Consider the following 121,896-nt stretch of genomic DNA (forward strand, 5'->3'; position numbering starts at 1 on the left):
GCCTGACCTGGGATGTTTCCAGGGATGGGGCATCGACCACCTCTCTGGGCAACCCGGGCCAGGGTTTTGCCACTCTCACAGTAAAAAATTTTTCCTTACATCCAGTCTAAATCTGCCCTGCTTTGGTTTAAAACCGTCACCCCTTGTCCTGTCACAACAGGCCTTGTTAAAGAGGTCGCCCCCATCCTTCCTACAGCCCCCCTTTAAGCACTGGAAGGCCGCAATAAGGTCTCCCCGCAGCTTCTCTTCCCCAGCTGCACAACCCCAACTCTCCCAGCCCGGCCTCGCAGCAGAGGGGCTCCAGCCCCCGGAGCATTTCTGTGCCCCCTCTGGCCCCGCTCCAACAGCCCCGTGTCTGTCCCATGCTGAGGAGCCCCGAGCTGGAGGCGGCGCTGCAGGGGGGTCTCACAGAGCGGGGCAGAGGGGCAGGACCCCCTCCCTCACCCTGCTGCCCGCGCTGCTGGGGATGCAGCCCAGGGCACGGCTGGCTTTCTGGGCTGCGAGCGCACATTGTTGGCTCGTGTCCAGCTTTTCAACCCCAGCACCCCCAACACCTCCTCGGGCTGCTCTCCATCCCTCCATCCCCCAGCCTGTACAGATACCATGTACCAGCACTTAAGGGGAGCTACAAAGAAGATGGAGACTCCCTTTTTACACGGAGTCCAATGGAGAGGACAAGGGGGATGGACACAAGTCGCTCTTGGGGAGATTCCGATGGGACACGAGTGGGAAATTTTTCACAGTGAGGACAGTCACCATTGGAATAATCTCCCCAGGGAAGGGGTTGGCTCGGCCACATTGGACACCTTCAGGAGTCGGCTGGACAGGGTGCTGGGCCATCTTGTCCAGACTGGGCTCTTCCCAGAAAGGTTGGACCAGATGGTCCCTGAGGTCCCTTCCAACCTGGGATCCTGGGATTCTGTGATAGGGGGATTGCCCTGACCCAGATGCAGGACCCTGCTCTTGGCCTTGTTGAACCTCATAAGGGTCTCCCAGGCCCACCTCTCCAGCTTGTCTGGGTCTCTGTGGATGACATCCCGTCCTTCTGGCGGGTCAGCTGCCCCGCTCGGGAGAGGGGCCGGGGGGATGAGCTGGAGGGGGTGTCCCCGTCATTGCCCCCCCACGCCCCCGCCCCTCACGGCCTGTGGAGGAAGAGCGGGCGGGACCCCGGGGTAGGGACGCGGCCGGGCTCAGCGAGGGGCGGTAGCGAGGCGAGGCCGGGCGGGGCCCGCCATTGCCGGGGCGGGGCGGCGGCGGCCGCGGTGGCTGCCGGGGCGCGCGGGACGACGGCGGCGAGCGGAGGTGACCGGGCTGGGGGAGCGGGTCGGCGGCGGGCTCGGGGGGCTGCGGAGGCGGGGGGCAGGGGAAGGGCCGCCTCCGCTGCGGCGGTGCCGCCATCGCCTCTCCCTGGAAAATGTCCACCCCCGCTGCAGCGCGGGGCTCCGGGCTGGAAACTCCCGCTGCCCACCTCGCCCCCGGCAGCGGGGTTTCTGCAGGAAATGCCCTTTCCCGCCCGGTGGCACCACCGCTGCCGCCTGCCTCCGACCGCAGCGCTGGCCTGGCAAGGCCGAGCCTCGCTGGGCCGAGCCTCGCTGGGCCTCCCCGGGGGTGCCGGGGGAGGGCCCTGAGGGGAGGGTGGGAGCAACGCTCTTTCGGCCATAGAAAACACAGCTGAAACACTCCTGTATGTGGGCTTGAAATAGATGTTTTTACCGTGGGTCGATACTCCTTAGGGTAGGAGTCGCCTCCATCAGTTCCCCCCCCACAGGGGCAGCTCCCACCCGCGCACAGACCGGCCCGTGGGCCCTCTGGCCTACGAAGGCTTCCCCCTTTTTTCCCTCACCCCCCTCATGTCAGGACTCAGGTAATGCCGGGTGTCCCCCACAAATTGGAATCCGGCCCTGTGAGAAACGAGGGGCGGCAGCGAAGCTCCCACGATGTTGGGTATTGCGGTCCAAGAGTGGGTTTTTAAAAGGGGAAAAATACTGGTGCCTGTGCTGTGTTCGGGGCGTTCCGAAAGCACGTGTGTGCGTTTTGTGATGTGGAATAAAGTGCGTTTTTCATATACTTCAAGGATTATTTTTGGCCGTTGCTTTTGATTTAATGATAAATAGTATGGCAGTTCTCCTAGCTTGGAGCGGATTAGCTTCGCCACTTAAATGGGAGTTTTGCCTTCGTATGTTCTGTTCCCTGAGCCACAACTGAAGAGCCTTAGCCATGTTTTTACAGGTGTTCATAATATTTTGTGCTTGTATAGGTGTGTTGTCAGCTTTCAGTGATATGCTGTGATTTTTGCCTTCTAGGTTTTTCCGAAGCTTTATTTTACAGGATTTATAACACTTACACGTCTTAGTTCGGAAGAGAAGTTGTTCTGCTGAAATGTCGAAAATTGAGAAGATGAGTATCCTTGGAGTGAGGAGTTTTGGGGTAGAGGATAAAGACAAACAAATTATCAGTTTCTTTAGTCCGTTAACTATTTTGGTGGGACCAAACGGCGCAGGAAAAACGGTAAGACTTACTAAATATCTGGTTTTCACAGAATGCCAGGTTGGAAGGGACCTCAGGGATCATCTAGTCCCACCTTTCTAGGAAGAGCACATTCTAGACAAGATGGCCCAGCACCCTGTCCAAAGCTCTGAAAGGCCTCAAAACATGAATACTGATCTCTACAGGAAAGTAGTAATAATATCGCAAAAATCTTTCTGTTTACTATAAATATTGTGGTGTTTAGCATCATTAAAGATCTGCCTTCGTGCCTGGATTTTGCAGAGCACCGCTTGGCATCTTTCCTAGGAAATTGATCCGGATTCTGATTAAAACTGATTTTGCAAAGTACCATATTCTCATGATACCCAAAAAAGAAAATGTTATTTCTCTCACGTCACATTTTTATAGATATTCATAGATATTTGGGCTGTTACTGCAGTTTTGCCTGTGATCCCTCGTTTACTCTAAATTTCCATTATAATTATTATCTTCTTTCTGTTTTCTTAGACTATCATTGAATGTCTTAAATATATATCCACTGGAGATTTTCCTCCTGGCACCAAAGGAAACTCATTTGTTCACGACCCAAAGGTAAAAGTCATAGTGACTAGATTTCGCGTGTGTTTACTCCTAAGTCAAATACTTCACTGCACTCAATGTTGTGATGAAAACAGGGATGCTCAAGTTCTAGGCAGACGTGAGCTGACTGTATTGTTTCAGGAAGAACAAAGAGCTGGGAGAGATTAGAACATTCCCACAGCTGGGAAGGCACGTATTCACTTGGTTATTGAGAATAATTTCCCTTATTCAGGTTTTTTTTGTTTTTACTAAAGGTTGCCAATGAAACAGATGTTAGAGCTCAGATTCGATTACAGTTTCGGGATGTAAACGGAGAGCTTGTAGCTGTCCAGCGATCCATGGTCTGTACCCAGAAAGGCAAGAAAACAGAATTTAAAACACTTGAAGGTGTCATTACTAGAACAAAGTAAGTTGTTTTTCTTAGTTTGGCATGAAGATTGGTTTGGGTTTTGTATATTTTCATGGATCAGTCAAGAGAGAACTTCAGAATGTATTGCCTGAGGTAGCTACCAGTGCTCTTATATTAAAGCGATTTAGTTTCATCACTTGATTAGTTGATTCAAGTATCCTGCAACTGATATGTACAACTTTAATAACTACTTATATCTGTCAACTTGCACCTATTTGAAAATTGAATTAATAGTGATACGGTTTGAAAGTAGCATTGTGGGGAGTATGGAGGCTTCACTTCCTTTAGCACCACTTTCAGTTTTGGATCGTGTTGGCCCATGGTTAACTCTGATCTCCACTACTTAAGACAGTGCGTTCACTTCATTCAAGATCGTGTTTGCTCCCTCTGGTGGTTCTGCATAGTTTTAAAATGTGTAATAGTCTTGACTACAAATACTGATAGTGTTAAATGCATGTGTTGGATGTGGTAAGTATATGCTTAAAAATCGTTACTTGTTAAGTTTTTGGATCGGTGCGTTACAATGAGATTACACTGTTATAAATGCGGTTTACTTTTGAAAGAATTTGCTGGTAACTTCTTTGGGGATTTTCTTTATCTGTGCTACCTAGGCATGGCGAGAAGGTCAGTCTGAGCTCCAAGTGTGCAGAAATTGATCGAGAGATGATCAGCGCCCTTGGCGTTTCCAAAGCGGTGATTAACAATGTCATTTTCTGCCACCAAGAAGAATCCAACTGGCCATTAAGTGAAGGGAAGGCCCTGAAACAAAAATTTGATGAGATCTTCTCAGCAACAAGGTTTTTCTCTTTACTGTAATTAAATAAAAACTAAGAAATGTCTTCTCTAATAATGTAGGTGTTAATGAAAATGTCTAAGGCATTGTTTCATGCATCAGGGTCGCTATATTGCCAATAGGATCTGAAATTTTGGTTTTTTTTAAAGGTATATTAAAGCGCTCGAAACTCTCCGTCAAGTACGACTGAAACAGAGCTGCAAAGTGAAAGAGTGTCAGACAGAACTGAAATACCTAAAACAGAATAAAGAAAAGGCACAGGAAATCCAGGATCGTCTTAGCAATAGAGAGGCTCAACTGGCTGCTTCTAAGGAGAACGTAAAATCTATTGAGAGTCAGCTTGATCCTCTGAAGGTAGTTTGCATGACAGATATGTTAAGACTTTAATACAAAACAATACATAAGTACTAAAGAACACGGAAAAATGTGGAAGCTGGATTGATTTCTTGTTTAAAATCTTACACGTTTATGTTGTGTACACGTTATGTCATCCTTTGCTCTGAAGCAGGATCAAGCATCCCTCAGCAAGCCTGGCCAGATACTGGGCTAATCTGGAAACAGCTATTGGAGGCTTAAGAGCATAGCTTGTGAAATTCTTGTAGCGGCATTGGGGTTTTGTAGCTTAATTTAAAATCTCTCTCTCTCAAATTTAGCTCGTAAATATTATAAACTATAACTAAACTAAAACTTAAAACCCCCTGTTTTTTAAAAATACTTTCTAAAAGCTGAAGCTTTTACACTTGGACTACTCTATCGTATAGAACAACTGATTATGGGATTCATAAGCTGGTGAGACATTTTACTTACAGCATTCTTTCCTTTGCAGTCTTCTCTGGAAGCAGTTGAACAGAATCTCGTAAAAGTGATGAGGCTAGACAACGATGTAAAAGCCCTGGAGAGCAGGAGGAGGCAGATGGAGAAAGATAATCAGGATTTGCAACAAAAGATGGAAAAGGTTGCCCTTTAAATTCCATTCTGCCGTCTTTTCTGCTGAAGAATCAGTCTGTCTTTTGCTACCCAGTGACCTAAGTATATATTATCCATCAGATGTCAGTGAAGAACATTTTCATAGCCCATGTCACTCGCTTGATATTATCAGATATTGCAAATATGGCTCAATAAGGATGTATTAGTTTCTGTGTAATTTGGGTTAAATTGTTTTTTGTAACTTTTCCGTCCACCGTAGACGAGCTTGCTGGGAAGGCAAATGCTGACAAAAGTTTTCATAAAAGTGATAATTAACAGTGCCCTGCGGTGTGTCACTTGAAAATATCTGCCTCTCACTGTATGTTGACGATGGCCAGCCCTTGTTTTGACCAGTGTGGGATGGCTCCTGAAGTTAATATTCTTCATCTCCCTGGAGATTTGCTATTTCTCTTTCTTAAAATAAGAAACTATTGTCTTCTGTCTCCTGTTGTGATTGTGACAAGGCATTTAAAGCTATTCTGAAAAATGGAAAGAAATTCCATAGTGGTAAAAATCTACATTCATTTGTTTTATCAGCCTAAGGAAAATAGATTTTCCAGATCTTCTTGTAGCATATTTAATTTTTATTATCTCTGTGTCTTAATATAGAAATTCTGTGTGAGAGGTGTTTATGCCTTACTTCTTGAATTCTGTTACGGTAAAAAGTATAGTTTTTAAAAACATCATTAATTGGCTTACAAATTTAGCAAAAAAGCTAACTTTATTATATTTGGTGTACAGGTTTTTCAAGGAACAGATGAACAGCTAAGGGATAGATACCAGAACCACCAGAGAACAGTGAAAGAGAAGGAGAAGAGATTGTCAGACTGTAAGCGTGAATTAGATAGAACCACTAAGGAATGCCAGAGATTTAACAGTGAGAAATCAGAACTGCTGATTGAACGAGGTATTTTAGACTTCATCTACAACCTTGTATTTCTTTTTTAATGTAAATAAGATCTGAAATGGAACTACTGGTAAGAACTGAAGGGGTTTGAACTGAACGAGACCCCTAAAATGCGTGTGAGTTTGGGGTCAGCTGCACAGTACGGCATGAGACCCTCACAGGTGGACAGGCCTTAGCGTTATAGTCCCGGAGCTTCTAATGTGCACTTCTTGGAGCTATAATTACAAGATGTAGTACCTTTGTCCTTAAATGGACCAATCTTTATAAAAATATTCCAAATAGATAATCTATGGTGGTATAGATCAGTGTCAGCCTAGCAGTTTACAACACAGTTGTTTTCACTGTCTGAGCTTGTACTTCCTTTAGGTGGTGAAAATGCCTGCTAACCGGATGCGATTGTATAAGTGTGTTTTAACCAAGAAAACCATGAAAGCTGACTGCTTGGCATGCTCAGTGTCTGAGGTGGGGGCTGGGGACCAGTCAGAGGGCTTTAGGAGAATATTCTTTCATATTGCCTGAATTCTCTTTTAGATGGACTATGGGAATTTCAGAAAAGCTGTAGTAGTTGAGACACAGAGTATACACTTACATAAAATACGTTTGGACTTTGTTTGCTTATATTTACCAGAATAATATTTTTAGCGTTTTAGGAGGCTTTCTTTTAAATTCCTGATTTATTGAATTAATAAAAATTTAGTTACCTGAAATAGCAATCTCTCAAGCTAAAGCTTGTTTTTACTCTGGAGCTTTTAGTGTTGTTTAAAGACACATCCATTTAAAAGACGTTAAGGAGATAGCTGCAATGGGCTTTGAATCCTAAATGTATCTCCCACCTCGGTTTTTGAGCGTTTATGTCACATTTTCTTTTTGTGAAGGTCGTCTTCAGCTGCAAGCAGATTGTCACCGAGAGCACATCGCAACGAGGGATTCTTTAATTCAGTCTCTGGCAGCGCAGCTGGAATTAGATGGTTTTGAGCGGGCACCTTTTAACGAAAGGCACATTACCAGTTTTCACAGGTTGTTGAAGGAGAGGCAGGAAAGAGATACAGAAGCTGCAAATAATTTGATGGTGAGAATGTTATTGTTTTAGTGGTGTGGTTAGTATTGGTTATTAGTGTGTTATTGGTGCATATATGTCTTCGTGGTGCTGGGAGGAAGAGGAAGAATTTGGGGGGGGAAAAACTGAAGCCATTTTTTTTCTTCTAGAATTCTTTATTATGGGTTGCCTAAATCTTTCCATGGAAATTAGTTTTGGAACTAAGAGAGAGTGGTCGTCAAGTGATCTGAACTGCCGAACCTACTGAACGGGCAGTTCTTCAGATAGGTTTTTCTCAGCAGCCCTCTTATGCAGGTGGATCACTGAGAAGCTAAAACACCTGAGGAAGAATTACAGTGGGCAACTGGTTTAAAAATAAGCAACTTCTTGTTCAAGTCATCTTCAAAGTGGAGTTGCTCTCACAGACACTACTGGTATGATGCAGATGTGTTTTCCTATCAAAATTTCTGCTGAAATGTTTGGCAAGTTCTGGTTATCGAACTATTTCAATGTTTTGTATTACAGTGGTGAACATTTGCAAGCTAGTGTGAAGAAGTGTTCGTAAATGTTGTTTTCCGATGGAAAAAAAATAAGTATATTATTGCTGACTTCTTTCAGAGAGAATTTGCGCAAAAAGAAGCGATGAAACAAAAACAGATAGATGACATAAGAGATAAGAAAACTGGATTAGAAAGAACCATTGAGCTGCAATCAGACAAGCAAAATAAGAAACAAGTTGAGCTGAAGAATGTAAAATATGAATTGCAGCAGTTGGAGGGGTTTTCGGACAGAATTCTGGAGTTGGATCAAGAGATTGCCAAGACAGTAAGTTAATGTAACTGAAAAATTTGTAGGAGTTTGAAGTAAAAACTTTTGCCTTTATCATGAAGAAAAAACCCCAAAACCTCCTTGATGTTTACTGCATCTGCTGCATTTTTGCCCTTTTAATACCCTCCCTATGCTTTCTCTGTTTAGACGGTGCGCCCTTTGGGCCGGGGGCTGTTCACTGCCTTGCTTTTTGTACAGCGCGTGCATAGAACATACTGCTTCTGCTTGGCGAATTGGAAATAGGGCAATAGCCACAGCTGGTGGTGTCATGAGATTAGTGAGCCTTAAATTACTGGGCCAGAAAAATATGACCTAAAATGCTATGCTACCTACATTTTTCCAGATAATTTGTCTGTGAGATGGGCTAGTTGGTTGTAAGCGTTTTATCCAATGAAGTATGATAAATTTACAAGCATTTTTTTGTCCCTGTTCAACAGCTGGCTATGTCTTTGTAGCCAAATATTTTATGTTGGTGAGTGGTGTATCATTTCGGTGCTTGACAGTGTTTCTTCTAGCCTCTTCACTAGGATAATTCCAAGTTTTATATACAGAAGATGCTAAAATACAGAGAATCAAATTTAAATATGAGTGAGCTTCCTGAAGTTAAATCATGTGGTCATGGCTTACGGTTAGAGCATGAGCACCTTGGGGCAGTACTACATTTCAGAACAATGCATCCAGTATCTGCTCTACTTCCCCCTGCCAACACTGGGAGCTGCCTTTGTCCCTTTTCATGTATTCTTTACAAATCTTTTAAGTGTCATTCCTGTAACAGCTAATAATATTGCTGCCGGGCAGCCTGAGAGCCGCCTTCTGTTTCCTTTACTTAGAACTTCATTGGTTAGTGTAATTATTGAAGGCTTCTGGGCTTTTGTGTTTTGTTTAGGAACATGAGCTAGAGAAGGCTGAGAGGAACAGCAACATAGAAACACTGGATCTGGAAGTACAAACTCTGCAAAATGAGAAGATAAACCTGGACAAAGCTCTTAGGAAGTTGGATCAAGAGATGGAACAGCTGAATCTACATACCATGACAATTACGCAGCTTGAGATGCTGAAGAAAGACAAAGTAATTTTTCAGTCATCATCTCATAAGAGGGGGACATGAAATTTATCCGGTCCCTTCAAGATTTGTGTATTTGTGTTGTGTTTATCAACAGTCATATGTAAAACTTCTGCCTGACTTCATAGAAGCCGTTAACTTTATGAACACATCAAGGGGCATAAACTTGAAGATATGAAAAAAACTAATTTAAAATGCTTCATCTCCCCAGGCAGACAAAGAAGAGCAGATTAGAAAAGTAAAATCCAGGCATTCTGATGAACTGACATCACTGTTGGGATACTTTCCGAATAAAAGCCAACTTGAAGACTGGCTTCATGCTAAAAGCAGGAAGATTAATCAGACAAGGGATAATCTTGCTGCCCTTAAGTAGGTATTAATTAAATTGATTATGTCTCCATAAGGATTTGTGTAATTACGAATTTAAGTGTAGGAAAGTTTAATATGCTTAACACACTTGTTACTTTAATTCATTATTGTTTATTTAGGTATCTGCAAAATCAAAGAAAGCATCCTGCAGAACTTTTGTAATGTATAGCTGACGTAGTTTGTGCTGGTTAATAAAATCATGACATTTATAGTATGTCAAAGGCAGCACTAAAAGCAGATAGCAAAATATCGTTGTGGAACATCCTTCATTGTCTATACTAATCCCAGCTGAATGAATGTGCTCAGGGGCTTCTGCCTTTCCTGTAAGTCACAGAATGGTCAGTGACTGTATCGCAAGTTCCTGTGTGATGACCTGTTCCTGATTTCCTTTGGTTATATAAAACAGTTTGTTAGAAGGAGTAGGTAACATCAGCACACTATGCAGTGACACACATTAAACTTCCACAAAACAACCCCCCCCCCAAGATTTTAAGTATAAGAATATTGCATCGTTCAGAAGTATGGGACATGAGTAGAATGATGCTAACATTCTTTGCTTAAGAGGTTCAATAATATCTCATAAGCAATAGTCGCTGTAGGGGGAAAAAAATTGATATTATTTTGTGAAGTTTTGTATGGCTTTGTTATTAGAAATGAGTTTCTCATGAGTAAGCGTCTAGAAAACACAAGGGAATTACAGGGAAACAGTTTATGCTGTACCGAGATTAATGAAAGGTTGACGCTATAGATTTCCTGAAGAATCATTGGAGAAGAACTGGTGAACCGCTCTGTAATATCAACTTCAGATTAGCTTCCTGTCTTTTTGCTTAAACAGTTTGAAATCTTAATATTTTTTTTTTTGTAATAAAAGAGAGTATGCATTGATGTTTCAGCAAACGACTGGCATCGGCAGAATATCTTAGAACTTATGCCTGCGAAGAGCTAAGAAAAAAAGAAGCGCAACTGTCCCTTCATGAAGCAAAACTTCTTGATGTTTGTGGAAGCCAAGACTTTGACAGTGATCTGAACAAACTTCAAGATGAAATTGAAAAAAGTTCAAAACAGCGAGGTAAATATGTCTACAGCTCTACTTTTTTCCCTAAAGCTTGTTTAAAGTGTAAGCTGCAGGTATTGAGACAGTCTGTTGCTTGTGCAGGACAGTCGGCACAGAAACTGACTTAAGGGAGATGAATCTTATTATTTTTTTAAAACAAATTTTCCTTATCTTTACTACCATTTCTGTTTTACACTTAAGCAGGATCAGCTGTTTTAATTCTTTCCGTTAATTCTCTCATTATGTGTAAATCAAGTACCTGCTTTGGCTCACTGTGTACGTAGATCACAACCTTCTCAAAGCTAAGGACATGCCTCCTGGATCTGCCAGGGGTGAAGACAAGTACAGAACCAGCCGCCTGCTGTGGGTTTGACCTTTAAGGCCTACTACTAACTGAAAGAAAGTAATTTCTGAAGGAGGTACTCACTTCCACTGTCAATTACAGAGGCATGAGCATGGTTTAATAAAAGCATAGTTCAGGTTGGCGAGGACTTCGGGAGGTGATCTGGGGCAACCTGCTGAAAGCAAGGGCAGCACTGAATTCAGACCAGGTCGCTTAGGGCCATTTCAGTCTCCTGTCCTTGTGATTTTGTGGGTTCTGATTTTGTCTCGTTTATAGTAAACGCACATCTGCTTCAGATCTGATTATGCACGATTTATGTTTTTACATCAAGTCTTCTGTTTCTTTCTAAACCAGCTGTGCTTGCTGGAGCCACTGCAGTTTATTCACAGTTCATCACACAACTGACAGAGGAGAACCAGCCATGTTGTCCAGTTTGTCAAAGAGTTTTTCCGACAGAGGCCGAACTGCAAGATGTAATTAGCGATCTGCAGTCTAAACTGCGTCTTGCTCCAGACAAGCTGAAGTCAACAGAGTCTGAGCTTAAAAGAAAAGAGAAAAAACGTGATGAAATGATGAGTCTTAAACCACTTCGGTAACGTACTTGAGCCATGTTGTTGCAAGCTGTTTCCTTTCAAATGCTTGGGTTGGGATTATTAAGAATTATGTAGGTGTCAGGGAAGCTTTATTTTAGGGCTAGTTAATTCATTACAAAAATCTCGCTGAGATAAATATTTTGCTAGCGTTTTTTTCTCTGCTCATTCGGACTTCAAACTGTTTTATATTTTTGGTATTTCCGGTCCTTTGAGGCTTCTCCTGATAGCGAGGCAGAAAAAGTGGTTATGTACTTACTTTTCTACCAGTTATTTACAGTGAACAGGCACAGTTCCCCTCCTTGTTATTTATTGTTGTAATTTAAAATGGACAGGCTGGTTTTGTTGCTAATGAAATGGTTTCACACCACGTCACCTTAAATATGTTTCTTAAAAATGCTGAAATGGAAGTTTGTCTGACAGAATGGGAACTGAATGTATATTAAACACTCTTTAATAATAGCTTGATTTATATCTCCTTTAACAATAGTTTTTGTTGCTGGCAGTTTTGTATGAATTACAATGTTCTAGAAAGACATCTCTGGATTTTTTTTTTAGTGGATTCCCGATGCCATTTATGTTTCCTTGAGGTTCAGTTATGTGCAGTTCTTCATTTGGGAATGCATCTCTGTTTCTGGTGCTGATAACCCATATTAGATTGGATTGAATTTATTCGCTTTAGTTATTTAAAAAAACTTTTAATGTTATTATTTTGAACTTGCAAGGTAATACAAAGTGTAGGTAATATCAAGAAATTCAGACAAGGTGCCCACAGTATTCTCCAATCTCCAGGCTGCATCTGTCTGTTTTTTTAAAGCTATGAAAATACTGGACAGGCTGTTTTGTTGCTGCTTCCCTTCTCTCTTCCTGTTGCCTCTCTCCAAAACATGATCAAATAACACTGGCCCTGAAGAGTTTTTGTCAGTGTCATGTTTTTTTTTTTTTCCTTAGCATATGAACAGTGTCTAAAGTAAGAGTATGCAGGTTTCCTGCCTGTAGGTGAAGAGGCTCTAGTCTCAAGAAATTTGCAGACTATTGTTCTGAGAGAATTTGGAGAATATATGTTAGAGGGTAAACCTTTCCTTCGCAAGAGGGCACTCTTGTGCAGTGGATTTAGACCCTCTCATGAGCACTTGCTGTAATTAATTTAAAAACCAAAAAAGACTTTCTTTGCTTGTTTCACTTCACCTGTCTAAAGTGAGGGTTGTATTACCTTAGCTGGGTATATAACACAAACTCAATCGAACATGGGCAAGGTTAGGGGGATACCATTTTGGCTAAATTTAGGCTTCCCCTACTAAATCGTATCACAGATTTTGTGATCCTGAATGTCTCAAATTTACGCTGCTGCTTTTGACAAAGGAAATTTTATGGATTTGTATTTTATTTAAGGCGAACTGTCGTTGAACTCCAAGATAGGGACATACCAGACCTGAGGAACAAGATACAGAATGCAAACAGGGAACTAACAGGCCTGAAGGGTGAGATAGAAGAACAGGAGTCACTCTTGCAGACAGCTTTGTCTGAGGAGGAAGGTGCCAAGGCACATTTACAGGATATAACGCTAATGGAAAGGTACCAGGTATGCTTTTTGTGATTTCTTTTAACATATATAAAATGATACTTGCTAGCATCTAAATATGTAGGTATTCAATAATATGACAAACCTTTGAGGTCTTAAGACTTTTCAAGCAAAGAAAAAATACTTTAAAGGACAGCATAACATAGGTAATATTGGTACTAATAGAAGTTTTATGTAATGATTTTTGCTTTTGAGGACCATAGCGTCCCTTGAGTTCTGATTCAATTCTGTGCTATGCTAACTGGGAAAAGAGGTGTAATCCAGAACTTGAGCACAAACGCAAGTACACCAAAGTGTTTTTCAGTCCTCATAGTCAGGCTTCTGTCATTACCATTCAGCGTGTTTTCAGCACCTACTCTACGTGCTTTCTGGAATCTTGTCACACAGGTTTCCTTGTCCTGGGCAGAGAATATCTCGCCTTGTTCTGAATATACGGTAAAGGGAAATTGGTATCCTGTATTACTTCTTATTCTGATGCAGGAGATTGTTTGAACAGCCTTCATGCCTTTATTACCAACGCAAAATCTTTGCTTGACTGAGGACCACGAGAGGGACAGTTACGTAGAGAACCTGGGGCCAGGCAAAGGACTGAGAGTGTCTCACGGGTGGGAGGTGGCAGCAGCTCCTGGGGCTCCAACAGCTCTGTTGTCACAGAGACAGGTAGCACATGTAACTGCTCTGAGGTAGCCTGCGGATGTCAAAAGCCCATCCATCCATATTGACTGATTTCCTCTCACAGTCAGGGATTCAGATTTCCAGCAGCCTGTGGGCTGACACAACCTTACTGCTAATGATGTGATGTTGCTTCAGCAGAGGAGATAAATTTGAGGGTGTGGAGTCAGGTGTGCCTCAAACCCCAAGCTTGTTCTTGCATGCCAGAGATAAAAAACCACATGTTAAACACTAATACAATAATAACAGTGCTTTTCCTTATTCTTTCAGACAGATATTAGGGATGTTGAACGGAAAATTGCTCAGCAGGAGGCTAAGCTGCTAGGAGTCGATTTAAGTAGAACTGTTCTACAAGTAAGCCAAGAAAAACAAGGGAAAAAACACTTGTGGGATACAGGTAGGTCATACAAAACTGGTATTTCATTTTAATATTGAAAATAATGCTCTAAACTTGCTGCCATTAAAAAATTAAACTTTAGCCTACTTATTTTGCGTTCTGAAATAACTATTCTAATAGTTTGTGTTGGGTTTTGGGGTCATATTGGCTTAATTTAGAGTTAAGTTTTCATAAGGAAGACAATAAATGGTGTTAATAACAGGTGGACTCTGTGTTTGTTTTCACATACAGTTACTGGTAAAATTGAGTTAAATCAAAAACTCAAGCAAGACCAGCAAAATCAGATCCAGCAGCTAAAGAGTACAATTAATGAGCTTAAAGCAGAGAAACTTCAGATTTCCAGCAGCATGCAGCGGCGGCAGCAACTGGAGGAACAAACAGTGGAATTAACCACTGAGGTTCAGTCCTTATGCAGAGAAATCAAGGTAGGAAATACTCTTAATTATTTAACCCTTAGCTTTGTTGTCCTGGAAAAGAGATAATAATCTTGTTATATTTAACATTGTCTGCGATCCCAGCAAATAAGAGGTATTTTTAAATGTTTGTCTTGCGCTGCTATTGCATATCTCTGGGAATTTCCAGAACTTTATTAATCCCTGTTCTCGCATCTATTTTACGACACACATTTAAAAAAAAAAGGAAGTAACCACGTGACTTTTTTTACCACTTGACAAATTGTTGATCTTTAACAGAATGGGAAAATAAAAAGGACTTTCTCCGACTACTTTTCAGGAAGCAAAAGAACAGGTATTTCCTTTGAATGCAACTTTAGAAAAACTGCAGCAGGAGAAGGAGGATCTAATAAATAAAAGGGCTGCAAGCAATAAAGAAACACAAGAGAAGGTTTGTTTGCTTTTGGCGTAGCTGGGAGGTGGGATTAGATACTGGTTTTCAGGCATGGGTGGAAGCTGTGGTAATGAGTTTGCATTTAGGAGTGCCTTAAATTGGTGGAAATTTCAGGGAAGAAAATGAACATAACCAAGTCAGGAGATGAACTCGGTTGTAATTAAACCTTGGTAGTCTTGTCAGAAGGCTGATAGGGACATTTGGCAATATTTAGTGACCAATGGTATTAAAAGCCCTTCCTAATAGATCTAAGAGAAATAGCAAGGGTGACTGTAACCAGTCCTTGCCAAGAGGCAAACGTGCTTTGCGCAGGTGAAGTGGCCCTCTTGGGTAAGCACGAATGAGTGACGTACCATTTGCTTTGGAAAAGATTGTCGTGGTAATAAGGAGCACCTGGGTTTCAAAAGTCAAAGGCTTTATTAGTAAATTAAAGGGAGTTATGACTGTGCTGAGACAATAGTATTATCCAGCATCTAATCTTTGATACAGGGTGTACCTGTTCTTGGACATAAGACTGCATTTCATGTGAAATCTTTCCCCTGCAGATAAATGGCATAAAAGAGAAAGTTAAAGATATAAACAAGTACATGAAAGAAATTGACAACTATATTCAACAAGGAAAAGAAGAGTATAAAAAGGTAACCTAAAAACCAGTTGGTAATAAGTTGACATTAAAAGCACTTTTGTGTTTGAATTGTATACTGTTTTATTTCTTTAGCAAAAGGAGTCTGAACTTGAAGATGTGAATTCTCAGTTAGCTGCCTGTGAGAAACAGAAGGAAAGTATAAGTAAAGAGATGGAAACGATTCGACAAGATATTGACACTCAAAAGGTAGATGCCTTGTTTTACAGTAAAGTATATTTTGCATAGTTGAATTAATTTCTGCTTTTGGTTTAAGTCTGCCAAGGTCTGTTGTGGTGCAAAGTTTGTCTCTTCCTGATTTGCTTAATCACTTGTTAGTCAGAATAGCTGCTAGACATGCATTAGGCTCAAAAAAGTCTTGAGACTTGTATATGCAAAAGTAGATGCATTTTAGAAAACTTCTACCTCTGTCATTTTGTGGTATTTCCAAAAAGGGTAAGTCTGTGGGGACAATAGCCAGCATTTTCAAAAGTATCTTTGGGTGGAGAATACCTGCCTTCTGAAGTAAGACTGCAGTAAGGTGTTTGTAACTGCAGGTACCAGAAGTTGCTGGTTACTCCAGATTTTGACATGTCCTTCCAACTCTTGCGTATATATTTCAAATACTGTTTACATTCTTTATAGGAAAGATGTCTTTCCCCCTTCCGCCCCACCACTTACTGTCTAACTTGTAGAACTGAGATGGGGGACTTTGTTAAATCTCATCCTAAATTACTTGCCCTGTTTGAAACATTGATTAATACTTGCCCACAGGATCGCTCTTGTGTTCGCCTGTGATGATAAATACTGTATTATTTCAGATTGAAATATGAAATAATACTGCTGGTTTCCATTATACCCTATTTCTCGCACAAGATAAGCTCTCACTGTGATTATTTTCATTGTTGTCAATTATTTTGTGCTTGCAGCATGTTTTATTAGAGTTGTGCGGAACTCATGCTTTGTAATTCAGTATATTGACTCTCAAACTTTATACAACTTCTTGCTTTCCGTGGAGACAGATACAGGAAAGGTGGCTAGAGGATAATCTCACTTTGAGGAAACGGAATGAAGAACTAAAAGAAGTTGAAGACAACATAAAACAGCTTGTGAAGGAGATGGGAGAGATGAAAGTCCCACAGATGAAAAAGTAAGCATCTTCAAAACAGAACGGCGCGTTTTACAGAAGAATTCACTGAGTATCTGAACGTCGTATTCACTGCGTTGTAGTGTTTCCTGGTCCACCTTTCTCCCCACTCACGTAGACCACTTCCTCCCTCAAACTCCTGTTTGCATGATATCCCCGTGACGACAACTTAAATGACTCAGTGAAATTATAGTACTTCTAGCTAGAAATACATATATGGGTACATGTGCATATACCTGTTCCAGTCTAATCCTTTGGGGTTTTTTAGTGGTTTCCATGGTTAAATCCACATTTTAAAAATAATTTGTGTCTCTGGTTAAGCATATTTAGTTTTCATTTTCAGTCTGCTCGCTTAGGTCTGAGCAGCAAATTTTATATTTATTTCAGTAGTTTAATATTAATTGCTTAAATAAGAAACGTTTTTGAAAAGGAATTGGCCCTATGCTGGTTCTTATGTGTGAACCATTTATTTAGCTTTCTAGAGGTTACCCAATTAATTTGCCTTATTTTGCTCAGTATCCTAATTTAATTCCACCTATGATGTTAATTATTTTTTATGTTTTACATATGGCACTTCAGCAATCAAACTTGATAACTTGCTTCTCCCACTCAGAATAGTGATTTGAGTATGTTCTTAACAAACTTAGAAATATACTTCTTTTAATAATGTCATAATATCAGTGATGTTGGTACTAAAATTATAACTGTTACGGACTTTATAGATACCAGATAATGAGCTATTGTCTAACGTAAACTCAGAACCCTGATTAAAAAATCATTAAACACTAAATACAAAAGACTCATATTTCAATTATGGTTTCACAGTGAACGAAAACATTTAGAGGAGAAAATAGAATCTCTGAAAAGAAACCATCATGTTGCACTTGGCCGACAACATGGATTCGAGGAAGAGATTGTTCGGCTTAAAAAGGAGCTTCGAGAGTCGCAATTCAAGGATGCAGAGGAGAAATACAGGGAGATGATGATTATTATGAGAACAACAGAGCTGGCGAACAAAGATCTGGACCTTTATTATAAGGCTCTTGATAAGTAAGTATTGTCATATGAGGGCAATTCTGAGACGTTTTAGGCTTTATTACTATTGGTAATCTTGATGCAAAAGCAGCTTTCAGTTTCAGACTTCCTGAGGTAACTTAGAGATAGTAAATTGATATCATTCTTTGAGATATATAATTATTTCTCTTTATAAAATCAGACATTTAAATATTAATATAACAAGATGCAACTTTTTAAGTTAATTAAAATACACTACCAATGGCACAGGATTGGTAGGATGTAGGAAATCTGTAAATTAATGCATATAATGTACATACAGTTAATGCATTGATGGTAATAATTGCATTTTAATAGTCATAGATATGTCCAGTGGTCATTATAATTTTATTCCCAATTCTCTGTAGGATCCTTTTTGAGTTATGGTTGTACGTGTTAGGACTCATATTCACAATGCAACAATTCAAGCTGAGAGATAATAGAGTCATAGAATCATATTAAGGTTGGAAAAGACCTCCAGGATCATCAAGTCCAACTGACAACCCAACACCCCCAGGCCTCCTAAACCATGCCCTGAAGTGCCACCTCTACATATTTGTTGAACCCCACCAGGGATGGTGACTCCCCCACCTCTCTGGGCAGTGTGTTCCGGTGCCAGCACGTCACCCACCTGTGCCTTCTGTGTTGAATTCTTGGCGTGAAATAATGTTTTGCTGTTTTGGCTGTGGTGGTTAGAGGATGTCCAGACAATAAACACATTCAACTTTGTTTTTCATATGAAATCATGTGGAAGAGGCAGTGGAGCTGCAGGCTGTTCCTCTGACCCTATTCCTCTGTAGCTATTATTTTTTCCCCCCAGTTGAAGGCATTTTTAGGAAGCTTTTGTAAATGTGTCTCCCACAGTTGCTGATGGTTTTCCTTTCTTCCTGTAATTTTGATTTGGGGTGGTTGGGTTTTTTTGAGGGGAAGTATTACAGGATATGCAGTGGGAGAATGTGTTTCTTAAGTGTGTCTCACATGTTCTCTCAAAATACAAAAAATCCGCAGTACGAGTTCAGGAAAGGTGAAATCAGTGTTTAAATCCTTCATTATTAACCCAGGTCTGTCTTGCACGGTCTCTCATACTACTCCCATTTCTATAGCAGTACGTTCTAGCATCTTCTGGTCGTATCTTAACATAAATAACATACGCCAGGTAGATTTCTGGTTCCCCATGATCATCATCTCAGGTAAACAATTGTGTTTTCATTGAAGAACATTACCATGTAGAGGTGGTTTTTTCCCCTTTTCAAGTGTGGGTGGTTTTGTGTTTATTTTAGAGAAGGCAAGATCAAAAGAAGCATATCTTGCATTTGATGGAAAGCGTAGTCGACTTTGTGATTGTTTCTGCTTCCTCTGGAAGCTTGTTTTCTAGTCTTGGACTGACAGGGCAAAAACAGCGTCTCAAAATTTGTAAACAAATACAAAGTAAAACATACAGCTCCCTAAAAACCCTTTATGTACAATTATATTGATGTATTGCGATGGATTGCAATGAGGTATTGCCGCTTTGTGGACAGCAAAGGACCTTGGAATCAGTGCATATGTTTCAGGAAATACGAAACTGGTGCTCCGTGACAGAAAGATCAATTTAATATTAGGAACAAAAAAAAAAGAAACAAACATTTTGGCCACTGTGTAAATTCAAAAAACACCCATGTCTTGAATATAATATTGAATTTTGGTCACCTGTATTAAGAAGGGTCTAGTAGTGCTGGGGAAAGGAGCACAGAAGAGCAGCAATGCGACTGAGGGTACAGCGTCGTGGTCAAGAAGAGAAACTAAAGAGATGAGAACTTTCCAAATAGAGAAGACAGGTCTTGATGGTTATTAAACACAGTCTAGAGCAACCCTGTTTTAAGCAATTTTAATGATAAAATAAATATGTTTTAATATTAGAACGTAAGCTAATCCAGAATTTATTTTGTGAAGATGTAAAATTGTTCGGAGCACGTATAATGCCCTCCTTTCAGCTTAAATGGCAATGCACTCCAAGAATTACCCTTTTAGAATTCAGAATCTTTTTGTATGGTATCAAATCATCTATTGTTTCTATTTAAGGCAAAACAGGAAATCAGTCTTGTAATTTCAAGAAAAATAGATAAGCATCACTTATTGGTAATCATCTGAAAAATCAGTGAGACGAAATGTTAGCTCTAATGGCCAGAGATTGAAAGCTGTATCTGTAGCTGCGAAAAGCAACGTTTTGGGTGTTCTGTGCTATCAGTTGATCTTTATTGACAATATTTAGAGGTTTTTGATAAACATTGATGAGAATGCATTCTTTGGTTTAATTAAGTAAATAGCTGAAAACACTTCCTTCTCTCTTAAGACTTAACAAATCCTGTTAGAGTCGATACTTCGTTATTGCCCGGAAGAGGTGGATATAATTCCTGTAAGAGGGGAAATAGGAAATGTGTATGTAAAAGTCCATTTCAGAAGTATATTTTATTTCCACCTTACTTTTTTGAAAGAAGACATTGGCATAAATTGAGCAGGATTTTTTTTCATTACAGAGCACTTTTTATTTAAAAAGCCAGGGTAGAAATGTAGCTTGAATGCTTTCATAAGGAATCATCTATTATTGAACTGAAGTCAGGTTGATATATTAACCAGGGAAATTAAATTGAAAATTATTAATTACATCCTATGTTACTCTTGCTGGTGAAAAGTAGCTCTAGTCAGAACGCCTGTTTGGGTCATTAGAAATTATATTCTCAATACAGAATTCTCTGCTCGGAGGAAACTTCACGGGCTCTTCTTCTGAGACCCAGTTCTTTGCTCTGGTGGGGAACTGTGCCAATGAGTAACACTGCTGTTGCTTGGCAAGACTTAACATCAGATTCGTCTTCTTGGTGTGAAAATATACCTCACACATAAATTATAAATCTCTTAAAAGGTCAGGTAAACTTGCTCTGTCGAGTGGCTGACTGCAGATCTTTTTATCTTCGTTACTCTTCCACATCTTGAGACTGAGCTGTTTGTGAGAGTAGAGTTATTTACACAATTAAGTGTGTTTAATCTTGAGATACTCACGCCTTCAAAATGAACTAGCACTTACTACGTTTTTAGTAAAAGTATCGAGGGAATGGAAAGAGAGCTGCTGCCATCCTTAAAGCTCCTGTAGGCCATAGCGGTCCATGGTTTGCACCTACAACAATTTGCACTTTTTGTTGTTGTTCTTTAGAGCAATAATGACATTTCATAGCATGAAGATGGAAGAAATCAACAAAATAATTCGTGACCTTTGGCGAAGCACCTACAGAGGGCAGGGTATGTCATTTTTTGTAGTTTTCCATATACGTATCCCTCTGATATTGAGCACTGCATTCTGGAAAGCGTTTGTCCAGAATATTGAAAGTCCAGGATCTGAAAATAGTTGGCACCATTCTGAAGTTACATCTGTTGGTCACCACTATAACCTCCTTTATTACACATCATGTAGTTAGTTACAGGATAAATAGAGGTAATTTTCCTCTTTCTGTGTTTTCCGAGGTTACTGTTTCCTTGGGTCAGGGGAACTGCATGAGTTCATTCTTTCAATTTTGGAAAAATTGATTTCAAAGATGTATCTATTAGTGGGAGTTCTGAAGAGAATTTTTTGATGGTTACTGCATATTATACCCCTCAGCTCTGTTTAATCCTATGATACTTTTAAAGATTTTTTTTATAATGTAAAAACTGTCTCCTTCCCATTTTCAGATATTGAATATATAGAAATTCGTTCCGATGCAGATGAGAATGTCTCAGCCTCTGACAAAAGAAGAAGCTACAATTATAGAGTAGTAATGATAAAGGGAGACACAGCACTGGATATGCGAGGAAGATGCAGTGCTGGGCAAAAGGTAATAGCATTTTATTTTTAGTACGCAGTAAATAGGAGGCTGAAAACTGACTCAGGTGAATGCAAAAGAGTAACGTGTTCTGAAGTGACCCTGAAGAGCAGGCAACTCCAGCTCTACAGTTCTGTACAGCTTCCCTTCACTGTGTGGATTTCGCTGGCAGCATGCAGCACATGATTCTGAACCCTGTTTTGGGGCTCCAAAATCCATTGCTTCAGCTGGGGACTGGTCTGAGTCCCTGCAGCAGCAAAGGGTTCAATTTCCCCTCTCTCCTCAAGTTCAAACCCTCCCAGTCTCTTGCTGGTTACCACTAATGTTCCCATAGCTTTAGGTCTGTTGACTTGCTCCCATATTTTTTCCTTCCTGAGGGCTTAGCCCTTGGTTGTCTTTTCACAACTGTGTCTAAGTATGATAAGACCTCTTTTTCTCCAAGTTATGCTACTCTCCCCTACTGCTGAATATAACCTTGCAGCTCTTGGCACGGTATGATATTTGGTGACATACTTTCAGGCATTGCGTTTCATTCTGTCCCATCCATGTCAGCAATTAGCGCTGCAGTCTGGCCGTTCAGCTGGCTCGGTACTTCAATAAAGCACACTGGCCAAGTGGCCTGGTACCACACCTGCCTTGGCAGTACCAGTGGTCAGAGGTTCATCGTAGTTTACCACACCTCTTTAACATGCTGGGGCTGGAGAGGTGTTGTTTCCACCTCTCTGTTACGTTATGACAGAGCATCTAAAATATTCTGCAGCAAAAGAACCAACTTTGTTCATCTGCCTCCAAAATCACCATCTGTACTGAATTTTTTGTATTTTAAAGAGCTGAGGTATGGAGGAAAAAAAACATAATACTTGTAGCCATTTGGCACTTGGCATATTGGTTATGCAGCTTGGGCGACCAAAGCTACCCTAGAGCATTACAGCAGGAAACTCTGCTTCTTCCTTAGATGAACGCTTTCCACCAGGACAAGCGATCGTCCTAAAGGCAGAGATGGTAGAAAAGGACAAAAATGCAGCCAGGGCTGCTCGTATTCCTTCCCTGCTGGAACACTTTCTGCCCATCCTTTGTGTCTGCTGCACTGTAAACAGAAGACCTGGGTGGCTCTCCTCAACGTGGAAGGCTCTGTATGCAAGGTGCCAGGACAGCCTAGCCTGAGGACACTGCAGCCTTGTGGGAGATACATTCTCCTTCCTCTTCTGCAGTGGGAGCTGGAGCTTTCAGCTCTGCAGTAGCTGAAAGGGCTATGATGGCAACAGATTTAGGTGTCTCTGATGTTGAGAAATAATTGTCATTATCCGAAGTAACAAACTGCCTACTTCCTTGCCTCCAGAGTAGCGATTCCCACTCTGTTGCTTAGTCCAGCGGAGTTTCATTGGCAGCCAGGCCTTTTCCACAACCAGATGGTAGGTCAGTAGTAGAAAATGAAATCAAGGAATGGAACAAAATGATACACAAGATTAAGTGCATACAGCAGTAGAATCACGAAAGGATATTTCTTACGAAGATGAATACTGTATTGTTGCTTGAATATGAGAAACACTGTCAAATTACTTCCCACCTGAGTGTAGATGTGTGCTTGGTTTTGAAAATTCCATACTAATTTTGGGGGAAATCCAAATCTTATAAAACAGCAGTATAGGCAAAAAATGTGTCCTCTCCTGAAGTCGTCTAGGACATTACGTTACAGTCCTATGTAAATGAGAGTGAAACTTGTTCACAGTTTCTTAACTTATATTCTGAGAATTCTTTGATCGTGAACTGTGATGCCAGCAGTCGTGATAATTGGAAAGTATTTTTGGCAGCATAGTTTCCATCAAGTGTTCTGTCATTTTTCACTAGTCCAGGAGATAGAATAGTAGTATGATTAGGCATGTTAGTACAAACCTAACATGTAAGGTGGTAAATCCTACTGTCTTCAGTTTTAGTACGTAGTCAGGAGTTCGGTAGCTCAAACTTAGTGATACACATACCGATTTCCACCATCCCTGTTGCAGCAGGGTGGCGCTTGAACAGAGTACAGGGGTGATGCAGATGGCAAGGTTGTAGCGTCTTTACCTCGATTGGAATCCTTGCTTCCAATAGCTCCTGAATTTTGAGTATTGGACTTCTGTGGTATTTTTTCCAACGGTACTTTGTGGAATGGATCTTTCGATTCAAACTTGAAGTTTTAATGTTGTTTTTTGGTAACTAATGAGTTATTTTCATATTGTGAATATCAGCGCATCGTTACGTAAACTTTAGCCATGGTTGGTAACAGCATTAAAAATAGCACGTCACATGTAGTTCCTCTATAAACACTTCAAAGAGTGAGATTTTGGTGTTCGGTTTTTTTTTTTCCTTAGGTGCTTGCTTCTCTTATTATTCGTCTTGCTCTAGCAGAAACATTCTGTCTCAACTGTGGCATATTGGCGCTAGACGAGCCTACCACCAATCTTGATCGTGAAAACATAGAGTCTCTTGCACTCGCCCTGGTGGAGTAAGTGATCTCTTCTTGTGAAGCTTAGAGATGGATATTTTTCAAATGCTAATAGTATTTGGCAGAAGTGAATTATATTATAAGCTGGCATATCTTTGTTGGCATCTGCAAATACAAATGCAGAGCAGTAGTCAAGATTCCCTATCCTTTATCTGGAAGAGAAAAAGTATTTCTTAAATAATTTGGGATTTTTATATGTGGATAAAAAGAGCTGCTGATCTGCATTAGATTGCTTGCCACTTCATGTCATTTGTTATCAATAGTTAAATATTTTTGTACTGTGTATTTACAAATTCTATAATATGAGAATGTGATTTAGATAAACATACACTAAATAACATCTCTTTGTAGGATAATAAAAAGCCGCTCACAACAGCGTAACTTTCAGCTTCTGGTGATAACTCATGACGAAGATTTTGTTGAACTTCTGGGCCGTTCTGAATACGTGGAAACGTTCTACAGGATAAAGAAGAACATTGACCAGTGCTCTGAGATCATGAAATGCAGCGTCAGCTCCCTAGGTTCATACGTTCATTAGAATTTCAAGTAATTACGTATTATAGACTGGCTTCGCTGCTTGACTTGGCAGAGCTCAAATGAAACCATCTGAAAATATAGTCCCTTCAGATCATATACTACTGAAGATTTGTAACAATTTTAGCTAGAATGTGAAACTCTTAGACTTTTAAACTTCATATCTTTCTACATATTTCTGTGCCTGGGTTTAAGAATCACCCTGATTTGGAAGAATTTAAATGAACACAACACAGTTAACTTTTAGATGTATCTTTGGCTTTTAAAAGTGAAAATAAAGTTGTGATGTTCTTTGTGTACGTCCTGGTGGGGAGATACAGAGGCAGATTCTTTGGGAAAGCTGCAGCTCTGGCGATAGAAGCGGGCTTGCTCTCCATCGCTACGTTATGGCAACTTCAGGGTTGATTTGTATCTCTCTAGTCAGGGCGTGTTCATAGCTACCCACCTAGGCTCCCTGAAATTCAGAAGACTCAAAGAGAACTTCTGCTGCTTTCTCTTCAAGGTAACGTTACTCTGACTGTTCAAAGACAGAATAGAATCTCCACAAAGCGTAACAGCTTTCTTTAGAATAAAGGAAACTCCCATCTCTAAATGAATGAATGAGTGAAAGGGTGACAGAAGCATATTTTTAACCATATTTAACCTTGCTTAGTGTCATTTGCCTCTGCTGCTTTAAGATGATGGCATTTACGAGAGTTATGTCATATTTTGATTCACCATGAGATATGATCGGGTTCTATGAAAATGATACAGAAATGCCTTAGCGAGTTAATATGTGTGGATGCTGAGCTTCACCTGCACCGCCCAGAGTTCTTCCCAAAGCTCTTTTTCCTTGGCATAGCAACACCCAGTGGCCCTGAAGAACGCAGGCCAAGGGGAAGCTACCGCTCAGAATGATGGCAGAAAGCCAACAGTGATGGCACGCTTCAAAATGCAAAGGACCTGATCATCACAAGTCCTGAGATTTCAGATGAGCCTCTCAAGCCATGCAAGCCCCGAGGGATGCGATGCAATGCCTGGGTGTCTGTTTCTTTGTAACCAAGTAAGGGGGCGCCTCTTCTACCTTGAACTCTGGGTACTGGGTGCAAGTCCACAAGCAGAAAGTCAGCTTACCACTCTTTAAATCCTTGCAGACAGCAGTGATCAGCTGAACCTCCTAAGCAGCATATGACCAAAGCTCGATTTCACTGGAATAATCTTTAAACCACTGTGGAAGAGAAAGTTAATCTCTGTAACATCAGGATGTTTGGCAAATACGGGAATGAGCCCGAGAACGTTGCATACCACCTTCTTCCTGCTCCAGGATGTGGGAAACCCTTTGTTTCTCAGGGATAGAATTATCTAATCATTAAAGTTGGAAAAGACCCCTAGGATCGTCAAGTCCAACCATCAACCCAGCACCACCATGTCTCCAAAACCGTGCCCTGAAGGGCCACGTCTACATGTTGTTTGAACCCTGCCAGGGATGGTGACTCCCCCACCTCTCTGGGCAGCCTGTGCCAGGGCCTGACCGCTCTGCCAGTGAAGAAATTTTTCCTAATATCCAACCTAAACCTCCCCTGACGCCGCTTGAGGCTATTTCCTATAGAATCAGTGACTGAATGAGTGAAGGATGAAGAGGCATTCCCGAAGCGGGTGAGGACGGGGTAGGGGCGCGGGCAGAGCCGCCTGGCGCAGGCGGGGCCCGGGGCCGGTTAAGCACCACGGACAGAGGCAGCCCCGGGACGCGCCGGTGGCCTTCGTCTGAGGGGCCGGCGAAGCGTGGCCCTGCCTGCCCTGGCGGCCGTGCCCTGGCTCCTTCCCGGTCCTGCTGAGCCCCTCGCCTCAAACCATCCCGCTCCCGACACCGCTGGAGGCGACATCTGCACCAAAAAAGACAAAACCCAACAGTACCCTGGGTGCGATTCTTCATCTCGACGTTCTTCAGCCTTCCACATGGCCAGGGAGGTAAGCGGACTTGGCAGTAGCTGCCTGAAAGGGTAGTGCCAGAAACTGAGCCCATGAACTAAGGATTATTTCCACCTGAATTTTCTGAAACTGCAAGTCACTAGAGTCGGGGTGGCCCTAGTCATCGGGAAACTGCTCAAAGATAAGCTAATTAATGGGACTTCCTAGCAATTACGCTCTTTCACCAATCCCCTGAAACAGCAACTAACACCAAACTGTGGGGAAGAAAGAGAAGGCGAAGGAAAATGCTACTAACATGCATTACGTTTGCAGTTTAAAGAAGCTTCACTGACTCTAGTACTACTTCCTGAAGGGGAATTTTCTTAAAGATAAAATCAACAGAAACAACAAAAAAAAAAACCTTTGAATTTTCACATTTTCCTGTTTATTTTAGCATGACACATACATCCCAGCTCACGAAGAATTACATTATCTTCAGAAGCAACTCCCCAACCTTTGTGAATTCTGTGCTTTTTCCCCCCCCCCCCAGGTTAAAAGCAATGGTTTGAAATTCCTCTGTCAAGTAGTTTAGGCACCTTTTTGCCTAAATCAGCCTTTCTCTGTTCCCCAGCTGAAAAGTTTATCCTCAAACACGTGCTATGGGGATTAAATGTTTTTGCCAGAACTTGGGAAAACCACGGAAAATGTGGGAAACCAAGCTCTCCTATGTCAAGTGTCAGTATTAAAATGACAAAAAATAATCCATGTAATGATTCTTTTTCCATGCCTTTTATTTGAATAATTCATAGGTTCCTCTATAGGTAACAGCATGGAAAAGTGAGTCCACCAGCCCCGTGGGTTGGACACAGACCGGGAAACAAAAAGCTTGTGTGAATGAAGTGTAATTCATGTGAATTTGTGTGAAACTTTAAATGCTTTCATGATCTGCTGCTCGTGGGCACCTGAAGGAGCGAGGCCAGGAACGGGCCCCCGCTGCGAGCGACCGCGGAGCGGGCTTTGCTGCCGCCTCTCCTGCTGCACCCACAGGAAACGGGGTTGCTGCAGATGGGCACAGTCAGCCGCCCCCAGCGCCACGTCAAGGGGATCCCTGCTCCGCCGCGGCTTCCTGCCTCGCCGCACTGGTGACGGCCGCTGCCGCGGAGCTGCTGCGTAGCGGCTGCCTCTCGTCACAGCCGGCCGGCTCGGCCTCCCCTCCAGCCGCGTCCTGCAGGTGGAGGACTGATGGTGAGGGCAGCAAGAGGAGCAGAATATCAGGGGAAAGGGGTTGCCGCCCGTAGGCGATGCTACACAAAGCTTGACGCCGTCTGTAGTGCAGAACCAAGCAGAGACATTTTAAGGCAAGTGAGGCACAGATTTATTGGTAACTCCTTGGGCAGGTGACGAAGCGGAGCAGAAGCTGGCTCTCCGCTTGCCGTTTTGGTTGGAGCTGGGGTGGGTTTCCAGCAGAGAAACCCCAGTGCAGGAGAGCGGCTCCGCGGCGCCCATCCTCCACGCAGCGGGGCACGCGCCTTCGCAAGGAAGGCGCAGGCGGACGCTCCTTGAGATATGCCACGATTTAAGACCCAAAAATGACAACTAAAAATAATTTTCAACGCTTTCACAGAACTACCAGTGAGTGTGACCGCGGCGGGCCCAGGAGCCAAGAACCAAGCAGCCTCCTGGGAGGGCGGTTTCGTAGCCAGGCAGGCACCCAGCGCCCCTCTGAGAGCACCAAGTGCCTCCCATGCCTGTACGGGCCAGGGCTGGCGGGTCAGCCCGGGAAAGGGTTTAGCTGGGTGTGAATCCCTCCCAGGGGATTTGGGTCTGGCCGCAGCCCTGGCGAATGCTTTCAGAGCCGGGCTCCGCAGCTGATGGAGGGCTCCAGCGCGCACTGCTCAGTCCAGTGCCTCTCCTCCCACCTCTGCGCCACGTCATGTATTTCTTCACTAACATAGTTTTGGTTTATGTGCACTTAGTAAGCAGAGTGGCAACTACTTTCACTAGAAAAAGAAAAAGAGGCCTTAAAGACGTGTCTGTCTGAATAGTCTTGTTTCTAAGTGGAATTTATATTAGTGGTAGAAAACCAATCTGCTGCTTCCTTCGATACAATGGCAGCCGCTTGGCCCAGCGAACTTTGGGTGTTTAAAACCTCAGCGAAGATGAATGTTTTCTTGGGTTTTTGTTTTGTTTCCAACCCAAACTGCTTGCTGACCTGCCGGAAGTAAAAAGTTACTTACAGCAAAGTAAAAAAAGACTTCGAGACCATGTAACTTGCTACTTCCAGGAGCAACTTCTTCTGTTACGAATTTCTAATTAGGCGTCTCTAATGGTAGAGGGCCCGTTTTCCTCCTGCATGCCACGTTTTAAGCAAAAAGCCTTTGCATGCCCTAAAAATAAAAAAAAAAACCCACACCAACATGATTATCTACAAATAAACACCACAAACCAAACCAATAAATATAGATGATGCTTTCAAAAGCTTAATCATTTAATGTCTCCATGTAATTTTGTTAGCATTTAAATGTCATGCTAAATATCATTTCTAATCTATTTCAGTATGACAGTTTGTTTACTACCCCCCCCTCCCCGGGGCAAGCTGCCAGGAGCCAGCACTTATTCTCTACATACTGCAAGGTTATACCTTTGGGAAACATCATGCAATTTGCAAATTGTCCTTGGTACGCCTTCAGCCTACTCCGTGTAATTTGATTTATGCAGAAAAAGCCAAATTGCTGTAGCTGCAGCGCACTCCCCTCCAGCGGCACCGGCTGCAGGAGGCCGGCTGGCTCCAGCGCCAGGCCAGGCTGCGGTGCCGTCCCAGCGCTGGGTCTGAAACACTCGCAGCTTGTAAACTCAACCACTGATTCAAGAGATATTACATGTGCTGATGCTAGACGTTATATGGTGACCCACATTTGGGTTTGGTTTTTTTTTCCCATGTTATAAAATGTTTTATTTCACTTCTCCACCATCTTCTGAAAGCCAGGAACAGCACACATGAGCAAACGGCTTGGGAAGAGAAACGTGGCTTCTCGATGGGGATTTCATAAAAGGCAAAGCTGGAACAGTAGTGGGAACAAGGAAATGGTTCGTAGGGTTGGCCAAAATCAGGCCTTTGAGCGACCTGACATTTTTTATATCACCCCAGTTACAGCATCCGCTGGACCCTACGAGGTCTGACACTGTTTCTTAGGTGCCTGGTCCCGTCCCATCCCACCACAAAGCCTACGACGCGGTGCAGCCGGGACGGCCGTAGGGCTGACCTCGGCTGCTAAAGCAAAGGCGTGGAGTGGCACCGCTGCCCCCCTTTGCTCAGACAGCCTGGAAGAGGCGTGGAGGCTACGAACCTGCAGGAGAAAAGGCGGCCGGGCACTGGGGAGAGGCGGGTGCCCTCCCTGCCTGCGGTGCCGGCATCCCCTCACCATCCTGAGCCGGGGATGGCCAAACGCAGCTGGGCAGGAAACCTCCCACTCCTCCCGCTGCAACGGCCCGGTACTGAGCCAGCGATACCGCCTATTTAACTGGAAAGGCACAAATTCTGCCCACCTAAAATTATGGACCGTATTTCCCCCATTTCCTACAGAGCCAGGGAAGCGAAGGGGACGCTGCCACAGGGAGCTGTAGCCCCTGTAAATCTGATTTACCCATCAGCCATCCCTGTTTCATGCCATGAATTCCCATTGACCCCACCCGTGCTCAGTGATGCCATCCCATGCCGGTGGTGGCCACGGCTCCAGCCTACCCTGCTGCTCTTCATTTGTGTGTGGTGATTCTGGGCAACCGACCTTGGCTTCGGGGCTGGAAAAACAAGAAAAAAAGATTTTAAAAGCATGGCTTTGGGTGCAGAATGAAGCAAAATTTCTGGTTTCAGTTGCACTGAGGGTCTCTTCATCTCATTCCTCTGTTTTCTGGTGTCATCATCCAGAGATGCAGCTACAGAAAGGTCCAACTGGCGCCAGCCCAGTATGTACCTTCCTGCCCCCCGGCCTCTCCTCCACATGAGGGCAAGAGGAGCCTGATGAGGAAAATTGCAATACCTAAATTAACCACTTGGATCATTTTTTCTGAATTGATTAGGGACTGACTTGGGGTGGCTTAAATTGGGGATGAAGAGGATGGGGTGTGAGGCAGGGCTGAACCTCTGGGACGTGCGTGTGTCCTGCCTCTGGCCACATCTGGAAGCAAAACCAGCTCTTTCGTGGTGAGGAGACCCAGTTCAGGCTGGGTTCACACACCTGGGGTCCCATGTCCACCCTGCCTGGCAGAGCCCATCTCACCGCCAGCGCCGAGGGTGATGCACAGGCAGAAATTTCCCTTATTATTTCACAATCACCGCTGGGTTTAACGCTCAGAGCAGCTGAAGAAGCTCTGAGTGAGCTATTTCGGTGCCTTTCAGACCAATGATGCTCCCGAAGGGCTGCGATCCCCTCTGCCGTGCCACCTTTTTGCCCGAGCCCCCGGCTCGACGCTGTTTCTCAGAACTGGGCTCTGCTGTCTATCTATCATTTTCCACCCACACGAGCCAAATTGATACATGTCAGCTTTTCCCATCATCAGGTTTATGTTACCGTATCAATAGTTTGGGGGAATGATTTTTATCTGCCTTTGGGGGAGGTGACACATGCTCTCCGCGCGGGGTTTGCAGAGCAGTGTGTTCCCAGCCAAGGGGCTTCCACACACACACCCCCGCAGCCCCCGGCACCACCACGCTGCTGCCGGACCCCACACCAGGGCATGGCGGGGTGGGACTGCAGACCACCCCCCACCCATGGCTTCCCTGGGGCCATGGTGGATCCTGCTCCAGCATCCCGCTCCAGCAGCTTGGCTCAAGGGACACCGGCTTTGGGGCAGACGGACACACGCATGCTGTGCAGTGCTGCCCTGGATAGATGCCAGCTCCTACACCTTCCTCCCAGCTCCCATCTGGCTCTGACCTTTTGCAGGAAGTTCAATAGTTGGGAAGCATCACCATCTTGTTTCCCAAGGAAAACAATTTTTTCCAAGCTAATAAAAGCAACAGAACTGGAATGCTGCAGCCTAGTCCTGCCACTGTAGTGTAGGTCTTCTGATACAAAAAGCCTGCCCTGGAATGGGAAGGCACGTGTATTTGTTTGAAATGCAAAGTTCAGTGTATCCTCGGGCTATGCAACACCTTGATTTTAGTGAAGAGAAAAAAAAGAGTTAAAGTTTAAATGTTTCTACATTTTCTAAATTAATTTAACAACTTACAGCTATTTACAAGCCTCTAACCAGCTATAAGGTGAAGCCCGGGGCTCCCCTGGACAGGGTTTGCCCGAGCCGGGGCAGCAGCACTGCGGGGCTGCCCGACAGCGATAGTGTCGGGTGTTGGCATGAGCAGAGCCATGAGGTGCCGCTGGCACCGAGCCGCTTCACCTTGCTTGCAGCAGTGCTTGGGAAAAGGTGTTTAAGAATTTGGGGGAAGAAATGAGCCATTTTGGCAGGCCAACATTTTTTCCCCAGAATTCCCACTAACAGCACCGTTTGGCCATGGTGGGAAATAGTTGCGGGTCCGTGGCTGCTCTTCTGCTCAAGGATGCGGTGCTTTGAACCCCTGAGTTACTGTTGGTTTTCTGATGTCCTCTGGGATGGTATGGGACAGCATGGGATGGTGTGGGATGTTATGGGATGGTGTGGAACGTCATGGGACAGTGTGGGATGTCATGGGCTGGTGTGGAACATTATGGGACAGCATAGGATGTTATGGGACAGCGTGGGCTGGTGTGGGATGTCATGGGATGGTGTGGAACGTTATAGGCCAGCAGGGGATGGTGTGGGATGTCGTGGCCCATGGGCACGGCACGGGGCTGAAGGGCGCTGTGCTGGGCCGGGCGCTGCAGGAGCCATCCTCGCAGGGCGGGATACGTGCTACAGAGCTGAGCAAGTCCTAGCTAAAACCCAAACACCCACACGCCAGAAAAACCCTTCAGCTACTTCTTCCTTTACATGCAAGAGCATTTTTTTTTTTGGTCTTTGCAGATGTTTAACATCTTGATAAAAATTTTGAGGTTTTCTTTTCTTTCAAATCTGACTTTGGCTAATTGAGCTTGCTGGAGCTGCTGCCGTTATGGCCAAAGGACATAAATTTTTTCTGGCACATGGTTCAGCTCTTCCCCTCCAACAGCAGCCGGGTGCCATTTCCTGCGCCGAAGCGCTGCCGTCACCCGTGAGGCCCTTTTCCACCGGTGGTGGCCGAGCTGCGGCACAGGGCGCTGTGGTCCCGGCGTGTCCCCAGAGCCACTGCTAGGGAGACGGGGAGAGCTCCTGCACGTCAACGGGAGAAATAGCAAGTGGTCGGGGGGCTCTGGACCGGGGTGCTCCCACCCCCGTCCCGTGATGGTGGTGTCCCCGGGGCAGGTGGATGCCGAGCTGGCCACAGGACCCTGCGCGTGCGGCAGAGGGGCACATCCAAGTGTAAAGACAAATGTCTGCTTTGGTGTCACTTTGGCTCCTGGATTTCTACCCTAAGCGTGACACCGACCGCCAGGCTGCAGCCACAGCCCCACCTGGGCAGCAGGAGTGCCCTGGCTCCCGGCACACGGCGGGGAAAACGCCTCCAAGTTCAAGCAGGCGCTCGCTGGGATGATGCCGTCCCCCGTAATACACTGATGTCCAGGGCAGGAGCCTGGCGGGCACCCAGCCCCATGCATCCCAGAGCCAGTCCTCTGCGTAATGCTTCATCTTTCCCATGCGGAGACAAGGAAAGCTCCAGGAGATATTTCTCTGCACGTAAGGTCGTGGCTTGACTTTGCTCGAGTCTTGCAATGAACTTGGTTAAGTCATGCACACATGCACAGTTTTCCACATGCAGCAAGTTGCACACATGCTCGATAGTAAATAGATCGTCAAACACCAAAGAGTAATTCTCAACATCTCATCCCGGTATCTCTTCATCTATCAATTAGGTGATTAAAATCTGCATGGTAGCTGAATAGCAGATAATATTGGTTACGGGAGAAAAAGTCTTCACTGTCATTACATAATGCCCTTCTTTGGGGCACTTCCCACTCTCGCCTGATCAGCACAGGAAGACATCTATATTTGGTAGTCAATGGAGACTATAAAGATGTGGCTCTGCCAGGCAGCAAGGCAGAGAGGCCCTGGCCAGCCAGCCCAGCCGGCACGGAAAGCACTCGGACAGCGGCCACAGGATGCTCCCCTTGCTGAAGGCTGCCTTCGCTCTCCTCTCCCTGACCGCGCTCATTTCGTCCAGATCGCTGACGACTACCTCTCCCAGACGAAAGCTGTCAGAGATCACCTACCGCATCCAACAGCTCAACTCAGGAGTGCAGGTAAATGCCGCTACACCTCCTGGCGTTTCTTTGCTTACAGACCAGAGGAACATTATTGATGATGATGATGATGTTCCTTGGTGCTTTGGGCACCCCAGCCCCTTTCAGCCTAGACTTGGGGTGCTCAGCCCTTGACTTGGTGGTACAAGAAGCTGCTAGAGTCAGGCAAGGTGAAGTTTTCCACCCAACCTTGGGCACATCGCACTAAAAATGCTGAGGAACATGACAACCTCCCTGTCCAACACGCAGAGCTGTGTTGGGGTGACCGGGGCAGCTTGGTGAAGGGGACACGGTGGCCTGCCACTGTGTGAGCTGCTGGGGGGCGTCCTTGCTCTGAGCCGGTCCAGAGCACTCGGGGACCTTCTCACTCCTTCCCAAACGACTGCGTGCAAGTTCTGTGCAAACCTGGGGCCCATCTTCCCCAGAAGCCTGTTTTGAAACAACTTGCTGAAAGGCGGATCTCAGTGGTGGTGGCGGCAGCACCGGGGGTGCGCCCATGCCGTGTCTCGCCGGGCAGGGACAGGGACACAGTGCCCCTTCTTGGGGGAGGGTGCAGCTCCTCGGGGACGGGCTCGTAATGACAATCTCGTAATGATAATCTCATAGTGACAGCTCTCCCTTGTGTCGCCTCTCCAGGTCCCCTGCAATGACACCCGAGTGGCACAGGTCGCCTTCACTGATCGAAAGGTAAAAGATGATTGAGAGATAGGCGGAAAATGCATTTGTAATAAACACAGACACAGCCGGCGCCCTCCTCGCCGCGGTGCACAGCCCACGTAGCAGAGGTAGTTTTATTAGTCACCGAGCAAGAGCTGTGCAAGTGCCAGTTGCTGGGGGTGAGCACACGGCTCGATACCGGCTGCACCTGAGGACCTGCCTGCAGTGCCTCTGCCCCCCCCCAACCCCAGCTCCCCCCAACCCCAGCTCCCCCTGAGCCCAGCCTTTGGGCACAGCCCAGGCCCCCGGGTCACCTCACGGGGCTGCGATTACAGCCATAAACTGAAAGCAGATTAGGAAGTCATCGTGAAATCTCCCACCAGTCCTGGCCAACTTGATAAATAGCATCAATTTATCAACTACTTGGTTCTAATAACGCTTTCCCCCCCCCCACTGTGTTTACCAGCTGTCGGAGCAGGAGCTGCTGTGCCAGGCTGCCACGGTGCTCACGAAAGTCACCAGGTGCAAGAAAGACTACGAGCCGTTCATCATCAACTTGCAGAGCCTGCATGGCAACACGGTAAGCAGGAGCCGCAGCCGCCACGCTCGCCGCCCCGCTGAGCAGCTCTGACCCCCCGCAGCGCCCGTGCCCCCTACGCCGGCTGCTCCCGAGCATGGGCCCCACTTCAGCGCCAGCTCCCCAGACCTACCCACAGGACTGATTAAGCCAGTATTCGTTACCTTGCACGAGGCCAGACCCGCACAGTGCTGCAGGATAACTTGCATCCATGGGAAGAGGGTGAATGTCCCCACCGGCCCCGGCCACCCCGGGCCAGTGGCCGTGGTGGGGGTCACACCACTAGGAACAGGGGCCAGGCGCTTGTCCTGACCAAAGGATAGATTCCCAACTTCCCAGGGAAGCATCCTCACAACTCTTAACTGAACTATTCACTTGGGGAGACAGAGGGAATGGAAACAAACCACCTGCTTGGGCTGGTAGCCTGGCTACCTGCCATCTGAGCGGCTAAAACCTGCTGTCAGCTCTAATGCTCTTATGCTTTTCCTTCCCCAGAACTGCTCCCTGAGCAATGAAAACGAGATCTACCTGCGCAACTTCTTGCCGGAGCTGGGGAACTTCACCCAGGGGATGTACAGGCGCCTGGCCACATCGGCTGCATAGTGAGATGGGCGCCGCTCCGGCGAGAGCCTCTGCTGCCAGCCCCGAGCCCAGGGATCTCACTGCTGGTAGCTCTTAAAATAGGTTTTGCAGAGTTTTTTTTTGTTGTTGTTGTTCCTCGTTGCATGCACTCCTCAGCTCTACCCCAGCCCTCCTAAACCCAATGCAATCCTAAAAGCAAGTCCCAGTGGGATTGCTCAGCCGCCTGCCCGGGACTGGGTGGTGGGAAACATCCCCTTCCTGGCAGGCACCTGGCATCTCCCAGGCTTTCTGCCCAAGTGCTCAGCCTCTGCAGGAGGGGTCTCGTCTGGACAACGCTGCCCTTCCCGCTCCCTCACAGCCCTGCAGCTCTTCCAGCCGGCACGAGATGGGATGAGACCCTTCGGGAGGGATGCAACCCCCCCACGGGTGGATGGATGCGAGCCCTCGGGTGGGACGTGGCCCCTCGGGAGGGATGGATGTGAGGGCTGCGTCCCCCCGCGAAGGCTGGCAGGAGGGTTTGCCTGGCCGGGAGGAGCCGGGCATCACGCCTGGATGGGACAGCCCAAGGAGTTTGGGCTTTTAATTCATTCACCTCCTCCTGCAGCATCTACCAAAACCAAAACCAAATTATCTGCTTCCTGTTCCTCTTAATGAAGGGAGGCTTCTTCATAATTGCCTCCTCTTCCTAAGGAGATCAAAATCTAGGTTGAGATGATGCACTTTTTGCTAACGAGTGACTACAGCAGCTCAGGGAGATGCCTCCCCGTGGGTGCCCAGCGGCAGGGGAGCCGGGGAAGTGCAGCATCCGAGAGCGAAAGCCGGGAGGGGAAACAGCGGAGGGAGGGGGCTCCCTCGCCGCCAGCCACAACTGTTAACGTAACCTTTAATGTGTCTCTTATATTGTCGGTGGGCTCTTAAGTTATTAATAGTGAAGACCAGGAGAGCCTGTAGGGTGACTTTTGATCTAATGGGTGCTCATTGGCATCCTACTTCTAGTGTTTATTTATTATTATATTTTATTTAAATAACTTATTTTTATACTGCAGAATCTAAAGATTCAAGGCAAAAAAGTCCCGGCTGCTGAAAGCTTTTCTTTGCCTAGGACCCAAAACAAAAAGGAAAAGCCAGCATTCAGAATAGGTGTTTTATTTTTAACTTATATAGGAGTAGTTCTGTGGAGAACAGGCATATTTAAAACACCGCTACCTCATTCTTAGGGAACTATTATTGCCGGATTGCCTTTCCACGACCACAAAGGAATGTGTGCTGATTCGTAATTTATTGTTCTTCCCTCTATTTAAAAATATTTGTATTACGACAGAGTTAATATATTCAAATTATCATGTCTTTGGTTTTTTCATTTCAACTTTGCACTGATGTTATAAAAGTGTCTCAGGGCTTAAGCAATAAACTACTGAATAACGAGCTCTTGGTACCAATGGTTTATGCTGTCGATTCCCGTCTTACTACCTTCAGCAGCTGATGAAGAGCATCGGGGGGTGCTGCCTCCCTGCCCAGCCGGCACGGGGGCGTGGGGTGGGGGAGGATGGCATTTCTTGGGGCAATATGCAGCAAATCTACCCAGTCTGCCACTGAGAACAAATTTTCAAGAAAGCAAAAGGCCCCAGTGAACCTCCCCCGCTTGCGGCGGCGGAAAACACGGGGTGGAGGGAAGGGCTGGAGGAGCGGGGATGAGGGTCCACGTTTGGGAGGAGGGGCTTGCGCATGGGGCCGTGAGGAAGGGGAGTACGGCGGGGTGCAGGCCGCGTCGGGGTGGGGGGCAGCGGGGCTGCAATGGGAGCCAGCGGGCAGGAAAGCGGCGCTGCACATCGGGGAGGCCGCGCTTGGCCGATGGGCGAGGGAAGGGTCGGGGCTGGCTCGTGGGACGAGCGCCCGCTTGGGTGCTGGTAGCAGCAGGCACGTGGGTAGGAGATAAAGAGGCAATCCAGATGTCAGAAATTGTTATAAATGCCAGAAAGTGCTATAAATGCATGTGGTGAGGCGTTAACTGCAGCCTTTGGCTTTGCTCTGGATAAACCACAGCACTATTAGCAGCAGACATGGCGACAAGGCCCCATGTGGCAACAGACAAGGTGACAAAAATGCATGAAACCAGCAGAACATCCCTGTCACCGCCAGCCGAGATTTAGCGTGGGCAGCACGTTACGCCCGGGCAAACCCTCGTGGCCCTGTCTCAGCGTCTGTCCTGGAATCGCTCCAGTTTGGGCCAAAGCAAGCGGGGGAAAGCTGAGTCGGTGGCTGTGGCTGTCAGCGGAGCCCTGGGCTCGGTGGCTGCAGGGACGGTGGCGCTGGGAGCTCAGGCGGGTTCTCGTGAGACGAGGGGGATGCCTCAAACCACAGAGCACGAGGGGGAGAACGGTAGTGCAGAAAAACTGAGGTCACGCTTCTGAATCAAGCACCTCCCTTTGGTAGGGAAAATGGCAGCAGGTTCCCTGAACGATGGCTGGGACGAAGGCGCAGCCGGGGGGTCTAGGAACGACCCTCCCGACCCGCGTGGGCAGAGAAGGGGACGGCAGCGGGGCCGGAGCCGTCCCTCCAGCGAGCGATGGGGCCGTCACTGCCATCAGCCGCATCCCACCCTCAGGAAAGGGCACGGGAATTATTTCCTTCACTGGTGCCTTTCCCATCGCACAGTGATGCAGTTTTCCACCGTGATTCAGCCCAAGTAGCACAAAGGTTATGTTTTTCTGTTAATTTAGCGTTTTCTATTCATTTGCTCCAGTTTTAGACCTTTCCACTGTGATCACTGGGGAAACCATTATGGCTGGGGGCTGGGACCACCACCTCCATCCCCTTCTCCAGCATCACTTTCAGGCAGGGATCCTACCACCACCACCCAGCCCGGACCGGTGGGGCAGCTCTGTGCATCCTGGCGAGGAGCCCGGCCCCACGGCCGCCATCCACAGATGCCGCCGTGGCAGGGTTCCGCAGCCAGAGCGCGCTCGCTTATCTGCTCTCCATCGAGAACGGTGCAGGTAGGAAACGGCGCAGCACTCCGCTGGCAAATCCCTCGCAAAGGTCTTTCTGAGTCAGTGGCACTAACTTCATCTGGGGCATTTCGTAATTCGACAAACAAAATTACTCTCAGTCTGGCTGCTCCTGGATTAATCGAGCAAACTCTTATCAAGCATCTGATGGCAAGTTGCTATTTGAGTTAGAAAAATACCTATTAGTTATTACAAAACTCCGAAGTTTCCCAGCTCAGCTAATTTCTCAGCATGATTTCCTGCGGCAGCGCTGGTCGGTGGTGCCGGCAGAGCCCATCACCTGAACCTCACGCAGGCTTTTCCCCGAGCGGGGCAGGACGGGCCGGGGCAGCCTCCAGCTCGCCGAGACGCCGGGCGCTGGAGCAGAATCACAAAACCCCATTTGCCCACGCGAGCACCAGCGCTCCCGGGCAGCGATGCCGCAGGGCTGCCGGCTCCCTGGCCCTCGCCCACGTCCCCGCAGGATGCCACGGGCAGGATCACGCTGTTGCGGGGGTTCCCTTTGGCCAGGAGGGGCCCCAGGTCTCCATAAACCCCCCAGCCCCGGGAGGCGGCAATGCCGTGCTCCTACCCAGCAGGTTTTTTGTCCCCACGGGCCCCAGACAGGGCTCTGCCACGCTTTCTGTTTCTCCCCGGGTGCAGGTTAAGATAACCGTAGACAGAAAATGGTATGCAGATGAAGGATGCTTTGCATGATTTGGAGATATTCAAATGAAACGCGAGATGGAAGAGTTCGCAGGATAGTTAGAGAAAAAAAAGCAGAGCTCCGTTATTTGAGCGCGGTCAGATCCGTGGTCTCCCCAGTTCGGCCACTTTCACCTCACGGTGTAGAGAAAGTCTTGGGATACGGAGAAATGAAGAATCCCCGAACCGGGCAGTTTACACGCTTCTCTTTTGTACGTGACCTGACTCGTACCACCGTTATCTTACGGTGGAAATTTCCTACGTTGAAACGTAATGCAAGGTCAGAAGAAAATCTTGACTTTTACAAAAAAGACCTGTTGTCCTAATTGGATAGGAGCAACTTTGGAAAGTGCAGATAAGGGAAAAATAAGTTTTTCCTACAGGTTCAGCAATTTTACAGCCATAAATTGAGATGGGTCTTCCAGAATAGCACACACAGGTATAGATCACCAAAATATCCAGAAACTGCGAGCTGAGGGGGTTCAGTCCAAGCAGGCCATGAGCATCCCGGTCCCGGTCCTGCTCACCTTCCTGGTGCTGTCAGCCTGCCAGGGCCACATGGCTGCTGTGCTGCAGACCACCATTCTGAAGGAGAGCATCAGGCTGCTGAGAGAGCTCCTGGAGACGAAGGTAGGGCTCGTTCACACGGCTCAGCCTTTACCCGCTGATGGGAGGGACAGGTTGTTTCACCGGGCTCAGCAAGAGCGATGGTGAGTCAAAGGTGCTGAGCGTGCAGCGCCGAGGCAGAGCGCAGGGTTCATGGCGCTCCCGGGGGGCTGAGAGCAGGCGGGGGGGGGGGGGGGGGGCGGATGGGTGTGTGTCTGTGTGTACACGTGTCAGGATGGATCCACGTTAGCGGTTTCTCAGGCCTGATTGCTCCTCTCCTTTGTGTCTTGATAAAGGTTTCCTGTGACAAGATGAACGTGACAAGTATTTTTTCGGGCGATAAGGTAAGAGAGAGAAAAAAACCTAACTTGTCCTTGCTTGAAAACAATCATTTGGCCACGATGGGTACTGGGAGAGGCTGTCGGGGCCGGAGGAGAGCGCGGGGCAGCCAGGAGGCAGGCGTGAAGCCCGGGAATGCTGCCCGTCCCAGCATGGCACAGCATGGGAGCACGGAGCCCATCGCAAGCGATGCTGGGCTGCCAGGCTGGTCCTCGCCGCTCCCGGTACCCGGCACAGGTGTCCTCACCTTCCCACACCCAGCTCCACCTCCAGCTGAAGCAGCATCGGCGGCTCCCGGCCGCCCCGGAGGCGAGGGGAGGCAGGCAGGAATGGGTAGCATGTGTTTTAGCAGCATACAGGGTTTTTCAAGCTTTTCAGAAAGGAAGAGAGGAACTTCTTCCTTTGCCTTGGAGCGGTGTGTCACCATCTCACAGACACCCACACGCTCCTATCGCACAGCATCGCGAGCTCTGGTTAGACATACTATCCCTCTTTAGCCCCTTATCTGGGGGAAGGCTCTTTAGTTAGGAGATTTAATAGCAGATAATAAAGCCGATTTCTGCTCTGAAAATTGCTGCCTAAGCCAAGCTCCCCAGCCCCAGAGTTCCTGTTTTCACAGAAAGTCGATGCCCTCGCGGCGCGATGCGCAGGTGGGCGGCAGCAGGAAGGTGCAGCAGCCTCCTTCGAGGGGCTGGGGCTGAGCACCAGCCCCACGCCCCTCCTGCCACAGGGACCAGCCCTGGGAGCGAGACGAGATGCCCGGGGTGCCGCACGCCCCGATGCCTGCAGACCTGCCTGTGCTCACGGGGCCGGTCCAGCCGCTTGTTTTGTTGGTTTGGGTGAAAGCTGAGGAGCTCGGGGCAGGCAGAGCTCTGGGCGACCTGCCGGCGCTGCTGCAGCGAGGCGGCATCAGGAGCGTCCCCCAAGGAAGACAATTCAATAGCTTCCTTACTACCACCAGCACTTCGTGTATTAGCTCCTCACCTTCCACGGGTCGCTGCTACAGGGCTTTATCTACTCAAAGCACCTGACACAGGCGACCTCTCCCCGAGGGCTTTTGTTATTCCCATGGAGCCTCTGTGCACCCAAACCAGCTCCATTCCCCGCAGGGAGCAGCTCCCCGAGCGCAGGGTCCCACGTTTGTGACCGCGCCGGGAGCGCGACGCTCTAAGCATGTGGGTGCTCGGCGCTGCGCCAAACTCGGCCGCGACAGCTCGCCGGCAGCTGGTGGCACCCTCCTGGCCGGGGACTGGAACAGAGCCCTGGGTGCCACACACGTGGCCGGGAAGCTCCAGGGGAGGCTTTGACATCTCGAGCTGTACTTTGCACCTGCCATTTAGTACAGAAATGTATTACGTGCACGGTTTTAATCTGCTGCTAAGGAGCCTGTGGCTGTATGAAAGGGTTTCTAAAAAAGCTACGTGTGTCTTTTTCCAGACAGTCGATGATATGGAGATCTTGTGCAAAGCCAGCACGGTGGCTTGGGAGGGCCGGAGCTGCCACAGGCACCTGGAAGGCATTTACCTCAACTTGCTCAGCCTTGTCCAAAGGAAGAGCACGGTCTACAAGGTAAGGCAAGGCTCCCCTCTCACCGCTTGCAGCCCTCGGCCCCCGCGGCACCGCCCGCACCGGGGCCATGCAGCCCTCAAGCTTTCTGCACATCCAGCTTCTCCCTCCATCACCGTTTTCACCCTCTCCTGCCCCGCCGTCAGCAGCCGAGACCAGGCTGGAGGACCAGATCCCCGCCCCAGCAAACATCCTAACGCATGTTTTTTTCCTACCGCAGGCACCGTGTCCCGTGGCAGCCGGCAACACTACTTCACTGAACGAGTTCCTAGTGGACTTACAGAGAGTCCTCCAGCGATTAGTAAAAGAATAGTTTGAAGCAAAAAACACAGTTTAGTTTTTTGTTTGTTTTCTTTTTAATCTATTATGACACTGTATTATTCAAAGATTATTTATAATAATTCTTTAAATAAATAATAAATGTATTTTTGGACTAAACTCAGTGGCATTACCTAAGATGTTTCTTGGCCAGAAACCGGAGAGCACAGGAGCACATTGGGGAGCTTGAAGGTGGCAGCTGGGCTGCAGGAGCCGGCTGGCAGCAGCTCCCCACCAGACCCGCTCAGCCGCCTCCCACCACCCCCGGCAGAACTGCCGAGGGGCCCCTCCAAACACATACACGGGGCTACAGCGAACAGAATCGAGCCCACTGACACAACGGTGGTGCTGGCAGGAGTTGCTCTGGGGTTAAGGCTGGTACTAACAAGAGGAAAGCACGCCTAAGCGGAGGAAAAAGCCCAAGAGAAGCCAGACTGAAGAAGACAGGCCACAGAGCCTGCTTCTGGAAGCCATGAACACCGAAGTAGGTGCTGGAGCTGCAAAGGGAGAGGCCAGGTCCATAGCTAAGCAGGCCCTTAGTTCTCCCCTCACAGCCTACTTATAGCTTTTATTTATATTATAACCATTTATTTTTATATATGCTGCTTTTATACAGCATCACCCATTGTGACTCGGGAATAAAGAGGCTCACACAGCAACAGCAGTGAAAGAAATAGCAACAGGGAGCAGAACACCACTGTTGAGGGCATGACTCGAGCCTGCAGCAGTTACAGTCTCTCTCGCACCAGGGGAGCGGAGTCTTGCAGGTATTTAGGTGTCTACCCTTTTGCAACTTACTTTGGCAAAGCGTGGGAGAGCACTTTGGAAAGTCCCAGGACTGTGCAGGGTTTGGTTCGTGCATCAACTGAGTCACAGTACTCAGGGGAGCTGCAAAGTTCGCAGACCACAAAAAACCTGTTACCTACTGCATGAGCAGGCTGAAACGTCTTCCAGAGGAAGAAACACACTGCAGCCCAATACAGTTTGTGCAGCAAAGGAAACAGAACGGAACATTTCCAATTACTGCAGGTAAATTCACACCATCTGCACAAATACAGGGTGTGACGGGCTTGCTGTGTAGCACAAGGACACTTAGAGCCAGAACGGTGTGAAAAGCCTCCTCCCCATCAGCTGCCCCACCTATAGAGTGCATGTGTCTGGGAGGCAGCAGGACACAGGCAGCACCGACTATTTCAGTGGACACAAAGCTGCTCTCACAGTGCTTTGGCTCAGCTGGGCTCTCTCCATCCCCAAGGGCAGCTCAGGACAACCCCAGCAGAGGATGGCCTTGAACAAGGGGCTCAGCAGCTCCTTGGGGCACATCCGTGACCTGCACCTGGACCGTGATCTTCTCTGGAGTCTTGCAAAGCAGCCTCTTGTCCTGCCCCATCTGCCTCTTCCACAGCAGCTTGTTGCCCTCTGCCCTGGGCTGGGCAGTGGGGGTCCCCGCGTACCCCAAACTCCCTTCTCCAGCCTCTCCAGTAAGTGCCATGTATCAGAGCTGTGCAGACTATTTTAGCTACCCTTCCCTGAGAGATCCTCTGACTCAACCGAGTTAGAAAGATGCTGTTTGTATGAAGTTATTTGGAAACCATGCACAGAGGTAGAACTAGGAATCAAGAATTTTATTTCATGGCATGAACATGCTCCAGGGACACAATACTGATATATACAGTATAATGAATAAAGTTTAATCATAAAACAAAGAATAATCAGAAATAAACAGAGTTAGAAAACCAATAAATAGGAAGACAAATTATACAAACAGAATAGCAGTTTCTCCTACATAGAGGACTGGCTAAGCAGAACTGTTGAGAAAGGCGAAAGCTGGACATGTGCAGACGGTGTCAGTCAGTGAAAGGCACTAAGGACCATCTTCCCCTCCTCTTAAAGAAAGGATCAGGAACAAGTTAAATATGAAATAATTCATTTACACAACATAAGCAACATAAAGCGTCAAAAACTTCATGTTAAAGTTGCTGTTCTGGAATGAGGGGAACCTTCTGGTAGCAAGATGCAGAGATCAGCACACACAATATATATATATTATGGTAGTATGACTTTTGATAAATACTACAGAGCACGTACTGACCTGGGACGAGCACGGCTATATTAAGCTCTTAAAAAAAACCCCACAAACCAAACCCTTCCTCATTAAAACATGTTATGGACCCATGAGACATTCAGATTGTCCAGGGCTACAGAGAGGGCCCATATGGTAAACCCGCAAGCCAGACTGCCTGGTTTTAACAGAAAGTTCCCAGAACTTCAACAAAACACACCAGTTAAAAGGCGAGGCAAGCTGAGCATGACAGCATTCCACTTAAAGTCCTCCTGTAAGAGCAGATAATTTGTTCTCCAAGCCCCTGTAAGGGGGTTACACCCGGTTTCTGTAATCTGCCAACTGAAGGTCTGCAAGCTATTATTTATTGTTTTCTCTGCCCCAAGGCTCACTTAAATATGCAGAGTACTATTGTTTTCAGCAGCAGGACTGTAACATTAAATCGTAAAGCATACGCCTTTATAGATAAGTTTTAAATGTTTTAAGTGCAGTGCCATGGTTCACAGTAGTATCTTTAAGCCACTGATGTTTGTCAGGTAAAAGAATTTTCAATGGTCTTTTAGAAAGCACAGTTCAGGAGAAGCTCCCTCAAAAACAGATCACTCAGCAAACCTTAGCAAAAGACGTAACGCAAAGGGAAATACAGGAGTTATCCCTGGTTCTGAGAACTAGTGCGGGCCAAAATTATGCATCTCTGCTTGGACTGAACTCACATAAGGCCTAAGGCAAAGCAGCATTTAAGCCATTTCAGCCTGTCCTGTTTGACGAGAAGCATGAACGTGAGATAACCCAACTCTACCCACACACATTCAAAGTATCATCAGCTCTTCAAGGGCAAACCCAACTACAGCTTTGATCAGACAAAAATTCTCAGTATTTATGTCTTTAAATGCTAGGCCAGAGAAAACAAGTGTCAGTGTTTGTATTTGTATCTTGTATGAACTTAGGTGATGCTCCCTCCCCCCCAAAATATAGGGCGTTATGTACTTTAGCTCATGATCCTGAAAAACACATTTTAAAAAAACAGGGGAAGGCTTACAACTCATTTAGAATAGCACTGAATATATCTCCAGAGCAAAATATGCCCTTACAAGACCAGTTTTAACTATTACAGATCCTGTTACAGGGTCACAAGGTACATCCAGTTAAGCATCACGGCAGTAAGAAAGGAATAGCAACCTTTAACTACTCTAAGTACTTCACAAGAACATTCTGGTAATTGCAAACATGGCTACTAGCAAGAACTTGGGACACCTAAGGAGCTGTCCTGTTCTTGCTGTCATGCTTAAGGACTCGCTCCTACTAGTAATCACAGCTTTTTAAACCTCTAGGTAACACTAAGATCACAGGGAAGTTACGGCTAATTACCACCACCCTGGCATGGGAACCATTACGATGCCTGCAGCTGATGTGTTCCAGCACGAGTTATAAAGCACGCACAATCCAAAGGAGATGCATTTGCTCTGACACAAAAGCAATGTATTAAAGTGATATGTGTCTATTAGCAGCATAAATATCAAAGAAAAAGAGCAGCCACCACAAATAAATGGTTATCATCAGAGACCGGAATTGTTTTCCTCTCAGAGCATAGCCAGAAACCCGAGAAAATCTACACAGGAACACACAGTTATTTCAGGGGATGTTACTGTTCTGGGAAAATTGGGCGATTCGTGCCTGTTTTAATATAGGAATCAAATTCACCCGCAGGTTAGAGTGCTGGTGCAGTGCCCTCATAGCCAGGGATGAGAAAACGGAGCCAGAATGCTCCCAGTCCCGAGGCTGAAGCCAAGCCCTGGTATTACAGCACTCCCCTTAAATAATCTCTGCTGTTGTTCAGGTTACAAAACAATTCACATATGTTTAAAAAATTCCATCTGAAAAGCATAAAAAGCAGCCAAAGCAATGCTGCAACACAGTCTTAAAAGGAGGGGGGAAAAAAAAAAGCTCTCTTGCCTTTGCATCAAAGGCCTCGCTCTCCACCGTGCCAGCAGATCACACGCAAAGAGACAAAAATAAAAAGCACTACTTAGACACACTTGTTTTCTGTTGCACTTAACCAGAGCATGGTCCCTTCCCAGAAGTCTCAGACTTTTGTAGTTCACGATTCCCCTACCCAACTACTTTCTTTGTACAGCAAGACAGCAAACGAAGGGAAAAGGGCTGTGTATTTGATACACAATACGATCAGGTTAATAGCCACAGTGCTGAATATTTAAATAAAAGGGTTTGATGCTCTTAATTCAAAGGTTTGTAGCAACCACATTCAAACACAGATCAGTGCAACAGAGGACAATAGTGAAAGCTGCCAGTTATGTGCAAAGCAGGGCATAAATCAGATTTACCAGCCTTAAATTTTAGGATTTCACCAACCGTTTTGAGCTAACATGCCTAGCACTTAAACACACATCTAGAACCCTTATTTTCTATACATTTCAACAAGGATTGCCAACAATAGTTTCCCTGCACAACACGTTTAACACATGGAATTTCACAACCATCATATATACCAGTTTAATATTATGTTAATATAACATACAATATACAGGCAACTAAGGAAAAATACATTTCTTTAAAATAAAGCTCCATACCAGCAAGGTATGGATTTTATAGCCATGTCAAACCGTGCCATCTCTTGAACTCCATATTCTGGCCAAATCTTATACACTCACTGATTTTTACAGCAATTCTGAACAGGTCACACCTACTGCAGCAGAGAGTCAATGACGGCTCCTGGCTTTGCCGAACGTTTTCTGTTTGGAGAGCAGAAAGGAAAGGGAAAAATAACACCATGTACACATCATTATGCTGTCTAGGAAAGACAGGGACCAGCCACATTTCAAGTCAAAACTACACAGCGTTACTCTTCCACGGGCATTTGTCAAAACCAAACAAGCAAAAATAAGCAAGAAAACCCATGCTGAAATCTCCCCCAACAGCACATTACTTTCCAGTAATAACAGTATAATCACTGTCAACCCGTCAGATGTTAAACTGAACCACAGAACACAATTAAATAAAGCAAGAAGCCGGAAGAGGGGGATGCAGCAAAACAGCACCAGAAAAATCCCCAGACAAGTCTTTCTGGACAAGATTTTACTGTAGTAAAGAGATTTCAGTTTGGTTCTGTCACACTGGGCACGGCTAAACTTCATACCATGCAAAATTGTAGCATTTTGCCTTCTCATTAAGCAAGTGTTAGAAGACTTACGGTAAGTGTGCATGCACAAACTTAAGCCTTCCCCTGGGTAAATCCCCCATTACACATAGATACTCCAAATTTCTTCACCTTCTACCAGTCTTGGGCCTGGATCTTCCTTTTGAAGTCCTCGGCCTCTCCAGCTTCATCAGAGATTGCCTCAAGCTTTCTTCAGTGTAAGCTAAGTAAACATGGGAAAGGTCCACTTCAAAGGGCTAAAAAAATCCCCAAAAAACCCCCCACAAAACAAAAACATCAGAATCATTTTATACACTGATCAAGAGTGCTTTTGTAACACTAGAAAGACTCGTCTCCAAAAGGAAAGAAAAGGGAAGCGGGACAGTTTCCCTATAGAGAGGCAGCAGAACTTAGACCTAAGCAGTTCAACACATGCTTATAGAAATCACTCACATCTTTTTCTTTTTTGTCCAGGACAGGCGTCTGTTTCCTCATATTGTTTCCTGTGTATGCAACACATTTCTTAAAGAAAGAAAGGTCTGTTAGTAACATCCACTGTGCACAGTAAAACTGACTACAGCTTTATCAATCTACTCGTGGGCTCAACTGAACTCCTCAGAAGCTCGTGCTAACATCAGCTTGCACCAGAGCCAGTCGGCCAGCTTACCAGCTGCCATTCTCCTATGTCTTCATTCCAGTGAACGTAGTTTTCAATCATTTCCTAGAAAGAAATTAGAACAGTAACTGCTACAGACTTGCACAACGTATGCTCCAGATGCGTTTTCCAGAACATACAGCCCAAAAAGCCTGGACAAGCTGCTTAACAACAGTCTTGACCATTCCAAGTTGTTTTCATCAGGACAGCCATACCGTGTTCAAAACCCCCTGTTTACACTCTGAAGACTGCAGACGAGACAACTACCACTCCCAGACTGTATGCATTGGAGTTCCTGCTAAAGCATGGGCTTCCCATTACACCAATGCCATCAGGATAGCAGTAAACACAAACTAATATGCAAAAAATGAAATATTAAGGGAAAAGCTTTTACATTTTCTGTTAAATAGCATGCATCATGTTTAAGCTTATTAATTTTCTGAACATTGGGGTCACGAAGAAAACAAGAGTTCGAAGTTCAGTCTTACTAATTTGCATTAATATCCAACGCCAGCAAGCACAACTTCAAGCACAGTGGAAAAAGAGGGTTTGAACAGACCCAAAGCATGGGCACACAGTGAATATACCACTTATACGTGATGAACATGGGGGGTTTTTTTAACCCTTAGGAAAATATGCTGCAAGAGAACCTAAATTAGTGTATTTCTCTGCTTACAACCCCCCACCACATTAAACACTGCTTCCCTAATCCAGTTTCTATATCATGGAATTGTAGCCAGTTATCAAAACCCCAGAGAAACACAAACAAAGCCATTCTGCATTCGGTATTCACGTTATGCTGGTTTTGGAGCCAGACACACCCACCAGCTCTCATCTTCCTCCAGTCAAACGCCAAGCAGTCCACCAGGCTACAAGAGTCACTTGACGAAAAGCATCTTTTCCTACTTTAACATCACCTGGTTCTAACAAGCCAGGTAATGGCACAAACACAGGAACACAACCAAGTTGCACCCGCCCCGCTGAGCCACAGCCAACAACAGCTCACAGCAACAGACACCAACTCATTTGTGCTGCAGCTCAGCAGACAAGTGCCAATCAGTTCACTGTCAATACCTCATGAAGAGAGAAGAAGCCAACTCATTCCATTTGTTGGACAGAAGAAAAGCTGGCGGGCTCAGTGTGCCTAGAACAATCCTACATCACAGGCTTCGGTTCTTTGTCTTTACCTGGTAGTCCTGAGGAATGAAGTTGTCTATGATAAGCATCTGAAGACGAAGTTCCCTGCTGAGCTGCCGAATATTCTCTAGCAATCCTTCGATCTCTCTCTGATGCTCTTGTTGCAGATCTGCCATCTGAATACAAAACAGGCATTGGAGAGGCAGCAGAGCTAGCTTAAAACACGGTAACAGCCTAAAAAAAGTCTTCTGCCTATACGAGGTTTTTTGGAAACAAAAGCAAACGCTGGCTATGAGTACTAGAATATTTATCTCCGAAGAATAAACCCTCTGAAACGTTCCAGCTCAGAGATGACTGAAATAGCATTAAGCTCTCAGTTTCATAAAAACTAAACTGGCCTTCTGCCAATCCAAGCTCTGCACCAGCTAAGAGCACATGAAGAGTGTGCAGACAAGTCCCTGGCAAGATTTCAGGGAAAATCTCTGATCCCAAAGACAAAATGCACTTTTCATGAAACAGCGATTCTAGATGCCAGCCAAAGGACACGTTGATCTAGTGTGACTGAGGAAGAGACGATGAGGGCAACAGGCAGAAAGGACAGATAGCCAAAAGCAGAGGAGCATTTTGGCTGCTGCAAAGCAGGAGTATGGGGCTTCTGGCAAACAACTTCTTTCTTGTTTCAGAAATAACCCGTGTTTTTCCTTTAAGTTACAAATATCTCAGTGTCTCACACATACCTCCCTTTTCAGCCTGGCTTGGGGAAAGCTCTACAACATGCCGCTGTGAAGCTCTGACACCAGACTTAGATCTTTTTGAATTACATGAGCCAAATGGACAGCACAGAAAGACATTTCTAAACATATGGCACTTTTTCCAGTGTTAAAGCTGATGGCTTACCCTTCCCAGCTATAGTCCCTCACGTGATCACAGGCTGAGGAATTCGGGCACTAACCTCTGATTTTGCAGCCATAAGCATGGTCCAAACTTTCTTCAGCTTTTTGGTTTTCCCTTGTGCTTCTTCCTGGAGGCTGGTGTACTTCTCCTCAATGTCCAAGCGTTCTTGCTGTGTGCAACATTTAGCACAGACATCCACACATTAACATAATCAAAGAAACTATCTGCAATAGTATAAACAAGAGGAGAAACTACTTGAACAAAACAAGGCATTTGCCAAGGGCACAGAGACCTGGCTTAGCCAGGCTGGCTCAGACCCACAGTGACCGCACTGCCAATGTGTGGCTTCTGAAGTGGTTAGCTTGTGCTGTGCTTTCAGAGCAGAGCCACGTTTCATCCACGTGAGCAATGCTGAGGCACAAAACGCGGTGCATCCTGCCATTGCTGTTTTCAGACAGCGACAGCTTATAACCCCACCTCCTTCTCCTCAAGCTCCTTGCGAAGCTGTTCTGCTCTCTTCCTTCGTTCTTCCAGTTCCATATTTGATTCTTCTAGAAGCTTCTCTTGCTCCTCTGCTTTTGCCAGCAAGTCCACTCCTCCCACAATCACCTTCTTCTCCAATGCCGACAGTTTTTCCAACAGGGACTGGTGCTCTTGTCTAGAGAGACGGGTAAGTGAAAAACTTCCTGTCCTACAGTGCTCATGAGGCAGCAGGTCCAGCTCAGTTTTACAGCCCAGACAGCATTCACAGGGCTGGAAAAACTTGCCTTGCTGCCAAGGGTTTAAGTGGGGCTGAAGCAGTGCAAGTGAATGCATGGAGTTCCCTGAGCTCCAGCTCCCACCACTTTCGTGCAAGCAAAACCAGGTCAGTAGGAAAGTCTCTCCTCCTGCTGCAAGTCCCCTCTGTGAGGGACTGCAAGGCACCAGCGACATTACCAGGCTACCCAAGGCACCCCCTCCCCAAGGGCCCTGCCGGCACAGCAATGCCCAGAGGCAGCTGCAGAAATGAATGGGAGTGAACAGAGATCAAGGCAGGGCGTCTGAGATGCAAACCAGGAACACTGGCTGCTGTTGGAGCAGCCTCTGACAGCAGGACTGTCCTATTTACATGGGCCAGGGCGATCTCAGCAGAGAACCCCCACACCCAAAAATGACACGCTCATGAGTGTGCTGCAAGAAGCCTGGCTTGCTACACAGCTACTGCCCACGGACCAAGCAGTACAGCAGTACTGCTGCTTTTTGCAGGTCTCCAGGGTTTGGAGGATTCATTTATGTTTCTAGGCTATTTCACACAACTAGATAAAGTTAAGAGAAGAAAGAAGTGGCAAAAGGATAAAGTTTGTCTTTTCCATCTGCTCTAAACTCCGAAGGCAGAGTAAGCTCCTCTTTCACTTCGATAATAGCAAGAGCTGATGCTCAGTTCACACAAAGTTTGACAGGCACCTCACCACACATCCCCAGATATCCATAACTGAGATGTAGATTAAGGAAGGAAAAACCCACATGACCACACAAACTGCTCAGAACAGGGTACTCACTGAGCTTTAAGCAAGTCTTTTTCTCTTTTCTCCAGTTCAGCTCTGGCTTTATTTCTTTCTTCTTCTTCCATATCAAGCTTAGTTTCAAGAGCTTTTCTCTCCTCTTCAATCTTTGCTTGCATCTCTACCATCTTATCAGGAGAAACTTTCTTTTTGCCTTTGGAAGAGATAGGGAAAACAAATTAGTTCACAGAAAAAGTAGATCCAATTCAATACTTGCATTTTAGAAAAATTTAATTAGATGCCAGCTCCAAGCTGGGTACAATGCAGTCTTTCAAATCCCATTTTAACACTGATCAGTTGTCACCAGCTCCTACAGAGCAGGACCACTATAATACTAACACTATAACATAACAGCCCCAAAATAGAAAACCTACAAAGACGACTTGGAGAAGGAACACTGCCTAGAGAGAAGTCTGAGCTGGGAAGCTGGGTGGTTCTAACTATGTTGATTAGGCCAAATGAAGGAAAACAGAAGCCTGCCTTGACCTACAGCTACAAGAGCTAAGCTGCCAAGAGTTACATACTCAAATTTCAGATTAGCATCGCCACCACACCCCTCATTCATTGTCCCCTTTACAGGCTTACCTACTGCAAAGGGAGCATATCAGTATTTTAAGAATGCACTACTATGAAAATACAGAGGCTAGAGAAATTCAGAACACCTCTATGAAAAACAGGCAATTAAAGACACTTTTGGATGGTATTCGATCTATGTAGCAGTGACTACCCATGGATCTGAGAGTACTGTGTGCTGTGGTGTGCTGTGACTTAACTGTGTCTTTACACCATCACCATGGCTATAGCAAACCAGGTATGTTCCATAGAGGTTTACAAAGGAAGTGACCAGAGCAACTCATTGAGCCTATCGGCCTGAAGGGTTGGTCCCCAACACCTGTGATTTTGAAGCAAAGTGCGAGGCTGCTGCTCTTGGAAGTCACTTCAAGTCTTGAGTCAATGTTCATTGTAATCCCAAGAATGCCTAAGGCAGGTGAACACAGAGATCCCTGGGGGTTATTTGGAGCGAGACCGCCCAGCCTACGTGCATTTCCTCAAATCCACAAGTCTCCCAACAAGTCCTTAACGTCCCTTTATTCACTACAAGCTAATACCTCCTTTTCTTGTTTTGCTGTTCTCCAGACATGGGAAAAATACCCCAGCAGAATCCAGATGCTTAGAAACTAACAGAAGGCACGGACTGTCAAGGGACTGTTTTTCAGTGACATAATGCATATGGTCAGAACGTGCTTGAGAAAGCTGTTTTTCAATAAAAGGCTTCCCTTCCCTCCAGTTTTCACAGCATTCAGCTTCATTTATATCCATATATAGCCTCTAGCAGAGAGAGAAAGTGTACTGTATTTCTAAACACTCATGCACATACATACATATCTGTATGCATGTTTGTTCATGCACACAGGAGAATGCCATTAGTTTTGAGGCAAGGTGAGGACTTCAGCACTACAGCAAACAATGTTAGTTTCCATCTGCTAAACTCAGGAATCAGATAAGCACTTATTTCTGGATCTGTGGTGAAAAAAGGTCTCCCACTAATTAGTCTGAGTAAGAAGCTTTCTGAACATGCTGCATAGAGATCATCATATAAAAAGATAAGCCAGATAAAGGCTTCTTACTGTTAGTACACATCCCTTTATATTCTCAGTTTAGGAGGAAAAAGGTGAACTAAACCAAGTTGTAAGACCCAGAAGCTCAGCAGTTGTATCATAAGGAGGTGGAAATCAATTACACCAACCTGCTTGGTCTTGCATTAAGAGGAAGTAGAAAGCAAATCGCAGAGAGGCAGCATATGCATAAAAAGAGGAGGAAAGAAAATATATTATTGCTTTGATCATTTTGGACAAAGATCAGCATCAGAACAAGCATTAATTTTATATGCATATTTCTAGAGTAGAAAACACAGGATAATAATCACTAAAAAACCTCCATTAGAGCAAACATTAATGCATCATGATCTTATGCTAAAGCAGAGAAAGTTTCTGTACTTCAGAGTGCTTTGCATATCAAGGGTAATCTTCAGATCACTCTTGCATTCTTCTGCCCATTCAATGCAATGCAGAATTTAAATGTAATATTACGAGCCTGCCGCAAAGATCATGCCCTAAGAAACAATTGAAGAGGGTAGATTTCTTCTTCCATAAGAGACTTAATGCTTCCCCCAGCTCAAGATAGCCAATTCTGTTCGATTACCTGTAGAATATTAGCATACAGAAGACTCGTTCTAAGTTTTAACCACGTTTCCAAGCCAATTCTTTGCAAGATACATGACAGCTGCACATAGGGAGTCTCAGCAAAAGATTTCTCCATTTAATTACACGGGGTATTAGTAGGTTAATTTGCAGTAACTGATGCTTCCATAGAGGTATATAGCCAGTTTTGGTTATTCAAGCAAGTGCAGCAAAGAAGGCAGGACAGGAAAGTGATAATGAGAGACACCACATGCAAAAGGGTCACGCCTGAGGACAGTTAATATCCCAAACCACACATAGCCACACTTATCCTAATCACCAAAAGCCCAGTGCAACTTCCACAGAGCTGTCTCCAAACTTGCAGGAGATGGACTCATCCACCCACTGCCGCATCAGCAGTTTGCTATTAACTGTCCTCATCCAAATAACATACTCAGGTTTCAAGCAAGCTTTGGAAGACCAAGTTTGAAGCAAGCAGATTCCAAGCCTACCATCATATGACCCACCAAAGGTCTCCCTTAGGTTGTGATGCTTCTTAACCTGCTACCACGCTTTGAGCCAATGCTTTCCACTAACATAACTAGTATAAATGTGACTAACTATAGAGGAATACTTTCCAGACTCTCTCCACACATGAAGGAGAGTAGATGGCATCTATACAGAATAACCACAACAGTGGGTGAAGTCGCTACAAGCCAAGTCCTGAGATGTGGTTTATTTCTTTAGTCATCACTAATTGTTCATAGGGGTGTTAAAGGCACAGAGCCCCCTCTCTGACCAGGAGCAGACCATACTTTCCTCACTGCTAGACCAAAATCTAGATCCCTTGTTCCTCTGAAATAAGTCCCACAGTGATCAAGAACTTAATGTCAAGGGGCAGTTAAACCCCAACCACCACTGAGGATTTTTTTTTAATTATCTGTCAAAATAAAGCCAATCAACCGAGCATTACCATGTCTTCTCTGCAAGTATAAACCTCATGTTGTTCGAATGTTGACTGCTCCATTCATCTTCTCCAAGACAAATTTTGAGAAGGCAGAGGCCAGTGTAACACAGCACAACCCATTTCACCTGTCCAGCTGTCCTTTTATGAACTCATATTACAGCAACTCCCATAAAAAGTTAGCTCAGACTTTTCCCCGATATTTCAGAGGGAGCATTTAACACAAGTTGCAAACTGACTTTTTGAACCTATTATTTCTCAGTTGTCTTGAAACCTTGCTCAAGCAGCATTCTAAATTGCTTCCTATTCTCTCACATATGTGGCTAACAACGTGCACATTGAACAACTGTTTCAAGCACGGAAGCAGCAAAGGAAAGGCATGCTTTAGCAGAGTTAAAAGTTCAGGTTTATCTTTCCAACAGACATAGCAGGGAAAGAGTGCAGCGTTGCAAAATGGAGTGTGCAGATTATGGAAAGGCCAAAGCTGAAAGGACTTAAGAGCTCCCACTCACTAGTGAAGGACTTATCCAGAGGTTTCTCTATGACAGAGCATGTGGAGTCTGAACTACTGCTGCTGCTACTGCCTGGAAAACAGAAATGTGTCCCACAGAAAACCCAGAGAGGAAGAAACATGCAGATGGGAAGTTAGTTCTAAGGGAAAGAAACCCAGAAAGGCCAGCAACCTAGTTCAAAGAGCAACAAGTTCCCATTAGGAAGCATTTGCTAGGATCCCTCCCAGACTCAGCTTGCAAAGCCACCATTTCCCAGCACAAAATAGCATGCTCAGAAAGACACTTCTGTTAAAACCCATCTTAACCAGCTAACAGCTTAAAACCACATGCCAAGGCAGCTTCCATTTCAAGCAACAACAGCACAGAAAACCAGATCATAGTGGAGAAGGCTGTGGGTATCTGCAGTAGCAGAGGATTCAACCAGGAATCCTTTCCAGTCTTGTGTACATGGCAGTGGGCCCTTTTCCCTCTGGAAGGCAGAATCAGCTCACCCAGGGACAGTTACTGTGCCTGCTCCTCCTGAGCAGCACCCTTACTTAGGGAACTTAGCTCAGTAGCTCGTTTGGAAGCTAAGTCAGTCAGTTATTTGCCCTCTGCTCCTTTCAAGCAGGATTTTGAAGGTGGTCTCCTCTCAGGAGGAGATTTGGGCAGGACTTGGTTCTTGATGGAGACAGTAGTCAATCTTTTTGCTTCTAGAAATTACCAAAAGGTGAAAAATGAAGTTGTTACAACTATCAAAGGTCATTATGACTCCACTTGGACAGATACCAAAATAAAAAGAGTGCATCTAAAGCAGGAATGCTTAACAGGATTTTTTTTAAACATATGTGGGTGCTTCAGGACAGGAAGGCAGTTTGAATGTCAAAATTAGTTTACTAGAGAAGCTAGGTGTAGCACTGGGCTTGACTTCTCTACTCCCCATGAAGAAACATCAGGGTGGTTCCAGGGCCATAGCAAGCTCCCTGAAGCCACAGCATCCCACAGTACACACTGACCTGCAGTTTTAGGTTCAGCAACACCTCTTGGGGTTTATACGTTACGCAGTACTTTAACACTGGCGCAGGACAAAGCAAACTTCACCATGGAAGTTCCAGCGTGCTCCCAAACAAGGAACATGCAGCTCCCAATCAGCTTTTCAACTTGCATAAAAACACCCAAAGGTCAAGTTTTTCCTCCATCAACATAAAATAGGACACCAGAAGTCAGTCACTGAACATCCATAAGACAGATAATTCTTTGCCTAGACCAGAGCCAAAATTCCCCTCCAACCATTTCCATGGTTATAAAATCCAGCATCTGCCTACCATTGATCTTTGCTGTCGTCTTCCTCCCACCTCTGCAAGCAGGAGAAGTTCCACAACACCAGTCACAAGCCATTCACAGCCACCTTGCAGCAACCAGGGAGCCACCACAAAAGAAGGTGTTACCACAAGCACAACTACCCAAGTGGAAGCAGATACTACGCAGGTTCAGAGCTGTCCATCTATAGAGACGGCACCAAATAACTTCGTTTCTAGAAGACGCATGATAATTGCAGCGGCAGTAGGGCAGCTCTACAACTCCACTTTTCCCCGCCTGGCTCTCGCTACAGTTTCTGGCACTGGCTGCTGGTTGAGATCAGTGGCACTGACAGGAGTCTCTACTGCCTTACCCCGCCGTTTCTTCCGCTTCTCCCCGTCCTCTCCAATCTCCCCATCGTCATCTTCATCCTCCTCTTCAGAATCACTGGTCTCAGAACCAGAGATCTCTTCCCCTAGAAGACAAGAGCATGCTTTTTGATGTGCCTTCCTTCACCTCATATCAGCTTGTTGCTGTGGCAGCAGTGTTCATCCAAATCCAGCCATATCTGACATCAGCTTACAAGCACCTGCAGAAGCCATTAACTGTTGAGCAGACAGGCAGCTTGCCATGGCTCAGGAAACTTAAGGAAAACCAAAATAAGCATTTTAATACTGAAGTCACTCTGTATATGCTAAAAGGTCAAGTGGGTGCTTTTCATGGGAAATAAGTCATCCTTGCACTGCTGAAATATTAAGCTATGAAGTTTTCCTAGCAGGATCTCCCCATGCCTCCTCTGCCATCTCAGATGGAGGAGAAAACAGCCAGATGAACAAAGTCCACACAGACTTGCCATTTAATAGACACCTGTATACATGAAGCTAAATGGCTGCTAATTGAGAAAGTGGCCAGTTCCACAAGCACTTATCATTGCTGCCACTGCAGACACAACACTCAGGTGTTTCAGGCCAAGTTTGGAAACCAAACTGAACAGAATCCAGCATTTAACACCCTGGGCCCCCAGTAACATTAGCAAACATACAGCTGTGTGTTCTGTAGTTTAGAGTCTAAAATTTAAGAAGCCACCCTCAGCCCACCAGGGATGAAACAGCTACACCCAAGCTCCCAACCCTTGAAGAATGCATTACTGATTGTTTCCTGCTTCTCCTGAATAGGGCAGAGCCCCAACAGCAAGCCATGTTGGCATTACTGCTGCAGCTGTTGTGCTACAAGCATCTCTCCTGAGAGAGATGATGTGCCAAGGTCACTGTTTAGCAAGCATCCCTCTGGCAGGGTCCTTTGATGTTGATGGATTAATAGTGTGTCAATGCCATGAAGTTACAGGGCTTAAAGCAGCTTCTTGTTTCTCTACACATTGTTTGAAAGTCAGCCCCAGTTCTAGCTCCACAAATTTGCTTTTTCTCCTGAAAAATGTGTCCCTCTTCCTCAAACAGAGAAAATATTTGACCTTTTGTTATGGTACATTGAATTCCCTACACCATCCCCAGAGCCCTCCGGCTCAGCAGGCGAGCCCAGGCACACGGCATTCGGCTCAGAAGCCATCGCTTACCCTGGTGCCAAGTGCCACCTAGCGGGCAACACCCGGGCCCCCACCAGCACCCCGCTGCCCTGGGGACCCTGCTCCTGCGACCGAGCAAGGCAAGCACCACCAGGACCCCGACCAGCTGCTGAACTCGTGTGACACATCTTCAAAGAGTGGAGAACGATCCCACTCAAATAGAATGAGCGTTGGTATAGAGAGAAGCACTAGGAGGAAGGGGAATCTCACCTTCTTCCAGCTTTTTCTTAAGCTCTTCAATTTCTTTTTGAAACTGGCGGAGCAAAGCATCCTTGGGATCTTCATTAATCCTGGCCTTGTTCTTTATGTTCTTGGCTCGGTTTGCATACCTGAGAGTGCTGATGGTCTCGTCGTAGTTGTAGTCTGCTGGACCAATGTTTGCACACTGCCACACATGGAAGACCGAGTTACTGGAGGACAGAGTGTCAGAGCCCTGGACAAGTAATTTCACAGGGACCAAACCCCAGCTCTGCCACTGTAACACTAGTACTCTTTCCCCAGCTTCCCTGCTGCTTCTACACCAACGCTGCCTTTGGCTACCCAAGCACAGCTTCTATTTGAACTTATGTACCTGTGTACATCTGCACTACATTTAGAACCTCATCTGTACAGAGACAAAGAAAAGAGAAACAGGCGCACACAAAAGGTTCTCTAAGCTGCAAACAGCTCTGAAATCAAGAGGTAAATGCCAGGCTGTTCTCATGGCAAAGTCACTATGCTGTCCCTGTAAAAATGCAGCTTGATTGCTGGCACTGGAAAGGGCACCTCTCAGCTCACCATCATGGTTTTGGAGTTGCCCCCCAGGGAATCCTGAAGGAGCCGTGTAAGTTTGGAGTTACGGTAGGGCACATGAGTACTCTTGCCATCCACCAGCGCAGAGATAACATTCCCCAGTGTGGAAAGAGAGAGGTTGATCTTCGTAGCTTCCTTCAGTCGCTGCCCCGTGGCTCCCGTTTTCGCCTGTCTTTCAGAACCCTGGAAAGGGAACAGGAAGCTGAAGCAGGAGTTACAACAGATCCTCTAAACACATCTCCTTCCTCCAAATAGTGTCAGCTACACCTGAAGTCTTGCTAGTGGCCATGTCACTAACCACCTCGTCCATTATTAGAGAATCTGGCTAAGTACCTCAGAGATTGTTAAAGAGACAAGTCAAACAGGTCTTCACTGAAGCTTTCAATGCCAGCAAGTTCTGGATTGCTCAAAGTAATACAGCTGGGAAAGGAATACAGCTTTGTTCATTTGTCCCCATGAACAAAAATGTCATGAGAAGCAAGTCAGCACTTGTGAGGCACCTCAGCTGGAGCTGCTAAACAGCATCTCCAGCCTTTCCTATCAGTAAATCAAGGTAGAACAGCAACATCACAATTATTTTAAAGTTTCCCAGAGGAACCTCAATATACATAATGTAAATAAAGTTAACATGCAGACACTGAATGCCTTTAGTCTCCCCTTTCCTGCATCTTCTCCAAGGAAAGATACTCCACTGTGAAGTCTGGGCTAAAGACACATTTTATCAGCACAATTACATTGGTTGAAAGCGAGTGACAGAGGGAGGGAACCTGCAAGTAATGAACTGCACTGTCACAACCCTCTTAAACTCCTGCAAAGACCTGGTTCTGCTGTCCAGAGAGCTCCTTCCAATGTAGTTTATCTATTTAATAGTTATTTCATAGAACCAAGAGAGCTCTTTTACCAGGACAGGCTCTCGCCGCACTGAAGGCTCTCCCTAGCACTCCTCTGATTTAAGGCCCCAGGTGAATACTTCACAGAAGTATCAGACAGAGGCTGGGCTTTAGCTGTGAAACAGGGGACATGCCCTTTACTGTGCCTTCAACAGTGCACACCTGAGCAGCGATGCCCACCACACATTATGGCAGACCCAGCTGGTCCTACTTACAGCAAGATCGACAAGGTGAAGTTTGCCCATGCGCACGTGCATGTTTCCATCAACCCCCTTCTCACTGCACTCAATAGTGATAGTGAAGATGGCGTGCGAACGAGAGCTGTGCTCATTCATGTTTGTGGCACCAACAGAACCTTTTAATAGAGAGAGAAAAAGCAATGTTGTCTTCAGTAGGAATTGCATGCTCCTGTAACACTCCTCCTGCTCTCAAAGGAGACTTATCCCCACCTCTTTACCCAACCCTGTTTTTCAGGAGACGGAAGAGGGATGCTCAGACTCAGCAGCAAACTGTGTTCTTGGGCACTGAAGTTGCAGCACATCTCCAATCTGGACTAGCACAAGTGCTACAGCCTGCTGTAGCTCTAAGCCAACCACAGACTCCCATCCCAAGAGGAGCAGCAGTTCTCATCTATTTCTTTATGGCTACAAAGCTCGGTAGCCTTAGGCATTCAGAGCTGACTTCTGAAAACAGCTGTAGTTTGAGAAACAGGAACAGAGCAATCCATGCCAAGAGCAACAGTTGTCATGACTTTAGGTCAGAAAAGGATCTGAGCTTAACTAAGAAATCTTCCAGAAAACAAACCACCTCCCACTCACAGCACAGGGCTAGTTGTTGTTCATCCTGATCAGAACTGAAGAGGGAGAAGAACCAAGACGCACACTAGTAGTTCTGACAACGCTGACTGCTCTCACTTCATCCTCCCCTTTGCCGTTTCCCCCGCTGACACTGCCCAATTTGGGAGGCACAGCCTTCTTTACCTGCCCCTGTGCAGAAGCAGTTTGGGAGGATACCTTTTTGCTCTGCTCAGCTGAACAACCTGTCCTGCATTAGGACTAGGCTCTCTTACTGTGGTCACATAACCAGACCTTTGTTCTGAGCTATAAACCTACCCACAGCAAGGCTACGTACGGTTCTTGTGGCCCAGAGTCATGATTCTGTCCATATCATCTGCATTGTTTACAACATAAGCGGAAAGGTCTTTGATATAAACTCCCACATCAGGTCTCTCTTTAACCTAAGAGAGAAACAGTTTAGACTGAGCATCCTTAGGAGACCCCCAATAGCTAATTTCAGCAGTACTGTAACAGCACAGTGATCTACTCCACCAGGTTCTGGTCTGCACATAGAACACCCCAACACTCTGAATCAGAGCGGCTAAGGAAGACTCCTGTAGGACAATATTCCACTCATTTCCCCTGGTGGCAAATCGTGACTTCAAATCTCAGTCTAATTCCCAGAAAGACTGCTGAGGGGCCTTTGGGGCAGAACCGCAGGCACAAAACTGACTCTGAGGAGCAGCCAGTTTCTCACTAGAGAACTGACCAAGTGGAAAAGAGTAGAGAAGTCAGTAGTGATATCCAGCTACTGTATCTCAAAGGAAATAGTACATGTGCTGAGGAGCCCAACCTCCCACTTCCCCTCAAGTACTTCTCTGGTCTTGAAAATATAATATTGCTCACCGATTCAAAACAAACTTCACATTCAGAACAGCAGGCTCACCTCCAGTCTCTGCGTCTGGTCTTTTCCTAGCAGGTCCCGCACTTCTTCGTTGTAAATTTCCAGGTAAGACACACGAACTAAAAACCTGAAGACAAACAGTTGGGTAGCTTTCTTACTAAGACATTTGTTGAAGTCCAACACAGTTACAGAGTGCAAAGAAAATGCAGTGATATACCAACACAATCCTGTTACCCTCTCAAGAACTGCCTAAGCAGGAGTCTTCCAGCCAGGGCCAGAGGCACCATTTCAGTTGTCATTGTCAAGGTCGGGCTCCTACTACAAAACAGACAAACAAAGGACAGAGCAGCAAAGAAAGGCTGTTTACCTTGTATCCCCCTCTGCCTTGGCAATGTGACCAAATATATGAGCAAAGGAATTGGGAATAATGCCTCTAAGCTCAGGAACCGCTCGGACCCCTTCCATGGTGAAAGTTTTGCCTGTTCCAGTCTGTCCATATGCAAAAATAGTACCTGAAGGATAAGAGGATATATGAACAAACTCCAAGAAGTTGCTAACCGTAGTTTTATTTCATCTTTTCTTAGCCTGATGGCACTAAACACCTCTTTTTACAGAGCTGAAATTTTCCACCCACTCCAGTAGATACTGTACAAGGCTAGGAGCATCAGAAATGCTGGACAAACACAGCAAGCAAGGCTGAGCCACTGGTTTTTATCCAGCCTGCAAGATATCCAAGAAAAATCAGCTTGCTTTAACTGTGCAGAGTGATTAAAGTACAGAGTGCTAGTACTCTTAGGTCTCACACACAAAATTAAGGCAAGCCCAATTAATAACATGGTCAATAGAGGAAGATCATTATATACCAACTGCAAACTCAGCTACTGCTAGTGCTCTACACCACAGCAGAAACAGCGTGAGGCTTCTACAACGCAGGCCAAAGCACAAGCCCAGTTCTGAACCTGCAGAAGCAGCTACCATTTGGACTAGATAATCAGCCTGCACAGGAAGACATCCTGAAATTGTACCAAGATCCCAGACTCTGGTACCACAGAAGCACACCGGGTCTTAAGTTTATTAGCCTAGTACTGCTGAAAAATCAAGTTTTCATTGTCAAGCCACTGATATTACCATTCAGAAAAGCTGAATTTTAATCAGCTGAAACCTGGGTGTGTTAGCACAAGAGCTTATTAGGCATTTTACAAACCTTAAAAACTTTGTCATGTGTTGCTTTTTATAGCATACTGTTACGGAAAACAGTAATTTGCTTCCTTACTAGCATCTGCTTTCCCTTACATAATACATTTACATGCATAACAGACACGCACAAATCACAGTCACACTCTTCCCAGCTGTCGGAAGCAACAGATTACCTGTGGGGTAGGGCAGATGTGTTTAACTAGTCATCTTAGTTTAAAACAGCAAAGTTTAGAGGAGAAAAATGCAGCAGTTATATGCAGAAGCCTGGTATGCATACCTAGTTACTGCAGGACCGTGGCAGCTGCCTGGTTACTGAAACTGTATAGCGAAGAGCCGCTGAGAATTCTGATAATGAGATAAAGCGTATATCTTTTGCAAACAGAAGATACAGAATAAACACACAGCTAACTGACCTCAGCTGAGTCTTGTTCATCAGTGATCTCCCACTGTTAATGATCATAGTGGGTATAACCACTGAGTACTCAGAACAGCAAGTACCTCAGGCTATTTTAAGTTAGAGGCCACAACAGAAAAATAGAGGGCTACAGCCCTCCAAAGGTGAAACTCCCTTAGGTAAGATCAGCAGGAACTCTAAAAATAATAGGAGGTGGGATCCTTGACTTAAAACAAGGGACTTACCATTGTATCCTTCAAGGACAGAGTCAATAATAGGTCTTGCAGTTAAATTATAGACATCCAGCTGCTTACTTTCTGGTCCAAACACTGTGTCAAATGTAAATGTCTTGGGAGGCTCATTGGATGAGTCTGTTTTATGAACAGTTATAGTTCCTCTCATTTCATCTACGTTGACTGCCATTTTGTAGCCCGTAGCTTTCTCTCGTTCATTAAGAGGCCGGCATCGAACAACCACCTTGACATTATCACAGCTCTCTGGCTTGTCCAGCTTCTCAGTCTTGTTGATCTATAATTATTAAAAAAGAAAAAAAAATTACACAGGCTGTAACACTACTGTTAACATACCTGCGTGTTAAAGCACAAATGTGCTGAATCAACTCAAGTAGATGCACACACCTCCGTAGGATCACGAGCTCAGGGACTTTAAACCAGAACTGGTTTATAATTAAAGCGGAGATAATAACGTACACTTATTCAGTCAAGGCAACCTTCTTCTGTTTGCTAGGGTGGAAACTGACTGAGTAAATCTTGAGAACATCACATTCAGTATCAGCTAGGAATGTCTTCAAGAAACAATGTCAGGCTTGCAAACAATCTGCAAGCAGCCTGCTGGAGGTTGGTGCAGCCACGCCATTCCTTCCCACAAACACTGAGCATGCTCTCTCACTGGAGCACACACATCTCAAACCTTATGGATGACATAAGCAGATACCAGTGAGCACAGCTAAAGGGAATTAATTTAAGTTACAAGCTTCAGTGTACTTGCCGAGTTTTAATCATTTAGAAAACTCAAGTGCTGTATTATAAAACCTCACAAACCTTTTCTTTCACAAAGTAGTTACAGATTTTGAAGCACCGCTGATCAATCTGATGTCACGTGCTTCTCCTGATTAAATAAATCTAATTCCCAGTTGATCTAGTAAAGTCTAAGACACCACCCTTGGCGACAGGTGCTGCAGCAGAGCATTTAACTACTTTTAAAGCAGCTGTCTTGGATGTCAACAGGAAACAAACCCTGTTTCCAAGTGCCTCTCCCACAGCTGCCATCTGCCTAGATTCCTCCCAGGCCTCAGCAGCGGCCAGAAACAGCTTCTGTCACTCTGGCGAGGGCAGGGAGCTGCTGAATCGCATCTTGGTGGAGGAGGGGGTCCTACAGCCTTACGCTACCACCGTAAGTGCCAGAGTTTCTGAAATCAGCTACAGGATTACAGTGAGCCACACGCCACCCCTCCTCCACTGCACTGTCACCCCCTCCACCACCCCAGCCTGCCAGAGCCCAGCCCGACCCCAGCCCCGAGTAAAGGCCCCCGTCACCGGGCTCCCCCCGCTCGGGGCCGGCCTCCCCGCGGCGCCGAGCGCTGGCAGCAGCGGGCCGTGCCTGCGCAGCGCCCCGGGAAGGCTCGGGGACCCGCCGGGAGGCGAGTCCCGGCCTCACCCCTCGCCCCACCGGCCGCCGCTCGGCCTGACAGGATGGCTCCAGCCGCCCGCCATTTCCCATCCCGCGGGGCCTCCGAACCGCGCCCCCCACCCCTCCGGCCCCCGTGGCTCCCTGTCAGCGGCGGAGGCAAGGAATGCAGGAATCGGGCGGCACCAGGGCCGGTCGCACCGAGCCCCTCGGCGGGCGGGCAGACAGACAGACAGACAGACGCCCCCTCCCTCCCCTCCGCGGCGGGGCTCACCGGCATGGCGGCGGCGCGCGAGCACCCGCCGGGCGGCACAACGGAACAATAACAGCACCGCGCCTGCGCCCGCCCCGCGCCCCCCAGCCAATCCTCGCGCGCTGCGGAGGCCGCGCACCCAATGGCTGACGGGGGAAAGGAGGAGCCCGCCCTGCCCCTCGCGGCCATAGGTGACAGGCTGCAGCCAATGGCCGGGGCGAAGCGGCGGGGGTGGGCGGGGCGTCGCCATGGAAACGGCGTGGGGCGGGTGTCGCCGCGCCTCGATGGCGCCGCTCGCGGCGGGTGCGGGGCGTCCCGGGGCTCCGGCCCTGGGCCTGACACGGCTCGGGAATGACCGACCCTCCGCGGGGCCGGCGAGGCTCCGGGGGCTCTGACAGGGCTCCATGGGTCCAACAGGGCTCCATGGGTCCGACAGGGCTCTGGTGGCTCTGCCAGGGCTCCATGGGTCCAACAGGGCTCCATGTGTCCGACAGGGCTCGGTGGCTCTGACAGGGCTCCAGTGGCTCTGACAGGGCTCTGGTGGCTCTGACAAGGCTCCATGGGTCCAACAGGGCTCCATGGGTCCAACAGGGCTCTGGTGGCTCTGCTAGGGCTCCATAGGTCCAACAGGGCTCCATGTGTCCGACAGGGCTCGGTGGCTCTGACAGGCCTCTGGTGGCTCTGACAAGGCTCCATGGGTCCAACAGGGCTCCATGGGTCCAACAGGGCTCCATGGGTCCGACAGGGCTCTGGTGGCTCTGACAAGGCTCCATGGGTCCAACAGGGCTCCATGTGTCCGACAGGGCTCGGTGGCTCTGACAGGGCTCCAGTGGCTCTGACAGGGCTCCGGTGGCTCTGACAAGGCTCCATGGGTCCAACAGGGCTCCATGGCTCTGACAGGGCTCCATGGGTCCAACAGGGCTCCATGGGTCCGACAGGGCTCTAGTGGCTCTGCCAGGGCTCCGGTGGCTCTGCCAGGGTTGCGGCCAAGCCTCTTCACACAGCCAGAAATTCCATCTCCTTCTTTTCCTGATCCCTGATCGGTGTCTCACTCTCCCCCACCCACCAGGTACTTCTGCACACCCAAACCCTTCTGTCGGCAGGTCGCAGGGTGTTGTTCCAGTCCCACTCCTCACTGTGCTGCCTTTGCTCTGGACACCGAGGCTGGAGTCCCCGAGCAAGGCCAGGAGTAACCAGCAGCAAGCATCAAGCACAGAAACAAGCTGAGGGCTGTAAGTCAGGTGGGAGCCGGAATGTGGACAGGATTGATCTGGGGCTTCCACAGGGGTTTCTGATCTCACCTACCAAATTCACTGGTGCATCACAGGGCCAGGAACACGCCGGTAGTGACAGGACGGGGCTGTTCCTTCATCCCCAGCTGAGCGTCACCAGGTGAGTCAGGAAGGTCAAGCACAAGGTGTTCAGCAAACACAGTGGCTTTGCTATTTATACATTGCCACAGCATTACTCTGAGTTGTACCGTATGCAAAGATTTGTAGACTAATAGTGTAATTTAGCACCAAAAATGTATAACCCAAAGGGCTGGTGAGAGAAGAGGGAGTCATGTGTGGGCAGACAAAGCTGAGGAACAAGAAGGGGTTTAACATAAAATATTGGAACCAGCTCCCCATGGGAACCAGGAGCCAAGGAGAAGGCTGAGGAGAGTGGTTGCGAGAGGTGGGGAGAGCCTGGTGCAGGCAAACATGGCGGAGTGGCCCAGCCCTGGGAGGGGACAGGGGTGCATATGCTCCATAAAACAAAAAAAAGAGGATCCTTCCCTGCGTCTGGAAGGAAAACAGCTCATGTCAGGTGTTGGGGATGGTGTGGATACAGCAAAGGGGTATTTTGGGCAGGGCCATGCCCAAGAGAAGGGGCAGTGCATTTGCCAAGGCAACAACCGATGCCAGGAAAGGGGGTAGGGGTGGATTTGGGGGGCTATGCTGAAGGTTACCATGTTTTTCACTGTGGCAGAAATTCATCCTGATCCCAGGAATGCATGGCTTTGCCTGACACAGCCAACGATCTCTGTGCAGGTGAGACAGACCCACGCGGGCCAAGACAGCGTTCGCCTGGGAATTGCCGAGGGGTTTGGAGCAGAAGGGAGGCGACCTGGTGATCCAGCAGAGCCATTCCCCATGAGATCAAGCTGTGAGCGGGAGAAGGCTGCGGTTTCCCAAGACAAGCATGGTCACGCAAGGAGGTTCTGGTCGGAGGAGGTGGAGAAAATCGGGAGTGAAGTTGAGCCCAGGAAGAAGGGAGGGGTGGGGGGAGGGTGTTTTAAGATTTTGTTTTTATTTCTCATTACCCTACCCTGATTTGATTGTTAATAAATTAAGCTAATTTCCCCAAGTCAAGTCTGGTTTGCCCCTGACAGTAGCTGGTGAGTGAGCCGACCCCTCCCTGTCCTTATCTTGACCTGTAAGCCTTTTGTTAAATTTTCTTGCCCGTCTAGCTGAGGAGGGGAGCGATGGGGCGGCTTCGGCAGGCACCCAGCACCCAGCACCCAGCCAGGGTCAGCCCACCGCAGAGCTCTGCCGGAAAGGATGTTCTCACCCGCTAGACGGTTGTGTTTTTTTTACCGTGGTGGCTTTATGACACAGAAGTTACCGGCTGAGGCGTTCAGCAGCGCCCGTGGGCACTGAAGGCGGGGCGAAGCACCTCACGGATCCGTGGTGGGTCCCCGCAGGCAGAGCGGGTAAGGACGGTGCCGCGGGGCGTGGGTGGGGGGGGGTCTCCTCCTGAGACGGGGCTCCCCACGCCCCTGGTCATGGTGTGGGACTGGAAGGGCCAGGCGGGCGTGGGTGGTGCAGGAACTGCTCAGTGTCATTCTCAGGGACAGTCGCATTCAAATTAGCTGGAGGGTGAGCTTTCAATTAATTCTTCTTTTCCCTCCCAGGTACAGAAAGATAAACTTTGCAGTGCATCAAACTGGACAGACAAACCTTTTCTCGCTTTTCTTTTGCTGAAATGGTCCAGGCAGTCAGGTTTGGATGCACTGATATCCAGTGGCAGTGAAAGCCAGTCATGTGTGGTTCCTTTCAGTGAAACGCACACGTCACTGAGCTGCAGCTTTAGAAGTGTAGGGCAGTTTCCGGAAAGCTCGTGTCACTTTAAGGTTTTTTTTAATGGAGCTGTAGAGCTAATGGTGTGAGCTTCCCGAAAGCACTGATGAGGAACCCCACATCCACCACTCTTTGCAAAGAAAAGCAGAAATTTTATATGGAGTAACATCTTTTCTCTGCTGTTGAAGGGACAGCAAAATGTAAGTGCTGAAACACTCTGGCTAGCAGTTAGTTGAAGTTTCCGGCTGAGATGTTGTCACCGCTCAGTTCTTATGTGATAATATATAGAAACATTTATTTCATGTAAATACGTGCTTAGTCTGGAGAGTGGCATTTCCAAAGCATTCCTGTTGCACGTCTTCAACAGCAACAGAGAAAAATTAGACTGCTTTAAGGAAAATTGTTAACTGGGAATTAATAAACCTCCTAAGAACAGTCATCGTTGAGCTTTTGTACGGAAACAATAGACCTCTATTTGCCAGAAACTTGAAATCAGGTGATAACGGGTTGCACCTTAATAGCTCTGCAAACGGAGAGCTGCATGTGAAACAAGGTAAACGGAGCAATTCCTCCTGCTCACCCAAGGTTGCTTAAGCAAGCCTTTACACAACGCGGGAGGAGAAAAGCTTGACTGCACTGTTGCTTAGCCATTCAACATGTTTTCTTTCATCATGAGCTTTCCCCTGGGAAAATGGATGAAAGGATTGCTCTGCCTGCAAACAAACAGGTCGTATGGCTGCTCCCGACTTTGTTCTTAGCATTGGAAAGGCACAAGGAGAGGAAATCGTACGTAGTACAAGGAGCTGGGATGTTGCTTTATAATTCTTTTCCTGGCTTTGACAGTGGCTCCCACCAAGAAAACTGGCTCAACGACCTGCCATGAAGTGCCCTGGACTTGCAGAGAGCTCGAGACTTGCCGTCTTCCTGGAAAATGCCATAGCCAGACAGGCTAGGATTTGGAAAGTGCCAGTTTCGAAGAATCTCACCCTGAAGGTATTTTCCCTTGTCCTCTTTGGAAGTGCCTAAGGGGTGCTATGGAGATGCAGTGCTTGCCCTGCTATCTAATCCACCTCAATGCAGACGTCGTCCCACACAGACTAAGCTTAAGGCATGGAGGGGGAGGGTCTGCGTTTGTCCCATCTTACACCTTATTAATGCCCCATGTACACCAGGTGCTTTGCACTGGCTTCGACTCAAGTAGTTTTGGGAAATCCGGTGCAGCAGGTAAGAGCAGACAATCGATGGTAAAGTCGTAAATGCATCATGTTAGAGTTAATTGTGCTCGACACCGTCTTTGAGTCCCATATATTCAGATGGGAGAAAAGGGAATTCACTGAGGCCTGACAGAAACCCAGCCCCATTCCCAGCTGCTAAAGCAAGTCAGCCTGCTACCTTAGGAAGCTCCAGCACTTAATGGCCCTCTGTGTCCAACAGAAACGGTTACGCTCAGCTGCTTCTGGAAAGAGCATCAGATCCATGGAAGAATGCACAAAAGCACCCTGCCAGCCTTGTCTCTTTTTTGCAATGGTGTAGAAATGCTATTTTTTACCAAGTATTTTTACTACTAAATAAGGCACAATAGTGACAAGGATAATGTGATGAGTAATATTAAATGAACTGGTGGTAAATGTTGTCTGTTCTGGGTAGCTGCTCGGCCCTTTCAGTTCTCCTACAGTAATGTTCGAATACGTGCCATGGTTCGTGCGTGGCATTGGAATGGCAGCCAGAGTAAAGCCCTTCCTCTCACCTGAATGCATCTTCAAACAAGGTACAAGAAAGAACGAAAACTGAGTCTGTTTTGCCTTCTGCCTCGGGGGAGCCACAAACCCAGCTTCTGTGGTCCCAATGCTAAGCAAACTCAAGGGCTGTTAAAAAAGAGATCTCGCAGAGTAAAACAAAACCTGCTCCTGACTCCAGTTCCTCCCTCACTGTGTCGAGGCTGGCTGAACGAAACACACGCTGCCTGGGAGGCTTCAGTTTTCTCAGGATGGGGAAATAATGAGCACATGCAGCACCTTGCTTGTAAGAGCTCAGTTCAGACGTGCTGTGCCAAGGGAGGGCTGGGTGCGTCCCCATTCCGTACTCCAGTATGAGCCAGTGCCAGGCCCTTGTATGCACAGCTAGAGCCTGACTGGGTGGGCAACACCAGCGAGCGCTTTAAACCGCTCCGAAATGTGCCCTTGCCCTCGCTCTGTAAACACAGCATCGGCTTTCTTCATTTCAAGCCTCCAGACATCGGAAATGTTAATTAGAGCACTTAGAATGATTTGAGTCTTCCTTTGGAGATACGTTAACAAAATCATCAAAGCACTAACTGTATTTTTCTTCTTTTTCTTCCCCTCAGGGCACAGATATCTCCCTGTTGTGTTACAAGAAAGCGGTTCTCTGGATTGCAGAAATAAGCTCTCAGTTCCAGTTTTACCCTGAAACATTTGCCTTAGCTATCAGCATCCTTAACCGGTTATTGGCATCAGTAAAGGTACAGAATCTCTGTCAGCTGTTTTGGGGGGCTGGATTACTGACTGGGGTTGTAAGGAGTATGTAATCAGTTTATACACAAAGCAGGCACTATGTTTGGCAGCAGATTTAGGGAGCAGTCAGGGTCTTCGCTGGGGAAGGCTTTTAAGGATACATATACACATCAACTCAAGTGTTTGATAAGGTTCCACTGATCTAGTCTGCGGTAGAAGTGTTTGTGCGAATTGTAGTCCAAATGCTGTGGTAAGTACAAAGAACTCATTATCATCTGGTTGTCCCTGCTAAAGAGAAAACATTTGCATTATCACTTTCAATATTTTAGTTTTGAAACCACTATTTTTAACCAAACTGTGGGGCCAACTTTTCCTGCTATTGAAGCAACAGCAAAGTTATGAGTCGAACAGAGCCTTGCAGCTCTCAAGTCTATTTAGATCAATACTGGCATTGAGCAAAAGTGTATTAATTAATATCTCGGCTGAGAAGAGGAATAATATTGCGTTGTAAATACTGTGGCATTGCACAGTCTAAACATTGTGGGATGCATGAGTAAAAATTGCACCAAGAGGAGGATTTATTTTGTTTCACTTTGGATTTCCTTGCTCAATTTCCATCTTCAAATGAATCCTTCTGCAGCTAAACTAATTCAGAAGCAACTCTAACTTAAACACAAGTTTGAAACTTGTGTATCTGCCATAGAATGACAGTAATTTCCCCCAAGACTGTTATCTTCTTTACTCAGTGTTTTCTTCTTCTCCCTTCAGGCCCAATTAAAATATCTTCGGTGCATAGCAATTTCCTGCCTTGTCCTTGCAGCAAAAACCAATGAAGAAGATGAGGTCTGTATGGTTAATTTTAAACACACGTAAACTCATCTTTTGTGTTCAAGTTGTTCATGTTTCCAGGTCTTTCAACAGCTTGAGCACAACAAGGTGGTGTTAACTTCTTTACCCTAAGTAGTCCTTAAGGGGTGACAGTACCATTTTCAGTCCTGTCTCACCGTTGCTTGGATGAATCATGACCCTTATGGATGAAGGACTTGTGTTTGCTTCTGTCATGGGTGTTTCTCCCTCCTCCTGCTCTTAAACCTCTCTCCCCTCTTTGGAATCCACGTCTCACAGCAAAGCTTGGTCTGGGGAAGGGGACAGTCAAGATGTGCACGCACAGCTTTGTGCGCACAACATCAGTGTGCTGTAATTCCTTGTTGTAGTCCTGGGAGGGTAAGGGAGGTGAGACAGAGCAGAGGTACTTCAGAGGAAGCTTAAAATAGATGAGTTTGCTTGGAGTCGAACCTGGTCCTGAACCTGGTGAGGAAATGACTCAGGCCTGCACCTCAAGGTGAGCACATAAAAACAGCAACTGCCCGTGTAAGCGTGGGATTACACAAGATCATCTCTCGTGGCAGAAGCGACTTCAGACATTTACAAACATGAGCCAAAAGCATTTCAGATTGCATTTCTCCTCTTTCCTTCGTTCTGTTTTGAAAAAGAACAGGAAACCGAGGAGCTGGAGTCAGACATGCATGTCTCTTCGAACAACTGCTGCAGCGAGATGCTCCTCATAGTCTTTCTTAGGGTGAGGTGGTTCTTCTCCCCTCACCTAAAAAGGAGACGCTGAGTCAATGACTGCAGGAGACAAGACAGCTAAGGAAGGCCCTGTAAAACAGGCCATCAGGAAGCCCCCTCCGTGTCAGAGGGGCAAAACTAATGAGACTGGTAGCAGGGAAGGCGCACCACCGAGGCAGCGTTAAGGAGCCCACGGTGACTCGGGAGGCGGCGGCACCGCTCGTGCTGTGGGTTCGTTGCCAGCTGCGCCGCGGCGAGCACGGGCCAGCTTTCGTTTAGGACGGGAGTTACCTGGGAAAGCGGTCTCCTGAACGAGCATTCTGCGCTTCAGGATGCGTATAAACTTGTCAGGTCCCTTTGCAATACAGAGAAACACACAGAGCACCGTGGAGGATGTTGGCTTCTTTATTATTTTTAATTTTTTTAATTATTTTTTTTTTTTACAGGTAATGCCATCGGTGAAGATGCTCGCAGTGCAGAGTGGTTGTAAACGCTCTCCAGCTGAGATCTTGAGAATGGAAAGAATTATACTAGATAAGCTTCACTGGGATCTTTACACAGCAACACCAGTGGATTTCTTAAACATTGTAAGCACTAAGTTTTGCAATTTTTTTTCTTCTTTAAAGAAACAGCTCCTTATCAAATGAGACTAGAAAACACCGATGCGCACACATACGCACACCCACACATCCTTCCCAAGATGCTCTGCAAACTACCTGTTCTTTGCTATCTGCAAGTCTTCTGTAGAATGTTACAGTGATTTTTTTTTATTTACTTATATTCAAAATTTTCTATTATTTAAAACCTTTCATTTTTCTCAAAAAATTGACTCCCATCTTTAAAGGACAACTAAAACGGACGTTAAAAAGATTCTCATAATGCACAACTATACGCCATTTTTATTTTTTTAAATACACACTGCAAAAATATTTCTAACTATTTCCATTCTATTAATACTGTACAGAGAAAGCTGTCAGAGTTTTGCTACATTTCACACACACGGTTTTTTTTTCTTAAACCATTTTCCTTTTCATCCCGCTAATTATTGACCCTTGTTTTCGGCAACGAGATGACCCCAATCGGGCACTTAGTTCACACCGCAGTTACTAAACATTTGATAGAAACAATTAAACTCTGTCTTCAAGAAACGATCATGTGCTAGTAAGGCAAAAATCCTGTGATACGAACACACCCTGGATCCCTTTTTTTAAGGTTATGTGCAAATATTAAGCCGCCTTAGGCTGCTGATTGTGAAAACTGCCTTTCTTAGGTGCTTGTTTCCTCAGTAAATTCAGAGTGCAGTCAGTGTTATTGGTTTTACTCTATTTGTAGCTGCTGGCCTGAATTGAATCTCCTGGATAGCGATCTGGGTAACGTAGAAACGTCATAAATTGTTAGGAAACACAGACCTCGTACATTCATCATAAGCTCAAAAAACCAGTTCAAAGGTTGGCAAGTACAAACACAAACCACAAACAAAAAAAAAAAAGAGGGGGAGGGAGGGAAACCCTTTAGGTTTCCTGATATGAGATGCAATTAGTCTGTATTTCTGATTGATAACATAGGAAAACATACAAAGTTCACTGACCTCTGCTTTTTTGTGTTTTTTATATATATATACACTTTATCTTCTCTCCAGTTCCATGCCATGGTGATGTCCAACTGGCCCCATCTACTACAAGGGCTGCCTCAGATGAATCCTTCCCGCCATGTCGCGTTCTTGACCAAACAGCTACAGCACTGTATGGCGTGCCACCAGCTATTGCAGTTTAAGGGCTCCACATTGGCTTTGGTGATCATCACCTTAGAGCTGGAGAGGCTGACTCCTGATTGGTTTCCTGTTATTACTGATCTGCTAAAAAAAGCACAGGTAGGGATCAAAATGGCCTTTGGTCACAAACCTTGAGGCCAGGACACCGATAAATTCATAAAGCGCACGCGTGTTTACAACCAACATTGCACTTCAGCAGCCTTCTGAGAAGCGTGTGTCCATGCTCTGCCTTTGCTGCAGACCCTGCTAGCGCTAACGAGAGAGGGAATAAAACTGCAGTTAAGGGCTGGGGCTGGGGACAGGAGCTTCCCTTTGGCAGGGAAGGGAGGTTTCCAGAGCTTGGCCACCGAGAGCTCCCTGCCTGCTGAGCAAGGGGAGATTCTCCCACAACAGGAGCGTCTGAGAGCACCGAAAAACCTGCCCGCTGTGTCCCCAGCCTCCCGCTGAAGACTGCGAGAACTTTTAAGTACAGTTACATTGCTTTTAAAATACAACCAGTTTGGCTTCTACTGATACACATTAAAGGCAAGCTGTGTTGGTTTGGTTGGTTTTTTTAAAGCTTTTCTCCAGTTTCATAAAACGCACCTTTTAAGAGAGCCTTTAGAAGGCTAAAGATGCAGGCTGCCAGCTTGCCAGCGGCCCATTTTGTGGTCTTGAGTTTGAAACAACCTAGCCTCCTGCAGTCCCTCCTGACTGCTGCCACCTCCTAAAAAGAGGGAGCGCTTGCCCACCGTTTATGTGGTAGCTCACCTGGTTAAGGTGTTTTGCATCAGGGCCAACACACATATTGCTTCTCTGCATATACTGGAGGCATCCACTCCCGCCTGTCCCTGCCCTCCCCCTAATTACAGAGTTACAGGAGCAGTGGCCAGAAGAGAAAGTAATTTATCATGAACTTACCAAAAAATCCACATCTTTCCTTACAGATTAACAACACTGAATTCATCCACTGCAAAGAGCTTGCGGATCAAGAGCTAACGTTCCTGCAGCCATCCAATGCAGTTTATGTTTTCTGTCCCATCAGCCAAGCTACCCAGGGCCACCCCCAGGCAAGGCCACCCTGCCACGACCCTTCTGGATTGAAGAATTCCCATCAAGTGGGGTTGAGGGTCGCCGCAAGCCAGCCGGTTTCAGCACCTTTCACGCCTGCTACAGCCCAGATTCCTGCTGGCACCGTGGAGGCTGATGAATACTACGATGGATTCAGACACCTGTACAGCAAGGACGGGGGAGCGAGCGGTGGGAGGATGAATGCGGGCAGCTCCCACCCTCAGCTGAGGCCTGGAGAGGGCAGGTCCCCCTGTCCCCCCTTACAGCCGCCTCGGAAGCAGCAACTGCAGAACCGGTAGGTCCCAGCGAATGAACAGGTGACAGAGCAAAAGCACCGCCGTGTTTTTCAGAGGATAATGACAAATTGGTATTCTCTTTCTATTTTTTTGCATCCTTCCTGAGCAGTGTGTGCTGCCCCTCAGCTTTTAACATCATGTAAATACAGAAAGCTGGGGAGAGAGTTGGTCACAGTCCTGCAGCTCAGAGATCAAGCTGGCCGAAGGCTACGAACTGCACCAGAGAGAGCCAAATGCCTCAGAGTTTATTTTTAAAATAGCTGTGATGAAGTGTGACAGATGGAGCCTTTCACCCAGCTCACTCCCATTGTTCTCTTATTAGAGCTAATCTGACTGGCCCCATGGGAGGGTGAACAGGAGCTGCTCCCGAGGAAGGGGGAGCTCCCACTCCTGGCTCTGTACGAGCGGTCCTCAGGTGGAGCCACGGTTTTGATTTAGCAGTGAGAAGTCTGAGAACCAAACCTTGTGGTTCTCCTTAAGGCCTTACTAGAATCCAGGGGCCTGAGGGCTGCGCTCCTTCCTGCTTAAGCCATTACAGACCCAATCCCAGTTCCTACGAGCTGTGGGAAATCGCTTCTTGTCCGCAGTTGCCGCTGCCTCGGGCCCTCACCCACCAGCGCCTGCCTTTCAGGTTTTTTTTTTATTTATTCTGTCTTACCAGACTAGACAATACAAAGTGCCTTTAATGAATTCCCTCCCCACCACATCAGCTTTTAGTAACTGCTCATCTCCACAGCAAAGCGGTTTTACAAACTACGAAGTTCGCTTTAAACCTCCATTGCGCTTTAAAAACGAGCCTTAAAAGTTCTTTTAAAGTAAGTGTTTTCTTAGGGGATTTTTTCATTGTTTTAAACAACAGGGCCAGCATTCAGGTGGTGGTTGTCCTAGCTTGAAGGACAAGCTTGAATCCAGACAGCACTGGATGAGTAACACCACCACACCTGCGCGTCCTGTCACAAACCAAGGAAGGGTTTCCTGTGGCACAGGCTAAATGCTGAGCGGGTGTCTCACATAATGGCACAGGACAGATAAATAAATAGGGATGAGGCAGGAGCAAGGAGACCCTCGTGCTGTGTAACAGCAGCGCTCATCAGTGCGGGAGGAAAGTTCCTGGCCTTCCTTCCCTTGCTCATCGTTTTACCTTGTAGGAGAGGCATCCCTGAACATCTAACTGAGCAGGACTGATGTCCTGAGCAGCTCTGTTAACAGATAACACTTTCAAAAGCATCACATTTGCCAGAGCTGGCACTGAGAACAGAGCGCGCTTTGTATGTGCACAGGGAGAAAGCCACGCTTTTCTTTTTAAACCACAAAGAAAGCGGTGCCTAAGCATTGCAGAAAGAAACATTTCGTGTCAGAGGCTGGGTGCAAACGACACGCCTGGGCAGATGCGACTCGAACCAGCGGCGAAACCGAAGGAGGTCCCACGAGGCAAGCCAAAGCCCCCGCAAACTGCGAATGCTGTGCTGCAGCAGAGAGCCTCTGCCCTGGCCGGGGGAGGCTGCGGGAGCGGGACTCGGCGCCCGGTTTTAGACCGGGCGAGGTTTATGAGGCGCCCACGCTGCCGGGGGCCGGGCAGCGGCCTGCGTGGGGTACGTTATTCACCCTGCCTACGTACCCCAGGGGAGGCTTGCATTCTGTGGCGGGGCTCTTCCCTCCCCGCAGTGAGGCACCTTCCTTTTCCATCACAAGCCATGACTTGACTGCCTGACTGAAGGAGGCAAGTTTTGATTAAATAAAATACAAGTTTGGTCTGCATGGTCTCGGTGTGCTTCTAGAAGAGGAGCCGATGCCCGCAGAGGTCCTTGCAGGAAGGTGGGGTGCGTGCCTGGTTCTGCTTTTCCTCCCATCCCTTCGCCATATCCTGAGCATCTTCACCAGCTGCGTAACCAGTGGAAATGCTAGCAGAAAAATTCTACGTGTGGTGATTAACACGCTGTAACTTTACACCGCAACAACCACACCTCATGGTTTTTCCCCCAGCTTTGGGCCTATGTCCATAGTTCCTTGCCCGCAAGCTGGCTGTCACATTAAAAACTGTGAAGCAACCTGCTTCTCAAAGCCTCTGCAGATCTACACGACCAACGCTCAAAAGTATACATTAACAGGGGGTTCATCCCAGAAGATGAGGTCAGTGCTGCTGAAAGGCCCACCAGGGCCCTGCGTTCCCAGTCGGGGTGCAAGATGCCGTACTGGGATGGGCACAGTGAGTCTGGAGCCTGCCTGCTCTCCCAGGACACGCTGCTTCCCTGGCAGCACAGGTCCTTCCCGCACACCTCTTCCAACGCTGGAGTTACGGCAAAGGAACCGACACCTGCGGCATGGCCTCGGCAGGTTAAAAGTGCCGCTCACCTTTGCGTCACTGTTAAGAATGGAGATTCCTGCCCTAAAGGACAAACTGCAAGCTACAGGAAGAAGCCGCTGCTGCAACGGTATCATCCTTGTTACAGAAAGCGAGCGTTTTCCATAGCGAGAGCTGCGCAAATTCCATTCGCACTGGCAGAACAGAGTCTGAGGCTGTTAATATCTTTTCCCTTTACCAGCTGTACGAGTAACAAGCCCGACACGCCACGCAGCCAGGTGACAGCAGTGACGGGAGCAATCGTTTTGCCCTGCTGAGTTTCCCAGATGGGCTGCGCGTGGCACGCTTGCTACAGACACGAGTGTAACTACCCGTGCCCACGCTCATCGCTGTGGATCCCCTAACCATTTTGCTACGCACCAGTTACCGGCGAGAGGGTGCCAGGTTCGGCCAGCACAGCGAGTTTGGGCACAGATTGGCTGTGCTCAGGGCTAGTTTTGTGAGGTTTGTTATTTTGGGGACTATTTGATCTCTGTAAAACTCTGGAGAACATTTACAGAGTGTTTTCAAAGAGCTCTTAGGGTGCCTCATCCTGCCCTGGTGAGGAAGGCTGCTTCCTCCCTCCCTCCGGCACGAGCAGAGCACAGCTCCTGGCTCTGGCCCTCAGCAGAGACGCAAGGGTGGGTTTGTGCCAGCAATGGCGGGATCCCCTTCCCTGCAGGAACCTCAGCCAGGTGAGGCATGCCTCTCAGACCCAGCCTCCTTTTGCTGCGGCCTTACTTCGGGCCTGATCTCCCGCTGCCTGAAGCTGACACCACCTTGTAAGCAAAGCTGCACTTACACCCGACCCCCCTGTAGCCAGTATCCATGGAATTGTTTTGTCCTTCAAGAAGTTTCCCGGCAGACACCGCTGCTGCACCGATTCTGAATCAGAACCAAAATATAAACCAGACACCTACAGAAACAGCGAAGCAATTCAGAAGCACCCCCAGCTGCCGCCACATCTCCCATCCATAAACCACCACCAAAGGGAAACGTGTCGCAGGTAAAGCGAGTCACCCCGGAGCCGTCACGCGTGGGGATGAGGCTGCCTCACCGCGGGCCGGCGCTCACCAGAGTGGTTCAGATAACAAACCCGACTCGGTATTGCTCCTTACGGTGGGCGTGCAATGACCTAGAAGAAGAGTTCATTTACACGGTTGCACAAATAAAGAAACTTCTGTGGTCAGAGAATCGATCAAGATGTGAGAAAACAGCAGAGGGAAGAGTAACACGATAGTTGTTCTGCCATATTACAGGTTTCTGACAGAATTCGCTGACACGTCAAAGAAACGCACCAAAGGATGTTACCAACACCAAGCGCTTCCTGATGTGTGTAAAGCCTTTTATGTGTTTATTCTTCCGGGCTGCCTTTGTATCTCATTTGTGGGGATGCCTCTGTGGCTGCTCTGGTGGTTTTTTTTTTTTTCTAATTGGCTTTACTGTTTTAAATTCAATTTGAACGGTACTTACAGTTCGAATCTTTAAGCATGCAGGAAAGCGCGCTTAGATCAAGCGATGCATTAACTCCTGGCAGGTCTCAGCAGCTCCCCCTCGTTCTTCCTCAGCAAGGCATGCAACTTGAATCCCACTGGTGACCAAACTACGGTCGTGGCAAACAGAACTTAATAAAATCTTCTGAGAAATTTAGAAGCGGGGTGGGGGGAAAGCTTTTATTCCCAATTCCCCAATCCAGGTGGGAATCTAACTTGAGGATAGCTCCAAACCAGACTAAAGCTTTGCTAAAGGAATTTAACTGGTTTGCCTCAAAAGAGGCCACAGGCAAGTTTAAAACAGTCATTGAAGTGGCAGCAAAGGGTGTTTCACTGCTCAGCTCAGCCTGACGGTCACCTGCTGCTTTGGCACAACAGATGTGAAGACAGACAGACCCAACCTAAGCGGACTTCCAGCTCTGAATCCATGGCCCCCGAGAGAGACAGACCCTGGCTGCTTCTCACCTGGTCCCGCTGAAGCACGTGGTGCCTCGTCCCTGCGCGCTGCGGCAGCAGGTACAGGCAGGGATGAGCCACGGGGCACAAACGCCCTTGTCACGGGGCTTAGTCCCTGCTGCCTGCAAGGGGCAGGTGTCTCCAGACCTTGCCCGTGTGCCTGCTTTGGTTATTTCTGGGGCACACGCCACAGGCCTGTTACACACCGAGATTGATTTCCAAATTCTAATTTACTCCAAGGGCATCCAGGTGTTTTGGCAACGGTCATGTATGACACCCCCCAGGGCCAGGAGCTCAGCACCCGTGGCAGTCAGTGCCTCGTGCCTCTACACCATCTTCCCTCGGTCTCAGCAAACTCTTGGGTGGTGATGGAGACACAGCCTGCTCGGTGGGAGCCTCCTCGGGCTCCTGCCATGCCCCCCGCTATTCACCACCAGATCTTGTCCCGCTCCGGTCACAGCACCGGCCCAAGGGAGCGTGACGGGCTGCAAGCTTCCTTCCCACCTCCTGCCACGGACTGGTTTGCTGCCCATCCTACAGCCCCACGGCGCCGGGCAAGCAGCAGCTCGGAGACGGGGAGGGAGGCTGCTGGCAGCAGCTGCCCCTGACGTACAGGGGGTCAGAAGGGCCCTCTGGAGCTCACCCCACCCACCCCCTGCATGAGCAGGCACCCCCAGAGCGGGGGCACAGGGCCACGTCCAGGCGGGGGGTGAATGTCTCCAGGGAAGGGACCCCACAGCCTCTCTGGGCAGCCTGTGCCACTGCTCTGGCACCCGCATAGGGAAGGGGTTTGTCCTCATGTTCAGGGGGAACTTCCCGTGTTCCAGCTTGTGCCCGTGGCCCCTTGGCCTGGCGTTGGGCACCACTGAAAAGAGCCCGGCCCATCCCCCTGACACCCACCCTTCAGATATTTATAAGCAGTGATGAGATCCCCCCGCAGCCTTCTCTTCTCCAGGCTGAACAAGCCCAGGTCTCTCAGCCTTTCCTCCCAAGGGAGATGCTCCAGCCCCTGATCCCCTTGGCAGCTCTGCGCTGGCCTTGCTCCAGCAGTTCCCTGCCCTTCTTGAACTGGGGGGCCCAGAACTGGACACAGCCCTCCAGCCATCCCAGTTCAGGAAGTGGGACACCCCACTGCAAACACAGATCTACAGGGTGGGGGGGTTAACAGAGAGAAACTGGAACGCCAGTGAGGGTTGTGAATCTGGACACAGCACATTGTTGTTCCAGGGCATATAGCTAGGGTACAAACAGTGTTTTTAACAGATGTTTGTTAAACAAGTCAGTTTTGCTTTTATTAAACCCAACTTTGGTACAAGCAGGTCATTCCTGAGATTCATTTACAAGGTTGTTTTAAAAACAAAGCTCCACGGGGACCTCTCCCTGTTCCTGTGTGAAGTTAGACTGGGGCACAGGCATCATGCCTTTTTTCCTTTTCCCCCTTTTTTTCTTTTCTTTAAACAAGGGTTTGCTTAAGGGGCCATCAGCCTGTTATAAATACAGAGCTCACAACCAGGAACGCCGAGTCTCCAGCTTTAAACCGTCTCCCCTCCGTTAAACACATAACATTTAGTCGTCCTTTAAAATGGTTCCATTCTCACCCACCATATCCCAGTAGGAAGTGCCGGAGTCCGGACTGGCCAGGCTGGATCACCTGTCCCCGAGGCAGCGGGTGGGAGGTGGGCAGGGAGCTCTGGGGAAGGGGTCAGGGCGTGAGGCACGCGTGCGCAGCTCTAGGAAAATTAAACAAATGAAGGTTGAGGGATTTTGGTTATAAAACCCGTAAGTCTACAGAAGGAAGTTACACAGAAGAGTTATTGCTAGGAAAGGTGAGAATCCAGCTGACAGGTTAGGGAGGTGAGGAGGTTCTCCAGTTACACCCCGAAACCAGGCCGAGGAGGGGACACACGGAAACGCCGTTAGAGCGGCAGCTCAAGCGGGAAGCTGAAATCTGGCCCCGCGCTCACCCCGCTTCGGCCCTCGGGAAGGTCGGTCAGCGTTAACCGCTTTGCACAGGCTCTCGCCCAGAGATTAGCTTTGTGGGTTTAGCCCAAGCCATGCAGCAGCCTGAATTAGCATGTTATCTTTTGGCAAGTATTTTAGATTTCAACTTTATCGAGAAACCTGATCAAGGCAACTTTTCCCCATCAAGAGGTACGGTGCATCTTAGTCCTTGCTACATAATCTCTTCTGTGCAATATATTGCAAGCTTAAAGGTGAAAGCACTGATTAATTTCTTCTGCATGAGATGTTTTGGCCTTAATAAATCTTCTAATTAACATGTCTTCCTGATGTTATGGAGCACGCACTGGGAAGACTAAAAAAGCTACAGAAAGAACAAAAGAGAATCAGTATTTAAGTTTCAGTTATTTACATTAATTACAGACAGCATGAAAGGTGAAAGGGCAAACCTAACGCGCGCCGTCTGGCAGCGCGGGGGGCTGGCTACGCAGGAGACATTTGCATTTAAACCATCGCAACTTGGAGCAGCTCTCACGGCTGCCAAGATCCTCTTTGGAACTGGTAATCAGAGGGTTGATTTAATATTTGAATGAGGAAAGGCTGCTGCCAGGGAAGGTCTGAGGAGACATGTGCTGCGGAGGCAGGGGATGGGGAGAGGCGCGGAGCCGCCTCCAGCATGGCCAGCCCGAGCCGGCGGCTTTGCTCTGTCCTTGCCTCACAGGTTACGTCCCTCAGAGCCGCGCAGCTCTCCCTAGGAGCAGCCTAAGAAAAGGGGATGGGGATGGGGTTGGGTTGTCTCCTGAAGGGAGAGCACGAATGTGTCCCCAGGGCCTTGGTCACCAGACTTGAGCTCTGGAACTGCAAAACATGGACAGCACCTACCTCACTGCTAAACTGCTTTTAGAACAACGCTTTGCATCGCTCATTCTCTTGCAAGCATCTCTAGAGGCTCTGCACAAACAGTAATGGATGATCTCAACATTGCTCCTGGGGAAAAATACTTGCCAATGTAAGCCATCCTAAAGCCCGGGTGGCCCATCTTTGAAATGACCAGCTGCTCTGCCACCTTAGCTCCCCGAATGCACTTTCTCCTCTCTGGCCTCCCAAAAGATTTGGCTTTAAAAAGTATTGGGATGCAAAAGGCTGTAAAACATTTCAAACAGGCCACTTGGTGTCAACTGCTAAGTCCCCGCTAAGGCTTAGTCTTCAAAATGGAACAGGCTGAAGTGACGAAACCCGAGCCCAGCGCAGGCTCAGACTTTCACCTGCGTCCTTGCGGGTGATCGCTACAGGCAACATCACACCATCCCCAACCACCGCTTCTGGTCAGCTGCCTGCGGGAGGACGCTGTACACCCTCACAGCATGGTACCGTAGCTGGGGTGACCGTCCCGGCCTTGTAAGAAGGTGGGATGCAAACAAGAGCACATAAGATGACCAGAACTGCCCTCTGCCTTTTAAACAAGCTGCATATTAAATGCAAAAAGCAGAGGTCTCTTACAAAGTCAAATCCTGCAGCAACAGCACAGCCTCCCTGCACGTTTCTAAACTATTTCAGGAGCAGCCAGTATCACCGATTTGGTTTTGTTCTTGAAACTGGGGCTGCAGAGGCAGCTCCTATCGGAAGCACGACTTCAGCAAACCCTGTGAGTCAGCCAGGCTCCACATGCTGGTTTTAAGAGCAGCATTTATCTCAGTCCAATACCGAATAAAACCCAGAGAGACCCTAAATTAACTCAATATAACGTCATATGCAGCAGTTCCCCAGAAAAGACACCAAGAACAGCCCTTCAGGTAAAGCTTCAGCAGCAGCTCTCTGAAAAAAGAGCCCCAAACTAAAGCTGTGCTCCTTTTTGGGCCTTGATCTAAGTGTATGATGTGCTTCTCCAGAAAAAGCATACAGCTTTGCAAGTACCGTCAGGAAACCGTCACCCTCCATCGCTACTCCCTTTCCACCCTACCCTCAAATCACCCCTCCAGGCACGACGACAACAGTGAAACGGCCGGTAAATCACCCGCTCCGTCACCAGATCCCACAAAGGATCTGGTACAAACAAGCTGAAAGGCAACTGTTGCCCAAATAGGGATGGCATTCGAATTAATACCTTAGAATTTCTCCCCAGATTACAAATGAAGTGCTTTTTGGCATACCGTACGCTTAGCTAATTGTTAACTAATTAGCTAATTTTATTTTTGAATGTCCCCAGTAGTCATAAGGCATCCTGTGGCTGGTAAGCTTTCAATCATTACACGTTATTATTTCAGCAGAGATCCACTAGATAACCCAGGCTAGGTAACAGGAAACCCACTGCTAAATAAATGACACCACAAAAACTCAAAATACACGTGAGATTTAATAAAAGAAAAAAGTACAAAGTGAGTGGAGAGAAATTAAAGTAAAAAAAAAAAAACCAAAAACTAAACCCAAACACATTTGGAATGACAAAGCAAGCGGATGTAGCACGTCCGAGAGGCTGCTGCTCCCCGAGGCACCTCCGCGTGCTCCGAGCCAACCACCCCATCCCACCCCGGGGCATCCACCACAGCCAGGTGTGAAGCCTACGGAGCTTAGAGCCCTTAAAACACATTTTGAATTAGAAAGCAGACAACATACATGATGGTAAATGTTTAAATGATAAGAAAACGGACAGTTTTTCCCATTAATACCAACCTTTTACGGATAAATGTATAAAACAGCTGAAAGATGTGTAACTGAACAGCCTCAGTCACTTCTGAAGGGTTTTTCTTTGACTTCTAGCCTACAAGCTGTAAATCTTCAGACTGGAGCGAGATCAGCATCATTTGTAACTCGTTATGTAGAAATAAGCTACAGAACTACCCTACATATTGCATACTTAAATCTTGTCTCAGCCAAAAGGAAAAAAAATCAAGTACTAGAGGGGGGGAAAAAAAAAAGAATTACCGAGTTCCCCCGGGGAGATGCTGCTGCTGACTGCTCTAAAGAACACGTAACTACAGGGAAAAGGCAGGTCCGTCACAAAGTCAAAGCATAAATCATCATCATCATCAAAATATTGTTCTATACATTCCAAGTGTCTTCATCAGAAAACGCTGGAAATTTCTCCACAATGCCCACGGATATGAAGGTTTTACTCTTTCGTTATCATCATTATTCGTAACTACTTGTTATTCTAGGAAAAAAGAATCGACCTCTGACGAGCCAGGGCAGGTAGGAACCACTTGCATAGATCTTGCTGGCTGCAGCATGAGATCGGGGGAAAACTACTGACTGGAAAAGTGATGGCGAGGCAGCTGTTGGCATGCCCAGCGTCATCAGCTACTGTTTTCGTAGCGTTGGCCTTGAGAAGCAAAACAATGAACCAAAGAGCGCTGCTCACTCATGCAATTAGTGCATCAGAGTTTCTCTCATTAGCAAAAAATCAACATCCTGCCCCTAATTTCCTACATGTGGTCAACAGCGAGCCGGAACTGTCGTCTTGTGCGTAACAACGGTTTGGGCTCCTTGTACGTTTCGCTGAGAAAAAACACACGCTGACGCTCCTAACATTTGACAGCTGCTCTTTAAAATACATCTAACCTGGAGGCACAGCCTTAAAAATTCAACGTTCAGCTTCCGGCAGACCCCCAATAGGGGCGCGTTAATTTTCACTCTCTGTAAAACGGCCCGATTTAAAAGGTACCCGCGAGATCTTCACGAGGGTCGTTCTTACACGCGTCAAGTAACTCTGACATGGTTTTCAATAATCCACGTAAAAGGCCAATGTCCACATGACAACAGTTTAACACCTGAGCCTATCTTTAGCGGGGGAAAAAAAAATAAAAGCTGCTTTAATGGGATATGCAAGTTAAAGAACCTCATTTTACAATCCAGCAAAACGCTACCCTCAGAGCGCCCTGCAACGGCTCGGGTGCAAGGCCGTGCACCTCCTCCTGCAAGTCACATAAGGAATTTGCTGACATCTCAGCTTAAAGACAAATCTTTCAGGGAAAAAAGAAAAAAAAAAAAAGAAAAAAAAAAATCACAGAAATCCTGTAACGTTAATAACGAAATAAAAGGCACCCACTCACAACTAACACTTAGCCAGCCAGGGCTTTTATAAACTCTAAAGACGCTGGGTGGGATTAATATAAAATATTTGCTTGCTTTTAGCCTGTTACCTCATGGATGGAACTGGGGCCAACTACTTTTCCATGACAACACAGCTAGGAAGCCTCTGTTCAGTTATTGTCCTGCCTTATCACCAAGTGGTTTAAATAGAAAAAAAAAAAAATAAAATACTATCGATGCTCATTATTCCTCTAAGCTCGGTTGCCCAGGAAAACGAGGCTGTGATTTCTAGGCACAAGGAGTGTTTAAGGAAGCACCTTCTAAGAGGAATAGAGGCTGTCAGTATAAATACGGTGGGTAGCTCAAGATCAGGGGATTCTCCTTATTAGGCACGTAATAAGTTTAAGGTTAAAGCGTAAAAGTAAAGAGGACCGCTTAAATAGCTTCTCGACAACAGTAAAATACATTGGTAAATGACAAGTGAAGAGTTACACAAATCCTGTAGTTCCACATTATACAACAAAATTATGAAAAATCTTTCTATATAAATGTTCTACTTTAGCAGTAAAGAAAATTCAAAACATTGTCCCATGAATTTTATTAACCTCTCTCTCTCTCTTTATATATATATATTATAAATGATGTAGAAAGTGTTTAGAGTAATTCAGGATTAAAATATATAATTACTGGAATTAGGGTTACTCAGACTAAGATTCCCAGGGCAGAAAGTCTACGCATTGTGTTTTTATACCCAATCTAAAAACTTACTCAAATCGAGACTTTTGTTAGAAAAATAAACGTTTCAGCATTCTTCATCCCACTCCTCACATTTGTGCACGCGCAGGGGAAGGTGGATGAGCCCCAGGCAGTCACCTTAGTCAATTAAAATAAATCTAGAAAGCAAGTATTTAGCTGGTGAGTAAGAAGAGTTCAGACAGACAGTTATGGTCACTTTATACACAGCTGTTCCATCACTGGGTTTAGAAGAAAACATCTTACTTTAGGGATTAGTTGACTTAGTTTAACAAAATGTACAGGGCAAGGTTACTTCCTTAAAACCTGATAAATTCTGTACAGGTAAGAGCGAGTCGTTACACCGCAACCACCGAAGATGCTCATTTTCTCTTTCACTTTGGTCCACTCACACAATGTTATGAGAAGGGTCACAGGGTGGGAAACTCAAGCAACTTAACACATGAAAGCACCAAGTCCACTCTTGGCCTGAAAGTCTGTGTGTGATTAACTGAAAGAAACAAAACATAAAAAAAAAAAGCATGAATTAAAGTTATGAAAATTAAACAAAAGCAAAACGTAGCATAATATGTTAAAACAGAAAAAAAAAAATAAAAGAAGAGAAGGGCAAACACTGCTTGGGCATCTGAAGACTCACAGGCGAGAGCAACGCCCGGCACGCTGAGCACCCGCTCGGCAGCTGCAAGCGCAGAAAGGAACCTCAGCACAAGCGCTTTTGTTTCCCCTCGACACCCGCAATTCTTCCATCTCCATTTTTCGCTTACTAAAGCTACTAAAAGCGCTGTGGTGAAACGGGAGATGATAAGAGGTTCAACTAGCTCCTCTAAAGCTTGAAACAACCAAACACCACCACCACCCCTCCCCGCCAAGATCCCTGTCTTTATTCCCCCTCCCCAAGCCTACGATATATTCCCAGCTCCTGCACAGCCCCAACATCTTCCCCATAAACTCCGGCCGTGCCTCCACTCTCATCCTCATCCCCATCCCCTCCCAGCAGCGATGAGCGCCCGGCATCCTCTGGGTCCCGCTTCCCTCGCGCCGCCCCAGGTGGGCACCTGCCCCCGTGTAAGCAGAGTGCAAACCCCGAGCAAATGTTACACTTGGCTCTGTAAAGCACCGCTCCTCGTTTAGCAAAGCCACAGGCACAGCCCAAGCCCTGCACTCTGCCGGGGGAAGCTCTGCCGCCCGTCCCGGGGGGAGGATGCTGCCTGCCACCAGCTCCCCACATCCCAGCTGCCTCCCAGTCCCGTTCGGTTAAAAGATCTCAGTGAGAAAGCTGGCAAAGACTTGCTTGGGAATACACAGATCCTCTTAATGCCCGTTCGGTCTGCGGGGTTAACATCAAACCCGCCTGGGATGCGGCAGTGGGATGGGGCAGGGCTGTGCTCTGGCACACGGGATTCACGAGACCCCCGGCTCCTTTTGATGCCTCCCAAATAAAGAGGGGGTCTGGGAAGACAGGTCGCTGGCCAGGCCAAGGGGAGGCATCTTCCTTTGTATTTTTTGTTACAAATGTCATTATCCTGCTTAAGCAGAAACCCCCAAATACCACATTTTAAACTAGCTCACAGGTTTGCGGGGCGGGGGGTGGGGAAGGAATCCCCAACCCAATCCAAAACCACTTCTCCCTAATTTATAAATTTTACTCCTGGTGACTGTGCACCCCCTCTAGCCGTGCTCTTGAGCTGGAGGTAGCCCCCCTACCCCAGCACCACACAGGGGCCCCCGCCACGCAGAGCACACGCTGTGGGAGCCCCTCAGTCCTTCGTACGCCGCCCGAGCTGCCTTCTGCTGGCCCCGCTTCTGACCGCAGCTGGTTTCTAATTGCCACCCAGAAGAGGAAGAGTGTCCAGGCTCATGTCTGCAGGTGGGCTAAAACCAGCAAAGAGCAGGAAGCCTATTTCTATCGCAGACAGACGGAGCGGAGGGAAAGCTGCAGCGTTTCCGTCTGGCCAGCACACACAGCACATCACCGCCGGAGCATCCCAGCGACCGGCCTCGCTCACGCAAGTTAACGGCGTGCGGCTCGGCGTGCTCGCCTTCTTCAAAGCAGACCTGGGCCCCAGGCTGCCCAGGTGTTCCCCCCGCCCCCCGATTCGTGTGCAATTTTAGCTGGATTAAACTCTATTTTCAGCAAAATATTCTACAAAGCGTTTTGGACTCTGTGCGTGAGGTGGGACGTGCCTGGAGCATGCCGAGGGGTCTGCAGGAGAGTGCTTTGGTTTTGTTTTAACACCAACACATTTACATCCCAAGGAACTATGTTAAATAATACGCGCCGTTATCTTCCACAGGAAGAAACAAATTACTAGCACGTCAGTACCAGACTGAGCTTCTCTAGCGCTGCAGTTCACAGTGCACAAATCTCATCAGCATCGTGAAGCCGAACGTTGTGCTGTCAAGAGCAAACTCGGCTGTTGCTACTCTCGATGGCTCATTTTTACCTTTTCATCATTAAAAGGCTCAGAAAGCACTGCCAGCAGCCTGTTCTGGGTTTGACAGAACGCAGTTCACGCTCTCAAGCTCCTTCACACAAGGGGAAGTAACAAAAAATGCTGGAATAACAGAATTACCCGCTTGCATGATGGCGCTTCTCATTTTGCTCCCTAGCCAGTGTTCCTTGAAGACTGGCTTGAATGGAAGCAGGATCACCCCACCACCACCACCTTTTCTTCTTAAACGTGTTTGCCCTATCCCTGCTCTATCATTACACAACCAGGCAGCTGGAAGAACATTATTTGCATGCCCTCGATCCACGCTCTTGCTGGCTTTGGCAATGCCAATTAACTTGCAGCAAGCAAAGATAAGAAACCTGCCTTTAGGGGAAAAGAGCCTTCTCATAAGCGGAACTGTGCCTTGGAGCCCTATTTCACATGGAGCCCTAATGAATTTCCGATGCATCTCCACTCTAAGCTGCTATTTCCTTCTTTACAGCTTTGCCTCTAAAAATAAATTAAGAGCACTCTACAAGGAGGGCCCCAAGCCTACAGATCACAGGGAGGGAGTGCATGACGGGGGACCTCATCTGGAAGACATTACAACTGCGTCAAGATCATCCCCGCTCCTCTCTGCTGGGGACAAGGTGCAGCTTATTTCTAGGCACGTTCCTGTCTGTCTCCAGGAGCAGATGGCTCGCAGGATTACTCGAGCTGGCTGTCACAGAGGCAAGGGCAAACCCTGCGGGACTTTCAGCCTTTAGAGAATGGCCCCAAATTTCAAATCCTTCCTGCCAGCAGCCACCAAGGCTTCCCCAGGGCAGTGCCTGGGCACAGGTGGACCCCGTCTCTCCTCCACTTCAGGCAAAGAGTCAGAAGGGTAGGAATTAGGATTCCAAAATCCCCTTTTCCATGTGCTGCCTAAGCAATTGACCAAACATTAATGCACCTGAGCAGACACTCAGCTTCCCAGCAGCAGAGGAGAAAGACTCAAGTTCAGTCACTTACTTTTTCTTGTCTTTGTCCTTCTTCAGTGGCTGCTGTGAGGTAGCCTGCAAGGATTGGGACTGCAAGGTTTCCATCGCTACTTTCCGCCTGTTGAAGGCATTCATCTCTTCCTCCAGCTCCCGCCTCTTCTCCTCCACCTTCCTTTTCTCTTCCTGGTGTATCCTTTTTAAGTGCTCAAATTTCTCATGCAGCTGGTAGGAGACAAACCCTCTGAGCATCGCATCCAGCACAACCGCCCGGCTGCGCTCCCCTCGGAGCCACAGTCACTCTTCCCGCACGAATCCCCACCACCCCACCGAGACCGACCAGCCGGCGGGGTACGGCAGCCGGCACCCCTGTGCTGTGCAAGCCCCTCGGCAGAGCTGACCTCCGGGCAGTCACAGCCTCTTCACCAAAAGCACTGAAGAGACAATAAATTCAGCTCTGCCTGACACCGCGTATCGAATGGGAGAAAGCGTGAGCCCTAGGTAAGTGCACTGAGGATCTCAGCTCAGTCTGCAGCCCTGCCATGGGGCCGTGGGCATCGCCAGCTCTTTTGCTTCTCACTAGTTTTGAAGATAGCCCATTTATTTCCTCCCCAGTCATGGCAGCTGCCCATGGCCTCACGCCACTGACCCGGGGGACTCCAGCCCAGTTGCCCCCTTTACTCTTCCACCCAGAGAGCCGCCAGGGGTGAAGTCTACCCGACATGGATGCTCAAAACATCCTGCCTTGCCCTTCACTCTCCAAGCAGCAGCCGAGCCTCCTACACACTGCACAGGATGGGGAAGACTGTTGTTTCTAAGGCACCTAAACCAGTGATGCTGTTTTGAAAACATTACCCCGCGTCCCCTTCTCTGAGTGGGGGAAGGTGTGCGTGTGAGTTTGCTTCGGCTGGTGAGGTCTGCTCAGGAGATGCATGCGCTTTCCAGGATTCATATGTTGCCCAGACCCAGATCCTATGCTGGCTGTATTTTGGGCTCCTCTCACAGGTTTTTGGCACACCCACCTCTCTCTCCTTCTCCTTCAGCTCTGCCTCCGTCTCCTTGACTTTGTTAACAAACATTTGTCTCATTTCTTCCTCTTTCTTCTGGAGCTCGCCCAAGAACTCTTTCCTTTTGGTCTCATATGTTTCTTGGAGGCTGGGGAAGAAAGCAAACGAAATCCAGACTCTTTGGACACCAATGAGTTAGGGATGGAGAAATGCACGCCTGTGTATGTTGCTTAAAGACAAACAGGCAGGGAAAGGAATGCCACCAAAGCCAGCTGCGAAGTTCAAACCCAGTGCTGGTATTTTCCAGCCCAGCTTTGTAGATATCACCTACAAACCTCCCATTTTTTTGGGGTGTCAGTACCAAAGTATGGCTCTACATTGACGACAGACATGAAGGCCGCTCACCTGAAGGGCTGGCTGTCTGGATCCGTGTCCTTGAAGCCCATCTCCTCCAGTTTGCACCTCCTGTACAGCTCATAGTGGCGGGTGTGAGTCTGCTCCCGAAGATCCTCCATGTTGACTCGAATCAGCATTTCCCGCAGTTTCACGAAGTCACAGTGACTTTCGTTCTCAACTGATGGAAGCAAAGGGAGAAGTCAGCAAACCGCACACACGGCGAGGGAGCACAAACGCCCGTACGGATTAACTCCAAAAACTCCCCACCCAAGGGCCTCTACCTGTTGTTCCACACAACACGGCCCCTTGATGCAGGGATTGCTGTTGACCATTCCTAGCAGCAGGTAGGAATGGGAACTCAAAGGAAAGATTGGCCAAGCCACAAAAGGCCGCGCAGGACATTTCTGCGCCGTTTAGCACAGGGCACCTTCACGCACAGGCACTGGCAGGAGGGCAGGGCTGGAGGGGGGGCCAGCGCGCACACGTGCACACACAGGGGCGGTTTGCAGCGGGTGCCCGGCTCGCAGCGCCTCACCTTGCACCACTCCCCAAGGGTACTGCCGGGCTCTCACCAGCTTGTTCCCAACTTTCACCTCCTCCGTGCTGCCGACCACAGCGAAGGGCAGATGAGCCTGAAACAAAGCCAAAGCCAGGGACTCAGCGCGTGGGCTAACCCCTCAGCAAACAGCCTGACCATTAGATCGCCCTCACCCAGGCACAGGACCTGCTTCAAAAAGTCCCTCCTCCGAAGCAATCAATTTCCAAATACTCAGAGCGGTCTCTACTATGAACTGGGATACTACGACAGAGAGCAGCGTAGGGCCATAGCACGGCTTACTAGCAACGCTGGCTGGGCTGAAATAGATGGGGAAATATTGTAGGAACACCCACGATCATTATTGATCTCCCTCTACCCATTTGTCAGGTTGCTCTTGCAGCTGTGGTCTCACCACACGCCAAGAGCAGGGCACTCCCTGCCTTGGAGAAAGCACAAGCACATCCGTAACCAGGCCTTGGCACAGTTTGTGTGTGGGCACTGGCAGAGACATGTGCAGGATACAACGTGTGCTCTCCAAGTCTGCGAAGCATCAAGCGCAGCTAGGAAGCAGGGCACCGTCCTCCAGCATTGCAGGAGAGGAGCCACGGAGCAGGTGCTTCAGTAGGACGAGGCTGACAAAATCGTTCACTTTTAGGAGGAAATGGGTCCAGAAGCGTGGAATTGGCAGAAGAGCGGCCAAAGTATTTTCACTGGGGGGAAAGGGGGAAAGGAAAAGAAAAACCAAGCAAGCGTAGCTCCCGTTTTTCTCCCCAGTGCACACAGCTTCCAATTATTTTAAAAAGAGTGCATCCTCCAAATTTTTTCACTAATTCAGGAAAAAAAAGCACTGTTATAGTGAAAACACGTTTCTAGTTGACCCAGAAAGTTTAAAAAAAAAAGAAAAAAGGGGGCGTGTACATGAAAGAAAAAGACACAGCACGTAATCAGAAAGTTATGCAGGAAGATGTTCATTTTGATGAAAAAGTTACTATTTATTTCAAAAATTGACATGGAAATATTTCGGCTGTTTCTACTGCAATAGCTACACTGATATGGGAGACAGGAAACTTGAAAGTGTTTTGCACATGCTTCAGCTAGGTCTGAATTTGATCTTTGAATTTCAAGAGAGACAAAAATAGAGTCTAACACTTTTTATTCTCTTTATTTTATATTGGGTTTTCTCGTCTTAGCCTCCTCTTAAGTCAGAAGGCTAACGTAAATCTTAACTGTAAAATTTTGATTCCAAGTTTCTCCCTCCTCAAATGAAAAGTAGCCAGAATGAATTTTGAAGGAAGTATTTTTCAAAAATTCAATAAAATAAATGTTAGACCTGAGCCGAGTTTCTCCAGAGAGCCCACACATTTTAATTAATTCTGTATGCAACAGCCTTAGGCGTCTGTCAGATCCACAGCTCAGCTTTCAAACAGATTTAGCGTCTGGACAATCCCAATGAAACTTGCCCCTCAAATGCATTTTTGTGCGGTAATTTGATTCGTCACAGCTCCTGGAGGCCATGCGATTGGCAGCGTTACTCACATTCATCACAGAGTTGATCTCAGCGACTGCTTCATCGTCTGTGGGAAACTGATAGATCTGCACACCATTGCTGACCAGCTCGCTCATTATCTTTATCTTGAATTTGTGCAACTCGCTCTTGGAGATGGTGTCTGCTTTGGCAATGATCGGGATGATGTTCACCTACGGCAGGAGGAAGGAAGGAAAAATAAGCAGGTGAGCAGCAACGGGGCAAGCAGGTCTGTCGGGAGAACAGGTGCTTGCGGGGTGACCCAGGTCCTACCCCAGCAGCTGCTTTACATTTCATAAAACCACAAAGGTGCTACGTGTTGCATGCGAGCTGCAGCACAAGCCCAGATGAACACTAGAGGGAAGAGTTTTCCAGGACTAATTTGGCTACAAGACTTCCAGATAAACCGAAGACAAAACCCTGCAATAAATATACAACGAGCAGATCAAAGGCTCTGCTCTTGTCTGTGTGTTTTGTTACACACTTCAAGGGAGGCAGAGACGGCGTAACTGTCAGATCTCCAGTTATCACCTATCCACTTCTGGCTGTGCTGACAAACTGCTTGAGAAGATAAGTGCAAGGATGAAACGCTGCAGCAGGCTGATGTGAAGCCCTCCTGTGCTTAAGCAGAAAGAGCAGGAACTCAGATGCTTTCACAGCAGCTGCGGATCCTTCCTGAGGACCCCCCAAGCCTCTCCACGAGGATCACGCCGTGCAGATTACACAGACCACCTGGGGAAGGCGCAGGGTGCCATACAGCAGACAGGAGATTTGCTTTCATACTTCTGTTACTCGGCTTCGGTGCCGCATCAGCAGTCACCAAGCACCATACCCCACGCAGCTTCATCGACCCAGGTTTCAAAGCCGCACACAAGCCACAGGGCGGGGAGACCCCCGTGCCCAGCACGTACCAAGATCGAGAGCGAACAAGGGCCACGTCCCACATCCTTCAGGAGGGGTGTGGTTCACTATGGCCCCGTGCTTTGAGAGCTACAGCAGGGCAGGATCTGTCACAGGAACCTCTATTAGATGTTGCTGCTACGCCCAGAAAGGCCAAGTGCAACACTGCGAACCACTGCTTAAACAAACAACAAAACTCGTCTGCCTGAACAGCAGCCAAATTCATAGCAGTAAAACAGAAGAATTCAGACAAATGAGGGGAAAGTCTGATGTGCCATCTCACATTTCTCAATAGCCAATGCTTTTTGTCTTACAGACTAGAAATTCATAACAGCCATTTGGTCTCCAGTGGGTGCCCATTAAAATAAATGACCTTGCTTTCCCAGCTCAAGTTCTCTTTGTAGCTCAGTGTTTTTTCCACACTGCTTGTTTTTTCTCCCCCCTCTGGTTTAGCACTCACTAAATACAAAGAGCATTTACTCACTCCAAAAGAAAATCATCTCAGTTTGCTCATTTCAAATTTATCTGAGAGGATAAACTCTTTTTTCTCAGCCACTGATCTGGCCTCTTTCACCAAGGACCACAAACCCACACAGAACAAGGTCTGCTGGTCTCAGTCCACTCCTCAGCAGGACAATGTCCTCATCACAAAGGTTAAAAGGGCCGTGACCACAGCTGGGTGTCTCGCTGACCTGCTAAGAGCCAAGGAGCTTGGATCCACCATCTCACAGAGAAGAAGGGTCAGCTCAGGGCTCCAGCTCAGCCCTGCTTCCAACGAGGCAGGAGGTGCAGTGCCTGGAGCCTGGCACGGCTTCCCCAGCAGCAGGAGAAGGCAGGCTTTGTGGCCACAGCCGCTGCCCCAGCAGTACTCAAAGAAGGTGCAAACCGAGGTTGGTTCAAGTCCCCTCCAACCAGGTTCCTCATGCTTTGAAAAGGCAACTCGGTCAGCACGTGCTGACACAGAGTTCAAAACCCAAAAGGGTTTTACAAGTTGTCCTATTTCCAGTAATCAATAGTAATATCAAAACTGTGGAGTCCTGGAAATGGCATTTGGGTGTATCTCCCCCTCCTTCTCTCTTCTTCCCCTGTGAGTTCCTGACTTTTTTAAATCATTACTCTTTTATTTTGATTTCACGTGTGCCTTGTAAACCTACAAGCTGGAATCCCACGCTTAACAAGTGATACCTGGAGCACCATACAATTATCTTCCTATTTATCTTTTCCTGAGCATTGGCACCCAAAAGCTGTCTAAGTCTAGATGAGCTCATCCCTTTATACGAAGGAGAAAGGATGGAAAAGTTTGGGCACAAGAAACAAATGAGGTATGAGATGCTACTGAACTGAACTGTGTGTCTAATCCTGCCCTGCTACAGCACCTTCCACACATCCAGTTCTATGCAAAGGCCACAGTGTGTGGCACAGAGGTTAGTGCCAAACAAACTGATATTCAACTAGCCTGAGAAGTCACCTCTCCTTCCTGAAGAGGTTATAAAAACCCAATACAAGGCAGTGATGCCGTGCGAGGTTTCTCTCTCCACTCTTACACAAATAATGTTTACCTTGAGTTACAGGCAAAATCCCAGAGCAACATTCTTATATTGCTCTTCCACTATGAGATATTCTCTATTTAAAGATCTGGTAATAAAATCATGAAGGTAACTACTGGAGCGTCATCCCACCAAATGTGGCAGGCGTGCAGCGTTCCCTTGACTGTCATCCATGTGCTGGAAGTCTTTGCGGGAGCTGGAATTACAGCCAGAGGAAGTCTGTGCTTTAGACAAGACAGTGAACTCCCACACACACACAGAAAATGCAGCTCTTTCTCAAGTCATTCTGACCACAGAGTTATTTCTCATCTCCAAAAATAAAACTTACAAGAACATGCCAAAATAAGTCAGTTGGTAGAAAATAATTTTGCTAATACAATACGGCTACATGGATTTTCACCCTGTGAAATACAGCTGGATTCTTCCCCATCCCAAAGTGTTCCCAAATGCAAGTCCCAGCAAAGCCAAGAGGCAAATCCTACCTTGGAAACTGAACAGCAGAGGCACAAACTAGCCTGGAGCGTCCCCACTGGCCAGTGACCCGCCTAGGATGTGTCAGCTAATGAAGGGCAAGCAATTAGCCCCAGCTCGTAAACAGCACACGCTGGCTGGAAACCATCCAGAGACAACAACCAGGGAGCCCCGGGATGCCCACGGCAGCACACAGCGGTGCCATCGCTTCCCAGGGCAGGGCTGTGGCGTAAATCAATAGATCACCTCCTCATCTCATACATATGGGATTTTATTTATCTCCTCCTTTTCCCGGGTTAAACCCAATGGAAAGCCAACCTCTGCCAGGTCATACGTGCTTCCCACCTACCAGCCAGCCACATTTCATCTACCGAGAACCACTTCTGAAGACGCTTCTAGCTCTCTGGCTGTAATTAAATACCCTAGACAACAGCTGGCCATGAGCTCAGCTGAACAAATATTGTATTACAGTACAATGGAAGATTTTGTTTACAAAACAGCTTTACCCAGAAGGGATTTTGTAAACTTTACACCAAAAGCAAGATTCATTCTCGAAATCAGACAGAATCCAAAGCCTGCCCATCATGTGATGCCATGCCACCGGTGTGCTAAGGCGAAGGGGTAACTGAGCCAGGTTCCTACAAAACCCTTGGTGAACTAGTCTCAGAGGCCAAGACAGCAGAGCACACAGCAAAGCATTGCCTCTGATACACCTTTTGTCCCCATGGGCTCCATTCTTCAACTGTAAAACAAGGGCCACCGGCCACGTAAAGATTCCCAAGAGGAAAGCCAGGTTCAGGTGTGCTCACACGGCTGCAGACATGAGTCTCTGCTCAGCCAGGGTAACCACTCACTGTTAGTGGTCTGGAGCAGATTGGAAGCTGCCTGGGGTTTGCTGACACCCCACTTTGCTCTGCCCATGCACTGGCCCCCAAGCACAAGTGGTTCATGTGTATTTGGAAGGGGGCACGGTGCCGTCAGGCACAAATCATTAAGGAATGCCTGGAAAGCGCCTTGATGTCCTGGGATGACACCGATGCAGAAATGCAACATAAATCCCTGACACCCAGAAAATATCAATGATCTCTACTTGCTCATTCATTTCCACGTGCCTGCCTGTGCGAGGCCACCATGAAATCCAAGAAGTTCTCACACTGTGGTAAGGAGATGAGAGCAAAGGGACAGAATGACTTCAAAGGGCACTATTTAAGTGGAAGTTTAGAAATATAAAAAGCTTGCGTGCACCCAGAGTTCTAATCTCTGCACAAGTACAAGGGATTTATTTTGGTACTACCCAAGGACCACATTAAAGGCAGTCACAGAGAGATGTAAAAAGTAGGGAATGCAGAAGGGAAGAAAGAGAAAAGCTTTGTGGGACCACCAGCACCAAGGGGAATCGGGCAAAAACTTTGCTCCAAGCATATTTCTGGGAACATGTAATGCTGGCACCGCACCAAGAGACAAGAGTTTAATAAGGGAAAGTTTTTGGATTCCTGATGAAGTCAGTGTAACAGCCACCACGGTTACAAACAGCTCACTGCAGTGGGAAGCCAGCGCCTGCTCTGGAGCAGGGCCAAGGAAAAGCAGGCCAACAGCCCCGGGAGGCGAGGGCAAACAGCAGGGACTCTGCGAGGGGGAGCTCTACCTGCCAGGAAAGTCCAGCAGAGCCGCACATGGACAACGGCCAGAGAAGAGAGCGTTCCCTCAATGTAACCCAGGGGACCGCCAGTTACTGCAGGGTCCCAGTTGCCTTGTAGCCACCCTCTGTAGACTGATCAGCATCCGCCGCCTTGCTGCTAAAACACTGCTCTGAAAGATAGGAAGTTCTTGCAAAGAAAAGAAGAGATGCTGCTGTCACTAGTGACCTTTGAAGCTCCTGCAGCTCCCTAGAAGCCAGCTGGAACTACCAAAAGTGTGTCAGAAACCTCCTCCGAGCTGCAGGAATATGAGCAGTAGACAGTTAAGTAACCCCTAAGGCGGTAACAGTTTACGGACAAAGAAGAAACCCCCAGCTAGACCCTCTCACAACCCACTTTCAGGATGCCTATGACCTTGAGAATTTCTCACTATATTTACATTTTCAGAAGATTGCGTGATATCCTCTACAGATCATCTGGAACTACCACGAGTGACAGCTCACACACTCCCAGTGCACCAGCACGCACAGCCAACGCTTCCCTTCAGCCCTTGTCAAAAGGTGGTGGTCGGTACAGCAGAGGCATCCACCGTTGCGGTGGGTCTCAGCCCCTCTGTCCCTGCTGACAGGTCAGGACAGCAGAGGTGGCTCCGCAGTTTCCACAGTTCAGCTGCAGGAGCTGGAAGACATCCTGTACTCCTGTAAAGAAGAGCTACTAAAGATGCAGCTGATGGCTTTGATAAATAAATATGAACCGATCTGGGTAAGACTCTTACAGTGATGGACACTCTAGACTTCAGACAGCTAGCTGGAAAACAGGTTTTTCACCTGATGTTTTTCAGGAAAGCCAGTGAGAAATAAAGCACAGGACCTCAGCAATGCACCAGGGCAGACTACGTTTTACCAGAGTCCTAAAAACAGCTCAGTTTACATGCAGGAAGGAGTCCAGCACTCACACGGAAGGAACGGAGCCTTCCATGTGACAATCAATATTAACAGAAGCATCAGCACTTCCAGAAAGAGGGACCACGGTCTCCAACCCCTTACCTTGCTATCCAGCTTCTTCATTGTCACCAGGTCCAAGGACTTGAGTGAGTGTCCGGTTGGGGTGATGAAGTACAGGCAGACGTGAATCCTCGTATCATGATAGTTGAAGAGAGAGCGGCGGATTTTCAGCTCTTCTTGCAAATAGTTTTCAAACTGCGTATCAATGTACTCAACTATTGGCCTGTAACTAAAACCATACCATTAGCAACACAGATACTGGAGCTCAAAATTACATAGTTTGAGGGCTTAAGGAGTTCTCCTAGACATACCATGGTATCATGTAAAAAGTACTTATAAGACTCAAACAATTTAGCCTTACAACAGGGTATGTGCGGCATTTACACACAGACCTTATAACCCAAAGGTTGCCGGGGTCTCCCGAGGCTGCACTGCAACGCGTAAGGACAGTGGAGTATGGGAAGATGACTACTTCCACAGACCAAACTTTGCCCAGATCTCAGGACTGAGCCATCTGGCTGTAGCAATGCAACATGACCAAGGAGAGACCTTGGAGTCGCCGGAAACCTTTACCTGGGGCTTGAACAAGATGTCTGTGTAATTAAATGAGACAGGTCCAGAGACACCGATCACTGCCAGACAGATAATTCCCAACCCTGCACTGAGGACAGCTTGTAACTGCTCACGCTCCTGGAGGACACCATTCTCTGCTGGAAAGACCTCCTATGACCTCTCTGTTTGGCTCCTCACCCAATTCCCTCTACACGTAGTCCCCAGACCCAGAGCCACTGCAGGGAGCTACTTTATTAACAGAGACACAGACATCTCCTCTGCAACACTGCAAGCAAGCCTGCAGGCAGTTGATGCCTAAGCATCAAAGGCAAGCCCAGAAATGCCAAGCAGATGGCACGAGACCTGCCTTTCATCTTTATTTATCTGATCCCCAAATCCAACTGCATCCACGATCGTTAACTTCAGGTGGACGTTGCTCTCCTGCAGGTCGTAGGTCCGTGGCCGCAAGCGAACCGTGCTCTCGTAGTGACTGGCTTCCTCCGTCTCAAATGTGGTGTTGAAGAGGGTATTCATTAGTGTAGATTTCCCGATGCCGGTCTCACCTGGGAAGGAGAAATCATCAGCTCACTGCAGCATGAATTTGTCACAGGTACTTCATGGAACATTAATTACAGAGCAGAACTAAATTATACTGTGAAAGGTTACTACAAATTGGTTGTGGACAGACATATAGTTGCCGCAGAAGTAAATGCATTCTCAAAGGCCTCCCATGCTTAAGGCAAAGCTAACACAGAGCACTTCGGTCTCATCTCCCAGTGAGGATCATAAAGCACAGCAAAACGCACTATCTTCCCCTCCATGGACCCTGACTTGGCTTGGGATCCTGCACCAGAGAAGCTGGGGAGAGTATAATTTTAGTAGAGTCTTTTGAGTCTTCAGATGAGGAGGAGTAACACTCAGCTGCTCCTCCTGACAAGGTCTGTCTGGGTCAGTTGTTGGCTGTCCCAAACACAGCGACAGCTCCACATAACGCTGCAGATCAGCACGAAGTGATGGTTGTTTGGTGTGCTGTGGAGGGGACGGGGATGTCTGACAGTGAGGTTCCCTCTCACTCCTTTCTGTGAAATTCCAGACCAACAAGCTCCTTTACCACTTTCTTTGCTTTATCTTACCATTAAAGTCTCTGGGGACCTGCCTTTTTTGAAAGTGAAGACCCCTGTGATGAGGGGATCTGGGGGGCCCATTTCAGTGCAGAGGAACACGCAGACAGCTCTGGACCTGCTAGGACAACCTGCCATCAGACTGAAAACCCCTTTTCACCCCAGCAAAGACGCTGGATCTAGGTTTCATGATTTCCCTGTGCAGCTCAACTTTGGTCTGCCTGGAAGCCCTTAAAGCAGCTTGTCCCTCTTCCACCGCCTCAACCCTGTAATCCCACATATGCCATTAATAACCGTCAAAGGACTAAAGCCCATTCTGCTGTAACCCTTTCCCCCTCCATCCACACAGCAGCTACACCAGAGTCAGCTCTGAGGCTCTTTTATTCTCCCCTTGAAAAGCACGACAAACTCTGCACAAGGCGCTCGGGGAGCTGCTGAGATCTGGCTCAGCACACACAAACTGCCTGAGATGGTCCCATTCTGCACAGACACATCACAGACAGTGTGCCCATGCTTTGAGATGATAGGGCCACCTGTGCAGCAAACAGAATTGGCCAAACTGGAAGAAATAAACAACAAAAATCTTCCATCACATCAGGCGTGAGCTTCTACAGGCATCCAAACAACCTCAGCAAGACAGCCGCTGCCTGACAGAGAGCAAGAGGTGCTGCTCTGCCCTGAAAAGCTCCAGCTGCACAGAGAGATCTTCCAACCCAGCCCAGATGACGGTGTTTGCAATGCAGCTGGTTTCATTTCAGATTGCTTTGATTTCTGGAGTTTCCCTTTAGTATTTCTGCTTCCTTCAAGGCTGCCCTGTTGCCCCACAATACTTCATGCCCATCAGCCAAGGGGACACACGAATGCTGTTTCGGCAAAACCAAAGTGAAACTAATACCAAAATGCCATATACCATCTGTGACACTGCGGCCAAAGCATGACACTGTCCTCAGAGGCCACATTCCACTGTGCATTTTTACTATAGACCTCAGCAGAGCCCAGTGCCAGAGCACCAAAGCAGGGCACTTCTGAGGCATCTTTATCTTCCCAGTAGTAGAAAAAATTCTGCCAACTCGAACCTCTGAGATATGCAGAGGGAGAGAACGCGGAGTCAAGAGGTGACAGCAGAGAAACTTGGTAGGGAAAGAATAGCTCTTGGAGAACCAGTAGGGGCAAGGTTAGGAGAAGTTTCCCATCTGTAGCCCTGCTGTTCCAACAGCCATTGAAAGATACCTGGGATGCATCACAAACCAAGCTCCATCCCAGAATATTCAGCTCACAGACTGTCTGTGAGCCAGAAAGGCTTTGAACTGCTGCTCCTGGTAACTAAATGAGACTCTGATGTTTTCCAGACTGGCCTACAAGGGGCCTCATTTAAACTCCTCATTCACTACACGCAGCCCTTTTGGCCAAGGGATTGAAGAGAAGTAAAATCCAAGGAAACGGCCTTCTGCTCCCCACTCATCGCCCAGGCACGCCGTCGCGCCACACCTTCGGCACGGACAGAGCACAGCCCCTCTCGCTGAACCCAGCCGCCTCGGAGGAGCCCTGCAGCGGACACGCCGATGGGAGAGCGGGAGGCTGAGCAGACCTCTGTTCGAGGGATGTGCCATGCCTGCTGCCAAGGGGTTCGGGCTTTTTCCTCTTCAAGCACCACTGGTTCTGCTCTTCACTGGAGAATAAATATCTCGTGGTGCTCAGAACAGGGCAGAGGCATGCACCACTTCCTACCAGCTGTAGCCAAGAGTTATGCAAGGAAATAAAAACTGCCTGGTGCTCTAGATTAATCAGAAAGTGAAGTCATATGGAGAACTCACTACTGATGCAAGCCACATCTTCCTCTTCAGTTGTGGGCACAGCTGGGAGCAGGTACTGGCAAACAGGGGTACAGGGGTTTTTTTTTCCCCCTCTTACCCAAAAAAGAAAAAATGCAGTAATTTTTTCTAGTGTCACAAATGGTACGGCCAGATGAGAATGCAGGAGTACCCATTGTGGCATCCCCACGAATCACACCGATTCAAAACATGTTGCCCTTCTGCTAAGGAGCAAGTCTATGAAGTTCAACTGTGATTTCAGCCATGCTTTTTACTTGTGGTTTGGATATGCAGAAGCGGCTTAGGTATGGCACAGGCACCTTGGGCAAGCTGTCAGGGGTTCAGTGCACAGTCTATACAGAGCCATATTCTCTTTGGGCAGATCGAGGGCCAGGCAGGGCGCTGCTGACTCCAGATGTATTTTTGCTGCTCTAGCAGGTTACAATACTTCAGACCTCATACACAATGCAAGAACCAGCCAAAGTAAAAATAATACTCATCACTGAAAGGAATGGGTTTCTAGTACTCTAGCCAGGACCGCCTGCTAGATCACATCAATACCAAAATTAAAACCCAAGAATATAATGAGGTGATTTTAAAGTCAGCCTTTTGCACCTGCTCACAATCTTCAAATCAAATACTCCACAATCAATAAAAACAAACCGCTCCCACTCCTTTTCCTAGCACAGAGATGGGTCATGCTTCAAGTTCTTTGACTCACCCCGGGAAAGCATCAACCAGGCACAGCTCAGATACAAGCCTCTTATCACTAGCTTTAGGGTGCGGGCTTACACTCAGGAATTAACAAGTTATCACTAGCCGCTCTCACCTAACACATGGTGCATCTCACTGCACCTACTGGGATGTGTTTTCACTGAGCCACCCCAGCTTGCAAAGGGAAATATTTAACTTGCCACATACAGTCTTCCCTTAATCCTTCCTATTGCAAAGCTACTGCAGTGGAGGAGATGAGCAACACCTCACTCATCGGGGAAATTCTTCTGGTCTGACCCACAGGGCTCAGCCAGCTGAACCTCCCCTGCAGCTCCTGGACCTGCAGCGGTAGCTCAGCTCAGCGCGGGGCTGGACAGTCCCACATCCGTTTCCTCCTCCCCTCGCCAAAGGCAGAAGTTGATCCATTAAAGCTTTTTCCAAAACTTTCTCTAATTTTGGGCAATGAGTCTGCAACAGTCACTGGTGAAAGTCACAGCTCAGAAGCACATCAAGCTCCAGAAAGCTCAAGTTCATTGAAATTATTATGCATTTTCTATTTAAAGAGTTAGGCATTTCTGACTGGTTTAAAGTCACTGCCGAGGCTCGTGGCACAGCAGGAGGCACATGAAATCCCGGTCCCAACCCCACCGCGCCGCCAGCTCAGCCCCTGTCTGTTTGCAGAGGACCGTGCTCACCCACACAGAGGATGTTGAAGCTGAAGCCTTGTGTGACAGACTTGCTGACCAGCTGATCGGGGAGACTGTCGAAGCCGACATGGCCCCCCAGGGAAAGGTTCCTCTTCTCTTCATTCTGGTAGGGAGAAGAAACCAGATTAGCAGAGCTGCACCGAGAAGGCAAGTCAGAGACACAAGAAGAACCACTGAGCCCAAGAAATAACCACCCTCCTGAGCAGTGCAGAGCTACTAACACAAACCCTAACACCGCCCACAAGAGCTTGTGTTTTGGCATGCCACAGCTCAAACCCTCCGACAGCCACCACCATCAGAATAGAGAGGGAAAAATACTGATCTTAACAGGGAGTTGGGAGAACTAAGCTACCAGGCTACAAAGAAAACACTAGCGTGAACTGCAACTACATGCAGCTGGGAGAGATCAGCAGAGGAAAACCCACCACCATGTGTTTTAGCACTCATTTATCCTCATCCTTTTTTACTTTATTTTCTTAAACCCTCCGGCACTGAATTCAGCTCGACAGACTCTGCGTTTCCCCCGCAGTACTTGATCTTTTTCCCTTTGCTATTGCCATAAGCAGTGTGGTTTTGTTTGCTGGCGCATCCAGGGGTGCTGGTTGCACAGGCAGGGTGAGAAATCCTCTTGCTTTACCATCTGTGACCACAGAGTTTTCCACCATTTCTCTGCTGTTCCTGTTCCTGCCTCCCCCACATGCACTTTGTTCTTCCTTCTGTCCCCTCCCTCCCCCAGAGGAAGACAAAGCTGATCACCTGAAGGAAGCTTTGCTTAGAAACTAAGACAATAAATATCCGAGGAGACAAGAGGTCTGTGCCCTGCGTTGTACAGAAAGGCAGACCAGGTCAGCTATGAAGTCCAGAAGAGAGGAGACAACAGAAGGGTCATTTCTGTTTCTAGTGGTTAAGAACAGCAGAGTTTGGATTTACACAAATATTTCAGATGTTGCAACTGAACAACGCTTTCCGAACCCCGGGACCAGATCGATGCCCCCGCAGCCTCTCAAACACCCCTATCCTTCTACAGAGAAGCAAGGATACATCACTTCAGCGCATGACTCATTTACCCTCACAGGTTCTTCGGTAAATGACTCTGTTTTTCTTAATCACGAGCACACAGTGAAAGATGGGAATAGAAAAAAAGTGTCTGCCCTTTGCCTGGCTCCGGTTCTTCTGTCCGTCCCTGACAATGCGGACTTCATGTCCCAGCACTAAGACTGTGAGATAAGAGCATACCCTGAGAAGGGCCTAAGCTGGCTGTCAAACTTTAAATTAGCTCAAGAGGAAAATAAAAGAAATGACGTGATAAGCCTTGTGTATTGCTGCATGCCTGCAATAAGATTGTTAAACCACAAACCTTTGTTCAACTGCATCTTGAGTCAAAGCGTCCTTAGTTCTGCCTTTGGTAAAACAAATACTCTCAGCTTTGTAAAAATAAACCATTTAAATCACAAGAACAACTTGTGGACAGCTGAAGCAGCTCCTGTGCCTCACGTACAAACCTGCCGGCTGTCCTGCTTAGCATTTGCTACCAACTTTCAGGTGATTTCAGCCCAGCGTTCTCCCAAGGGACTTCTTGGACAGAAACACAATCAAATTGTAGCTGGGCTCCTGCGATCGATTCTGCTTCACCCCACCCGGATTGATCGCGCTCACTAAGTGGAAACAGCAATGATTTAAAGTTTTCCCGTGGGAGAGACGCTGTTAGTTAATGTTTTAAGGTGGCCAAGAGTTTAGCTGAATTAAAAATGGCCCCTAAGACAGGGAAACCTCCAAGTTAAGTTTTCTTCCATTCATCTGTCACCACATCGAGCTGCTAAAGCTCAGACTAACACCTCTGCAGGGACAGAGCCCAACTGCAGGATTATTCCTCAGCACACAGGGCAAAAAGGGAGCCCATGCTGATCTGGGCAGCCCAACGCTGAACCACAGGTCTGGCACGGGATGGTACAACTGCACCGGGAAGGGGAACTTGGACACACGTGTGCCAAGAAAGGGCTCAGAGTTGTTTAGGGTTTGGTTATTTTTTTTTCTCTTAAGGAAGAGACTGTCACAAGGCACAGAAAGGGGCTGCATGGCTGAGACCTGGCATCAGCAGAGCTCAGAGGGCTTCCTTGGGTTCTCGGCCCCATCCCCTCAGCTCCCACTTCTCCTCTCCCCGCCCACCCCTCCGAGCCACCACCTTACAGAGCTTAAAATGCCAGTTCCCACCACTGCAATGCAGCGACAGCCAAGCACACCATTCCCACAGAAAGTTAACCCAGTTTGATGGTTACACTTTGTGTCTTTTCATTTTAAATAATAAACAAAACCAAGCAAACAAAAACACAAACCAGAAGCCTGGGATGTCATTTTGGATGGGAAATAAATAAAGGCTGCCGATGGCTATGATTAGGCTGAGAGTGCCTGAGGCTGGGAGCAGGTATCCAGGCAACAGGCAGCACCACTGCTTGGGATTTTAAAATAGGCTTCAGCTCGGCAAGGCTGCATTTTAAAATAGGTTCCAGCTAGGCAAGGCTGCATTGAGAACTCAGTCATGCTTTGGCCAGAGGAAACCCAAACGCATTCGCGCAGGACTTTCTTTTTCTCCTCTTTTTTTGGCGTTTGGTCGCTGTTCATTACAGGACAAGAATACACTCGCTCAAAACTGCTCGCCGTCTCTTAAAGCTGCTAAACCAGTGAGCCAAACTTCAGTGACCTTGAAATGCAGTTTCCTCTTATTTCTGTAAGCAGCGATAATAATCTGGTTCAAGTCCAAAATGCTGCTGATACCAAAGCAGAAAACCATTTGCTGCGCTTGCCGTGCCTTCAGCTGTCATTCAGCCTCCAAAAGGATTTTGCTGTTGTTACTGTGTTAGGATAAACAACGGCAACAACTGCTGGAAAGAAATAAGACTAAGAAAAGAAGGAAAGAAAAGTTTTCTTGTTTTATTCTTTCCCTCCAATCCATTGAGCTTAAAAATTTGACAGCCTTGTGAATGCCACCAATTCTTCTGCTCAGCTGTGTTGCCTGGTGCGCTGACCTACCTCCCGCCCCAATGAGCAAACCACCGGCACTTCTTCCTGCATCTGCCTGCAGCCGATTTGCGAGTCTCACCCCAATGACTAACCCTTCTGGCCAGCTCCTGCTCGCCGAGGCTAGCTCAAGGACAGCTTGACTCAGTTCACCTGCTAGTAAAGACAACAAGGTCACGCTCAAACTGGAATTCTTTCCAGCAGAAGGAGGAGCCAGCCTGCAACACTCAGCATAAATCATCAATCCAGACTATAAATGCTGCAATAAATGAGGGCAGCAGCAATGCAGCAACAAGGGGTGGGGCAGGGGGCGGAATTTTTGGTTTTGTTTTAAGCAAAAGGTAGGAATTTCAGCAGGGCTTTTCCCATGTTTGGCGCCAGCGATGCGACTGCCCTGCAGGACAGCAGCACGCAGGTTACGTGGCAGAGCTGGATGGGATCGGCCACGGCGAGAGCCAGGCAGATACACAGCCCTGCCCTTTCCAGTTGCACTGGTCTCTGCAACAGTCCCGCCCTCCACAACGCCCAGTGAGAAGTAGGTCCCTCATCTCACAGCCTGGAGAGGTAACTCTCCTGCTTCTCACCAGGCAGGACCCCATCCAGCACCTGCAAACAACCATGAGGCAGTGAAGCTTTCCTGAAGCCCCGCTGGTCATTTTGCAACGTGATAATTAAGTGTTTGCGATGGCTCCGAGTGCGATCTCCCACTGCGTATCGCTTCTTGGGTCACTAAGGGCATCCTATGATGGGCAGCTACCAGGGTTTTACTTGGAGCCTTTGAACATGCTCTCTGAAGATCTTCTGTGCCTTGAGCTGATCTTCAGGGCTTGAAGCAGAGGGAACAAGGGGATAATCTGTATTTTTTTTTTTAATCTGGAATTCGGTGGGAAACAAAAAAAGTCATCAGAAGGTCAGAGCAGAATTTATTAATCCAAAGTCCTTTAAATATTTTCACAGATGCTCTGGCTGGGCCAAGAAGCAGAGTCCATCCAGGCAGCAGGCGCACAGAAGGCATCTGGGGCATGGCTACGGGAACAGCAGCCATCCCGGAGGGAAATCGATCTTTGGCTTTGGTTCGACAGCTACGTCACAGGACCCTTCTCTTGGCATGCAGCAGAAAGACAGACATGCCCTTTGTAGCACAGATGGCCACACTCAGTGAGCACCACAAAAATCAAAAAGAAACCTCCAAACGTAGCACTTCAAACCCCTGCTCCCAGCCACGCTCCGCTGGAGGCTGGGGACGCACGACAGCATGCTGGCCCACTCCTGCAGCCACACCAGCACCAAGCTACCCAGGGAATGGAAAACAGGATTTCAAACCCACGTCGGCTTCCTAAGCCCATCGACAGCAGGGTCCCAAAAATCGGGCTGTGCAGCGGGACCGCGGGGCTGGGAGGAAGCAGGGGCAGCGATGCCACGGGCACAGGCAGCAACGCAACACCGCGGGCAGCTGGCCACAAACCACATCCGTAGAAGATGGTATGTTATTTGGCCCTTTATTGCAAGTGAGATGAGAAAAGGCAGAGAAACACAATCAGAGAGACCAATCCCAGATCCCTAAGAGGGCCAACACAGTATTTACATATTAATTAGGCTCTTCCTAGCAGACAGCAGGATTAAAGAAACCTGCGAGGAGAAGTGGCACAGGCTACAGCACCAACCAGCATGCCAACGATCTCTTAAAAAAAAAATAAAAATCTGATCACAGTTTCCCTTCATGCTGCACCTCCAAATTAGCATCAGTTCCACTTTGCGTCATTACGTTTTTCAGCAACTTCTCCCAGGAAAAGGGGCTTTATGACTGCCGGCGCAACCCACGGGGAATGTCAGCAGCGAAAAGATCCGCTCCACGTTCAGCTGCCCCTCAGCCACATAGTTTTCCCAGCCAGGGCTCCTGGTGCAGGGCGGAGCAGCTCATTCTGCTTTTGGATGTGCTGCCCGTTGTTCTTGTTTTCACACCAGGAGCAGTGTGAACAGACCGGAACTTGGATATAAAAAGATCATTCTCACATCGATTGGTTGCAAAAGAAGAAAAAAGAGACATTGAAAAGTATCATCTTTCAATTAATCTCAACAAGAAATGCTCTTTGGTGACATATGCTTGTGCTTTCTGCTTCAGACAACCCTCAGTTTTGTTTTCCTGAATGAAGCAAGTGAAAGCATATGGGTAAACAAAAGCGTAATTGAATGCCACAATCATAAATGGTGATATTTATTTTTTTAAGTGGTGATATTTATTTTTTAACAACTTGGCATGATGGGAGTTGTAATGTAAATCTTGGGCCCTGCTGCAGACTCACCAGCATACAAGCAACTTGTGAATATGCCCTGTAAAACCAAGAACAAAAAGCCAAAAATCACATGGCTTCACTGTTTATCAGCCAAACCGTGACTTAAGTGAAGACTCCTGGTTTTATACCCTGAGGGACAGATCAGCACTCTTCTGTATCTAAGGTGCCTTTTCCCACTTCTACAGCCTGACAAAACACGAGCGAGAAAGATGCATGGCTGACATTTTCCAAGGCGAAACAGCAAAGGCCTACAGGGGAAAAAGGAGGGGAAACTCAGCCCTTTCTTCTTTCTGCTAAATAAAAAGGGCTTACACTTGAGCAATGACCTTCAACTCAAAGGCGTCTGCTGCTCCCAAACGCTCCCTCCGGCACCTCCGTAGGCTTTGCACCACCGACCCAGGGTCTCCCCGAGCTGCGGCCAGGCTGCAGCTCCCCAAACGCCAACGCCGCACACAGGGGAGAGGCACGGCTGTTCGGATGAGAGCTTTCTTGTTCCAAGAGCTCACAGGCAGCGGTACTTCAGGCCCCTCTCTTCCTGGGCTTTTTCCATTTACGTTTTCCACACACACTTACAAAATTGCAAGAGGCAACATCACCTGCACAGCACTTTTCCACAGTGCTTCAATTCCCGCTACCGAGGCAGACTTTTGTTTATAAATTCCTCAGTCCTGGATGACATCTTGACCTTAAATAATCCAAATCCTCCGGGACTTTGCAGCATGAGTCCCCCTCCAACCTGGGTACAGTCCATCACCTTCACACCAACACCTCACAGCAGCTCTATCGCACTGGGTATACCCACGGGTGCATGCTTTTGCACTGCGGTAGTGTACGCAGACGTGGAGTCACGGATCAGCGTGCCAGGCACCCTGCAAAGTGCAGAGCACAGACAGATCCTCTCCCTTCCAATTTACAATCAAATCAAAACAGAAATATAAAACAGCGCTAGCAGACAGATTGCAGCTCCCTGCTCAGCGTGACTCAGGGACCAGCAAGAGGAAGAGCAGGGAAGGCTCCCGCAGGCGCTGCTCCGCACGGCTGCGGCACCTTTGGCAGCGCTCCCGTGGCGGGATGCAGCGGTCATGGCTCTGCAGGGGCCGGCTCGGCACCCGGCACAGCTGGGGACTGCTGTTAGTCACAAAGCAATGACTTCACCTTCTTGATTCCCTGTCCACAATCCACCACCACAACAACGCGTGCAACAGAGATTATTACATATACCAGTGCGGTTTGTAAGATGCTATTCCCTTGTCTCCTGAGTAGAAATGTGTGAAATCAGGAAATTATTTGGTCCTGATGCAGGGAGCCTCATTTGCAACGGCAGTGAAAGGACTGAAGACATCTGACTGTTGATTAAGCCTAAGCGGAGCAAGCTGGTCCCACATAGAGCAGCCACGCTGCCGGCATTGCCTGGCCCCTCTCAGACTGGGCAGGGCAAGTCAAACTCCCACAAAGCATGGACCGGAGAGGCCTGCCTCAGGGTGCAGCACACGCAGGGTCCCTACCCCAGCCCCACAACTGTGTGATGCCGAGGGGACCTTCCCCAGACACCCACCCGTGCAAGGTTCCTTACAGAGGCGCCGGTAGTTTTATCGCTGTTCCACAAGTAAACCGAGTCATGGAGCAGTTGAGCACTTGCATAAAGACTTTTGGGCAAACAAAGTGTCGGAAGCCAAATTCAGCTTCTTTGCCCAAGCAAGCACTCCCTGGGCCTTGGCCCAGTTTCTGGGTCAATGCAGAAAAATCTGGCAAGTCACCTCCCTCAGGAGATCCTACCCCATCTCTGAATACTGCCTCAACAAATGCCACTTGACATTTGCAAAGAAACAGCAGCAAGTACAGACTCACGTTTCCATGAAGAAAACATTTCTTTTGCTGAGCTCAGCAGCTAAGGGGTAGTTACAGCAACACCACAGCTGACATCTGAAAAGCACCGCTATGGTGCTAGCAACATTCAAAATAGACACCATCACACAAAGTCTTGTCTGTCTTGTACTCCCAGGCTAAGGACTATTAGATGTATTACCGCATCAGTGAATGAGCTTGCACTTTGCAGCCTACTAAGCAGAAAGACATGGCCCAAGAGAGGTAATGAGACCAGCCTTGAGGTTGTCTAACAACAGTCAGAGGTTGCTGAGCATAGTAAGTCTTGACAGAGGGCTTAGGCGCAGTAAGCGTGACCTCATGGGTGCCTTTGGCGCTGGAGACGAAAGAACGCACACTTTCAGCTGAGGCTGGCCAGTGGGGATCTCAGCACCTCTTAGGCTCTGTCTGTCACACCTAACCGCCACCTAATCTCAAGCAGATTTGCAAAGTGCAAGCACACATGCAACTCTGAAGGTTTTCAGTTAATCTGAAGCATGTGCTCAAAATTCCAGATCCCCATTGTGGAGCACTTAATTACAGGCTGAGGGAAAAAGAAAGGAAGAAAAAACCCGAACTCTACAGAGATAATTTTAGACGTGGGGTTTATGCTGATTTACCACTTGTCTTACAATAGCAACCTGCTGTGCTTCAGCTTCTCTGCTACCTCTCGCTCCGGCGCTGGTGGTACGTGGCCAAACAGGACACATCTCAGATGGCGTGAGCACCTCTGCCTCCACCCTGACCGTGCAGGGAAAGCAGCAGTGTTCTTCTCACTGCTGCATCCCTAAACAACTGTAAACTGTAACGCCACGATGCCTAACACTGCTCTTCCCTCCAGCAACGGCAAGGCAAAGTCCCAGCAGCCTTTACTTCCTTCTCTTTTCCAACACACAGCACGCCGGAGCACAGCCACGTCTGAGCCATCCCTCCACGTGCACAACACCATTTCAGCCAGTCACCTCCAGCTGCTTCACGCTCACAAGCTCCCAGCCCACACCGCAGTTTCCCCCACTAAAAACCTCATACTAAAAAAAACCCCACAATTCCCAGCCCCGCTTTAAACCGCTCTCTTAAGAATGCCAAGAATTTTCCCAGACACTCAAGCCTTTATTCATATCCCTCCCCACTCCCAGCTGCGCTCCAGGCAGGCAATAACATCACTGAAGAAACCAGATATGGAGTCACCACCAAGACAGGCCAAATAAAAATGAAAGCCGCCCTACAGCACAGAGGCGAGAAGACTCAGAAGCTGAGGTTCTCTCCTTTAGGACTAACTAGAGGTTATGTTGCCTAAAGTGATGCCTTCCTTGAAAGCTTTTGGACCCATTTTTAAGAGCTATTCATAAACTCTGAGACCAGCGAGCACATTGCAGGGAGCAATGCTCAACATCTTGGCAAAACAACAATTTTTAAAAAAAATCACTTAGCCCAGTATTAACGTTTAGCAATGTCCCGTATGCCCCAGGCTAGTCTCGGGGAAGAAAACGCTCTGCTGCGCACCTGTAAAAATACAGCGTGCTGAACATGCACTGTAGTCACCTACCCCTAACAAGGTGGACAGGGATTCAAGTGAGAAAGCAAAACTCCTTTTAAGGGAGGAACTCCTTAGGCAAACTCCTTAACTGCTTTCCTGTATCCAAGCTACTCTTGCCAAAGCGGTGTTTTCATTCCTGCGGCACACCTTGTACTGATATCCCAGCAATACGCCGGACGCTAAGCACTCCCAGCAGCAAGCCGGGAGCAAGGATCTGCGCGCTCGACACAGTTCCCTTCTGCCCCGGCCTGCTCACTTTAACATCTGAGAGCAAACAGCTGAACTGCAGGCACTGCCTTCAGCTTTGCTTCAGTCCCAGCAGCCTTTCCTCCGTTAAAAAAGGAAAAAGAAATAAACCCAACCGAAACTAAACCACAAAACATAAAATAAAAACCTTACACACATCTACAGAACCAAATGAACTGGCACAGGCTTAAAACATCAGGTTTTGCTGACTTTCAGAGCTAAGTCTGAAGGGAGAGTAAAGCTTCTCATCTTTTCTTACACAACATACATCCAAGACGATACATTCACAACCTGTGAATGCAACATCAGCTTTCATTTGCTGCAAACAAACTGACTGTTTCTGGCTTAAATTCCTCTCTGACTTTTTACACTAAAAGCAAAATTCCCACGTGCTTCCTTTTCTTAAGCTGTTATTTAGCGATTTCCCTATACCATTTATGAAGCCTAATTAATTAATTGTGAGGTCTTTCTTAATTAAGAAAGGATTAAACATGCATTTTGTCCCTATCACAAGCCCTGGATGAGAGTTTACAAAGGAGCAAAACAGGATTTGCCGGGCATTATGCACACAATGTTTTACAAACATGAATGTTGCCTTTGAGAATAAGGAGAGTTGGTTAAAACAGAGAAAACTATGGAACCAAAAATGAGAGACATTTCCTCCAAAATGACCTTAAAGGATGAGAAAGTTCAGCTTTTCGTCAGCCTGAGAATTCCATCCCCCATGAGCTATTCAAAACTAAGAAAGCAAAGTCCAAAACACAAACATAACTTTTCCTTCAGTCTGTTTAAAAAGAACCCAAAATATAGACAAATAAGAACACACCAGGCTCCATTTATTTTCAAAATTATTTATTCAGAAGGCGCCAAGGCTTTTAATTTAATGGAATTTCACAACTAACGCTGACAAGAGACTAATCTCATCACCGTATCTAGCGAGAGACTTTCCCAAGTTCACCCGAGGCAGCAGATGCATTCCCAGCTTGCACTCAACTGATCTGACCAGCAGGACCTCTTCCCTTCCCCACCATCCTACCACGAGGAAGAGGAGGAGACACCTGGCAAATACAAATGGCCATGGGACAAAGCCAAGAGAGAAACTCCCCTAAGGAGTGGCAAGGAAAAGGCTTGGGGGAGCTTAAAAGAAATGCTGAAGAGGGGAAAAAGGGATCTGGACCCCCATCATGCCGAACAAGCCATGCTGGATATCAGCCACCAAGATCATTTGTTTTAGTTACCACTTAAAATAAACATAGCTAATTCCCACATACGTTTCCAGAACTTATTGCCCAATTATAATAAATACTATTATTCAGTATATTTTTAGACAAGGGAACAGAGATATAACAGGAACTCAAGCGTTTTGATCACCTCTCCATTCTTTTTCCCAGCTTGCCTTATGCAACCACCTCACAGCATTTCCATAAACTTGGAGCTTCTTGGAGCCTGCAGCTACTGGACAGGAGCCCTTGCGATACCGCTGAGAGGACCCCAGAAAGAGGAGCTTTGCATACCACAGCCACTCGGCTCCAAGAGCTGAACCAGAGTCATCGTGCTAATAAGCCGACTGCCATATATCCTATTAACACATGCCTCCAGAAAGCCTCAAAGTGTATTAGCGCAGAATACCTTTAATCTGAAAACTGAAGACAACAGAAAAACCAAAGAAAACCTCTATCTGAAAAAAGTGCACAGCGAAAGGATGAGCTGAAAGAGCTATTCGTGCTGTGTGAAACTACAGAATAAACCTGTGTTCGCCAATACGAGCTGGCAACACCGTGGCTGCAGAAGACGGGAAGGAGAGCGCTCCTGGGAGGCCAGCTCCGGCAGCCCTTTTTCAGGCAACCTTTTTACTGTGGCAGAGCTGAAAGCCAGGATCAAGCTGGATTAGGATCCGAGGCCCGGAGCCACTGGCTGGAAGCAGGGTCTGCAACATCCCCCTGACCCGAGCTGCCCCGCGATCGCAGTGCTGCCCCGCGCACAGCAGGCACCTGCGGGGATATATCTGCTATTTAACGCCGCACGGTCGGTCTCCTCTCCCAGCGACCGACCTGAGCAACCTTGGGTGCTGCTGCGGGAAGGTTCAATTTTCCAGCGTGAACAACACGAGCTCTGGGAACACGCTTCGTGCCAGCCCACAGCTGAAGGCATGCCTGTACAGTCCTTTGCAGGCAGGCATGAACTCAGCCAAGCAGAAGCTGAGGGACGTGTCCTGCCTCTCTGTTACGGCAAGAACCAGCCGAACGCTCGTTGCCTGTGGAGGACTCGGGATGCATTCCCCACATGCTTCCTTGTGCACGTAATGCGGCGGTGGCACAGGCTCATCGCAGCACCTCGTGCAGCGGCGAGGAGGGGATGAGAGCACCCCAAGTCCCTCGATGGAAATCCAGCACAGGCTCTCTCGCTCCGTAGTTCCCTGCAACAATCTGGTTTTGAGGCTGTGCGAGCCAGAGAGGGCAAGAGGCCTGAGGCAGGGTGCTCCATGGGAACCTCTCTCTGGCTGCCTGACATGTCTGGAATTTCACATGTGTGGGAGACGGACGCTTTTTGGCTTCACGAAAGAATCTGAACCTCTAAACAAAGCGGCATCGCCACAACCCTGACCCCACGGGCCCTGGCCAGCCTGCAAGCCGAGCCCAGCGGCTAGGGGTGTAGCTGAGAAGCCCACAGTTCTCACTGACACTGTCATCCCCCAGTCCTCTGAAAATCTCCACCGTCACCCCATTTTGGAGGGTGTGGATTCCCTGTCAGCTCCACCTTTTGCATCGAAATGTCACAAGTCAGAGACGAGGAGGGCTGCTTATGCCAGAGAAGAGGCTCTGGAAGGAAAGCACGTGGCTGGGACTGAGATGAAGCAGCACCCTCAGGATTTCCCCCCCCCCCCCCTCCTTAACTTGAGCTGCTCTGGGAGCCGAGATGGGCTCCCCTACCCATCTGACCCATGAATACAAATGCAAAGCTTCAGGTATAAACCCAGAGCTCGCTGCAGCTACACAGATGTGGGGAAGGGGAGAAACAAGCAGGCTGTGCACAAACGCACCAGCCCCACCTCATCAAAACCCAAATACGGGACAGGACAACATTATTCCTAAGGGTTCCAGCTAATCCGAACCAAGCAGGGCAGCTTCCCCCATCTGCAGCCTGAAATGTGCCCAGGACACATCCTGGATAATCAAATCAGGTAGATGTGCCCCTACACAGGCGGGGTGGAAACAGCGTGCCCACACCCTGCGTGTCTCCCTCAGTCCCACGGCCTCCCAAATTGCTCCTCTTAGTTGCACAACCCAGGAAAGGCCAATTCAGCATCATGCCATTTCTTCCCCTCCCAACCTCCGAGCCAAAGGAGCACGAGAAGGAAAGGAAACAAGCACAACCATCGCTCCTGCAGACAGACAAACAGCCCAGTCGCCACAGCACTTCGTTTGCACGGTGGTGCCTTGGGACGACCGGACTGGGGACAGCGGGGGCACTCGGAGACAGGGCTGCATCTCTCCCCGCAGCTGGTGACAGCACTGGTATTCTGCTACAGAAGATAATATTTAGGGAGCTTTTGGCCTTCCAGCAACACTGGAGACCGGCTGACAGCTGCCACCACAGCACTGACGACGAGCCCTGACACCATGCCGGCCTCCTGAAAGAGAGTTATTCTTCAGGCTTTCATTTGTTTTGCCGATGCAGAGGGCACACACGGCTTCAGCATTCGCCAGCTCACGTCCTTCCACCCACTGCCTCGGCACTCGCTGCGATTACGAGTGGTTAAGAGCAGCTCTGGAGCTCCCACGCAGAACAACATGTTGCATCTCTGCTGCGAGAGGAAGAGACGCTCCAGATTCGCCGTCAGCAACAGCACCGCAATGGGGAAGAGAAAAAAAAAATATACAAAAAAAAAAAGTCTTTTTCTGGGAAACATTTGTTCTCAGCGCATACATTCAAAATAAGTGTTTAACTGCGATGGACCATGGTTGAGCTAATTGGTCCTGAGGTTGAAACAGTCAGAGCTGGCTTCCCGTATTAGCACGGGCGAGCCTTCCAGGGAAGGACTGTGGGGCTCAGAGAAGCAACCACCGATTTCTCTCCTCCAGTGGAAGACCATTTTCCCCATCCCTCCTTCCCAAGAAAGCATCCACTACAGGCAGAAGAGCTGGCCAGGGCAGGGAGGGAAAGGACTGCTCCCGCTGGGCTCGCTTCCTAGTGCATGTTACCAGCTTGGAGAAAAATCTGTCACTTCTGTTCCACGCTGCATGGGGGATCGCTTGAGTTTTTCCAGTCTAAAGGCAAAATAATTGAACGACAAAAACAGACAAGGAAATTTAACCCTGGGACTTCCAAATGGTGCCGCTGGCTGGGCAAGGAACAGGGCAGGGGGAATGTCCGAATCCAAACAAACTCCAGTTTCCACTGGAATTGAGCCATGGAAACGTTTTCCTTGAGAGTTTGATTAAAAGAAAATGTAAGCCTACGGTTGGGACCTGGAGTGACAAGTCTTCTGGCAACCGTAGCCATGGTACACAGAGCTGTTCTCCGCACACTCCTCATGCCCATCTTTCACAGACCCAGGTACAACACTGGCCCCCTCACACGGAGGGGTGGGTTTAGGCTGTGCAGGCAATAAGAGAAAACTCCAGCTTAAAGAAAACAGCAACAGCAGAAACAAGTGAAGTTCATCGCAACCCAGGCAGCTATGGAAGGAACAGGCACCCTTCAAAGGTCCCTCTCCTCCCACACAGCTGGGAAGGACATTCCTCAGTAAAAGGTGGTGGTTTTTCTGGCAAGATCTTCTAAGGGGCATTAATTTATAGTAAAGCTACCAGAAAAAGCCTAGCTACCAATCACTAACATGAAGGGACACCTTCTCAGGACTGTGTGTAGACAGCCATCCTGCACCCACAGCTCACACACAGCTACGTGCATCCATCCAGTACTCTCCTCACTGGGCGTCGATGTTCACAAATCCCTCATCCACACACACAGTCACAGCAGGCACACAAAGCAATCAGCCAGGACATTTTCAAAACCTATGGCATAACATCAAATTCTTAGCCCTTCCTTAAGGCTGAAGACACCGGCTCCTCCTCACACACGTGTCTGAGAGCGTGCAGTTGCTTAGTTTAGAGCCCAAGCAACCGCCTTCGCACCTCCAGGTCAGACAGACCATGGGTATGGGTTAATGCAGGTAGTCAAGCGGCAGCATTTCAGGTGGTTGATGGGTTTAATTTAAAAAGAAATAAAGCAACAGATTTGGGAGTTTGAAAAAGCTTCTCAAAAGCAGAACAGTCTTACAGTCTCACATCTCATCCCATTTATTCTCCTACGCATCTCCAGCCGCTTCTCTGTCACTTCTCCTTCCAGCTTTTCTAGCTTCCTCCAGAGCTCCTGCATTTCCCTGCTGCATTTCACACACTTTTTGGCTTCCGCTTGCATGTGGTGGTTGGGCTGTTTCCCGCTCAACGTACCGACATCCTCACTAATATTTCCAGGGTCTGCTCCAGCACGCAGCCATCACACGTGCTAGCTCAACACTGGCCAGAACAGGTAATGGAGCAGCTCTGAGCTTTGACGACAAATTTAAGTATTTAAAAATTGAACCAAGCTTTATCAGCTTTCTTTCCACTCTGGTGGTAACTGCAATGAAGACAACAGGCCTCTGGTATCCAGAAGCGATGCCTGCAGACCAAGCCCTGAACATGGCAGTGGTGAGCCACGTTCTCACGGCGGGTCAGCAGAAAACTTCAGTCTCCAGGGGCTGAAGCCAATCTCTCACAAACACTACATTCACAAAGACAAAGGCGGTCTTGAGCACCGCTGGTGTGATTCTGCTGCCTTAGAGGCAAGCTTTCTATGGGCGAGCTTCCTTTCATTTGCTTTTGTTGGTCATTTCCAACAGCAGCACTTCAAGGGAACTTTATTGTGCTGGAGACAGAGGCATTCTGGAGGACTGCACAAGGGAAGCATGCATCTGGGGAGGTTTGAAAACACATTATCCAAACCTAAGGGTCACTACATTCCAGGATGTCAGTGTCAGCTGGACACTTATAAATAGCTTCACCGATCTGAACAGCATGACCTATTGTATATCAAAAACCTCCTTCAGAGGCTTTTTCAACATTACTTCCCACCGCAGATACAAACAGCTGGTAAAAATAATGAATTTATTCATTACTTGGCAGTAACAAGCTATTCCCACCCAGACTTCATGCTGAGGAAACTGAGGCACGGTGATATAAAGCAGCACCAAGAAAGCTGTAAACCTCGCAGAAAGAACAACGCGGAACACCTTAATCGTGAGGTTTCCATGCTACTGCTGGAGGAACGGCATCAGAGCCGAGACATGCGCTGAGGATGAAGGAAAGAGCAGCTGGGTCAGCCCTCTGCCCTACATCAGATGGAAATGAGAAGTTGCTCTCCCACCCGCTTCTGCCGGATCCGTGCTTCCAGGAGAAAAGCAAACTAGTCCAAATGCAGAGGTCAGCAGGGAGATCTACCAGGCCTGCAGATCCCTATACACCCACCCTAGCTGCCTGCACGAAGCAAGCAGGTTTTCTCCTAACGGAGCTGGGCGCTAAAGTCACGTTGGAGCCCAGCCATTTCACTTTGGTGCCCAAACAAGAGCCGAGCACCTTCAGGAACTTTTCCCCCCTCCCTTTCTTTTTTTAAAAATAGTGACAGAGAATTAAAGCAAGTACACCAAGCATTAAAGTACCCACATCAAAAAAAAATGCAAGATTAAGTTTAATTTTCTGCCAGCCTAGGCACTATTTTAAGCTCCCGTAACTCCTATGAAAACCTGCACAGGGACCAGCAGGCACACCAAATTAAGGTTAAGTGTATTTATATACGATTCCAATGCAGAAAGAATTGCAGTGAGAGAGTTACGGTGTTTCCATTCCCTGCTGCTGAAGCTTCACCTTAATCCCCTCTCCCCAGAGTCTAGAAGCATTTGCTTTCTTAAATAAGAGCCCACAATCAATTTTCCTTTATGCAAGTTTTAAGCAAGTTACAGTCTTGCAAATCCATTCTTGAGCTGGAAACTTTTGGGCCAGGATTCAAAGAAATGAAGCAGAGTTTGAGATTCTTGGCAAAAAGGAGTTTACAGAGAAAACAGTAGCAGGGACTTGTTTGTGCTCAAACGGCATGCCTATAATTCAGGCAACCACCGCTGCTGCTCCCAGTTATTTAGCAATATCACGCCAGACGCTTTTGACTTTTGAGAGCTATGCTATTTAATGCGGTAAAAACATTTTTAGCTCCGAAAGGCTGCAAGACGCATCACCGAGCTATTTAATCGGAACAGCCTTCCAACAACAACAAAAAATTCGAGCCTTAGACAAAGAATAGTTTTAAGCCGACACAGATTTTCGCCAGATTGACTTCCGATAGCAGTTATACAACATGTGAGCTGCAGAGAGGCGGCGGTGGACAGGTCACGCTCCATATTTGCCATACAGCATTCTTCATACATTGGCTCAGAGACCAGTTAGCCTCAAGGGTTTGCTCTACCCGGGTTTGAATCAGCGTGTCTCCCACGGAATTATATACACACCGTTAAGTTACTCGCTGTTTCAGAGTGTTTGGATACCAGCGGTATGTAAACAATTCTTATTTAGGAAGGTCTGACCCCGTTTCTTCCCGCCCCGCGTTGCGGGGGCCGTTATGCCCGCAGACACCGGGCTATCGGGCACCCCCCGTGAACACCCCGGACACCCGGGGTGGGCGGGTGTCACGAAAGGTTTTCGTTACCGGTTTCAGCATCAGACCAAGCACCGGGGCCTCGGCGCCCTCCGGCAGCGCCGTACCCTCCATCCCACGGCGCGGGGCACCACCTTCCCGCGAGGAATCTCCCCGCGTCCTGCCACGGACACCGGCGACACACACACCCCACCCCCCCACCGCAGCCGAGACCCCCCCCCCACGCCGCGGACACGCAGGGGGCTAGCGGGGCAGCGGCCACATTCCCCCCCTCCCGGGTTTTTTGGGGTCCCCCCGCGGGAGAAAACCCAAGCGATCCTCCCGAGGGCCGCCCGCCCCCGCGCCGGTGCTCACCGAGAAGCGCTCCAGGTCGGTGGCGGCCATGGCCGGGGCTGGCTCCGGCGGCGGGAGCGCGGCTCTCCCCGCCGCGGGTGGATGCGGCTGAATGGATCCAATATGGCCACTTCCTGGAAACTCCCCTCCGCCGCGCCGCCCGCCCGCCGCAGGCACCGCCCGGCCGGCCGACGGACCGACGGACGGGGGGGGACCGGGCGCCGGGCGGGGGGGGCGGGGGGCCGGCCCGAAGCCCGCCTGCTCCCGGCCCGCTCCATCCCGGGGCAGGGCCCGGTGCTCCCCTCGCCCGCCCCCCACCCCGCGAGCTGGGGTCGGCTGCAGGTGGGGGCGGCGGGGCGGGAACCGGAGCGCGGCCCGGGGACGAGGGGGGCCCGGGGACGGCACCCCACGACACAGAGAAGCTGAGCGTTTGGCTGTAGGAGCACCAGGAGCATCCCCTGCGGGACTCGGGGGACGCGCGCGGGTACCGAGAGACCCATCGCCGCCATCGCCGGCGGCTCCCGGCGCTCTGGAAAGCCCTCAGACACCACAGCAGCGGTGCCCCTGCACCGAAGTGCCTCTGCCACACGCGGGACTTACACCAAAGCCACGGCGCGGGTTTGAGCCGGGGTGCCGGGAGCTCACGGCCATCGCCACGCTGCCTGCGTTATGGGCAAGGTCAAGTACACAACAGAGGACCGTCGAGTCTTTCTTCATCGTTCCTTCCCACACAAAGCCAATCCCATAACCAGCATCTTCATTACCCACAAAGACATTAGTATTTTACAAGCTGTTAGCACAGAGCAAAGTTTTTCTTGCTTTCTGGTGCCCTCTGCTGCAGTGCACCTCTCGAGATACAGCTCGCCGGAGCCACGCACTCTCTCGGTTGTGCAGCCGGGTCACTAGACCAGACCTACGCCCCTAATCTGCCTGTCGCCCTGGTTTTGTCTCAGGCTTTCCCCAGTCTTTCTATCGGCCACTGCATCCTCGTCTTTTCTCCTCATCCTCTCTCTTGAAGCAGTGCATACTTCCAGTTAGAGAGCCGAGTCTGGGCAAAGGGATCAAATCCTTCTCCCTACAACACTGACTCTGCGTGGGGAAAGGATCATTTTGAACCCCCCAAGGTTCAAAAGAGAGGTGAGCAAGCCCTCTTGCAACTCACTGCACGTGAGAGCCGGAGAAAAGCTACCATCTGAGCAAAATGGCAACAGTTACTGTGCAATTCCTGAATCAGGATAAGTCTGAGTCTGGGGTGAGGCTCGATGCTCCGCTCCCTGCCTCAGGTAGGGCCAGAACCCGCTCTCCCATCTTTGTTGTTGGCAAAGATCTTCCTCCAAGAGCCAGTTCACAGCCTGACCTTCCCTAATTGATGCTAGATGGGGGATGCTAATCTCA

General features: G+C 47.8%; 5 protein-coding genes across 12 annotated transcripts; 3 read left to right on the top strand and 2 right to left on the bottom strand.

The window, feature by feature from the left end:
• The first annotated feature begins 1,233 nt into the window (after window positions 1-1,233).
• Window positions 1,234-24,894, top strand: RAD50 (RAD50 double strand break repair protein). The gene is made up of 26 exons (XM_075102965.1): window positions 1,234-1,302; window positions 2,304-2,508; window positions 2,995-3,078; window positions 3,321-3,472; window positions 4,087-4,272; window positions 4,418-4,622; window positions 5,095-5,223; window positions 5,976-6,141; window positions 7,017-7,210; window positions 7,796-8,002; window positions 8,892-9,074; window positions 9,280-9,437; window positions 10,331-10,506; window positions 11,189-11,426; window positions 12,817-13,006; window positions 13,949-14,075; window positions 14,307-14,500; window positions 14,808-14,918; window positions 15,467-15,559; window positions 15,640-15,753; window positions 16,566-16,693; window positions 17,516-17,740; window positions 20,931-21,016; window positions 21,446-21,588; window positions 23,928-24,061; window positions 24,413-24,894. The coding sequence occupies exons 2-26, from the start codon at window positions 2,380-2,382 to the stop codon at window positions 24,597-24,599; spliced, it is 3,939 nt and encodes a 1,312-aa protein (XP_074959066.1). The 5' UTR covers window positions 1,234-1,302; window positions 2,304-2,379; the 3' UTR covers window positions 24,600-24,894.
• Window positions 24,895-39,798: 14,904 nt separating this feature from the next.
• LOC142061322 (interleukin-4-like) lies at window positions 39,799-42,124 on the top strand. Its single transcript, XM_075102207.1, has 4 exons — window positions 39,799-39,930; window positions 40,203-40,250; window positions 41,683-41,814; window positions 42,032-42,124. The coding sequence occupies exons 1-4, from the start codon at window positions 39,799-39,801 to the stop codon at window positions 42,122-42,124; spliced, it is 405 nt and encodes a 134-aa protein (XP_074958308.1).
• A 1,610-nt stretch (window positions 42,125-43,734) lies between these two features.
• Window positions 43,735-65,030, bottom strand: KIF3A (kinesin family member 3A). 5 transcript variants are annotated; one of them, XM_075102970.1, is made up of 19 exons: window positions 64,960-65,030; window positions 63,284-63,566; window positions 61,815-61,959; window positions 61,490-61,574; window positions 60,899-61,004; window positions 59,983-60,122; window positions 58,863-59,060; window positions 58,296-58,470; window positions 56,880-56,981; window positions 55,229-55,300; window positions 53,320-53,328; window positions 51,570-51,726; window positions 50,509-50,689; window positions 50,090-50,200; window positions 49,188-49,313; window positions 48,013-48,066; window positions 47,799-47,867; window positions 47,478-47,602; window positions 43,735-46,941 (listed from the first exon to the last, which is right to left on the bottom strand). In XM_075102970.1, the coding sequence occupies exons 1-19, from the start codon at window positions 64,963-64,965 to the stop codon at window positions 46,893-46,895; spliced, it is 2,193 nt and encodes a 730-aa protein (XP_074959071.1). In that variant the 5' UTR covers window positions 64,966-65,030; the 3' UTR covers window positions 43,735-46,892. The 5 variants fall into 5 exon arrangements, with proteins under 5 accessions (XP_074959071.1, XP_074959070.1, XP_074959067.1 ...); XM_075102969.1 differs by lacking the exons at window positions 53,320-53,328; window positions 55,229-55,300 and adding an exon at window positions 62,922-62,989 and having other exon boundaries at window positions 43,736-46,941; window positions 64,960-65,024; XM_075102966.1 differs by lacking the exons at window positions 53,320-53,328; window positions 55,229-55,300 and having other exon boundaries at window positions 43,736-46,941.
• A 3,702-nt stretch (window positions 65,031-68,732) lies between these two features.
• On the top strand, window positions 68,733-84,307 carry CCNI2 (cyclin I family member 2). Its single transcript, XM_075102213.1, has 6 exons — window positions 68,733-68,786; window positions 70,345-70,479; window positions 71,240-71,314; window positions 72,487-72,627; window positions 73,680-73,910; window positions 74,738-84,307. Exons 1-6 carry the CDS (start codon window positions 68,733-68,735, stop codon window positions 75,158-75,160), a joined length of 1,059 nt encoding a protein of 352 aa, XP_074958314.1. The 3' UTR covers window positions 75,161-84,307.
• On the bottom strand, window positions 83,741-121,312 carry SEPTIN8 (septin 8). Of its 4 annotated transcripts, none has more exons than XM_075102972.1 (10): window positions 121,102-121,312; window positions 103,516-103,630; window positions 99,542-99,737; window positions 98,665-98,845; window positions 93,075-93,236; window positions 91,536-91,632; window positions 91,010-91,178; window positions 90,620-90,752; window positions 89,632-89,822; window positions 83,741-86,678 (listed from the first exon to the last, which is right to left on the bottom strand). In XM_075102972.1, the coding sequence occupies exons 1-10, from the start codon at window positions 121,216-121,218 to the stop codon at window positions 86,675-86,677; spliced, it is 1,365 nt and encodes a 454-aa protein (XP_074959073.1). In that variant the 5' UTR covers window positions 121,219-121,312; the 3' UTR covers window positions 83,741-86,674. The 4 variants fall into 4 exon arrangements, with proteins under 4 accessions (XP_074959073.1, XP_074959072.1, XP_074959076.1 ...); XM_075102971.1 differs by having other exon boundaries at window positions 98,665-98,851; window positions 121,102-121,310; XM_075102975.1 differs by lacking the exon at window positions 121,102-121,312 and adding an exon at window positions 120,523-120,684.
• Between the last annotated feature and the right edge of the window lie 584 nt (window positions 121,313-121,896).

Source organism: Phalacrocorax aristotelis, chromosome 8 (genome assembly GCF_949628215.1).
Source record: "Phalacrocorax aristotelis chromosome 8, bGulAri2.1, whole genome shotgun sequence".
NCBI lineage: Eukaryota > Metazoa > Chordata > Aves > Suliformes > Phalacrocoracidae > Phalacrocorax > Phalacrocorax aristotelis.

What these genes read in the sequence shown, in the direction of transcription:
- CCNI2 (XM_075102213.1), top strand. Translation starts at nt 68,733, where the DNA reads ATGGCTGCTCCCGACTTTGTTCTTAGCATTGGAAAGGCACAAGGAGAG. An exon ending in AAACCAATGAAGAAGATGAG is followed by an intron (nt 71,315 to 72,486) that starts GTCTGTATGGTT and finishes TTTTTTTTACAG; the next exon opens with GTAATGCCATCGGTGAAGAT. An exon ending in CAGTGGATTTCTTAAACATT is followed by an intron (nt 72,628 to 73,679) that starts GTAAGCACTAAG and finishes TCTTCTCTCCAG; the next exon opens with TTCCATGCCATGGTGATGTC.
- RAD50 (XM_075102965.1), top strand. Translation starts at nt 2,380, where the DNA reads ATGTCGAAAATTGAGAAGATGAGTATCCTTGGAGTGAGGAGTTTTGGG. An exon ending in GGTGTCATTACTAGAACAAA is followed by an intron (nt 3,473 to 4,086) that starts GTAAGTTGTTTT and finishes TGTGCTACCTAG; the next exon opens with GCATGGCGAGAAGGTCAGTC. An exon ending in AAAGTCCCACAGATGAAAAA is followed by an intron (nt 16,694 to 17,515) that starts GTAAGCATCTTC and finishes ATGGTTTCACAG; the next exon opens with TGAACGAAAACATTTAGAGG.
- KIF3A (XM_075102970.1), bottom strand. An exon ending in GACTCTGGGCCACAAGAACC is followed by an intron (nt 60,123 to 60,898) that starts GTACGTAGCCTT and finishes CTCTATTAAAAG; the next exon opens with GTTCTGTTGGTGCCACAAAC. An exon ending in TGGACAAAAAAGAAAAAGAT is followed by an intron (nt 47,603 to 47,798) that starts GTGAGTGATTTC and finishes GGATTTTTTTAG; the next exon opens with CCCTTTGAAGTGGACCTTTC.
- LOC142061322 (XM_075102207.1), top strand. Translation starts at nt 39,799, where the DNA reads ATGAGCATCCCGGTCCCGGTCCTGCTCACCTTCCTGGTGCTGTCAGCC. An exon ending in GAGAGCTCCTGGAGACGAAG is followed by an intron (nt 39,931 to 40,202) that starts GTAGGGCTCGTT and finishes GTCTTGATAAAG; the next exon opens with GTTTCCTGTGACAAGATGAA. An exon ending in GGAAGAGCACGGTCTACAAG is followed by an intron (nt 41,815 to 42,031) that starts GTAAGGCAAGGC and finishes TTCCTACCGCAG; the next exon opens with GCACCGTGTCCCGTGGCAGC.
- SEPTIN8 (XM_075102971.1), bottom strand. Translation starts at nt 121,218, where the DNA reads ATGAAGAAAGACTCGACGGTCCTCTGTTGTGTACTTGACCTTGCCCAT. An exon ending in ACCCGCGCCGTGGCTTTGGT is followed by an intron (nt 103,631 to 121,101) that starts GTAAGTCCCGCG and finishes TCTCCCTACCAG; the next exon opens with AATGAAGAGAAGAGGAACCT. An exon ending in TGAAGGAGAAGGAGAGAGAG is followed by an intron (nt 89,823 to 90,619) that starts GTGGGTGTGCCA and finishes GTCTCCTACCAG; the next exon opens with CTGCATGAGAAATTTGAGCA.